Source organism: Lepisma saccharinum, chromosome 18, assembly GCF_977018435.1.
Source record: "Lepisma saccharinum chromosome 18, izLepSacc3.1, whole genome shotgun sequence".
Classification (NCBI taxonomy): Eukaryota; Metazoa; Arthropoda; class Insecta; order Zygentoma; family Lepismatidae; genus Lepisma; species Lepisma saccharinum.
Window position 1 is genome coordinate 39,875,335 of NC_139246.1, and position 144,179 is coordinate 40,019,513.

Consider the following 144,179-nt stretch of genomic DNA (forward strand, 5'->3'; position numbering starts at 1 on the left):
CATATGCTAACAACTGAGTCACACCATTTAATTTTAGTCCTTCCTTAGTTTCTTTTACCTTCCTTACAGCATATTCTAAGGCAAAATTAAAGAGCAATGGAGATAATGCATCTCCTTGTTTTAACCCATCATGAATTGTAAATTTGTCAGACATATTAATACCCACACGAATTTTACTTTCTGTTTCACTGGTGCATATTTTTATCATACTAACAAGCTTCTTAGGTATTCCAAACTCTACTAATATATTATATAATTTATCTCTTTTGACCGAATCATATGCTTTTTTGAAATCAATGAATAGCTGATGGACATTTTGATTATATTCCCACTTTTTTTCAAGTGTCTGTCTGATGTGAAAAATTTGATCTGTAGTTGATCTGTTGCGTTTAAATCCACATTGATAATCACCTATAATTTCATTAGCATATGGGGTTAGTCTTGTTAAAAGAATGTTAGATAATATTTTATATGTTGTTGAGAGTAGAGAAATTCCACGGTAATTATTGCAGTTCATTTTATCACCTTTTTTAAACACAGGAACAATTATGGATTCTTTCCACTGTTGAGGGATTTCTTCTTTATTCCATATTAAACAAATTAATTTATGAATTTGACAAATTAATGAATTTCCACCATATTTAATTAACTCAGCTGGTATTAAATCAATGCCAGGTGCTTTGTTATTCTTTAGCCTTTTAATAGCATCTTTAACTTCAGTCAAGTTAGGTTCTGGGACTAAAGGTTCTGCTGTGTGTACTTCATTCACTTCTGATTTATCTCCTACATGGACATTTAAAAGGTCATTAAAGTAGTTCTTCCATCTATTTAGAATATCGCTTGGGTCAGCTAGAAAATCACCGTCTTTATCTTTTATCAAGTTTACTTTAGGTTGCCACCCCTTTCTAAACTTATTTACACCTTTATATAAATCTCTGATATTTTTATTTCTGCTGTTTGTTTCAATTTCGTTAATTTTGCTTTTCAAGTAATCTCTTTTTTTACTTCTAAACGTGCGGTTAACTTCTCGCTTTATTCTATTATAATAGTTTAGATTTGTATCATCAGAGTTATTTAACCACCTAAGTCTAGCCTGATTTCTTATTTCTATTAGATTATGACATTCATTATCAAACCATGGCTTACTTTTTCTCGGTTTATGGTATCCTATACTTTCTTTAGCTGCTGATTCTATTGCATTACGTATGTGCTCCCAATTCTTATTTACGTCTGTTTCATTTATATTTTCATCATCATTTAAATCCTGCAAAACATCAAATCTATTTGACAGTTTAATTTGGTAATCTTTCTTAATTCTTTCATCAGTAAACTTTCCTGTATCAAATTTTATAACTTTTAGATTTTGTTGCTTATGATTTATCACTGAGAGTCTTTCTCTTAATTTAGCAATTACTAAATAATGGTCACTGGCACAGTCAGCACCTCTATGTGTACGAACGTCAACTATACTAGTATGCCTTCTCTTATCAATGAGAATATGATCTATCTGATTATGAGTTTTACCATCTGGAGAAGACCAGGTATATTTATGGATATTTTTATGTTTTAAAGTGGTACTTTTCACAATTAAATTCTTTGAGGTTGCAAAAGTAATCAATCTTATACCATTATCATTACTTAATTCATGAAGACTTTCTTTACCAATCGTGGGTTTAAATGTCTCTTCTTTCCCAATCTGTGCATTACAGTCACCTAACAGAATTTTCATATCATACTGAGAAAATGTATCAAAGACCTGTTGTAACTCTGTATAAAAATCATCTTTAGTATTATCATCTTTATCTTCCGTTGGTGCATGTATGTTTATTAAAATAATTTTACACCACCTACCCTGTAAAACTGCATATGATATCCTATCATTAATAAATTCTATTGTTTTAAGAGCCGAGATAATTCTATTATTTATGAAAAAGCCTGTTCCAAAATTATGATTTTCAGTACCACCATAGAAAAAAGTATAATTTTTAGTTTTACAATTCCCTTCTCCTGGCCACCTAACTTCCTGGACAGCTACTACATCTAATTTATACTTGACTATCTCATTAACTGTACACTGAAATGCCCCAGGCCGGTAAAGGCTCAGAACATTCCAGGTGCCTAATTTAATATTTTTCTTATTCCTAACGTAGATCTTATCCTTAGTCCAGGGACCTCCCAAAGTAGTCCCCACCCGGAGATCCGAACGGGGGACTATTTTACCTCCGGAATATTTTACCTTGGGAACATCCATGGCCTTATATTGCTGATTCTTGACATGGCTTTTTACAGTGCAGAGTTGTCAGCTCTACGCCTAACCCCCAATATGAATGGAGGAACTACTACACAAGACAAACACAAACACATTAGACAGCACAACTACTACACAAGACACACACAAACACTTCACAACTATAACACAATATAAACACAAACACACCACAACTACTACACAAGACAAACACAAACAAATTAGAGTGTAACTCGCTTTACCACACGTAATTTTACATTATGTTGTAATTTTCTGTTTTTAGTACATGATTAATTGATTTTAAGTTTATGGGTATGTTAACGCATGGGCCAGTTGTGCCCATCATGCAATATCGGGATAAACCACTTAACTAAAACAAAATGGAAGACAGAACCCTAACAAAAAACATATGTATCTGTTACAAACTTAATTGATGGATAAAACTAATTGTCGTAGACTGCTATCAACTGATACCATCGTAGTGTACCTCGCATTACTGAGCTACCCTGGCCTTCGTAGAAGGCAGGATATACAAAGAATGCTTTTACGACAGCAGAATACATTTCCAGTATCATGAGTTATAAAACGGAAGTAGGGGAAAAAAAGAGGTGGAGAGAGTGAAGGAGGGAGATTGTACGCGAGTAGTTAGAGAGTGTCAATGTTTGGCTTTGGGAGCGAGAGGATAAGAGAGAAGTTCAAGAGATAGAGGAGCGGACTGGGTGTGTGAGTGAACATAGGAGGATTAGCGATCAACTCTTCAAGAACGAGACAGGTAATTCCTTTCTCTAATTATGTCCCTGCCGGTTCAGTCTTAAAGATCATAAAACCCCAATTTGTGTGTCGCCATTCATTTAAGAGTTGTATAGATTAACACTTATCTAGGTACCTCTCCTGATGAAGATTAAGGTAAAATCTAAGCAAGTAGCTTTGAGCTAATGCCACCCAGATGCGATCCCAGCACCTCTAGAGGTGGTGTTATACGCTATCACTGAGGATACCCTAATTAAAAGCTGAGGCTGTAAAGAAGTATTTAGCACAGATAAGGACAAATACAGGTCAACACGACCCCATAGAGTATTATACTGGCCATGGGTCCAGGCAGCAGAGCCTTGTTGGCCAGCAAGATGCAGTTTCCGAAGTGTATTACGGGAAAGTGAGGTTGATTTTTGGGTGTCATCTAAGAACATCACTCCCTATACTGCATTTTTAGTACATTATAATATAACATGGCTAAAATTAAGTTTGGAATCCTTCGATAAATAAATAAACAATGTACGAGGGCAAATCAAAAACTCTTTGCACCTATCCCTTTTCCAGCCTGTCATAAGCGTCACTACAAAAGCGAGATACACGAGTGATGCAGTAGGCCTTTCCTGGAACAACCCCATTGCAACCTCCGACCCCCCCCCCCCCCCCCACGGCACGGCGCTGCCATCAGTTGACAAAGATGGCCAGAGCGCTCAGGAAGTCCACGCCATACGAGCAGCGAAGTGCCACTCGTCCTTTACGGTGCAAAGGACAAACAGCCACAGATATCCACAGGGAAATGGAGCCAGTGTATGGGGACAAGTGTCCATCAGTGCGAAGTGTGCAGTGGCGGTGCAAGGAGCCTAAAAACGGACGGGAAAATGTGGAGGACAATGAGCTATCGGGCCGACCTCCGAGCAGCACAGAAAGAGAGAAATGACTGGACAACATTACCGATAGCTCATTGTTCTCCACATTTTCCGGTCCACCTTCAAACTCCCCGCACCACCACTGCACACCCCGCACCGACAAACACCCGTCCCCATACCCTGGCTCCATTTCCCTTGTTTGTCCCTTGCACCATAAAAAACGAACAACACCCCGCCGCCCACATGGCGCGGGGTTCCTGAGCACTCCGGCCATCCCTGACAACCGACAACAGCACCGCGCCGTGGAAGAAATCTGGAAGCCACAACATGGCCATTCCAAGAAAAGCCCACTGCATCACTCGCACACCTCACCCCTGCAATAACACTTATAACAAGCTACAAAAAAATCAGGCGCAAAGACTTTTCGATTCACAACGGCATTCAATGGTAGTTACCACAATCCCCCCCATTGGAATACAAATAGAACTGGGGGTGCGATGACAGAAAAGTGCATTGAATTTAGGATTCAAGAATGGGGTATAATGATAGAGAGAAGTGATGAATACTTCAAATAATGAGGGGTAGCGCACACTACCTCTGTCTACAGGGTGGGTGGTTAGCTGATATTGAACATTCTTGTCAACACAGTGAGTGTGTAAAGAAAGATAGTGTCATACATATATGCATTCATACATACTTATATGAAGGCGTGGGTGGGTGCTTTGTAGTTTCTGCTACTCCTTCCTTTAAAAGAACGTTTGCCACTGATAGAGAGTATACAGGGTGAGCCTAAAATAAATGTACAGTTTCAAAGTTTTACAGAAGCAAGAGCTGAAATACTTTCATGATTGAAAGAGTATGTCCTGAAGTTTACATGGCTAAGTTACAAATGTTCTGTGTGTGAACATTTTGTAACATGGCAAATATCAATGCGATAGTTCAGTTCTCCCCAAACACGACTTTTCAACTTGAACAGACAACCAGTGGGCCACTCCTGACTGTCTTTATATTTAGGGGTCGTATTTAGACACACATGACTCGTCACCTCTTATGATCAATCTCAATCCGATTAATTATTCCCTGGCACACTTCAACTCTTCCCCTGTTCAAGTGTACCCTCCACTGTCTACAACACGTCACTATGACACAATTAATTTATGGACTGTAGGCCTAACACTACTCACGCTTTGCCATCCTCACTTGTACTGGCAAACAGCCAAGGTCAGATGTATTACCTGCTTAAACATGACTCATGATAGAGTTGCGAATCTCATTAATTTTCTAACAGGCCTTGGTACAGAATAAATTACCATTCTCGCTCTGACTGGATAAAGGAACGGCGGAACTTCCTCTCCTCAACCCAGATCTTTTCCTTGGATCTGCAGACTTCCTCTCTCCATATCGTGCTCCGACGGGGAGAACTTCATCTTCCTTCACAGGTTCTTCATCTTGATTTGGCTCCACGAATTCAGGAATTGGTGCTATTGTTATCACAGGCACTGAAGAAAAAATGAGATGCAATGATATATTACACAAGGAACTTAATTTATCTTGTATGTATGTATTGCTTACATTGTAAGATGCAATTATAGAATTATTTCTCCTTTAGTTCACTGTTGTTACGAGCATAAACACAATTTCTTGTTATAACGTTTCGGGAGAACACACGCTCCCTTCATCAAACATTCATTTTGAAAGTAAAAAATATATCCCAGTTCTTTTTTGTTAAATTTATCTCATTGTTATAACTGTAACAACAAACTAAAAATAAATGTCTGATGAAGGGAGTGTGCATTCTCCCGAAACACTAGGACAAAAATTCTGTTGTGCTTGTAACAACCTTTAACCACAAGAGAAATTATTATACAACTAATTATTAGAGGGCGTCATGTTAACTGACATTTTATAATGTTTCTTGGCTGTGCTCATAGTCTAGGGATGTACGTATCCAGGCAATCCATGTAGGAACACATCTTGCCCTCCTTATGACCTACCAGGATCAGACAAGTGTTTAAACCTAACTCCCTTTTTTCTTCTGTACAGGTTCCTGATTATGATGCAGTAGATCCATAAGCTAGCTCCCCTCTTGCCCTACATCGAGGTAAGAGTGCACTATTTTTTGCAGTGCTAACTCAGTCTCACAGTTTAATAAACACGAGTCATGACATACAGGTACTGCGATAATACGGCCACTATAATGCTTCGTACTCTTGTCCAAGAACTGATCTGCTTCAGCCCCCCCCCCCCTTTTTGCTAATCTGCAGGTCCCTCCCCTATGGGCAGAATAAAGAAACTGACCTGCATCGAACTGTCGATCTCTAGAGCCAGGAGTAGGTCTTTATTTATGTGTGAAAGCTGCCCAGTCCCACCCTTATGAAACAAAGACCCTTTGTTACACTGAAAGACAACCACCGAGAAAAAGCCAACATTAGGAAGCATGGTCGTAATACTTGACCTTTTTAAACATCCTCCATTTCCCCAATAAGAGAGAAAACCACAGTCATAAATCTTGAGGTGTAGTACACACTGGCAAAGGGCGGCTAGTTCAAAGTTGACAAGCATCTTGCCCCCCCCCAAAAAAAAAGCATAACAGGAAGAGGGTGACAAAGGTGGACATTCTTTCCTTGACCATTTTTTCAAGGGTCATGAAAGGTTCAGGCAGTCTTTTTTAACCTTCCTGTCTTCATTTCTCCCTCCTATATATGCTGCTGGGCGATGCAGTGACCCTAGAACGTTCTGTGGTTTCTGTAGCAACAGGGATGGGATAAGGATGCCTATTCATTGCAAAAATAATAAAACAGGAAGAGGCTAACAGTATGACAATTACTTACAACAATAGATACTATATGTACCCATTTACATTACACACATGGATTGGGCTATAACTCACGGACAACAGCTGTGTTGTTAACCAAATAGCACTGATTAAATAAATTACGATAATGTTACCTGGTAGGTAAGAAAAAAGGAAACCGGATGCACCTACATTTGTCATTAGAGTCATCTCTTCTCTCAGCAAACTGAATACCCTTGGAAAATCTGTCCAGAACAGAAGCTATGTGTTTTTTCAATCGGGTTGTATCCTTCATGGGTTCCAAAGTTAGTGATGCAGATCTCTGTGGATCCTTTCCAGACTTTGCAAGCAATGTCCGCAGCAAGTACATAAGAGAGGCATCAGTGACTTCTTCCCATCCCTAAAAAAATTAGAAAAAGATCGTCCATTATAAGCATGGTTTCACTCAGTTTGCCAAACCAAATTCCTGAAATTTTCCAGGCATTCTAAAAACACATTTCCAAATGATTTTGTAAACTTTTTACATTAGCTTAACTTTCATGCTTCGGAAAAAGAAAGGCATGGTAACTAATTATTATACTGAAATGAAAAACTCCCTCATCCATGAAACTGGTTCCTCTGATGTTCTGTTGTTTTTAGTTTTACATAACAATGCTAGGTGCGCTGTTGTTGTTGTCCACAGCATCCTCTGCTGATCCTTGGTGCCAATCTTTGTGTTAATTAGTTTGTGTTCACTTTTAAGTCCTTTATGCACAGAAAAGCTAATCGTGACTGGACCTACAGTTTAAAGTTGGATCCAAACCACTATGTGCATCCAATGGGTATCAAATCCACGAGCCCTTGCTTACAAGGCAACGGCATTTAGATAATTTAGATAATTCCACTTGAGATAGACAACATATATTTAATCACGCTTTTACCAATTTCATAGTCGAATATATTGAATAAATTCGGAGAATGGTTATGGTTGAGGGTTCAAATTCCACGTGAATGTTGGGGCCATATCTTCTACGAAGACCGTGAATGATTAATTCTATTCGCTTGTTCTTTCGATCATTTGATCTGCGGTTTACCCATTAATACAATAAGTGATCTTAGATAAAGAAACGGTAAAGCATAGGAAAGCCAGAAAGGAAAATTTTTTAACGAGTGTGATTCGAACCCACGCCCTCATTCGAGAACCGTATGCTCAAAACAGAAGCTCTCACTTGAGTCTACCGCCTTTAGCCGCCTTTTATTTTTTAAATTATTTTCCCCATGTTTATAAATTTGTATTATTTTTCAGTTTCCTAACTGTACCTTTTCAATATCAACAACACAAACATCCAGGTCTTAGGCCTAGCACTCACTAGCGTTAGGTGGGCGATTTGAGGGATATCTCGCTCTGTTACTACTAAATGCCTATGTTCCTATTACCATTTATTTTACTTTCAAACTGAAGTAGTTGTGGAGGAACCGTTTCTTTTAAACAACAGTAAATTATGACTAATTGGAACTAGAATATGGGGATAAAGTCAGAACTGGAAAAAAGGCGGAAACTATCAGGGAAAGAAATTTCCGTTTTTCAAATTTTGTATGACGAAAAATAAACGAAAATATCAACCTTCTGCTCTCTATAGGTTAGGTATGTATGAATTTTTTTCATCGAAGTTTTTTAAGTGGTCACGTGACACTTCTGGCTGGCTCGAGATCGAAATATACATGAAAGCACACCCTGGACTGCATTTTGCGGACTAACGAGACTCTGGCGTCTTCCCTATGAACAGTATAATTCTGGGTGTTGTCCTGTTTCTTTTTGTCCTTATTTGTGCTGAGTGCCCCTTTAAAGCATCATCTTTTAACCGAAGTCAGAGTATTTTAATATTGTAGTTAGTTATACGACATTACAGTTGTGTTATTTTAGTTATGATAAGGGGCTGGACCCTGTGTAACGTGAAGGGTGCAAAATAGCTGACGCACCCAAAATTTGGTAACTGTCTGATATCGCCCGAACGAATTTCTTCAAATTTACAGGAGAAACTATTTACTGAAATCACTTTCTGTATCATTGTCGAGGTTCTTCGAGGTATTTTCTTTCGCGGAAACTAAAAACTTTACCATAGAATGCTGCAGAACAATAAGTAATCAGTTGTTACGTAAGGAACTTGCATCTTCTGTAACATTAGACCGTTGTTTCCATTATGTACGTGCAGATGGCGCGAGCGTCGAAAGCCACGCGGCCTCGGCAGTGTTTCCAAACGTGCCTTTTTTTTACGAGATTTTTTTTAAAACTATGCTTACCTAACCTAACCAAACCTAATCTAACCTTGCCGGAAATGGTCCGTGGGGCTATCGTGAATGGTTTTTGGGGCTATCCGTCAATGGTTTTGGGGGCTATCGTGGATGGATTTTGGGGCTATCGTGAATGGTTTTTGGGACTATCGTGAATGGTTTTTGGGGCTATCCGTCAATGGTTTATGATGACATAATAAACACGAAAGTAGGTATTTTTCGGTTAAGAAGGTTGAAATACTGCATACCCACTCCAAATCGACAAAACACAAGCACGACTGCACGCCATATTGTGTGTTACCCAAGCATAACAAGGATGACAAATAATGACTTGTAATATGAAAAGTTGATACTATTTTATGGAATAAGGCATAACTTCACCTTAAAGAATCTTCCGTAATGCAGAATATGTAAGTATCAATGCTAAAATTAAGGAAATAAACGAGCGAGAGGTGTTCGGGCCTTATCAGACAAGTACCAAATATTTAAACTCAAATTCAAATTCAAAGCATGAAAGTATTATAAGTATTCATTTTTACCAAACATTCAATTCAATTCAATTCAATAGTCTTTATTCTTGGGAAGATTCAGCAAATGCTGATCTATCACCTAACTCGACAAAGAAAGATGTAGCAGACTACATTATTGTAAATGAAAATTATAAGATACTAAAATAAAATAACATAAAAGAACGTATATGTATAAAAGACTACTACTACTACATAAAGAAATGACAAAAAGGAAACAAATGAAATATATACAGTGCGTGTGTACAAATAAATGACAAAAATAATAATAATAATATACATATATTATTACCTAGTTTCAGTCCAGTTTAAGGTTTAATATGTTTTCTAATAATTCCAAGGAAATTTCAGTTTTTAATCTTGTCGTCTTATTTTGCTTCTGGTCATCAATCAGTGAATAATATCGTATATTGCCTAACGAAAGTAGCCTATCCTTATTTTTTTCTTATTTTATTTTGTATTAGTTGTTATACTTGCGAGAGAGTATAAACTGTTTTCATTTCTGTAAATATTAGCTGACATCTACTGTAACAAAGTTCTTATATTGAATTTCAATGAAAAATATACACCTTCTTTTCTTTCAGATGCGTACACTTCGTGTGGTGTATACTCCGTACACGGGCCGCAACCTGTGATGTTAAAAGGACTGATGACGTCAAAAGATTAGTCGTGCGTTTTGGGGAAATACATGTATTTGAATGAGCGAGTTGTTCGAAAACGAGTTTCTGTAAATGTATTTATTTCACAGTAAGAATAATAATTATTATCGCAAATTAAACATAGTTATATCCTGATTAGTTTCAAGTAAATTTATGAGTTTTAATGTAATACAACAATTAATTTACATGTTAGTAAAAAAAAAAGTTTGTTCAGCCAGTCCGAAGTTCGACATTTAAGAACTTGTGTATAGTAATATTAATTACACGGATGCCGAACTTGTAACTACTAATTATATTTCTTTATTTAACACGAAAAAAATTGATAGTTATTATTATGTCCGTATCGTGTAGTTCAAAGTTCAAAAGTCACGTCTTAAACATCTTAATATTCACTTACTTTTTCAAGCTATGTTTCGATCTTGATATACATCACGTGAAATGTGTTCAATTTTAATAACCTATTTCACAAATACATTGTTGATAATGTTGTACCTTTGTACTCAGTAATGGATGTCGATTATTTCTGTCAAAGGGAGGAATAGATCTTTATGATTATTCGATGTAGTTAACGAACTATATAAAAACATGTACTTGTGTCGTGGGCATTTAAAGTAATTGGAAATGTAGAACGAAAATCTGTAGACAAGTTGCTAAAGTGAAAATTTACTATAAATAACGATTCGTGCTCTTGCACAGTCAGTCATTGTGATTTCATGTAACCTATTTCCTTTTTTTTCAATTTATGCTTTGTGTAAAAGTAGGAGAGCAGGATTTTATTCAACCTTTTTCTAAATATAACAAGTACAAGGGGAAAATATAATTATCAAGTTATATCTCAGTGAAAGTTGCATGGTACGATGTTAATACAAGTCCAGGTACAGTTACAAGTAAATTGTCATTGTTAGGGATGAATTAAACACACGCTGATATTCCTAAAACTTTCGCCGTATCATGAAAAAAACTCTTCTCTTGATTTTTACCACATCTAGCTTGTCTACCGGAAAGGGATATAATTATACGGATTTTAGAATACGAATTTCTTCTAACAATATTCTCCTGATTGAACATGAGGTTTATCGTGATCTCCTTCTTTTTGCTTTGGACTTCTTAATTAAAGTAAGTTGTTTGCATTAATATTCTCATTCTCCGTGTGATCTTAAATCCCATTTTATAGGCTTGAATTACTGTTAGATCATTTAAGGTTAGTGTTCTCAGCATTCAGGTATTTCGAATAGGTTAGGTTAGTAGGTTTGGTACATTAGTATGTGTACACTTTCTCCCTTTGCTTGATGTAAAACTTTTAATGCGAAAAATGTTTTTAAAAATTGTAACCTACAACCAAACCAGTCAAACTTTTGCCAAATATTTACCGGATTTCTAGAATATTAAACATTTATTCAAATTACACACGGGAATTGAGTTTCGCAAACTTGGAAAGTTTATTTAATACGAAATTCCAATCTTACAAGCTCTTTCCTCAACCTTCTGTACGTAAACTTTTACAAAATTATCTTGCATGCATAACTTCAATGGTAAGTATTTATTACACAGCAATTCAATAGCAATTACATACTAACGATGATAATTCTTTACGAATTTAGAGTAAGTTTCAAATGTAGGATAACATTTTATCGTATCGCCTTTTTTGCCTTAGTAATTTGAAAAATAAAGGTACATTATGCAGAACGGTAAACGGTGGATTTTGCTTTTATGAATATTATTTACGTATTTTTTATGTTCTTGAAATGTTCTTGAGGTGAAAGCAACGTTCTGAACGAATATGAAAGGACGATTCAGTCGGAAAAATAAATATTAAAATCTTATAATGCACTTTGTTAAATATTGCATTGTATACTTGACTAATCCTGTGACGTCACGGAAGTTGATGTGAGGCTCGCTCGGAGGCCCCGGTTCATCCCACTTTTTTGCGAAGATCCACGTAATTCTTTCTCGTTTTTGTCCGAATATTATTTCAAGTGTCTCTTTCAACTTTCTTGCAAAACATTCTGCATCAAACTGTCGTGTGTGACGCTGCGTATGTAAATGAACTGTATAGTTTATAGGGCCTTTGGAATTGCCAATATGTTTGTAGTAACAGATGGTGTTTTGTCTTTTAGTCATGGAGTTAGTTATAAATTGTATAGTGGCAGTTTGTTCTTAAATAAATAATGTTGGATTATGCGGTGCATATCTTTGAAAATCAACTCGACACCTTTAGTGCAATCTGCGTGTGTTTGAAAACATAACAGAAGTATTAAATGGCGACGAGGAAAATATTAAAATGTTAACGGCGTCGTACAGAATTAGGTGAGTTTTGTCTATTATTAATTGGATTTAATCATTGCTGTTTTATATCATGGCATAGGTTCCATGATTTGACAAATATGATCCAGAGGAAGGAACGATGAACTCCTATTTGGAAAGGTATGACAATTACTGGCGTGTGTTCAACATTTCTGAGGAAAGCAAAGTTACTCGATTCATATCTGTAATTGGCCCAAAACCTTATGACGTTATACGCGAGTTATTCTTTCCAATACTACCAGAGAATAAATCGTTCAAGGAAATCTCTGATAGGTTCATTTCTTATTACAATTCAAGTAGAAATTTTATAGTTCAACGTCTAAAGTTAAGAAAATGTACGCAGTTGGATTTGGAGAAAGTTAATTTTGCAAGAAGGCTCCGAAAGACAGGTGAAGCATGTGGATATGGTGAGTTTTTACCTATTGCATTGTTCGACACGTTCGTGAGCTGTTTGAGGTCTGATATTATTAGGAAGAAAATAATAGCAGAAAACGTCATGGAGTTACAGGAAGCTTTTGAGTTAGCTAGACAAATGGAAAAGCTGGAGAGTGACATGAAGGATTATTACCGTGAAGTTAACTTACAAGGCACAATGAATATTAAGTGCAAGGGCAATGACAAAAGATTTCGTGGAGCGAATAAAGTTTCACGTAAAATTAAAAATGATTCTAGATTTAACAATCAGTGAATATAACAATTAGGAAACATATGAATCTAAGTCCAAAGTGCAAGGTCATTATGAAGAGAGTTACTGTTCGTTCTGTGGGAAGCAAGGCCATAATTATTTATTATGTTTTAAACGGATTAACATTGAACATAGAAAGTCCACAAAATATGAACACAATAACGAAATTGTTGCCTATACAACTCCTGATTTAGAATCCGCACACAGCTCTGAATCCATTCCAAGAGACACAACTAACAATCAAGATTTATTTATTGCCACTATTTTTATGCATTCTAATGGGGCACAAGACAATGTTAGTAGTAAAGTTGATAAATAAGAAATCTCGGATGATACATCCAGTCTTCAATCATCACAACATGTGATCAACGATTCTAAAAATGGTTTAAAAGTGTGTACAGGGCAATTAGATTTCAATATTAATCAGCGCACATATTTAGTAGAAATTAATGTACGAAACAAAGTTTGACACGGGATATTATGCATCTGTAGCTAGTAAAAACTTTTATCAAACGTTTCTGCAAAATGTACAAATGTCTGAACATTAAAAGGAGCTGGTAATAATGTAATACCTTTATTGGGAAAAGTTAATGTAGCTGTGTCGTGGAAAGATCAGTTCCATTGGCTAGATTTGCATAGAATTAATTGTCATTTAGAATATGTGGTTATAGGAAGAAGTTGGATTCAAATTATGATGCTCAAGTTACATTATGAATTGGCTGAAACTTGTTCCCCACAAGCTGATATTATTGCATACAATGTCACAGGAAGCAATGCAATGATTGATTGATTGATTGATTGATTTAAAAATTGTTTGGGTGCGTCGGCACCTAAGGCCATTTTGCACCCTTCTATGTATACGGCGAAATAGCCCCTTATCTAAAATTCTGACTTAATTCTTAAAAAGGGGTGTAAATAGCCCCTTGGGAAAAAATTAAAAATTAAAAGTGCAAGGTTGTAAAAGGACCTGCGCGAGACAAACACAACACATTAAAAAGTCAGAAGAAACAAACTAAAAACCTCCTTACAGACGGTGGAAGAGTCCAGCTCTTCGTAAAAAACTAAAGACATTTGATAAAATGCTGCTGTCATCACCCAAGAGGGATGACAAACAGCAGGAAAGGTTAAAAGTCTGCCGGAGGTAAGCAAGATCGACACATTCAACGAGAATGTGACGAATGCTTAAAACGACATTACAAACACGACACATCGGAGGGTCCAGCCCTTGCAGCAAATGACCATGCGTTAGACGACTGTGTCCTAGACGCATGCGGGTAACAATAACTTCTTCTCGCCGAGAGGGGCGGGACGAAGAACGCCAAGCAACTATGGTGGGCTTAAGAGCGTAAAGCTTGTTGCCCGTTTCCGCATCCCACTCGGCCTGCCAAGTGTCAAGAAGGGAACAACGGAACACATTCTGCAGGTTGCTAGCTGGCAAAAGGTGGACGAGAACGTCGCCATCTGCATCAGCAGACTTGGCGGCAGCATCAGCTGCTTCGTTCCCCTGGATGCCTACGTGGCTAGGGACCCAACAGAAGTGTACATCCGCACTGGCAGATAAGAACACAAGCCGTCTGAATATGCGTTGCGCTACTGGATGCCGGGAATACGGAGAATACAGAGTCTGCAACACGCTGGTCGAATCACAGCACACAAGGACCTTCTTCAGACCGTTGACATCTGCAAAGTCCAGTGCCTTTAGAATGGCGTACAACTCTGCCGTATAGATGGTACAGGCAGGATGTAGCGAGTAACTGGAACTTTGAGAGTCTAGGACGAAGACGCAACCAACTGATTCGACTGTCTTGGACCCATCCGTGTAAAACACATTAAAATTGGGGTGCTTCGCACGAAGTTCTAAAAACCTTTGCTGGTATACAACCATTGGTGTCTCTGACTTTGGAAGGGCAGTCAGAGAAAAATCGATAGAAAGTGCAGGAAACTCCCAGGTAGGGAGAGGCGGAATGAGTGGAGAGACGCCAGGAAGATCACTGGCAACACAAAGTGCTGACAGGATCTCGTCTGCACGAACACCAAATGGTCTAGTGGCACTAGGGCGGAGCCGATACCTTGCCAGCCTATTCTCGTCTGAGATGCTGTGAAATGAGGGATGTGAAGGCATCGAGCGAAGATGGAGGAAGTAGTTCACTACCAGCCGCTGTCTTCGCAGAGACAGCGACGGCTCAGATGCCTCTACGTACAAACTGGCGATAGGGCTGGTCCGAAAAGCACCAGAGCACACACGTATACCAGCATGGTGGACGGTGTCTAGGATGCGAAGTCTAGATGGGCTGGCAGAAGAATACACAACACATCCATAATCAAGCTCCGACCTGATGAGTGCACGATACAAGCGAAGCAGTACCGTCCTATCAGCACCCCAGGAAGTATGGGATAAAACACGTAAAAGGTTGAGAACTCGAAGACAGGAGAACTTTGACTGGCGAAGGTGAGGTAGCCATGTTAATTTCTTATCGAAAATGAGGTCCAGGAAGCGGACCTCATTCACGAAGCACAGGGGAGATTTCCCCATGTACAGGTCAGGATCGAAATGACATGTACGCTGACGACAAAAGTGAACACACACGGATTTCTCGGATGAGAAGGTGAAACCTGTTTGGGAGGACCACTCAACCAAACGGTTTATCGTCAGTTGGAGTTAACGAGAAGCTGACGCGAGATTCCGTGAGCGACAAAAGATCGTGAGGTCGTCTACATAGAGTAGGCCATGTACAGGGGAAAGAATGTTTGCCATAACACTGTTCACTGCTATGGCAAACAGAGTCACACTTAAAACACTGCCCTGTGGGACACCGTTCTCTTGTTCGTGAAGATCCGAAGATGAGTTCCCAACACGTACGCGGAAAAAACGATCTGATAAAAAGTTTTGAATAAAGTACGCCATATGGCCACGGACGCCCCAAGAATGTAGCTGCTTTATGATGTCAAAGCGCCACGTTGTGTCATATGCCTTTTGGAGGTCAAAGAAAACTGCAACTAAATGTTCCTTGTTGAAGAATGCATCCTGAATATGTGTTTCCAGCTGAACCAGATGGTCCAGTGTGGAACGGTTGGAGCGAAAACCACATTGAAAATTACTTATCAAGCAGTTTTCCTCCAAAAACCAGGCGAGACGCTTGTTGATCATGCGTTCCATCAACTTGCACACACAGCTAGTTAAGGCAATAGGCCTATAACTCGAGGCTGCGGTGCGTTGTTTACCTGGTTTCAGGATGGGAACGATAATTGCTTCTTTCCAGGACGAAGGGAAAGAGTCCTCCAACCAAAGCCTGTTGAATACCGCCAAAAGGAAATTTTTGGCTCCAATGGGCAGATGACGAAGCATCTCATAGTGGATCTTGTCCACTCCAGGAGCTGTATTCTTAGAATCTCGAAGCGCCTGATCGAACTCCCGTTCAGTGAATGGAGAGTTGTATGGCTCGGTGTTATGACTTTGAAAAACTAGAGGGCGTCGTTCCTGACGGTCCTTCTCACGGCGGAAATGTGGCATCAGAAAACTCCGTGCCCAAGATATTAGCAATGTCTCCGGAATCGGTGTACAACGTCCCATCGTGCTCCAGAGCGCTCAGAGGAGTAGATGCACTCCCCTGGATGCACTCGTACTTTGGTCCAAACGGCTTTCGACGAAGCCTGCTTCGTCAGAGAAGACACGTATTGGACCCAGCACGCCTTCTTACTGGCTCGGATGAGCCTAATGCGGAACTACTCGAGGTTTGCGGCAGTGTGGTTCCTATTAAATCGATCTAGGGCATGATTGCGGTCCTTGATGGCTGCACTGATATCCGCAGTCCACCAGGGGACTGGGCGTCGCCTCGCAGTTCCACTGGGATGTGGGATGGAGGTGCGTGCAGCATCATGCACTCTTGACACAAATACATCTAAGGCGTCGATTGGTGGTAAAGTCGACGCAAGATCGACTTCAAGGTCCACTGCACACTCGAAGGCACCCCAGTCGGCCCGACTGAGATGCCAGTGAGGGTGTTGTTCACGTGAGTGCTGAAGATGTTCCAGGGTAAGAAAGAGTGGGAAGTGATCACTCCCACAGAGATCAGGGTGAACGCTCCAAGATGTGGTAGGAGCAAGGCTGGGACTGCAGAAGGACAAGTCCAACGCAGAGTATGTGCCTGAGGAATGACTGAAATATGTGGGAGTCCCATCATTCAGCAACGTTACAGCTGGTGCCTCACGGAATTGATCTACAATTTGACCCCGGGGCTCTGTACGAACGGAACCCCACAAACAATGGTAGGAATTAAAATCGCCCAAAAGAACTACAGGAGACGGAAGTTGTTCGAATATGAACTCTGATGTTCGTAATTTCATGCATATATTAAATAAATGTGATAATTGTATAAAGCTATGATATACAAGGGATCGTCAATGTTCTCAAGCAATAATTTTATTCTATTCTAGATGGCGATTTAAAAGTGGCTATAAAGGATTTTAGAGCTGGTACCCCATTAAAACCGGACGCAACTCCAATTTTTAAGAGATTTTTCAATATGCAATATGAAATTAAAGATAAATTAAAATCAGAATTGGATAAATTGATAGAAAATGGCATTTATGGAAGAGTCGACACTAGTGAATGACCAGTCCGATGGTTGTTGTTATTTAAAAGAAAAATGGAGATTTACGTATTTGTTGTGATGTGAAAAGTACATTAAACAAATATGTAGAAAATGCTTCTTATCCCCTACCACTGTTAGAGGATATTTTCCAGAATGTTAGAGAAAATACCGTATTTGTTAGTTTGGATTTGCAAAAAGCTTACTGGCAAATAGCTTTGAGTGAAAAAGCGAAAAGGTTGCTTGTATTGAACACGCCATGAGGATTATTACAACACACAAGATTACCGTTTGGAATAAAAATATCGTCGCAAATATTTCAGAGAGTAATTGAACAAATCTCGCATGGTCTACATTATGTGATTGCATATCGAGACGATATTCTAATTTGTGGTTCTGAATTGAAAGAAGCGGTTGGTAGATGTATTGAGGTCATGGACAGGTTACCTCAATATAACGTGAAGGTTAATTTAGAAAAGTGCAAGGTCTTTCAATCATCCATTCACTATTTTGGATATGAACTTTCTGCGGAAGGAATTAAACGTGCCAGTGCAAGATTGAAGCATTGCTTAAATGTCCACGTCCGCGTAACGTGAAGGAATTAAAGTCGTTTTTGGGAGGCATTAATTTTTTCCGCAGATGTATTCCAAATAGTGTACAAGAAAAATGTTGCAGTAGCAGATCTATTGTCAAGATTGCCGTTTCAAGGGGAAACAGTTGATACGGACATGATTCAGTTTGTAAATGTGATCAAGCTTACGGATCGTCTGAAAGATGTCTTCCGAACTTTGCAAGAACAAGATGCGATGCTGAAACAGGTAAAAAAGTACGTCATGCAAGGTTGGCCGGAATCTAAGTTTAAAGATTCAAATATGGATGCAAATGAGTTCGAAGCGCTGAGAAGAGGAAGAAATGAACCACAATGTGAAGAAGATATATTGCTGGGCAGTTCTAGAGTTATTGTACGTACAAATGGAGGTGCTGTCAGTTTTACCCTGTAAAACAAAACGAAAGAAAAAATAGTTGTGAAGGTTAAATATACACTAAGCACATGTCAAATACACGCTCCATTGACATGCACTTGCAGAAAGCAGCGTGGCCAACCCAAAGAAAATTAACGCAAAGTGGAAATTCTTATTGACCGACCCTCGTTGTAGAATGATCTCCCCAAGCTTCCATCTTTTAGAATTTTGGATTTGAGTTAGCTTAACATAAGGGAACATTCCTATCAAGAATCTTATCTGTAGTATTTAATTCCGGCTTGGAGCAAAAAGTTTTGCTAATTTCACTAATTATTGACTAATCCTCGTATAAAATGATTTCCCCAAGCTTCCACCATTTGGCTTTTTGGATTTGAGTTTTCCTAACATTGGGAAAGGTTCCTGTAAAAAATCTTCTCTATAGTATTTAATTCCGCGTTGGAGCAAAATTTTCGCCAAATTCACCCTACTACTCTGCAGACGCATGGAATCAACGAGAATCAGAGAGAGGGAGAACATGCAACCTTTATCAACGAGATAAGCGACACAGCTATTGTCTATATTAGCCATGGCTGACGACTGAAGTAAAAAAGGATTCTCCCTCCACATATCGCGCCAGTGTTCTCAGGTTTTCTCAAATGTTAACAGCCTCCGTTTCACTTCATGGTCTGCGTACCAAGCATAACCTCATTACAAACTACGATAAAAAAGAATCTAGGTTTGCCACAATCATTGTTGTAGTATTGGAAGAAATTTTACTACATAATAAACATCATGGTCAGTCGTGTGGCTGAGACACCGTCAACATACGGAATCGATTGGCAGTTGTTTGTGAGTCAACATGAGGATTTGTCTTGCAGTTTTGTGCGTGTTATTCTGTGTTCACACAACTCAGGTAAGTTAAAGTAGAAACGATTATCGACGCATGGCCTCTTTTCTTTGTTAATATTTGGTGATTTAACGCCACTGCAAACCATTATTGTTGCTACAATTTGTTGCAGGAAGACCATGTTTTTGATGGAAAATTATATAGCAACAATCACAATTACGTATTAAAAATAAATCCGTGCTAGTTGTAATTTATTTGGTGAAATAGTTCTACCTTGTACAGCCAGGTCCGTACTCAGGGGAAGTGCCTATCCCCCTTGAACTATGAAATATTATAATGTGAACCTATAAAATCCTACGAAAAGCACATTGACTATTTTTCAGATTTTGCAAGTATTTCAATAAATGATGTTCTTGGAGATAGATAACAGATAATATATCTTTACTGTATAAAGTTTTTCTGTATGGTATTACATTCATTGACTCAAGGGATTTTTAGTGAATATAGTTCTCATTATTAATAAACCTCTACAAAGACACCCTGAGTGGCTTTCACAATATCATGTCTATTGACGAATTCACTCCACGTGTTGCGGATCATATTCACGTTGATTGTTGACACAGCCTCCTCGATCCTGGCTTTCAATTCCAACAAATACGTAACTATCTTGATAGACGATGTCCTTCACTTAACCCCACATAAAGAAATCGAGGGGCGCTAGGAGATTTCGTTTCCCACAACACAGACATTACATTTTCCTGCACAGTGATGTTTAGGGAAAGGAACTTTAGGTAAATAAATGTTTTTTTCTGCGATAAGATAGAGACCCTCATTTTTGCCAAAATTCTTATCATAGCCTTATATGTCAACACAGCAAATTTTATTTTACATAAAAACACATATTTTCCAGTTTTCCGTATGTAAATACATATTTTGCGAATTTTCATTTTAAATACATAAAATCGCTCGTTGACTTCATCTACCTCGAAATCCTCCAAGGAAAAATGTTTATTCTCCGCACCTCTTTCATATCGAGAGTGCTAGGTTTGTTTTGTCTTTGAAAACGCTCGCTGGCAGACTTCTGGCACCTCGCCTACGATCCTATCGGGAGAAAATAGCTGTAAGTAGCTGGGGCTGGCTACACGTAACGATAGCAAGGCTTTTTAATGAAGCAATGCAGCTATTGTGGCCAGAAGACATAAAATTTGACAATGTTCTTCTCTTGACAGATGCTGCAGTTTACATGCAGTGGTCTTGCCGTTAGCTACCCCAAAATGGTGCACGTTACATGTGTGGCGCATGCGTTGCATAGAATATGTGAAAAGATAAGAGCTCTTTATCCCAATGTCGATAAACTGGTTTCAAATGGGAAGAAAGTTTTTATCAAGTCGCCTAGAAGAATAGACATTTTTAAACAAAAATGTCCTGAGGTTCCCCTTCCCCCTACTCCTGTAGTTACGCGATGCAGATGTTATGCCCAGAACTTTGAAAAAAATTGTATCTGTTGTAAATGATCTCGACAAAGAAGAATTCTGCAAGAACTGTTGATGGAGCCCTCCTTAAAAGTCGAATTGGCATACATCTCAACAAACCTGTCCATTCTCTCTAATTCCATATGAAAGCTTGAATCGTCCGCGAACACTTTGGCAGCTTCCATTGGTGAAGTCCGTATAGTAGAAACGAAACTGAAAGAACTCACTGGATCTAAATGTCTAAATATACAGAATTTTTGAGGAAAAACCAAGGTTTTCAAACATTGTGCCAAATTGCATGTGTTTTGGAAGGAGGTGAAGTAGAGGAAGAGGAAGCTTTGGAAAACTTCAGCGTTAGTGACATTTCGTGCTTCAAATATGCAAGAATTGTTTCTTGTGACGTGGAGCCATCTTTCTCACAATATAAGATGCTTTTTAGAGATAATCGTCACAGATTTACAATGGAGAATTTGGAAAGAACTATGGTGATCCACTGCAACTCTTCCAAAAAATAGCTCGCTAAGAGGTAATCATTTAGAAACTAATTTCAGGTGTTTAAAATGCATGTTATAGTTTGTTTTTGTTACCAAATGTTTTTATTTTTGTCACATATTTTCCTGTTTTTATCACATATTTTCAACCTTTATGACACATAAAAAATAAATATTTCTGAGTTTTTTAGCACATAAAGTTCCGTTCCCTAGTGATGTTACTGTTTTGTCGCAATGCATGATGGTACCAAGTGTTGCCAAATATACATGGAAGAATTTTTTTGAGATGTTCTTCATGTTACTACTAACGACCTCCACTTCACTTGCGTAGAAACATTTTATGGACAACATTTATGAGGTGAATAATATTTGGACACGCTATATTATCCTAATATGTTCTAGTTATAGCTGACAATGATAATAATAATTATAATAGTCCCAAAAATTTACATTTTCTGCTCCAAATCGGAAGTGGATTTCAAATTGTTCAGATAAGAAATATTGTTTCAGAATTTCGTATTTTTACAATCAACTAAAAAAAATTAGATTACTTTGTTTTAATACCTGGACCACACCTATAGTGAACATACTGAGAAACGTAGCTTTTATATAATTTCTATATAATTTTCAGGAGAACAAATAACAAATAATGACACAGTTAGTTTTCACTGCAGGGTGGAATTAATACGGACCTATTTATGAAGATAATGAAGCCATTGACAAACACGTGTGCTAAACATCTAAACATCAAGGCAGGTAAGTAGGGTGCAAATTTTCCACGTGTTAATAGACAGTAGCGACAACTTTTGAAAAACATTGGGTGGGTTGAACTTGGTAATCTGTTATAGAATTTTATGCAATAATGTATGTCATAAGTAGGCTGGATTTACCCTAAGGTCGTTTCTACTTCCTTGACCATAGAATGTAGAATTTTACAGACCATTTCTGAATTTTATAGTACCTGTTGTTACCTATGTCAAACAAGCGAAATTTATTTGCATTTAGAGTGACTAATATGGGAAAATTATGAATAATCTGTCGATAATTATCAATAGTAGTGCCTATTTTGTATTTTGCTATTTTGTATGCCAATTTTGAGAGATTTTAGTACCCATCTTTCCTAATAGTAACCACGTGAAAACAGATTATGTAAATAATGTAGTACACTGAAAAGTATATTCGGGTTGTAACAAATTATTATGAAATATACTGATAACAGTCAGTCCGTAATTCAGTAGTGATAATCGGCGTTGTTAAAAGTCCAGGAATTAAAAATAAACTCAATTTCGGTCCAAATGGGTTCTGGACCGTAAACAACATTATCTGTAAAGTATTTCAATTCGCTCCAGGAACCTTTTTTTCGTATGAATTTAAATTCGGTACAAAAACATTTTTTCTGGATCAATTTAAATTCGGTTCAATAACCTTTTTTTCGGATGAATTTAAATACGGTCCGGGAAGCTTTTTTCCGGATCAGTTTAAATACGGTCAAGGAACACTTTTCTCCGGATCAATTTAAATACGGTTCACAAACTTCTTTCAAAGAAACAATACGCAAGTTCGACCGAATTCAATTTGTGTGAGAGAAAGCGTTCCGCTCCTGTTGAGGAATCCAATAGAACCCATTAGAATGTCTCGGTTCCTGGACCGTTAACCAACCCTGTTGAGAATTCTTTAAATGTAGCCTACAATGATGCGACATTTTGTTTACTTAGACGCAGAGACTCTTTTAAAAATAAAAACAGGCACATTATTGGGTGAGCTCTATACCCTGCCACGTCTAACTATAGATCTGGGCCGCGCATATTGGTAGAGGAGGTAGAGGGAAATCGGGTGGTCAAAGCACAGCGTTGCCAACCTTACGGCCCTGACCGTCAAGGAAAAGGTCTAGATATGGCCCCCTCCCTTTTTATTTTGTCATTTTCGGAGGAAAAAAAATAATAATTAAAGCACCTGCCTTTAAAATGCATATCTATGAAATATATACCTAAAGTATAGGAGGTCTCCCTTTGCGTAGAAGACAGGCTACTTATGGCAATTTCAAAAAATGGTAACATGATGTATTTCAAAATTGTAGTCTAAATATGGGCTACTAGTGGCAATATCACAAAATGCAGATAAATTTTAAAAACAAACAGTCATTTATCGCTAAAACATTATACAATTCATATTTATGAATAATCTGTTGTTTTGAAAATCACGTCGAATGGAAAAAATCGAAATTAAGAAAAACATCCAAATATTTGTTGAAAATGTGATCTCAGCATTAGACCTCATGTCATAGCCCATATTTAGACCATCACGCTATTTTTCTTCTTCAATTTATTTTCGCTCTCTGTGGTACATATTTCACAAACAAATCATGGTATTATATAAGCCCACATTTGTTTTATGTACCGCTAATATCATAACCTATACAAAGCAGATGAGAATTCAGAAAACATTGAGTTAAAACATACCTGCAAAAAGTTTTCGGAGAACGCAATTCTATAACAGCGTCCAAGGCCGTAACTAACCACCACTTTCTCTTGCGAATGAGCGCCGCAACCTTTGTCCTTGACAGATAACCAGTTCCCATACACTCTACCAGGCTGCAGCACCTGGGAGAACTGATAACTCCTAAACCCATATTTAAACCATCGCCCATATTTAGACCTTCTCCTCTACATGTACGGACGTACAGTCCAGACCTTAGTCCGTACGCTAAATGGACGGCTTGTCAAAATTTGCTCTTGCAGTTTTATCCTTATATTTCCCTAAGAAATTCTTAAACCAATCGTACGGACCTGGAGACAAAAATACGGTCCGTTTGCCATGTGCGTTCGGTATTATCCTTTTCAAAAGTTTGCAAAGCTGCATAGGAAATCGAGTAACTCCCGTCGCCCATTACACAATCCCGTTTCTCTCACTGTTCATTGGTGGAGCCGTCTTGCGTCACTATTTCCGCCACTACTTGCGCAGAGACTTGTTCTCGTTTGCCTGGTCTACAATTAGCTGGTACGGGGTTTTAGTCCCAAAGGTCCACATAAGTTGATAGGAGTGACGTTTTTCAATTACCGTATTTCGCCTCATAATCGTCACATAATTTTTTCGGGACATTTTAGGAACCGTTTTTTGCGGAAAAAGTTAACACATTAGTCGTTGATTGTGCATTATAGTCGAAATATTACACTTGAAAAAATTGAATGCACTGTTACGAAGTAAGGTCTTACAGAATTTACCCTTCTGTTTCGTTTCAGTATGTGACGATTACGAGATGAAAGGTTATAAACCAATTTTTGGGCAGAAAGAACAGGCTGCGACTATTATGGGTTAAATATGGTATTCACATTGTCAAGTTTAGCACTGCCAAGTTCAAATCAAAAATATGTGTATTCGATTGCCCATCACCATACTTATCTGCTTTGGTTTGTGCGATGTAAGGCTTCAGAACTGAGACAAAACAGCGAACGTGACAAACTTTTCTCCTAACACTACTAGTAAAAATCCATCTCATTTAAGAGCAAAGGATGTAAAATCAAATTAAATGCTGATGGACAATTTATTCACATATCTTTGAACTTGATTGTATTGAGGCGAGCATAAGTGGCGTCTACATGGAAGGTAAATTGGTCTCTTGACAAACGTGGGACATTTTAATAATATTAATTCTCCATTTGTTTTCTCATTTCTGTTTTTCTGCCTCTCTAGGCATTCCTTACTTCCTACGCGCGTCAGATCCAATGATACATTAGAATTGCGGAAACTGTTCCCCACCCGAATGTGAAGTTGTGCTTAACTGTTGTTGAAGAACCCGATTGTTGGTGCAAAATTTAGCACGTTATTTACTTACGCAACATGCAAGCAGAGATAGTCAGGCAAAAATTGGCGCTCAATTTTCCGAAACAAAAGACGATCGATTTCATTCTCCCCGCTGCTCTACCGAGTCTATACTCTTTGGTCAATACTATCCTTCTTTCAGGAAACTGGGAAATATGGAATAAATGATAGTGCCCCAGAATTTCAATTTTTAAAATTAAAATGCAATGCTGTAACTTTACCTTATCTTGTGAGCGAACAATCTAAAATTGTATTTTGAATAAAAATTCAAGTATTATACATAATTAAGTTAGAAAGTAAACGGTGTTTTACATATTATTCGCTTATTTCAACTTGTTGATTCACTTGTGTTTTCTATTGTGTTCCACCCGTGACACCAAGAAACAATTAATTTCTCCTTTAACTGTTACATTTTCCTCTCAACTCCAGTAAAATATTAAATTATATTCAAGACCTTTTCTCTTGGTCAAAAATAATTTATTTTTTAAGTTTAACAATTCACACAAATTAATATAAATTTGTCATTAAGTGTAGAGACAGTGTTTTGTCTGTCCTACCCGTGAGACACAAAACTGTTCACTTGTAGCTACAAATCTGGGAAAGTATTTTCAGGGTAGTTATATTTAATCTACAATGTTAAGTATCATATTTCTTTGAAGAGAAACTGTAAGAAAAATGCTTAACTATCATTAGAGGAGTTACTATAATATAAAAAATGTAGCCTACGTGTCCCACCCATGACAACGGAACATACAAGTCCAACAATAATTCTCTGCTTAAAATATGCTTGCTTGTCAAAAAAATACTTGTCATTTCTGTTGAAAAATTGATTAGTTGATTTGATGTATTAAGTCCACTTTATTCTCAGTAAGGTTAATCGGGACTGGACCTACAGTTTAAAGTGGGATCCGAACCATACTCCGCCGGGGATCGAAACAGGGAGACTTTGATTATAAGGCAACGACGTTACCACTAAGCCATCGGGGAAGACCTTATGTTGAAAGAAGCTAAAATTTAAGATACTAGTCTCAAGATGTCAATAACTCACTAACCCATTGACTAGCGTTTATACATTGCTCACAACTCACCATTGTTTGTCGAAACTCTCTGGAGAAATGCTTCAAAAATCAAAACTTACCATCTGTGGCCAGACAATATTCTATGCCGCGGTAACTTTTAGCAATTATACAGCTTCTTGTATTAAAATTCTCAGTATTAAGAGCCACGTCTACTTTTAGGCTGAACACACTTTTAGGCTGTAATTCGTAAATGGCGTAATTTCACAGTTTCACAAAATATACACGACACAAAAAATTTATTCCTGCCACATGAGAATTCTGGCAATTCAAAATGCATTCTTTCTTTTCTATCTACAGATTTTGCGATACGAGCAATTTTCAGCAGTGACCGTGGGATAAAGGATGTTAGGGTAAGTAGTATGTTTAGGTTTGTGATAGGTGGAACCATTGTTTGAATTGAAAGGGGGGGGGGCGGGTCTACACTCGAGGCAATGATTATCTCATCCATACAGGAAGCTTTCTTGTAGAATTTCAAAATTTCGAAATGTAAAGTTGTTTGTGGACGATATGGACAACATTAGTGTGACGTCACGGAAGATTGAGTTCAAACAAAGAGGTGCCGTGGTTTTACCTTATTCAAAACCATTGAAGTTTGCTTTGGAAGGGGTAGCTTGTGACAGCAGATATGAAACAAAATTGTGATGCGTATCCTATATCAATGTGAAGATGAGATTTCGGAAAATACGTCTATATATAACACAAACCTAACAGATGAGAATGTAAAGAATAAATGTAGTAGGAAATCGAGTAAAGGGAATGCGTCCGATCCAGAATGGCAGCCAATGGGCGGCGCCGCTGCAGTCACGTGAGGCTGCTTGTTTTCCATCACCCATTGCGGCAGCGTGACTGCACTTGAGATCGGCTGAGCTTGAAGCCGGCTCCGGTTGTGCTCTACATATTAGTTTTTAATACATGGTTTTCTTATTCCGGTTATTCTTTATCTTATTCTTTTTAAGGTATGTATAATATTATTGAAATTATAACGAAACCATTCGAATGGACTTTTATTAAGTAATTAATTATAAATGTGGAAATTTACCCACCTGCTCCCTTGTAAATTTGTACAAACAGTTGCTGCCTCCTAACATGATCACTAATGCTGTATTGTAAGCTTTAGGTGTTAGAAAGTAGGAAAAATTCCAGTGACGTGCGGTGACCATTTAGGTAGCCGAAACGCTGAATATATAATGTTCAAGTAAATAATAGTAAATAAAGAGGAAGGCTTGCCTTGAAAAAATCACAGCTGGTAATAGTTTAAATTAAAAGAATGGATATCGAAAGATCTAATATCAATTTTACTATAAGCAAAATAATATTATATATATATATATAAACCAAACCCGTAAACTGAAGAAAACCGAAAACAATACGAGTTGAAACACTCCAATACACTCTCTGTCTCTGTATAGACTCTGAACTAACTCCCTGTTCGATGTTAGTTTCGTTTGTAGCAGAAATTGACGCACACGGCCCGTGACCTTGAGGTGCGCGCGCAACTGTCTGTCAGTGCTGAACTGATGCGAGAGGGAGATCGCTTGGGCTCAACCTCAGTGCAGGGGCTGGTATTTGTTGTATGTGTAGCGAAGAAATGGAACGGTTTTATCTAGATATTATTTAATAATCGTGTGATTATAATGGCATAATACATACATACTGTTACGTTAATGCATTCCGAAGCAATGCTTCGGCAGTTTACATTGTATGCACGCCACTGAAAGATTCTGATTAACAAGAAATCATTTGTTTGAATATCGATATTTCTTTTTCCTTTTCCAGTGTTTCTTCGATTGTGTCATGAAACATTTAGGATGGGTAAGTATTAGTCTTTGAAAGTAACTGTTAATTTTTAAATATAATTCTAACTGTAAGTAGCTAGTTTGTAACAGAGTTATTATCTTGCAATTAGAGGAACGTTATCAACGTTTTACAGTTACTTTACGACACTGAAATTGCTAACTTAAAAATTTGTAACCTGAGGGAAAAGATAAATTTGGCAACTTTGATTACAACTATTTGTGCGCGTAAGGGTGATACGATACGACTGACGAGTCTTTGTTGCATCATTTGAACTTTATTTGTTGCAATAATAATAAATAATAGTACATGATTGTATGATCATGTAAGTAGACGTATGTACTTCAGACAAAATTAAACACATGTACGTTTTCAAATATTTCTTTCTTGCAATTATTAATCATTGTATGTAATTTGCGTGCAAGAAAACATCCAGCCGAAAGTAACTGTAACAGTTATTTTTCAAAATGAGTAACTGTAGCTCAGTTACTTTTGGAACCAAGTAATTATGCCTGTATTTTAGTTACTTTTAAAAAGTAACTTCTTACATTACTGGTAATTTTAGTGTACGGAAAGTACTATCTTGCCCTCCTCCCTGGTCATGCTGTCTACTGTCTAATTAAAAATGATAGATACTTGAGTTTGGGCTCCAATTAAAAAATAACCAGTAAACCTACAGTAGAACGAGTTACATCAAAATTTAGCTTATTCAATTCTGCGTTAATCTAAGCTAACCAATTTGTTATCTAGTATGCCTTCTATTCTTTATCGTGGTGAGAACAAAAAGGGGCTCGTTTTTCTTAGTTTTGCAAACGATCGCCATCTTTGAAATTATGTAAATCAAGAACGAGTTTTCCGATCGTTACGAAATTTTAGAAGGATGCAAGCAGAATGGTTCTAAACAATTTCTTTTAATTTTCAGGTTTTCAAAATTTCCCAAAAAACAGTTTTTAGCAATTTTACGAAACAACGTTTTCTTCGTATTGGGTAGTCCTACAAATACAATATTGGTATTGTTTTGAAGCTCCTTGAATCTGTTGTTAAAATGCATTATCAATGTCAATTCACATTACGAAAGCGATTTTATACAGATGTTTATTCAGCGGAATAAAGCTGTTCGTGAAACATGGCAACACAGCACACAGCGATGTCTGTTGTACCGCGGAAGCTGGTGGGCGCTGCGAGTCAATGCTTGCCGTGTTGCCACGTTCAACGTACAGATTTACTCCGCTGAATAAACATTTGTATAAAATATGTGACGATTATGAGTGAAATGCGATATTTATGGAATAGAAATATTGATTAGAACGACTGTTTTCTTTACGTACTTGTAACCCTTAAACCCACATATGATATCAAATTATATACTAAGATTATAACGCAGATTATCGTGAGTTGCATTTCTGAAGTGGATAGGTGACAGTTGCGTGCCCAAGAGGTGTGGAGGTCGTAACTCCACTTTTGACCCAGTACTAGTAAAAAAGGAACCTCAAATGGAGGAAAAAATGAGAAAATATAAGACTAACTGCAAGATATAGAAGACATAACCCGAACATTATAAGCATGCAACCTACCTTACAAAAATCCTGTGCACGCCACTGATTATTGGCTAACAATAAACTCATTAAAGACATCCATGGTAACGTTGATAAGAATTTATAATCACTCAATATAGTAGACATTTGATTAGGGCTGACCACTTTGAACTATTAAAGAGTTGATGAATAAGTGATATCGTTTATTCTTCATTCATCGCCAGAGAAGCTTCATAAAAAAGTTGTTGAAAATTTTGATTAATATTATTCCACTTCAATTGTAATCATCAATTAACCAAAACTTTGTTTTCAACCAAATAAAAAATTGCGTCAGTATATAAAACTAAATTATATGTAATCACAAAATACAGTTTATTCACATATGTGTACAATATCAATGGAACTACGAATTGTTTATACTTTCCAGACCCAGCGAACGATCAAAACATCGGAAACATTTCGCCTGGTATCGGTAAATAAAACCCAATAGATACTTTCCAATACTGATACCACTGGTATCGGCTCATCCCTACGCTTTATCGTTATTACTACGTAGCTGATTACTTGGCGTTGCCTGGGTATTTATTTATCCCAATCTTCTATTAAACAGGAAAATAATGAATTAGATGTGGTAAAAAAAGATGCGGAACATAAAATGTAGCCTGAAATGTATTGATAACAATGTTCTTTACCCAAGATTTATATAATTTTTCTTAGCTGAGTTATCGTATTTATTGCAACTGTCTGCATAGGGCAAAAATGTTGCAAGTCATGAAACAAAAATGGCCGCCATTTTCAAACGAAGTCTAGTCTTAGAGAAATAATGCCTGTTTTGAACTACCCTTGTAAAGGGGTTACAACGACAAACAAATGAAAATGTTTAAAAATGGTCGAGCGACCAGTGCTGGACCATTTGGTACGGATTGACCCTGAAATCTTAGGTAATTTCCAAAAATCGTAAAAGTTTCGTTAGAAGGAATAAAAAAAACAAAAATTTTATTTTTTGTAGAGAAAGAGCATGTCTTTTCAATGATTTTCAACATCAAAAGTTTTTGGTTCCATCATACCCACATGATGAAAATTCAGATTTTCGTAACCTACTTTTCCCACCACAAAAATAACCTACAAATCCATTATTAGTATTTTTATAGGCATTTGTAAAAATTTTTGAGTGCTAATGTATTTTTTTCTGAAATCCTCATTATTTTATTGAACTTTGTGTAAAATTTCAAAGAGATCTGATGATTGGTTAAGGAGAAAAGAAATAAAATGTAAGCAAGGTACCTTGTGTCGAGGGTCTCAAGAGTGACAGACAACACTGATTTAATGACATTTCAAAGTGCTGTAAAATGAAAACCGTTTGAGATAGAGTGAAGAAATTTTAGGGGGTTTCTTTCAACCATAAAGAAAGGTGTATACCAAATTTCATCGAAATCGGAGTTGGTGGGTGTCAAAATCTTAGTTGATTTCATGTGGAATGACCCTATAGTGTAAAATTAACTAATTTTATTTACAGGTATTTAAAAGTATAAGTACAGTATACAAATTATAAAGTAAAATCTTTTACAAATTCACTATAATGTTAATTTAACTTAAAACTTGATTATAAAGAACATTTTTAATTTCACGTCCAAGAGCAAGAATAAATAAATTGAAAGACATAGGGAGGGTCACTATTCATCTTAGCGACCCCGAAAGCTATGGATTCCACACTACGTAATATCGGTCGTTTTCGATTATTTTTGCATACCACCCCATCCCACTCGCTCCGTTAGGGGTGCCAGGGGTGTCTTACCCCCACAGTATTTCGTTGGAGATTGCAAGTGATACGTGTTCCAAGATTGGTTGAAATCGCTCCAGGCGTTCGAGAGTTATGCCGGAACAAACACATCCATTTTTATATATTAGAAGATTAATAACTGTAGATGTTTTGAAATGAAATAGGAATTGATAGAAGAGAGTACAATATACAATACATGTATTTCATTATCTCTATTTAAGCTACTCAAATATTTGTTTAATACTTTAAGCAGAGCCTGTTATATCATGTATTCAATATGGAAAGGTTAGAGTTGAGGGAAAAAAGGTTCCTTCACATGTTCCGACTTTGGGAAGTCTTACATTAACTTCGTTCGTTGAGTTCTGGTTTTAAGTTAACTTTATGTACAGAGAGGCTAATCGGGACTGGACCTACAGTTTAAAGTGGGATCCGAACATCGTGCCATGTGCCCCAACCGGGGTATCGAACCTAAGACCACTTGTAGGCGATGACGTTTCAAACCTGTGCCACTGGTTTCATGAATAATAGTTTTTAAATGCAATATGAAGATTTATCCTTAAAATTGTTTTTTATATTATTTTCCTTTCCCTTCTGGATAATCTCAACGATGAAGAAAGTTGATTAGATGAAATTTATGAAAGAAGAAAAAATAACGGGTGGGGGATGGAACCCCCGAAGTAAGCCTGCCTCCACCCGCATACATTCGAGGGTTTGCGCTTTGTGTCTTGGTACGTTTAAATAAACCAGGACATCGGTTTCCTGAATTTAAACGGTTTTTCTTTCTTATTCTCTCTTATTTACTCAATTGTTTATAATATACATAATAGGTATACCACAAAAAAATAGAAAAAATAAAATACAAAATATACATTGATGTGATGAACATATTCTTTAGTGTTTAATCCACCCATTCGGGACACCAGAATGGTATTAAGTGCTGCATGATTAGTTAATGTAATAAATAATGTACAATTAGTGAATAGTGAGTATGTAATTTAATAATGTTAATAATTTCCTTATAATTTTTGTTTGTATTTAATTAAGGTTATCATATTTTGTATTTGTTACTTGGTGAAAATCAATTCATATCGGCATCGAAACTTTAATACAGTAAAACCTCGTTAATCCGGACTAATGGGGAGAATAAGTTGACCTGTTTAACGAAAGTCCGGATTAACTGAAATAACCTAAAATAACAGTAGAAAGGGCATTTAAACCCCGTTTATAGCAACAAAACACGTTTATTATGGTGTATTTAAAGGGCATTGACCTAAATACACTATACAGTATAGTAAAATGTAAAGCAATACTGTACATACAATGCAGTACATACGACGGATGCGATTGTTGACTTTTAGCCACATTTAAAACCTTGCAATCTGTTTTTTTTTTTGCCTGTCCGGGTTAACGAGGTTTTACTGTATATCTTATTTTTTATTATTGTGAAGTGGTGTACGGCACGAATTTACAACGTAAAATATCGAACAGAATACATAAAATACAGAATTCCTATATTCGTTACGTTCTCTCGATCAGGAGAAATGAGCACATCTTCGGGCTTGCTCAGTGCATACGAAATTTTTAACATGTCTAGGCGACGTGTTCTGCATCAATGTTTTTTAATATATAAGGTATTAAAATTACTAACACCTAGCTATCTCCACGAGAAACTGACACTTAGAAATTCAATACATTCATACAATGCGAGAGGTTGGCGAAAAATTGTCATTCTGCTGTCAGTTTCGAAGGCTCCTTCTCCCTCTGGTCTGCAAAGGTTTGGAATGCTCTTCCCGATTAAGTTTTATCTGCTACATCAACCAAAAGCTTCAAAGAACGAGTTATATTATTTTTTTTAAAAAAACAACTCAACATTAGTTCGTACAAATAACCAATAACAAGAACCAACCTGTAGAACCGGTCCCGCGTTCGAATCCCGCCCGGGCTTGGTTATTTGTGAATGTCCATTCATCAATTTCATCATCTCATCACTTATCGCCATCTTCGCAAATTAGTCAAGAGGCACAAATCGCCTCATTTATGTCAAATTCATTCGTTATATATTTGCTTTTAGTATTATAAATATAATTATTTAATGTAAGTTTTCATTACCGGAGTTAGGTGGTAGAGCAGCCTAAGGGTGAACATTGCTCTGTAGTAAATAAAAATACTTTTTCTAATCTACGTATTCTATCACAAAGGAGCACCCAGGCCAAGACTCGAACCCGGATCTGTCCGTGGCGAGATCGTGAGTCGACCACTCGACGTAGTCGGTCACCGACGAGGCTCTACATCGAAACTGATGTTCAGATTTACCAAGAGGAATGACTGAAGAAGCTGGGTGTGCCAAAAATCATATGTTTTCATCTTGTTTTTTGTTACATTTTTGTCTCAATAATTTCGAAACTAGTAAGCGTCACCTCAAACTCTATGTTCAAGTACTGGCCGGTGTTCCATAGTGAGCATTCCTCCATCAATTTATTACAATCATCATTCATCTTCATTGTTACGAGTAGTAAAAGCAAAAGAATGATGAGAACGAGAACGACATAGGATTCCACATACACCAGAGGAAACTATTAAAGCAATGTTTGGCGACCTACTTTATTACCTCTTGCGACAGAGCTCAGCACAAAAACTGTAGAAGTATGAAAGAAGAGAAAAAGTCTACTTTCTTCAATTAGAATTTCTTTTGATTGGAAAGTTTCTCCTAATCTGCACCTGTTGAAAAATAAACGAAAACTTTCAAACTCTCCCCCATTTTTAAATATAGCGGCCGTATTGCGGATTCACTTCTATGGAATTTTAGAATGTTCATTAGGAAACTAGTGGAAAATTTCCATCAAATTCCTTGCTTGCAGCACGTATGTAGAAATAGGTTTCAGGAGGGGTTGAACCAAGTATGTCAGGAATAAAAATAATAATAATGTTTAAATTAAATAATTAAAAGTAAATAAAATTAATCCTAATTACCATATATATAAATTAATATTATCGTCAACCGGGGTAATTTCGTCATGAGTAGCTATTACACGTGTGAGGCATGTAAAGATGATCACTGATTGTATTGTCTATGTTTTGTACCAAAACACCTTGCACTTTGTTTCCTTATGATACATGTGCTGAACTTGTTTTGTTTTCAAACACGTTGTAAGATTTCAATGTTTAAAAAACAATAAAAAATTAAATAAAATAAGAATAAAAGATACACAAACGTCACTACTTTGACAAGAGGATATATTTTGCAATTCATACTATTTTGCGTGACGATCTTTCCTCTTCATGGGGGTAATTTTGACCTGCTAGGAACGTAAGCAGAGATAATGAAGTTACCCCATTTTCTGGAATTTTCGGAATAATTTATGTAAAAAAGTGCCCTAGCAATGGAATTAATGTCAAATAGATGAAGAATTGAATATTTATTGAATAAGTAAAATGATGTTAGATACAGTTGGAGAAAAATAATGTTTCTGATTAATATTGTATGCATATTACTATGAGTAATAGTGTGCATAAATCTTATTTGTAATGTCAAAGCCGTAGGATCCCAATATAACCCTTGCCTTGAAATAAGTTCAGAGGAAATAAATGACAATGGATTATACAACAAGTGCGAAACAAGTATATTTTCATTATTTAATTTTAGTACTTGGTAAGTCTTTCTGGGGCGTCCGGACCTCCTGAACCTCCACCCCATAAATTTGTCTTTCCTTGCTTGTTTTCTTTTATTAAAATATTACCTAACTTTTCTCTTCACAGATGTCGTCCAAAGGAGAACTGAACGATTCACACTTGGTGAGTGACGCCAAGATGTTCCTTCACGAGGTTGGGATGGATTCCGCTGTGAATCTGATAAACAGTTGCAGAAAAAGTATACAACGTAAGTAGAGGTGGGGCCAGTGAACTAACTAACTAACTCTCTAGCCTTCTTAAACCCGAAGGTTTATGTCTGCAGCAACTAAAGCTTCTCTATCCTGGGCAAAGATCAATCCAATCTTCTCCATCCTTACCAAGTTCCATTATATCCATCTCAACGTTATCCCTCGATCTTCGTCATGGCCTTCGTACAGGTCTCTTACCGTCAGATTTCCCAACAAGAATCCTGTAAACTCTTCTTTTCTCTCCCATTCGTGCCACACGGCCTGCCCATCTAGGTCTTCTTGATTTAATTATTCTAATAATATCTGGACATTAACACAAGTTATGTAAATTATGTAACCTTCTCCACTGACCTGTCGCCTCATCCCTTTTAAGTGAAAAGCAGTGAAAATACAACCTCTGACAATAAAGTTCGGCGAATGATCCTGAATATCGAAAGTAGACGAATTCTTCATGAAACCTACCTTACTGTCCTTCGAAGTAATCCCCTCCCATGGCTATGCATCGTTGAGAACGGCTGCACATGTCCTGGAAATTTTCAGAAAAGTCTTCTTTCGGGATGGTGTTCAAGACCCTCGTCACGTTCCGTTGGATGTCCGGAATATCCTCAAATCTCTGACCTTTCAAAGCGATTTTGAGGCGTGGGAAGAGAAAGAAATCTGGAGGATTCAGATCCAAATTTCTTGCAATGCATTGCTACAGAGGATGAGAGCTGGTGTGTGAGGTACAACCCTGAATCGAAACGCCAAAGCATGGAATGGCGTTCTCCTGCATCACCCCGTCGGAAGAAGGTCAAGGCGTAAAAATCACTCATCAAGACGATGCTTATCACTTTCTTTGACAGTGATGGCATGATCCACAAGGAATTCCTGCCGGAGGGAACAACAATTTTTCCGCCTTGGCCTTCTAGCAAGGTCTTCTTCAGACTCTGTACCAAGTACAAATGTAACAAGGTACACAACAGGACGATATAAATGTACACAAAAATACTCCCCTCCAGACTATTAGAAAGTAGTTCTGGAATAATCTAGCAGGTGGCTTTCCCTTGTGAACTGTACTTTCACCTGAAAAAGAGTATGGTGGAACTCTTTATCTCACGCTCTATTTCCTTCATTCTTCTTCCTTCTTTTCTCCTCTTTCTCTCTTGTCCTTTCCACTCTTTCTAACACCTTCTTCCATTCTTTGTTTAACTTCAGTCCCCCATTCCAGTTCATTGTGTCTTCTTCACCTTTCTTTTCTATTTCCTTGAACTCCTTCCATTTTCTCACTAGTACTCTCTTCTCCCTTCCTATCTGCTTAGCCTCATCGCACTCTATGCCATGTCCTATTTCTCTCATGTGTTTAAATATCGCATTTCTCTCTCTCTTAAGTCGTACATCATCCCAATGTTGTTTCAACATGTCTTTCAGCCTCTTTTTCGTTTCTCCTATGCACACACTCAGACATTCTTTACATTTCACTTCGTAGCTAATCCCTTACTCATCCTCTTCTTCTCTGTTTTCCTTTTTCTTCTTTGCATTCGTTGCTATTCTTAAGATGCTTCTACCTCCCTTCCTGTAAGTTTTAATGCCCGCTTTCCTAAGCACTTTGCATATCTTTTCTGAGGTCTTCCCCATACTCCTTATTCCAAACCTCCTCTCTTTTTCTTTCTCTTCAACTTTTTTATCTCTTCCAATTCTCCCCTGCCACTTTTCTTCCTTCTTCTGTTTATGTCCAGTCTATCCTCCTTCTCATAGCCATTCTTTTCCAGCTGTTTCCATAGGCTATTTATTTTGCCTTCTTTTTCACATTCTTTTGTGCATATTTTATTGATTCTGTCCTCCATATTCTTTATAAAATTTATTTTGGTCACCTTACATCACTTCTTTTGTGGCAGAATATCCCTACTCCACACTTCTTCTGATGCCAAGCGGTTTAAATTTCTTGTCCTCTCTTCCATTTCATCAATATATCTAGGTAGCTAATCTTGTCTAGCTTGGTAGCTCGCAGACGTTATGAAAATGTCTGTTTCTTGTGCAGTGCGCCGGAGGGATTGTTGATCGTATTTCTAGTTTCTCCACCTTAAGCACACACCGTTTCACCCTTCGCTTCTTACCAAGAACAGACCCCGATTACCTAAATTTGTCCACAAGTATCCGAACACTGCCTAAACAGGAACATCTGGGAATTCTGCTGCAAAACGTATTTTAACTTGCCTACAAGAATTCGTAATGACGTAAGAGTGATGTCTAAAAATGCGTTGTTTCAAATTGTACGAATAGCGTGGCATTATTAGGACTGCAGAAAAGCACCATTAATACGTAAACTAAAACAAAAGAATCTAAAACTCTTGTTAACGCTTTGAGACCAGCTATTTGGATAATGAAGCACTGACGCGTCCAGTGGCAAGTCAGCGTACAGCTGTGGGTCTAAATGCCGGCGAATGCGATCTTACTTCCGGCCGAGCTAGCCGCCGTTCCGTGGGCGACTCGACCGAAAAAGGCAGACAAAGAAAGCTATTTTGTCATGCATTATAACATTTATTACTCTTTCGAAGATATTTCAGCGATTTTAATTTAAAGAAACCGCATTTGGATTTATTCTTGATAAAATGTTTTACTATTTTATCACCACACTGCACAGAAAGCCCATATGCTGAACAACAGATTTATTTCACAAAATGAAATAAGAAGCAAACATAGTACACGAATACTACATCTTTGCAAGTACTAACAGGCAGCCCACTTCGAAACACGGATTGCACACAAACATCGTGCACCGCTCACAGTCGGTACAGCAAGTGTCTGACGTGAATCACTCGACTCCGCCGGTCAGCTGATGCCACTTGGCAGTGCTGCCCTCACACAATGGCGGAATTTACAGGTACTACACACCTTATGGTCATATCTCCCCCTCCCTGGAGAGAATAATTTTTGACATAGGAAAAAATTATTTACAATACACAAAGTATACAAGAAAATATAATAAGTTTAGTCCAAAGTTCAAAATAAATATTTGAATAAACAAAAATCAACTTAAATTTTTATCCGGTTCCACACTTCAGGATATTTGTTCATAAATTCATCCAAATAAAATTTCCTTTTTTCTGCACTACAATTCCATTTTTTCAAGTTTTCTACATGATGGTTTTCTGTTACTTTTCCTTTACTTAATTCAATTAAACTAAATACACCTTTTCTGACTTCCTTAAAAACATAATAGGGACCTTCATATACATTACAATATTTTCTAATTCTCTTGTCAACAAGACTACTGAGATAATGTGTTTTGAGAAATACCAAATCATGAATTTTGATCTCATCTTTTTTCTGTTGTGTTACATTATGTCTCAAGTTTCAAATTTTTCTCTTATTTATATCCTGCATAGTGGCTGAAAAAAGTTTATCATCCCAATTCTTTTCTTCTGTCTGGGGAATATTAAAACAATTTATTACACTGGCATCTAACTTACGATTGAACATTGAACTGATACACATCCTAAATTGGAATGGATACTATGGTTGATTAAATGAACAATAATATCTATATATTTTGGCCAGTCTTCTTGACTTTCTGAACAACACATACGCATCATTCTATTCAATTCTGCATGTACCCTTTCTACTAAATTAGAACTTGCATGATAATTTGGAGTATACATTATTTTACTATCTGGAATACCCATATGTCTGATGTATCATTCTTTCAAACATCTTAAAATACTATCTGTATTACAATTACGAATAGGATAAACAAAAATATATCTTGTTTTTAAATCTTGAATTGTCAACAAATATTTCTTGCCACACTTGCTCCTGACAAGTGGCCCTTGCACGTCAAAAAATAATATAACATCATTCGAAGAAGAATCATGAAATGAAAATACATTTTTAGATGGATGTCTGTCAGCTTTGGTTCTTTGACATACCTCACAATTCTTAACATATTTCTGCACATCTTTTCTCATTGCAGACCAATAAAATATTTTATTCATTCTTCTGAGCATTTTGTCTGCTCCAAAATGACCAATGTTGTCATGATATGTCCTTAAAAGTATTGGAACTAAAGATATAGGCATACACAACTTATAATGATTAATGAAATGAAAATCACGATACAACAAAATTCCATCTTGTAACTTAAAATACTTTTTCCAGTTTCTTGATCTAGGTTCTAAAATACCTATAGTTATGTTTCCAGATAAATAATCAATGATTGGTTTAAAAATCAAATCTTTCTTTTGTTCATCTATAACAACTTCTTTTGGTATATTAATAACATCATTCCTTAATAAATCTACTACATTTACATGCAAGTATTGAGTACTTTGATCTGGAAAATTTCTAGATAGAAAATCAGCTAACAAATTATCTTTTCCTCTGCAGTACTCCACTTTAAAGTCATAATTTTGGAGTTGTAAAGACCATCGCAAAAGACGTGAATTCCAATTTTTTGCATGTCGAAGCCAGATTAGGCAACGATGATCACATACAATAGTAAATCTGTTACCTAGGAGATATTCCTTGCATTTATCAATACAAAAAAGAATACTAAAGCATTCTACGGTAATTCACTAATTGTATAGCGTGACTCATAATCCTTAAGAGTTCTACTCATGTATGATATTACATGTTTTTCACCATTAATAATTTGGTATAAGTAACCACCAAGACCAACAGAAGATGAATCGGTTTGAATGTAAAATCTGTTTTCAAAGTCTGAATGATAAAGCTTGACATCCTGAACAATTGCTTCTTTTAACAAATCGAAACTAGATTGTTCTTTGTCTCCCCAGTGCCATTTTTTCCCTTTTTTCAGCAACTCATACAAGGGTGAACATAAATTCGAAAAATTTGGAATAAACTTCCTTAACCAAGTAAAACATCCAATGATTTTTTGAAGACTTTTAACATCTTTAGGAGGTTGTAATTCAGCTATTGCCTTAACTCTATCAGGATTCATACTGATACCATCTTTATCTATGATATGTCCTAAATACAATAGCTTTTCTTTGCAGAAAAATGTCTTTTTCAACTTTATAGTCATTCCAGCTTGCCTAAGCTTTTCAAATACTTCTCTCAGATCTTGCAAATGTTTTTCAAAACTTTCACTACGTATACACAAATCATCTACATATATGATAACAGAGTCACTTAAAGTGTTACCTAGAACTTTAGACATAGCCATTTGTAAAAGCTTGGACCCCGTTACATGTACCAAAAACCAATCTCTTGAATTGAAATTGTTTTCCTTCAAAAGCAAACGCCGTGTAAGGCCTAGGCTTTTCTGTAAGAAGTATCTGATGAAATCCAGCGGACATGTCTATGACTGAAACATAAGGTTTATTCTTAAATCCCCTTAAAGCAAGTTCAATATTTATTGGACGTAATTGGCTGTTTTTTTATGTAAGTTTATAAGCCTAAAGTCTGTACACACTCTTATACCTCCAGAAGATTTAGGTACTACAACTAATTGATTTAAATATGGAGATTCACAAATTTCAATGATATCCCATTCTAACAATTTTTCAATATAATCACTCACATCCTTTCTATATTGGTAAGGAATAGGATAAAGCTTACTTACTAATGGTTCTTGAGTATCTAGTTCAATGTTATGTTCATATACATTACACACACCTGGTTTTTCATCAAATAAATCTTGAAACTCTACAACCAAATTCAACAATTGCTTCTTCTATTGACAAGATTTCTACCTGATCTACCTTGTTTCTCAAATCTGTAGTATTGGCAACCATTTCTGATACATTTTTATTTAATCCAACATTCAAACATTCTCGAAATATACCATCTACTTCTTCAGATACACATGGTAAAAGCTTAATCAACTTATTACCTTGAGCCGTCTTGAATAACAATTCATTACATGAAAAATCAATATTGGCTCCTATATTGTATAAGAAGTCTAAACCTAATAAAATTCCAACATTTAGGTTTTTTACCACTACAAATTCTATTAAAATATCTTCTCCATCAAAACTTAGATTGACAATGATCTTGCCTAATACCTTTTGTTGTTTCTTGCCAGAATAATCTACAAGTATTATGTCTGTTACTGGTTGTAAAATTGGTCGTGTAACTTCTTGAGTAATCTCTTTCCATTTATCTGCAGAGAGTAACGAGAGTTCACTACCCGAGTCTACGAGGCATTTATAATCTAAACCATAAATTTCACAATTAATAAAGCATGTACCTTTTATTTTTTGTCTAACATTAATAGGCAAATTCATGTTTTTTGTACTGAATTTCTCTTCTTCTATCATCAAGTCATTATAAAAGTCAATATCTACTTGGCAAATATGTACATAAGTGTTAAGCTTAGGTCTACACTCTGAATTTATGTTAGTGGTTTTCAATAAAGTTTCATCACTACTGTCAAAATCTTGTATCTTATGTTGGTATGACACAACAGCATTATCTTCTCCTATTGTACCATGTGTCGCCATACTAATAGGCTCACAATTCAGTTTAAACTTTCATGAGGCAAAAATGTAGAAGCTTCAGCTCTCAAAGAAGAATTTTCTCTTACACCACTACTATTATTCCTATTTGGAAAATTTACTGCATGTACTACACCAGTATTTTATTCAAATTCAGTATTAGTACTACTTGTTCGCATCAGAGGCTTCATCTGATTAAACCTATTATATGGATTATATCTATTTCTATCATTAAATCTACTATAATTTTCATTTCTGTAACCTCCTTGGTAATCATTGAAATTATTCAGAGATCTATTGCTTACAGTATTATTTCTAGATTGATAATCTGTATTGTTGTTATACCTTCTATAGGAATTAAATCTACCACGATTGTTGTTACCAACATTTCTTGCACTATTATTTACATTTCTGGATGTATTCGGTTCAACATTACCATCAAACTTTCTTACATTTACTTGCCTAACAAACCTACTGGATGGCTTTGAATCTACATCATAGGAATTATAAAGAGCTTCATGTCTTGAAACTAATTCAGCTGCAATTCCCAATGAGATATTAGGCTGATTAAGTATAGCTTCTTTCACTTTCATTGGCATTTGATGAGCAATGAGAATAAGTTTTTGCTGATCACTCATTTCAGGTTGAACTACATTTAACACATTTACCTGTGACCAGAAATAACCTAACAAACTTTGTTTACTCTCCTTGGAAAATTTCTTACATAGTACATTTGTTAAACAAGTACTCTTCCATGATGGACTTTCAAACACATTCAGAAACAATGCTTTAAAAGTTTCATAATCATCTATCAACTCTTTGTTTTGATCAAACCAATGTTTTGCAACACCCTTAAGAACCATAGGTATGTACTTCATGTAATGTTTAATTGGAATGTCTGACATTACAAAACTATCTTCAATTTCTTTTAAAAACTGAGACGCTAAGTAATCTGCCCTTGTAGCATTGAAATTTGGCAACCTTCCATTACACTGGTCTACATATGAAATATTTTTTTCTGCTGACTTAGATATTTTAACTGATTCTATATAATTTGAGGTCGCTGATTCCAAATATGTAGTCAGAAAAAGTGTATCACGTCACAATTTTTCACAAATCACATTTGAAAATTTTCACAATATTATAATACTGGGCTAAACGCCAACAATTTTCCATATACATATCTGCACATAATGAAATAATAGGACTAAAAATAGGTGGCGTAGCTGATAACAGATATTAAGTTGCATTGTTTCACAAGTCACATTTCCAAATTTTCAGAAAATTATATCCGGCTACATTCCAACAGCACTTGCAAAGAGATTGCGTCGTAGTCAGATGTCCATGCAGAGTATCACGTCACGTTGTTTACAAACATACGTTTCTATTTTCCCAATAGGGAGTTCTTAATGGACAAAAAGTTTTAGGCAATTCCGGCAAATTGATCAATTTGTTTCACGAGCACATTCGGTCAACACCTGATGCCTGTACTTATGCTAAACTTAACATACACATCAGAATAGCACAACATGCATACCTACTTAGGCAAAAATTTTCGTTTCTTTGATTTTCTGGAGTAGGTGGCCTCAGGAACGTCACGCTGCAAGCACCAGCAATAGTCGGCCATCATGTTTTCATTCCATCTCCCCTGATATCGGTGCTCCATGGTTTTTATGTCTTGGTGGAAGCGTTCGCCCTGTTCTTCAAGATATCACGGAAATACATCTAAGTGGCTGTGCAGGAAGTGAAGCTTGGCACTCATATTTACTCCTAACTTTTGAAACGTCACCAACAAATTTTCAACTAAAACCTCGTAGTTCTGCGCTCTGAAGTTTCCAAGAAAGTTTGTAATGACATCAGAAAAGGCACACATGCATTTTTCTCTGTGCGGTTCATTGTTTGTAAGAATTCTTCATCTTTCATTAGCATCCTTATCTGAGGACCATCAAAAATACCTGCTTTGACTTTCCCATGCGTCAATGCAGGAAATTTTGAGCAAATGTATTTAAAGCAAGCCCCATTCTTATCCAGAGCTTTTACATACTGCTTCATTAATCCCAACTTAATGTGCAGTGGAGGAAGTAACACTTTCTTAGGATCAACAAGCGGCTTGTTCTGGATGTTTTTCGCCCCGACTTCAAAGCTTTTCCTAGCAGGCCACAGTCTTCGTACCCAATGTTCGTTCCTTGCTCGACTGTCCCATAAACACGAAAAGCATGGATATTTCGTGAAACCTGCTCGTTGACCAAGTAACATTGAAATGCCCTTGAGATCTCCGCACACAAGCCAACTGTCATTTGCATACTTTATCTTTCGAAGCAGTTCTTTCATTGTTTCGTAGATTTCCTTCAAATGTACGGAGTGGCCAACAGAATGGATGCTAACTTATTGCCATTATGCAGCAACACACACTTCAAACTCCTCTTCGAGCTATCAATAAAAAGCCTCCATTTTTCTGCATTATACGTACATCCCATAGCTTCAATTAGTCCCTTCACATTTGTACAATAGACAAGTTCTTCGTCCCTTTGAAAATATCTTAATAGATGCCTCTCTCTGTCCCAATACATGTTCCAGACGCTAACATATTTCTTTCCTTTAGTCTACACAGGTCCTGCATACTTTATGAGGTGCCCAGGATTTATCTTGGTCACCCAATTTAATTCTGAAATATGCACTATATGCTTTCCTTACAATGTCAGTAATATTTGTCCTTTGTTTTGGGGATAACAATGCTCGAATAACTGATTGAAATAATATTCATTATAATATTCCATTTGCTGCCATCTTGTGACCTCTTTACGGACTACGTTGTTTCATTGCTCTAAATATACATCCCTAATCTTAGATAATTTTCTATTTTCCTCCGAAACCTGACGTGATAGAAAAAAACGGATTTCGGTTTTGGATTTACCACCCCCGAATTACTAAAGAACAACCATCAGCCTCCAGTCAGCAAAATGGACGTAGACCAGTGTTATCAGAGTATCTTAATACACCATGCTTTTTCTTGAACCTTCTATTAATTTCGGATCCAGTTTCACTAGCTACATAACCTTTTCTATCTTTATTAAAACTAGATTTTCTTTTGTTAACACCATTTCCACTTGTTCTTAAAGAATGACAGTCTATATCGTTTTTCCTTATACTCTATTGAACTTTCAGTATCAGACTTTGTACTAGTAGTTTTCTTTCTAAATGTAACATTAGAACATTTTTCTACTGGATATATCTCATCTATTTGACTAGATCTTGAAAAACGTACATGACTAGCAATACTACTAGGATTTTTATTAAAATCACTAAGTTTACTGGTGCTTGACTTTTGTTAGTTTGTTGCTGAGCAATGACCTGCAATGCTCTTAAGTCTTTCGAAATATCTCTTAACTGATAATCAAAGTCAACAAATTTATTTTCTACTATTTCTACTTTAGACGCAATGTCAGTTACTTGTTGAACACAACCCTTATATGTAATTTCACATCCTGCAATTTTATTTTATACTAAATGAACGCTTTGACTCAGGTCCTGTATTGTTTGACCTGTCTTCGTTGAAAGTTCTGAGAATTCTTCATGTAACTGAACAATACTAGCATTCTGTTCACCTACTTTATTAACAACAGTGTCGTACCTAGATTGGTCAGTACCGATAATGGACTTTATTTCTCGAAGTTCAAGATCATTCTGTTTCACGTGTTCATTCAACCTTTCTTGTAACTTGTTACTTTGATCGGAGCAGTTTTTCGCAACCTCCTCAATTTTAGTTTCTAACTGATTACGAAATGACTCAAAATTATTCTTTACATCAGTTAAAGACTCACGAGTTTGAACACACAAATCCGTAACTCTTTTCTCAACCTTCGCTTCAAGGCGAACAAATTCGTCATTAAAGTTAGATTCAAATTGATCTAGTTTTCTAGACACGTTTTCGTCAACATGCGAAATACTAGTTTCTACATTGGCAATTTTCTCCTTCACGTTAGCAACACAGTCTTCTACTAACCTTAATTTCCTTGTAACATTTTCCTCCACACTTCCCACTTTCGCACTCACCCTTTTTTCAACCTCAGAAAACTTCGAACCCAACGACGACAGCTGAGAATCCATCGACGACAACTGAGAATCCATCTTTTCATCCCTCGCCGCGACGTTCTCTTGCAGGGAGGTAACATTTTCTTGCATGGAAGCAACATTTTCTTGCAAGCCAGTAATCTGGGATCCAAAGGTAGATAGCTGCTGCTGCAATACGTCTCCTAGTCGAGATTCCAACTGCTTCAATGACTGTTCAATGTCTGGTTTTGCTGGCATTTTGCTGCAACTAGAGACCTACTTATCCTTTCCACTAAACGCACGCAGCTGGTAGTCAAATACCATGTTCAACATTCGCGACCATCGCAGTACATGGCACGGAACAGATGCTTACCTTCGTAATCAAATGAACTTCTCCCTTCGCAGCACAATTCGTAACGTAACGGTCAAAAACTTCGTGTTTCGTTGTGCGGTCTGATATTCGGTCCGTTGTTCGTGCGCCACTTATCACCACACTGCACAGAAAGCCCATATGCTGAACAACAGATTTATTTCACAAAATGAAATAAGAAGCAAACATAGTGCACGAATACTACATCTTTGCAAGTACTAACAGGCAGCCCACTTCGAAACACGGATTGCACACAAACATCGTGCACCGCTCACAGTCTGTACAGCAAGTGTCTGACGTGAATCACTCGACTCCGCCGGTTAGCTGGACCGTGTCCGGATTGGCAAGCGCTCCGTTCCGTTCTCTCCCGTTGCTCTCGCGTGCCGTCGAAGTCACATCCAAGTCGTCCGAATCTACATGTCCCCTTGCAGTACGGTTGTCACTTTTCCCGCCAGGTGTCAGCCCGAACTTCACCCACCGCGCTCTGGGGCGCAGGCGCATCGCACGGAAGCAGAAGGCAGACGCGAAACAAACATGACAATGATTTCCACCTATTTACTACTCATATTAAAAATGTAACACGCTATTTCATCATTTACAATTTTTCTACATTCAGTATTCTCGATAAAATGTTAAAGTATAACTGAGTTTTACATCCTCTAATCAGTAAATGATGTCTGTACAAAGTGAAAGTTAGAATATGGCTGCCAAGCGTAGTGTCACAGCGAGTTCAAGCGTGCATCTGTCGCGCCTCTCTGCTCTCCCCTCCGACTCCACGTCTGCCGCGAATTCGGACAACGGAGGTTAGCTGAGTCCCCGGATGGAACGGTGCTCTAGGTGACATCTGCTGCCGATTCGGACGCGGCCCTGATGCCACTTGGCAGTGCTGCCCTCACACAATGGCGGAATTTACAGGTACTACACACCTTATGGTCATAATTTACACAAGGTGTATGAGAACATATCAAGCAATGAGATTGATAGCTGTATCCTCGGAAAATATGAGAAATCACTATCGCCAGATGGCGATGGATTATGGGAGGAAAAAGAGAGAAAGGCAGACAAAGAGAGAGAGAGAGAGAGAAAGATTGTGTGCGAGTATGAGGAAATTCAGAAAGGGAAATAAAGAAAGAGAGAGAGAGAGAGAGAGAGAGAGAGAGAGAGCGCGTTTAGTGTATATCAGGAAAGGGGAGAGTCAGAAAGGAAGAAAGAGAGAGAGAGAGAGAGAGAGAGATGAAAATTGAGAGGAAGCGGGAAAAGAAATCATGAAAAAGAGTGACAGAGAGACACTTACACTTCGTGAGACTTGGTTTATAATATACAACTACATGGTGGGTCTTTCGATGTGAGTGTCCCTTCAGTAATTTCATCTAATTGTAACGGGCTTGAGAGTGATGACACATTTCTGTTAAACTGTGGTTGACGACCAACCTGTGTGTGGAACTCTTGACTAGGGATGGCCAGATCCGGATCCTAAAATTTTTCGGATCCGGTACTTTCGGATGCGGATCCGTTTTGCCATCCCACATGCGCTTCTTTGGAAAGTAAGAATGTGTTTATAACATATTGTTACCTGCTAATATACATATACATATATATATATATAAAATATACATACATACATACACACACACACACATATATATAGTGGTGTGCGCGATTTGTAATTAATTAATACACATACAAGGGAGGTCTAAGTCTCCCCCTCCGATTTCCATGAAACTTGGCAGGTGTATAGAGGGGCCCAAAGGAAGAAATACGTGTTCTTGTGTTTCAGCTAAAAAACAGTTTTAGGGGGCAACCCCCCCCTCAAATGTCAAGATGAGGAGAAATGGAAGTGGGGATCTGATCCCGTAACTATGTAAATATGGCATAGGAAGAAACAGGGGGCATAGGGCCTCTCTATACACCTGCCAAATTTCATGGAAATGGGTGGGGGACACAGGGGTCAGATGATCCCCACGTCAATTTGTCCTCATCTTGACATTTGAGGCGGGTTTTCCCGCCTAAAACAGTTTTCTAGCAAAAAAAAAAATCTTCCTTTGGGCCCCTTTATACACCTGCGAAGTTTCATGAAAATCTGAGGGGGACACAGGGGTCAAATGCCCACATAAATTTGTCCTCATTTTGACATTTGAGGCGGTTTGCCCCTAAAACAGTTTTTTAGCCGAAACAAAAAAAAACACGTATTTCTTCCTTTGGGTCCCTTTATACACCTGCCAAGTTTCATGCAAATCGGAGGGGGACACAGGGGTCAGATCCCCACTTCAATTTGTTTTCATCTTGACATTTGAGGGGAGGTTGCCCCCTAAAACCGTTTTTAATCTGAAACAAAAAACACGTATTTCTTCCTTTGGCCCCCCAATATACACCTGCCAAGTTTCATGGAAATCGGAGGGGGACACGGAGGTCAAATGCCTACTATAATTTGTCATCATCTTGACATTTGAGGGGGGGTTGCCCCCTAAAACAGTTTTTTAGTCGAAACAAAAAACATGTATTTCTTCCTTTGGGCCCGTTTATACACACACCTGCCAAGTATCATGGAAATCGTGGACACAGGGGTCAGATCCTCACTTCAATTTGTCCTCATCTTGACATTTGAGGGGGTTTTGCCCCCTAAAACAGTTTTTTAGCTGAAACAAAAAAATACGTATTTCTTCCATTGGGCCCCACTATACACCTGCCAAGTTTCATGGAAATCGGAGGGGGACGCTTAGATAACCTCCCTTGTTAGTCTTACACTTTGTAATTATATAACACTGCATATATTATAATGTTTTATTTTAATTTGTAAAACTGTAACCGGAGAACAATTGTATAATTTTTGTATAACATTTCTATCTTGTTATATGTGTTAAAGGTTTCATCCTGGAATTGAATGTCTCACATTTATGTGTGTTTCCATTTCAAATACATTCGAATGAATACATATTCGTTTCAATGGCATTTACAAAATCACCTCTGACATTTTATGTTAAACAAGTAAGATTATTTTTGTGCACGTGTGTGTTAGCCGATGGGTAGCATAGTATTTTAGGAACAACACTTGAAAAAAATTCGTTAGGACTAACTAATGAAAAATGTCTTTGTAATCGAAGATCATAATACCTTTTAAGGTGTGGTAATATTATAATGGGATTGAGATTCGAAACTCTCCGATCCGGATCCGGATTTTCGGATCCTGAACTTTCGGATCTGGATCCAGATCCGAATCTTTAGGACCCGGATCCGGAATTTTCGGATACGGATCCAGATCCGGATCTATCGGATCCGGATCCAGATTCGGAACTATCGGATCCGGATCCAGATCCGGAACTTTCTGATCCGGATCCAGATCCGGAACTTTTGGATCCGGATCCGGATTCGTTTGGCCATCCCTACTCTTGACATGTTAGACATTGAGTTGAACGTGACAATTCTGTAAGTTCGTTAATAATGCAATTTTACTTGCAATTTTATTATGTTTTAAGAATGGTCGTTGTTGTGGACATGGAGAAATGTTACGAAATGTAAGTTTATTGTAATTATTTCTGCAGTGGAGTTGATTTTGTTTGTTCTGCGTACGTGCAGTGAGTTGATTTTCTTAAAAGGTGGAATATTAAATATGATCTATGTTTCAAGCTTGTTATTTGAAAACTGAGTAGTTGTGATTAGCTATTAAGTGTATATTTATGATTACTACTTCGGTATGGTCCCAACACCTATCACTCGTTTATTTCGTCATTTTTAACATTTGTACATACCTATTCTGCAATGCGAAAGATTCTTGAAGGTGGTATTTTGCTTTATTCACGAAAATAATTTCAATTTTTTACATGAGGAGTAATTATTGTTCTTCCTTTTTTCGCTTGGGTCGTAACACACAATATGGCGAGACAGCTTGACTAGCGTGGTAGATCATCAGTGGGTATGTAGTGTGCCCAGCCTTTTCAACCGAAAAATCCCCACGACCCATGCACGCGTTGCACGCGTAGCCCGACAAACCATTTACGGATTGCCCCAATTCATAAATAGCCCCACGAACCATGCACGGATAGCCCCGCAAACCATGCACGGCAAGGTTAGGTTAGGTTCGGTTAGGTAAGGCAAACAGAGTTAAAATTGTCATCTTCTTGTAAACAACGGAGTGGTTGGAAACACTGACAAGGTGTTACGTCATCAAACGTACGCAACATTTGGTTCACGTAGTGGAAGGAAATGAAAGCAACTGGAATTGTGCGTCGGAGAGATATTTCTGTTGAAAAATACATGAATTCCCGGTGAAATAGATTCCACGATGATAGAAAACACCTCCACGAACTTCTAAATGCTACAGAAACTCGTTTCCGTAAGTATTTTCTTGTGTAAAAATGAAGAAATCCGTTGGGACCGTATCGAAGCGTTACCAACTGAACTGATAAAGGTTTTCTAACACATAATGGCAATGTAAAGTGAGTCGGTGTTTCTCCTAGCTGTCAAACCTCTGAGATGTCCGATTGTGAAGAGAAACTAACTTATTACTCCCTCTGTCCCATAATTATTGTCCGGTACAATTTTGTTTGTTGTCCCATAATAATTGTCCGATAGGCAAACTGTGACATTGGTGTATACAGAAGAAGAAAATTAAACACGGGAATGAACCATACAACGTTATTACTCAAGGATCAGTACAAATTGGCCGATCAAGTATCCAAAAGAACATGAATAAAAAGTCACCATTTTGGCATACCGGACTATAATTATCCGACAGAGGGAGTCAACTTTACAGAGACCGGTGGGTGCGTGTTATAATCATCATTCATCGTCGCTGAAATTTACCAATAGTAGAAAAAAGACGTAAATTTAAGAGAAATAGAAGCATTTATTATGTGTTCTCATCCTGAATTGTTTCTTTGTTTTTGCTTTGCAGTTGATAAGAATGAAGAATGTGGTATAGCAATTCAATATATCGGCTGTCTCGCACAAAACTCCGACCAGGTATGTACTTAGTAGTTAGTAGCGGTTTGCTTTCATAACAACTCTAAGTCCTCTCGACTCACGAGCTCGTCGTCCAGGTTCGAATCCCGGCGTCGAGAGAAAAGCTCCTTTGTAAATGTTCCTTCATAAACCATGTAATCATCATTCACCTCATTGTCACGATTTGCAAACAAATGACTGAAAAGATAAGTAAAATAAGTTAAATACATAACAACTCGTTAAAAGAATTGACTGTTCACGTTGGATTTGAGTACCAAATGCAGTTTTCCTTCAGCTTAAATAAAAGGGTTTTTAGAGCTTCTAAAATAATGTAAAACTTAATTGATTTGCCTAATAAGAGTATATTAATGCTTATTTTTCTCTCTTTTCATTTCAGCTTAAACTTCACCTCAATATGCTTACGACATAAAATTTCTGCAATTGTCTCTTCAGCTGTGACGAATTTCAACACAATACAGGACTGACCATGTTTTTTCAATGGTCATTCTTTATTTATTTCTTGCTAAAGACACAGAATTATACAATAAAAATTCATAGTTTTTGCTTCATTCTTATTAACGAGCGTAAGGAATTGATTTTTTTGCTTCATTTGGTTTGAATGAAGAGTTGCAGCAATACGATGACTGAAAAGGCCTTTTGGTTAAATCTCGTGTGAAGTGATTCTCACACGTGCAAGGCGGATGCATACAGGTCGGCTCAATTAAAGGCAGTGAACAACTATGTTTGACATTATTTTGAAAGCACTTGCGCAAAATGCAGCACATGGAAACTTATTTTTTTACTGAACTAATTGTTTACCCTGCAATGGAAGCCGAATAACATTAAAACGAAATTTTGCTTTCACTTTTCCAGTTGTTCTCTTCGGTCTCACGTCTTCACTACTGACATGCTCAAAGCATCCGTTTGTAAGCACTAGTAGCTCCAGTATTAGCCTTGTAAATGAAAGTGTAATCTGAGACATGCGCATAAACATTAACTCTACCTTACCGAAGGGTTGAAAGGGCCCTCTTCCCCACCACCTCTTGTTTAGAGAATTTACGACTGTGAATACTTTTATAAAAAATTGAAAATAAATGTCATTGTTACCTATGCTGTTCCCAATGTTTATGTATATATTGTTCACAAAATCATAAACGTAACGTACATAGGAGGTACAGTGCACGTTGTGTCCCTATCAGCCCCCTCCCCCTTGGGGTGTGTGTTCCGATATGACACTCATGCCAGTAATAGTACACAATTGATTGGTAATGATGGTATTTTTCGTAATTATTATAATTACTACTATAATTACACTTATATAAACAGAAAAAGCATTGATTCAACATTAATTAAGTTTTTATAGGTGTAATAAATTATATGTGTGTGACGCTCATGCAGTAATTGGTTCTGTTTTGTTTATTAATGATGGTAATTTTTATAATTACAATAATTTTGTATAAGTGCACCTCTATAGACCAAAAAGGAATTAGTTATTCAAGAACAATCTAGAATTTTAGTGATGAAAAATGTGTGGTAAGTTTCTTGCACGCCACGTGCAACCTAGCCTAAAAACTCTAATTGAGGTGATACATGTAATGGTTTTCAATGTATCCTTCCGGACAGATATTGGTTTGATATTTTGGGGAAGCTCATGGAGAAGTATCACGTCTGATAGCTCTAATGGCTACTTGCAAGTACTGTGAAATGTGAACAAAATGAACACAGGGCCCCCCACTCTTGCAACCATACTATAATGGTTGGTACAATTGTGAGAAAGCTGGTTGTGTGCAGTACCAAAAGATTCGATCATTGACTATCTCAGGCCGATACATCTGTAGAAATCCCAATTACGGATTCATGAAGATTGTAAATTAGTTTCTGAAGAGTGAGACCCTTAATGCATCCAGATATCCGCTCTGAATTCTTACAACACTTTTGAAGTGGAACGCCGTGACTGCTTTGCTATCTGTGAAATGCCTTAACGACAAGAGCGATTACCACACTGAGATAACACAATCTGAGATAAAGGCTGCATGGTAGCTTTCTAGTACGTGGCATGGTTAAGTGATTCTGTATACCCATTTTCCTTCCAGGCGAAAATATTGTGAAATTATCCACGAAACTATAGAGGTAAGCAAGTGCTATGTCTTTCAAAAGTATCACTTCTTCCATTTAAATGTTAACGACAATCGTGCCTCTGCTGTTCTCACCTTTAAGTTACAAATGTCATACCTACCTTATATTTGGAATTTTACCTCGATTTTTTTGCAACTCCTGGTTAATCACAACGATAAGGATGCATGGTATATATGTGATATTGATGATAGGACCATTACACAGGATCTCTCGAAATTTTCGGCGGTGAGATCGTATTAACCACTCAAGGTACCCCGAGGTCGCCTCTATCTTATGACTTTTATTTGTATATTATATACAGATTTATAGCGGGTTTGTAAAAAAAGATGGAGCACATTTCAACATGTTATTTCACACAAACAATACGCGATAGAAACAAAATCCGCACATCATTGGATAGATTAAGGTTCAATGTTTTGTTGTGGTTCGAGCATAACAATGTTGTTTTGTGTGCTACAATTTGCGATGTGTGAATCCATTGTGCAAGTGAGACGCAAAGTTCGAACCTTCTGTCACGGTCGTCAGGGTGCAATGCCTTCATTAACTACAACTTGTACGGCTCTATATCCACAACACAGCTAAGCCTAGAACTGTTTCATATCCTGAAGAGTAGAAGGCATGCTGTATTTTGAGGAACGCCCAGATTTTCTAGGGCTCTTGGATACGCTCGACATTTTCATCGGAGGTCCCCTGGGCGACCAGTGCTTTCCCGTTGGATATGCAACCATCTTCGACGAATTTCCTATGCCACTTAATTCACTTATGACTAGGCGGCTGTTTGTTGAATCTACAGCGGAATTCACGTTGCACTTGCACAATGGATTCACACTTCGCAAACTGCAGCGCACAAAACGACTTTTCCTGTGGCTTGATCATTTACCTGCAAAGAGAAAAGAAAAAGAGTCAACGCTAACAACAGAAATGACATAAATTACTTCCCTTCACGTCAGGATTTTTCCCTAGGTCAGAATTTTTCTCCACGTCATCACGTTCAGTCAACCCATCACATTATATCATAGCATTGAGTTTTGGACATTTGTTGAATGAAATTTTTATGAGGGATTTCGAAAATAAAAATTACGTAATCAAAGTCCATATAATTTTCATGCCAATATGTCTTGTAGAAGGTGGATTTAATGCTTACTATTCTGTGTGCATTTACAGTTGAAAATTGAAGGATTTGTATTGAAGATAACCAATATTTTACCATGATTTAAACAGAGACATCTATTTGGGAGATGATGGAACTAAACATTTTATTGTGGAATTAAGGCAGTTAATATATTGGTTTTCTGTAAAAGAAAACAAACAAACTATACGCGATGGTTAAAAATGGATTTCATTTTTGGAATCAACACGCTGAAATTATTCAGGGACGACAGTCATCTGTGAGATATCCAAACCCAAGCCGGTGTTATCGTTACGATTCGCTGAAAATGTCACAATACAAAGCAAATGAAAATCTTTGCCAAAATCATTTTTCGTTTATTTTCTCCCCCGTGCATTTGAAAACGTTCTGTAGGCGAGGATTGTGAGCAAGGTGCATTGATTGAAATCAGGTTGATTTAAATCACTTGAATTAAATAATATATAGAATAATGTACATGAGGATTTTGTTGATATCAGAGTCACTTTTGGTGAAAGTATATTAATCTTGTAACCATTTAATGATTTTCCTTAGAAAGAAAAAGAAAGGAAATGGGGTGGAGCTCATACGATTACGAAATACAATATGTAAACTGCAAACTCACTTAAAAGTCTATTAATTTAAAATTCAATAATTCTTATGGGCAAAAGTACCAAATATTTTGTGTAGAATAATATACAAAATACTACCATGTTAAACTGTACATAGTGCCACTATCATTAAACTGTAAATAAGCATGGCAGCTTATATGCAAACTATCATTAATAAATTTCCAAAATTCAACTACAAAGATTATAAAAATATTTTACGTTACAATTATAGAGTAGGGGAAGACAGGGTAAAGTGTCCAGTGCGGACAAAGTGGCCATGTGAGTTTTCTTCGCTGTATAGTGCTTCCGCCACGCGGGAGCTGGGGGAAACAGTCGCCACGGATGCTGTGTGTGTTGTCTGTGACTTCAAAGCGGGAGGCTGCACTTTTGTAGATGTGAACTCATTTTATTGTTTTTTTTTTCGCAAGTCTGATTTTAGCTAAGTGGTACAAATTGTTGATTATAGCTAAATAATAGTAAGTGTTATAATTATATGCTCTTGTGCTGTTTGATCAGCGCGAAATAACCTTTTAAATGATTCTACATCCAGAATGTTTAATTTTCAGTGGAAGAAAAGTTACTGAAATTGTTACAGTTTCATTAACACACTCAACAAAGATATCCATAGTAGGTATATACATTCAGTATCAGAAACAGAACAATGTTTATTTATATATTTTTTTATTTGCTTTAATCGAGCTGTGCAAATATTTTACAGGGCCGTTTACCATAAAAAAGCTTTTCTATATAAACAGATACAAGTAATTTTAGGTGTTTTTTTAAACAAAAAAAATTAAAAATAGATTTAAATCAAAAATCATTATTTAAATAAAAATCGTGAATTTTATCCACCCTGATTGGGGGTCAAGTAATTTCTTTAGAAGTATTGGTATATTAGATAAATCATATTTGTAGCGACATAGCATCTCTCAAAGAATAAGAATAGCAATCGGTAAGGAGGATACCACACCTTTGCCGTTGCACCATACGAGATACGCCACGTGCTTCAGCAAGTTTCTGCGACAAGGTGCTATTTCTTTCTTGTTGTTCTCAGGTTCTGCTTGAACGTAGAGTGAAATATCAGTTGAACAACTTTTATTTACTGCTGAACATATACAATAAGGGTGAATATAGCCACGGTCTTTTGGTAAATGTTGCAAGAAACGTACAAAGAAATGGCTTCCTGCGATTTCGTGGCCATGTTATCTTTCAACGAACACGACAGAGGGGGCATCTCTTCTTACACAAAAGGACAAATGCAAGGTTGGAGGGGCAATTGGCCACTTCACCCTCCCTGTTATATCTGGAAAATGTAATTCGAAAAATAATTAACACTAATTAACTGTGATGCACAACTAAATAACGAGAGAACGTTTTTACCATACACATAAGAATCATTGGCTGCCGTAACTAGGCGATATGAAATTCAAAGGTGTGGATGTCACAAATGATTGTTCACAAGTATTTAATATGCGCACCACACCGTCTGTAACACTGCACACGTCAAATCGGTAGTCCAGCTCCTGCCAAACGCTCTTACAGCATGTTTATGGGAGAACGAGAACCTTCACATAGCCCCAGAGAAAAAAAATCACAAGGGTCAGGTCTGGTGAACGTGGTGGCCATTTCAAAAGCACATTACCTTGATCATTAACACGCCCGATTCATCGCCCTGACAGTGTCTCATTGACATAAGCCTGCACAGTGAACTCTCAGTGAGATGGCGCCCCGTTCTGTTGCAAAATGAAAAGTTCATGTTTGTTTGCAATGAGTGTATTCATGAGCCAGGTCTGAAGAAATTGCAGATAATCATAGCCGGACACATTTTCCGCAAGGAAAAAAAAACGGCCCATGAAGATGATTCTTGGAGATGGCACAGAAGACAGCCACTTTTGGTGAGTCTCTCAGTTGCTCGAGTGTTGCATGGGGATTTTCATCGCTCTAAATGTGTATCAAAGCTGTATTCATATCACAATACACATTGACTTTGAGGTGTTACTACACCCACTGTTAAATTTTCAGATCATTTTCCCCAGAATTGGTAACATTATTAGATTACGATGTGATATCAAATTTATTGAAACACCCGATATTTTGCTTTTCATTCAAAAAAGTATTACTTTTGGTAATGCACATTTTTTTAACAATAAAACGCTACATCTAAACTATTTTGTTTTGCTTTTAGCAATATTTATCATGTGGAGTATCTCCCATTAATTCTCAGGAAGGATGTCCAAGCGCATGATTTTAAGAAATGGCTCAAATTTCAGTTTATATTTCATTGAAAGAAATTGTGACATGAACCATTGAAACAAGACTAAATTAGGGTTGGGTCAATAATATAACCATATCAGCAGAGTAAAATATAGGTTCTTCAGTCAACTGTCCTCGAATTACTATAATATGTATATTTATATTATTTCGACACCGAAGAGGAGAACGAGGCATATTTTAGAAATCTAAGCATGATTTATCAATTTCGCTGCCATTTTTAGTTAATAAAACATTAACATGGAAGCAAGGCTTAACAGTGTTACCATCCTTAGTTCATTTATTCTTGTCCCTCAATAAATTTCAGCCTCATGTCGTGATTTATCCAAATAGGTAGAAAGAACTTGTGGGTTAGTCCTTAAGTCCACTTTATGGCACAGTAAGGCTAATCGGGACTGGGCATACAGTTTAAAATGGGATCGATTGATTGAATTTGTATTTTGGGTGCGTCAACTGGGCGTGCACCCGTCACATTATACGGGGTTCAGTCCCTTACTATAAGTAAAATATAACTAATTTATCATAACTGTAATGTTGAACTAAAATATTCTTACCTGGTTAAAAGCTGAGGCTGTAAAGGGCACTTAGCACAGAGGACAACACACACACAGTCCTACACGGATTATACTGGCCATAGGTTCAGACGCCAGAGCCTTGTAATCTGCAAAATGAAGTCCAGTGTACTACGTGAAAGTGAGGTAGACAATTGGGTGTTCTACGTAAAAGGGTCACTCCTTGCAATGGGATCCGAACCACTGTGTGCCTCCACCGGGTATCGAACCCCGGACTCCTTGATTACAAGGCGACGACGCTACCACTGCGCCATCGGCAAGTCCTAGATAGAACTTATATTTGAACTGATTAGCTCTTATGTTAATATGTTTTTTATCTCTTTCAGTGATATTGGAAGAATACCCTATAAATGGCTAGACGTTATCTCCTTACAAGCTGATAGAAGATTGGAACAAATTTGACAATTGGGAATACGTCACAGTGGCATTTACCTCAAGAAGTGTTACTTACAGAGGAGATGGACGCAGTGTGGTGATATTTGGTGTGAATGTAGTGATAGTGATGGGATGTGAAATTTCCCGTGTGTTGTTTTCCGACGAGAAAACTATCAAAGCAGAAGATAGCATCTATGCTGCTGCTAAACTGGGTGACATAGAAGTCCTGAAGATGCACATAGGGAATGGTGCATGCGTGAACGATTTAGACGAGGAAGAAGGGTTGTCGCCCATCCACCACGCGGCAGCGGCAGGCAGCAAGGGGTGCATCGAGGTGCTGCTCTCGAACGGGGCAGCAGTGAACGATATATCGAGCACAGGATCCACTCCTCTGCACCACGCTGTAGTGAAAGGCAAAATGGAGGCTGCGAGCGAGTTGATCGCTAAAGGTGCGAACGTCAACGCTTGCGACAAGGACTCGGACACTCCTCTCCACTGGGTGTGCAGAGTGGGATATGCGGATTGCGTCACGGTGCTCATTAAGAACGGAGCGAACGTTCATTGTGAGGGGAAAAGAGGATTGACGCCGCTGCACGTGGCTGCACTGCACGGCTATGCTAACTGCATCAACAAGCTCGCAATTGTCGCGAACATGGACGTTGCGGATGGTCACGGACTGTCGGCGCTGCATTATGCTGCAGAGAGGGGTAATTTGGGGTGCGTCACGGGGCTTGTAAAGTGCGGCGCGAGCGTCAATTGCCACAGCTCTGCAGGCGTCACTCCGCTCCAGTGCGCTGTCTTCAACGGGCAAACGACTTGCGTTCGTGCCTTGCTGGACGCGAAGGCCGATCCTGGAGCGTGCGGTAGCGACGGGTTCAGCCCTCTTCACACCGCATCGAGGAAAGGGTTCAAGGACTGCCTCGCCCTGCTCGTCGACAAGGGTGCAACCGTGAACGCCAAGTCGAGCACCGACGCGACACCGTTGCACGTTGCGGTCGCCAACGGGAAGGTCGATTGCGCCAGAGCGCTTCTGAACGCAGGCACCCAGGTGGACGCCAGGAGCGAGGACGGCGTGACGCCCCTCCACTGGGCAGCCCTCAGAGGGCACCATGACTGCGTGGGTCTGCTTCTTCAAAGAGGAGCTCTGCTCGAGAGTCAAACCACCCAGAACTTCACGGCTCTGCTCTGCGCAGCCACGTACGGCCAGACGGAGTGCGTGCAAGTTCTCGTCAAGGCAGGAGCGAACGTGAACGCGTTGGATAGAGAGATGTACACGGCGCTCCACAGAGCGTCGCAAGAAGGACACGTAGACTGCGTCCGTCTTTTACTGACCAACGGAGCTGTCGTGAACTCCAGAACATCCAGCGGAGACTCCCCTCTTCACCTCGCGGCCGGTCAGCATAATCCAGACTGTCTTCTCACCCTCCTGGAATCGGGAGCAGAGGTGAACGCCCAGTCTGCGGACAAGGACACTCCTCTGCATCGAGCTGCGTCCCTCGGACACTGGAACAACGTCGAGCTGCTGCTGGACAAAGGAGCGGAGGTCAACGCCAAGACGGAGAAGGGACACACTCCTCTGTTCCTCGCGGCGACGTTTGATCAGAAGAGATCGTACCAAATGCTGTTCCAGAGAGGAGGTACTCCGTGAGGAAAGTTACTTTCACTACCCATATCTGTGTTTCTCAGGATCAGTCAAAGAAGTTCTGGATGAACTTTCCTGAAATTTTGTAAAATTCTGCTCTACATTTAGCCTCAATTTGGAACTTTCAAGGTATTTTCCGCCATGTAGTTATACATTTTTAATCAAGGATTGTAACACGGAAGGATTTAGAATCTTTTAATTATACAAGAGTAGTCTGTTGCCGTGGAGAAATATATCGTGTAACACTGGAAATACCAAAAGAGAAAAATGATAATTCTCATAAACAAATTAGCCTTTAGTTCTAGATAAAGAGTCAATCTCCTCAAGATTAGTTTTAATAAAAAGGAAAATTTCACAAACAACCTTTTGTTGTTTTTATTGTTTTTTTTTAAATTTTACTTCGATTTTCTGCCACTCTTTCCTAATAGCGAGGATGAGGATGAGTCGCGATGTGATGAAATCGGTGATGGAAATAACTCCCACCTTTTGTTGTTACTGACATTTACGAAGTATACTCTGTCCCAACTATCTCTGTAGCAAGGCCGTGCATAGCGTCAGAGAAGAGAAGGAAATCGAGTGGGCAGAGCAAAGCAGCACACGAAGCTCGAAGGTTGGTAATTGCAGTCGCTTTCCCAAACCTCCACGCAATCCTGTCCCTCTCACGTATTCATTGGTGGCATTCATTCATTGCGCAGAGACTCGTTTTCGTTCACCTCCTCCAGAGACACCTGCACAGGGTATAGACGCTGCACATTTGCCACAAGTTTAATTTCAATCAATATCTGTAAGTCAGAGCTCAGTGGTAGCGTCAGAGCTTTGTAATCAAGGGGTCCCTGGTTCGATACCCGGTGGAGGCACATGGTGGTTCGGATCCAACTTTAAACTGTAGGGCCAGTCGCAATTAGCCTTACTGCGCATAATGTTCACTTAGAACACCAACTCAATCATGTAAGTCAGTGCACAATTATCATTGAAGTTCTTGTTTAGATATGTTTTCTCTTCTGGAAATGAACGAATCATTGTCATGGCTCTAACCCTGGCCATTGCGTTAGTATATAATAGTTAGCCCTATCAAAAATTCAACCCGACACCATGATTACAATATCTACCTTGAGAAAATGTGGACACACTTGTAATATTGTGGGAGAGGGGTGGGGGTTGGGCCCTCGTTTACCAACCGCCTCTTCCGGGTGGATCCATTTTGTAGTTGAAAGTTTCGGAATTTCTGAATTGGCGCCAAACATTACTTAATACTTTCAAAAACTACAAAATATTTTATTTCTGTGGCATTATTGTGTGTTCAAATGTTATCCTTCTGCATTAACACATAGCTGGAATCTGTCAGGAATACTTTGACACACACGAAGACACAGCTCAGTATTGCTGTCTACAAACTGGAAGGACTTGATGTAATACAGGGTGGTTCAAAAAAGGTAACCGAAATATAAGGTAACGAGAATTATTTGGTTACCTTTTTTTAGTCACCCTGTACTTAAGCTTTTCAAGTATTTACGATTTCTCCCACACCCCATTGGAAAGAAGTCGACTTTGGTGAGATCCGGTGAACGTGGTGGCATCGAAAATTATTTCTTCTTTACAAAGAGAGAGTAACATAACACATGGGTTGGACTTGTCTCACAAGCATCAAACAACATTCCCACTCTGCGCCTTTTGACGTCAGCCGAAATGTTTTCAATGTTAGGCTAAATACGTTCTTTATTAGGTTAGGTTTGTTAGATTTAGTTCTCTTAGCATGAATAATATATCTTTGGCCGAGCTTCAAAAGGTTGCAGTGTATTTATGCTAAGAGACCAGAACCTAACAACGAAGGCATTCCGCCCTTACGTCAGAAGGTGAAGGGCGGGTATGTTGTTTGAGGCTTGTGCGATAAGTGAGACCCTACTAACGCACACGAACTGAACTGAACTGCTACGCGAAATTCTATTGTTTTCTTACCAATCAGTATGTCAGAGGAAAAAAACAGCAACACTTCCGTTATCAGTGATACCAACCAACGCCGCTAGTAGAATACTTAATGGCGCCAAATTATAAGCGTTCCTTTCATGACACTACTTTTTTTACATTTATTTTTTAAGGAGTGTCAAGTGACTTTTGCCACAGGTTGTATATTGTACGCAAATAATTTGTGTAGCAAGACTTTAGCATAGTTTGTTTGCTCAGGTAAGTTACTTGGGATTGGACCAACAGTTAAGAGATCCGAAGCACTGTGCAACAACTCTACCGGGCACGAAGCTGGAACCTCTTGATTACATCATCGGCATAATGTAAGAATCGGCCACCTTGGACATCCCTCTCCGGAAATACACTCCTAGCTATGTTAATGGTATTCTACGTTCTTTGCTCCCTAGGGGACTTTTCAACAGTTATGAGACCAGAGGAGGGGCAGGAGGGGACATCCGCCAAGCAGCAATACAGAAAAACCATATATATAAATGCATTCTCTCTTGCCTCCTTAAGATTAGCGCCCACTGAGATGTGGAAACAGAACAGAACAGACATTTTTCCGGCGTCTCAGTGGCCGATAACCTTTAAGATAATCTGCAGTCTTCTGGCACGGAAATACCCTCTTCGGTACAAATGGGCGTTACACCATTTGATTTCAATAGAAGCAGACAACAGAAGTTCTATTACCGCGTTTCTCTGCGTCTCAGTGGATGTTAAGATCCACTTATTTTTATCTGAAAGCGCCACTTCTTTTAAAGCGTAGATTTGAAAGCTGAAGTGCGTCGGTCACATCTGATCCTCCACTGGAGTCAGGGAATTTCCTTGTTAGAGGAAGATCACTGTGGAACCTCAACAAACGCTTCGCAGAAAAAGACGCCGCTAGTTGATTCCTGCAATCATCCTATCAGAGGCCACTGTTTTGTCGAATTGGTCTGCCAGCAGATGAGTGGCTGTCGTCACAAACTACGAGGAAGAGCGAACGGTCCACGACCGGAAACTGGGACCAGGAAATGATGATAGACAGCTGCTAATCGGGCGATGGCTTCAGATTTCGTACATCCAAGGGCCTTCAATTTACAGCTGAGGTCCATGGAAGGCAGGAAGATGTGGAAGCTGTTCTGCGCCTTCGCTATTGTCCTTGTTATTGTTGCGGTAAGTTTTGAAGATTTCCTTTGCCTATTTTTCTAGCTTTTATTTTGTTGGTAAAACTGGAAGAGGAGAAATTTTAGCGATTTCTTGTCAAGCATGACGTTATTATACATACAAATACAGTGTGTACAGTCCCGCAGGATTCTAAAAACCAATACCTTTTAAAGTAATAGGTACATTACAACGAAATATTGTTTGTTACACAGAGAAAACTTTAAAATTAATATTTGATGTGGTTTGGTTAATCGTCAGATCTCCAACTCGGCACCATTCCCCTCCAAACACTCTTGCAATCTTCGTTTGAATCCAAGAATTGCATTCTCACGGATCTAGACCGGAAAGTTGTGAATCACATCAAGTATCTTGAACTTCAGGTCGTCAAGATCTGTCGGTTTCTGTGCATATAAATAGGTCTTGACATGTCCCCACAGCCATAAGGTCTGGTGACCTAACGGGCTAAGCAGTGGGGAAAGTATTTTCCTGCATCGATGACATCTTGGAATCACGTGATCGGGTGATCACCTGCACACACACGTCATTCAGCAGTGTGGTAAGAACAAATATTTCGTTGTAATAAACCTATTACTATAAAGTTACAGCTCTTTAGAATCCCGCAGAACGTTTTAAAACACTCTGTATAATGTAGAGTCGTGGTGGTCGAGTCGGTAGATCTTCTGGCTCCCACACGGGAGACCCTCGTTCTGTCCCCAGGATGCATCATTTCAGGTAACCTGCGCGATACGTCTCCAGGGTTCACCTAGCTTCAAATAAACGGGCATCTAGAGCGGGAGAAATGAGCGAGGATGGGATTGTGTGGGGCGTTACCTTCACATCTCTCCATATGGCTCCTTGACATGTTGCAATTGCTTAAGTTTGCTGCACCTTTTTACTTTTTATTCATTACGTATGCTAAAATCTACTTTCATTTATGCATTTTTTCTTACATACTACAACTTTTATAACACGTTTAACTTCTCCAGTGTATAACATATTATCTTTCTTAATAACAGTTGAAATATGAAATAAATTATGAAATTCTGTTCAGTTAATTGTAGATTTAACGTTTTTGTACATAAAGACACGGACATGAAATGCATTAATATTGAAATTTGAATTGCATACGAAGCAGAAAAGGTTATTACAACAGAAAAGCAGTTTATTTTATATTTATTCACCTCCCAATCGCATGATATATTTATTTGCAATTACAAAAGGGGGCTACCTGTACAAGAACCCTAACCCTATCCCCATACAAAAAGTATCACGAATGAGCATACTGTGAAGTAAGAATAATACGTATATGTAAGTATAAGGAACGTCGGAATCGGTTAAAGTGAAAGTCCACTTGCCCTCCAAACACCACAAAGGGGATAAAGATAGTGCTCTTGCTCCCCCCCCCCTCCCCGGCCAGTCGTGTCCTATAAAAACGACACTAAATCTTTTTTCTAAGGTAATCTGGAAAACTGTTCTTGCATTAGTTTAATGAAAGTGAATTCAATATTACCAAGAAGTTCGTGACACGAAGATCCGTAAGCAAAAAATAATTGCAGACAAGTATACCTTTAATATGCACCGTGAAATTTTCCCTCTAAGTACTATCTGCTGTTTCTTCAAGTTTTCCTTCGAAGTCTACCAGGTTTTGTACAGATGCACTCGCGTATGTAATGTCTCCGAACTAGAGCGGTCAAAAGGAGCTTGACCCCTCTTGTAAAAAAAGTTCAAGGTTGAGAAATTTCGTGGGGAAACAGACGGCCTTTCCAAAATCGTGACGAGACAAGACTCGACCCTTCAACGAACAACGAGAGAGAACTCTGTAATAATCGAGATGAGACGGGAACGAAATGGGTGTTTACTAGAGCTGAGCCGATACCACCATTTGCCGATACCGATGCCGATACCGATATCATGACCGATACCCACCGATACCGATGCCGATAACGATATTTGTGTAATTCCAGTATAAAATAAAAATACTAGTTACCGAGTCATACTAACTCGTCACATCACTAGACACGTATTTAGAAATATACGGGTGTCCATAAATGTTTAACCTGATAACAAAACAATATAACTCTTAATTCGATACAGTAAATGGAACATGCGTTATACCACATATGCTTCTACTCATTAAGTTTTGAACCATACATAAACATTTAATACAGTTAATACACTTCAAGATTTAAACCACTTCAACTTGTGCACCCCTGGCAACACGCAAAATATCAAGACGGAATTCAATCTCTTGCCACACATTTTGCAACGTGTCTGGTGTGATTGTGTCAATGGCATCCCTGATGCGTTGTTGCAAGGTCACAATATCAGGAACTGCTGTTTTGTACACAATATCTTTCACATACCCCCAAAGAATGAAATCTAAGGGGTTAATGTCAGGTGATCTCGGGGGCCATGGAATTGGGCCATCTCTGCCAATCCACCGGTTGGGGGACGGTTTAATTTAGATAATCGCGGACTTCAAGAGCCCAATGTGGGGGAGCTCCATCTTGCTCAAAGATGACAGTGTCTTGCAGATCCTGTAGCTGGGGAACGGCATAATTCACCAACATGTCTAGGTAAACATATCCTGTTACATTGCTTTCAAGGAAGAAATATGGGCCAATCACACGATCACACATTATCCCACACCACACGTTAACCTTTGGACTGTCCCGAATGTGTTCTCGTACGACATGAGGATTTTCGGATCCCCAGATTTGGACATTATGGCGGTTAACTGATCCAGAGATGAAATGTAGCCTCATCGGAAAAACACACACGCTTCAAGAAATCATTGTCCTCATGCAAACTGTTCAGCATGTCGTTAGCAAATTGTTCACGTTTTGGGCGATCATCTGGTTTTAAAGCCTAAACAATTTGGACCTTGTACGCATACAATTTAAGACGTTTGCGAACCACTTTATGCACTGTACTCCTTGGCACTTGAAGCTCCCCCGAAGCTTTTCTAATCGATTTCTGTGGCGACCTCGTGAATGCGGTTTGAACTGCCTGCACAGTCTCCTCCGAAACAGATGGTCTGCCACTGCTTGTGCGTTTGTGAACTGACCCCGTTGCTAAAAACGTTTCCATCCATCTTCTGATTAACTTGACATCAGATGCTTTCTTTCCATAATGGGACCTAAACTTTCGTTGCACAGTAATCGGTGATTTGGTTTCTGCAAGCCACGCAACACATTGAGCTTTCTCCTGAGGGAAAGCCATTTCTACGAATAGCTCACACAGCGCTCCTTGTGGCGAAAGTGTTGAATGAGACACACCTGTACAGAAACTTCATGGGTTCCCAAGTAAACCTGTAATAAAAAACCAATGTTAGAATCATAAATATAATACATATATAATCCTGAAATCAGGGTAAACATTTATGGACACGGTATAATTTGGGGAGCCAGTCCCAGCCAAGTATCTCAGAAATATAATAATAAAATTGTTTCTAGTTAATACGTTAATATAATTATTTGTAATAATATGAAAATTAATTGATTAGTACTTAATTTCTCCGATGCGTATGTAGTGTTGTTGTATGGAACCACAGACTATGAAACGGAGGAAAGAAAACGTTAATACTTATTTTGTTCTTTCTACCTTGACTAAAAAATACTGTTATTACATAAATAGTAAAAAGACGCTATAAAATCAGAGATAAAACAGCAAATATTCATCACCTATCTTACGTGTAGTTAAGACCGCTAAAATTTGTGTAAAAACAACACCCTCGAAAGACTTCCTAAGTATTAAAATACAATATCGAAAATAGAGAAATAATAAAACAACTCAAATTAAATAATGTATAATGTAATACACTTGTTTAATCGAGGATTATTTATTTCCGTTGAACTTATTGAAAGGCAAGGATTGTATTGGGATCATACCACTTAAAATAAGAGTACCAAAGAAGATTTCTGCAAGAAGTATTACTATATATATAACGTAACATTCATAAAATATTACCAGGAACTTTACTTTTCGTCAATTGCATCTTAAATCCATTTTTATATTCAACTAGCTGATTGACCGACGTTGACAAGAAAATAATGAATTCTAACTATAGTGTAAAATTAACTTTCAGTTGAACGGCATTGGAAGTGTCACTATTCATCTTAGCGACCACAAAAAGTATGGATTCCACACTAATATCGGTCGTTTTACATGTCACTCCCTTCCCACCTCCACCCCCAAGGGTGCCAGAGGTGTCTTGGAGTTGAACGGCATTGGGAGTGTCACTATTCATCCTAGCGAACCCGAAAACTAGCGATTCCACACTAATATTGGTCGTTTTCGATTATTTTAACATGTCGCCCCCTTCCCAACCACACCCATAGGGGTGCCAGAGGTGTCTTGGAGTTGAACGGCATTGGGAGCGTCACTATTAATCTTAGCGACCACGAAAACTATGGATTCCACACTAATATTGGTCGTTATACATGTCAGCCGCTTCCCACCCCCACCCCTGTGGGTGCCAGGGGTGTCTTACACCCACAGTACTTATTTCCAGATTGCAAGTGATATGTGTACCAAGTTTGGTTGAAATTGCTCCAGGCGTTCGAGAGTTATGCCGGAACAAACACACACACACACACACACACATCCATTTTTATAAATTAGATTAGATTAGATAGATAAATATTCAATTCTTTATCTATTTGATATTAATATCCTTGCCAGGGCAGTTGTGTCTCTTGCAAATTTTGCCGAACATAACTATACGTAAGCTACATAATGAATGCTGTTATATCACCATCTATATGCCGTCATTTTACATATTCATGTAATAAAAAATATTAATTTGAATATTTAAATTTTTTATGAATTGTAATTCTTTTTAATTCATTTAATATACTAATACTAATACTAATAATAATAATCATTATTATTATTATTATTATTATTATTATTTTGAGACACTTAGTTCGGACCCCTTCCCTCGAAATATATTTCTAGATACGTGCCTGGCGTTGAGGTAAAGAACCTATATTGCCTGAAGTCAAAGGAGTAAAAAGCGACATACAAGAGCCAAGAAGCAACGCCTGCCGGTTGGGAATGAACCCTCAGTAATAAATATAACCCTCAGAACTTAAGTGACACGACGAGCGGTACGCTTCTTTTATTTTTCTCCTTCTTTGTTTAATTCTTGCCTGAAATACAACAAATGTCAAACAACGATGCATTTTTTAATGCGGCCTGTTGTATTGAAAATCAACAAAATAAAGTCATCATAAATCATCACAGAGCACTAGGTTTCTTACTACAATGCTACGGCCATTTGTACGCCATTGTTGTAATCGCCTGTTGCCATCTAGGGCCAGGCTACGAGTATAGTGTAACATTCTGGAGCCAAAGCAATATCTTTCTTCATGTTAGCAAATGACAAGTGAAACCCATATAGGGGTATCGCGGCCTGAAGCAATTGCTGAGGTGAGACACACAAGTGGGTATCACGGCTTCAGGAATAACGATACTTGAGACCCACTTTCGGGTCTCATGGCAGTCAAGGTGTTTTAATTAATTTTATTGGGGGTGGGGGCAAAAAAACATCCCTGGCATGGATTAAAAATATTTTCTTCTGTCGGGATTAAACTTTTTGTGGGGGAAATCCCCGGGATCACCCTCCGTTATTTCGCACACTGCACTGTGTGTGTGTGTGTATTCTAAATATAGGTTTTAAAACGTTCCCCCCACTCCAAAATAAAATCCGACATCCCCGTATGTGAAAAATTAATGCAATAAATTAATAAATTACATTATTCTTCATAAACCCGTGTGCACATGAAGTCTGCTTTGTATAACAATTGGACATTTCCGAAAACGCACGAAATGATGACAGACCAAAGGGAAGAATTAATTGTGTAACACCTCGGTATATGCGATTTTAAACGTTGATTAAATTATAATGATTCATTTCAGCAAATGTACATAAAAGTAAGCTCATTATATTAATTTAATCAAATCAATGTAATAATTAATTTATTCATTTTGAATTATCGTGAAGAAATGCTGAAAATATGCTATGTTTGAGTCTCTGTACATTAATATTGATGTACAACATTTTAAGAGATTTTTTTTTCAGGGGAAACCAACCTCGAATAGCCTGTCTGAAGATTTTGTTATCATCAAAGCCTGCAATGAAACGTCTCCCGTTAGCCTTGGTAAGTAAAGGGTTTATATAGGGGAAGGTTGCCGAAATTGGACCGTTGCCTAAGTCGGACCTCCTTTGTTTTAGCCTATATATTTGAAACAGGTGAGTTGGGACTACTGGTTGGCAACAGTGCCATGTACAAATGACTCAACGGTCAGTCAACTAGAGGAGTTCGACGAAGTAGGAGTGCTGTTGTTGTGTTTCCATTGTTCGTGTTGCAATTATTGTGCTTCGGATCTTAAGCTGTTGTGTAAGAAGGGGTAAGTAATCAAATGTCCTGTAGTATATTATAAAAGTGCAATTCATGAATCACTAACACATATCGTAAAAGTAGGGTTTAGTTGCGTATGTTCGTGTACCGTCATATTTTTATTTACGGGGAATAGTTGCCTCAGTTGGACCAGCACACGTTTCCCAAATTGGACCGGTCCATTTTAGGAGGTGTTAGTTCAGGAAAGATTTTCTTTTTCTAAATTTCGACAGGAAGTAATTGGAGGACTGCGTGTGTGTGTGTGCATTGAAAATATAGGTTGCTGTCTTTCTTTAGGTTCCCAAGATGTCGAAAAGAGGGGAAATGGAACGAAGATGATTTGCAGATGGCTGGGGCTGCTTACAGAAACGGTGACTATGGAGAGTGCCCGCGTATATTGAGTGCCAAAGACTACAATAAAGAGACACGTTGACAGTAAAAATACGTTTTCGAATTCGCCGTCCCTAGTGGTTAGCACATCGCGCTACGACGGGTAGATCGTCTCAGCATAAGTTTCATATTTCCTATTTTTCAGTAAATACGTTGTAATGTTGTTTTACGAAAAAACACTTTTAATTCATTCTAATGTTAATAATAATTGTTACTTACAGTTTTACTTCTAAGGTCCAACTTACGCAACTGTAAGTCCAAATTAGGCAAACTGTTTCTCAATTTGGACCATTTATATAATTTCATTTTTCTTATTTATAAATTTAGTACTTATATATTTTAAAACTTGTTACTATGCGATGAAAGTGTATGTAATGATCTATACTAAAAAAAATATTTCGAATTAGTCATTAATAGAGAAATGAATTAGGAAAGAACAAAACTGGTCCAATTTCGGCAACCTTCCCTTATATATTGATTGATTCATTTAATTTATTTTACTTTGCTTTTCAGCCACTTTTGCTTATCGTGAAGATGAGGATGAAAGATGATGTCTTGAAATTGATGAAGGGACACTCGCAACGGGCACACATGAAATGGCTGGGAATCGAACCCGGGACCCATGTAGTCTTAGCATGCTGTGCTTTGTGTGTGTATATATATATATATATTTATCTACCTAGGTACATACATACATACATAAGATATATATATATATATATATATATATATATATATATATATATTGTATATATACACATACATACAAAAAAACACATACATATATATGATTGATTGATTTAGTTCTTTTTACTTCGCGTTTTGTGCCTCTTGGCAAATTTGTGAAGATGGGGATGATGATGAAATTGATGAATGAACATTCGCAAACAACCAAACCCGAGCGGGATTCGAACACGCTACGCTTGGCGTCGCAGAGCAATGTGCTAACCACTCTGCTACAGGGTCCGGCATATATATATATGTGTGTGTGTGTGGGGGGGGGGATGTGTGTGTGTGTGTGTGTGTGTGTGTGTGTGTGTGTGTGTGTGTGTGTGTGTGTGTGTGTGTGTGTGTGTAGAGTGTGGTATTTGTAAAACTTCCAGTGTATGTAAAATGCCCGTAACTAATTTTAAAGCATCAAAATATTACATATATTACGTATTAAGTAAGGCTGGGCCGATACCACTTTAAACAGATACCGATGCCGATACTCTTACCGATTCCAACCGATACCGATACCAATGCTTGAAAATTGCAATAATTAAAATTTGTTCAAAATATTGATCAATATTGGTGTGTAAATAATCTTCTCCAATTATATGCATCAATTATAAAATTTCATGAGAATATTCAAGAATTACATAAGAATATTAAAAATAGATGTTATGTAATAAGAAAATAGTTTTCTTTCATAATTTGTGCAAAATAAAAAGAAAATTTGCATTTTGCATAGTTTCAAGGATAATTGGACTGCAAAAATGTTGCGCTTCTTTCTTTCGGATCCCGTGAAAGACCAAAATACCGGGAAAATATCGGCTGGTATGGGTAGACTAATTACAACCGATACTATCCAATAACAATATCACTGGTATCGGCTGATACCGATACATCGGCATAGGTATTGGTTCAGTCGTAGTGTTAACTTTCCCATCCCCCAGCCTCAAGTTTAGAAGCCCTACAATATTTTCCATGACGATATATTCTCAATCTTCATAATGTATGAGCTACATCTTTTTCAGAACCTAAACAAAATTTAGAACCCAAAATTCTTACTCCCCGTTTAGTAATGTTTTAATAATGAGAAAGTTAAACTTTTTTTTCGAAATTGAAGTCAAATGTATTATCTTTCAGAGGTTCTCAACGTAGCACTAGTTCACAGAAAGTTGACAGAGGACACGAACTATGGATTTAAGGTAACAATTATTATCATCTTTAACAAATATTGTAAATAATTGTGTCGAAGGGTCAGAAGTAATAATAAAATAAGATTTCATCACATGCATAAGTGATTTTAAGCAATAGTTTTATACCGGAGGAATGTCACCTACATAAAATTTGTGGAAGAGTGTAAACCATTGATAAGTATGAATAGGAAAGATTTGGTGGATTCATATTTTCGTTTCCAAATATCTTTCTCTATAAACATTGATTTACTTATGTTGGAATTATCCTGCTGAAAACTGCTAACGAGCCTTAGTATAGAAGTACGTACAATGATACAACACAAAATGTATTAAAATGAACATTAAAATATATATAATAAATACATTAAGATACAAGGTGATCTTTAGGATCAATTAAAATCATTGTAATTCTTGTAAGTTTTATTATATTTACTTTGTGTATATAATATTACGTTATTTATCATAGAATATTTAGGATGCAGTCTCATGAAGTGAATTACAATTTCTTTGAACTATGGGAATTATAGGCATTAGCAATGCAGAATTTTGGTGATGGTGTAGAATTAGTGTGAGAAATACTTTATATTGGGTTTAGTGAATCAAGTCAACTTAGAATATAAAACATTCTTAGTAATCAAACTGAGAGATTTATTAATATTTTATTCAGTAATTTTTCGTCGTAAATAATATGTTTTCAACATATAGAACGTATTTTTTTGTAAGTATTTTGACGTTTAATAAGTTTTATTTTTTCTGTTCTAGTGTTTTCTCCATTGCCTTTACACAAAATACGGCTGGGTAAGTAAGGAAGTTCTGTCATTTAAATTGCCTAATGGTATGTATCTCGTCATAGTCATCATAATAGGTTTAATTTCAAGTTTTTCTCATTATTGCAAGGTGAGATGAAATCGGTAGGCCCTTGTTTTCCATCATAAAATATTGAATCGCAAGCTTATTTGAATGTTAATATTTTTCTTCTTCTTATCTTCATCTTATTTGAAGTTCCATGATCAAAATGCAAAGACGCAAATTGCACATAAAACTTTTAATCGTAACCTGGTCATGGAAAGCGTACAACAACGACTGGGGGTTCGATGTGCTGCCCACACGTCTTCCTGTAACTGTTTGGATGATGGCGAATATCTACTGAGGCAGGTGGGAGAGCAGCCACCAATTGGAAGTTAGCCTACGGGTTATTAGTAATATTATTACATTATAGATTACGAACGAATGTTTAAAAATTTTCGTCATGCTTTTGATAAACAGTTTTCTCTCTGTGTTCCTTCTTGAATTTCATGCATTCATCATTCAGTTTTATCTTCGCGATATGCTTAAAAGTGACAGAAAAGTTGTGCAAAATAAAAAATGCAAAAAAAGACACTAAAAATATTGATATGTTTACTATTTTTTTAGTAGACATATTACCTCCCGCGTGTTTGGCCAGACTTTCTAAGTAATGAGCATCAGATAAATATTCTAATGAGGATACGAGAGCCTGGGGGGGGGGGGAGTTTCTATCATATCTACAAAAGATAAGCTATTAATTTTGACTTCAAATATACTTTACAAAAGATAAATCGAAAACACACGATCTATTTTATTTATATAAATAGAAAACTAAAGAAAAACTTATAATATGAAATTCAACTATTTTTAAATATTTTGACATCTTTAACTAGCTAATAAAGAAATTAGTTTTATTTCTGCCACATATAATAGTAACAAAATAATTCCTTTTTATTTATTCAATAATAACGTATATTTAAATATTTAGTAATTTACTTTTATGTTTAACATTTCAAATATGTATATCACACACACACACACACATATACAGGGTGTCATTTTAATGGCGCCCACGGACCACAGATTCGTATAGAGGACATTAAAACAAACAACTTTTCCCAGTAACATTTTTCTCGTTGGTGCATCGATTCGACGCTACAGCCGTTGAAAAATTACCGTTTTGCCGCCTGAATGCTGGCAACCCAACACAACATTTTATCGTACCTGTGACGTCATATCCTGCGGCGAAAGAGCGCACGGCAGGGTTGCAAGGAACACACAAATTTTGTGAAAAATAACAAACTACCAACCACATTATTAGCTGTAAAACAAAGCGAGAAACGCGTCCAGAAGACCGAACATCATAGCCTACCAGCCAGAAGATCAGCAGTCATCACAGGGGAAGGGCGAAGTGAACCAACGATATGAGAAATGGTAAAAAACGTATTCAAAATAAAATGTCAATGTCGGATTTTGTCTCAGCCTACATCTAAAATATCAATAACAATAAATTTTATTGGACTTACAGCTTATACGTGGCTGTTTACGCTCAACTACATGTCAAATATTTGTAAATCTCGTTGCAAGGTTGTTATCTACAGGTTTGTGTCCAGATGCCATGCGGTACTTTTGTGCTGATAGCGGAAGTATCCGAGGTTCACGTTGTTACATTACGGCTAAAACACGTACAACCACAGTAACAACGTAATGATGAATCAGTAACGAATATACTGCCCTGTTCACATTTGCAAACTACGTATTACATGTGTGTCCGGTGCATAGATAAACACATAGTTGTCTCAGAGCTTGTATTACTACTAGTTATATCCCTGTATTTTCAATCATTTTTTCCACTTGCGTCATAATGCCCTAATATACGTTATATTATCTGTTGCTTACCTTTGGAATTTTGAGTTTTCATTTCTATTTTGTCATCTGTTCAGTGTGTCACAGACAACTAGTATCAGAAGAACGAAGTGGATAGACTAAATTGTAGATGCCAACTTGGTAACTAGATTTGCAAATATTTGACATGTAAGCTGAGACAAAATTCGATATGACCACTTCCACTTGAATTCTATTTTCTTTCTACTATTTTTCGTATCGTTTGTTTACTTCCTGTTAGGTTACAGAACGTGTTTTCTCGTTTTGTGTTACGGTACATAATGTGGCTGATTGTAGCTATGTCATTTTTCACAGAGTATGTGTGTTCCTGGCAACCCTGGAGCGCATAGCTTCACGACGGGATATGACGTCACCAATGCAATCAAATGTTGTGTGTGGTTGCCAGCATTCAGGCGGCAAAACGGACTTTTTTGAACGACTGTAGCGCCGAAACGATGCACCAACGAGAAAAATGTTACTGAGAAAAGTTGTTTGTTTTGATGTCCTCTATACGTTTCCGTTGTCCGTGGGCGCCATTAAAATGACACCCTGTATATATATATATATATATGTATGTATGTATCCACATACTATATATTGTGCGTGTGTGTAAATTAAGTTCATCTGCCCCAACCAGACTTCAATGATTTCGCAACGTGATCCTGATGTTGTTTTAGTGATCTGCTATTAGTAAATTGTTATGTGTTCTATCCGACAGGGCATAAACCTGTTGAGCTCAAAATTAAGCGTATCTTTCTTTATTTGACAATGTAAGTTCCAAATTGTATGTTCGAGCCCGGACTGTGCGAATATTGTTATTATCATATGTAATTTCAGAGATCCTCGAATATCTAATGCATGAGTGCTACGTGTGAATATTTAGAATCAATTATTTCTCATACACAAATTTGTAAATATATTAAATTTCTTATAATAGAGAACTGCTAACTAACAAACTCTCTAAACTTCTTAAACCCGAAGGTCTATGGCTGCATCAACACACGCCTTCCATCGTCCCAATCTTGGGCAAGATCTATCCAAGCTTTTCCATCCTTGCCGATTTCCCTTAGGTCCATCTCAACGTTATTCCTCCATCTTTGTGTTTGTGGTCTCTTACCATCAATTTTTGCCAACAAGAATCCTGTAAACTCCTCTTTCCTCTCCCATTCGTGCCACATGGCCTGCCCACCTAAGTCTTCTTGATTTAATCATTCTAATAATATCTGGACTAACTAACTAACTAACTCTCTAGCCTTCTTAAACCCGAAGGTTCATGGCTGCGGCAACACAGGCCTTCCATCTTTCCCTATCTTGAGCAAGATCTATATACTCTTTTCCATCACTACCGATTTCCCTTAGGTCCATCTCAACGTTGTCCTCCATCTTCTTCTTGGCCTTCCTACAGGTCTCTTACCATCAGGTTTCCCAACAAGAATCCTGTAAACTCCTCTTTCCTCTCCCATTCGTGACACATGGCCTGCCCACCTAAGTCTTCTTGATTTAATTATTCTAATAACATCTGGACATGAATACAAATTATGTAGTTCTAAATTGTGTAACCTTCTCCACTCATCTGTCTCCTCATCCCTTTTAGGTCCAAATATTTTCCTAAGGATCTTATTTTCAAATACCCTCAATTTATGTTCCTCTTTCAATGTAAGGGACCAAGTTTCACATCCATATAATACTACAGGCAAAATTACTGTTTTGTATATTTTAACTTTTAGTTTCTTAGATATTAAACGAGAAGACAAAAGTTTATGAAGAGAGAAGTAACATGCATTTCCTGAATTAAGCCTACTTTTTATTTCCTCTTTAATATAATTTTCATTTGTTAATATTACTCCTAAGTATTTGAATTTGGAAACTGTTTCAAACGAGTTGTTATCAATAATTAGATTTTGATTATTACCTAACGCTTGGTTTCGGCCTGTAAGCATATATTTAGTTTTCTCTTTGTTAACTTCCAAACCTATCTCTTTAGCAGCTTTGAAAAATATTTTAGCATTATTCTTAATTGTATTCACATCATCCCCCAGTAAGTCTACATCATCTGCATATGCTAACAACTGAGTCACACCATTTAATTTTAGTCCTTCTTTAGTTTCGTTTACCTTCCTAACAGCATATTCTAAGGCAAAATTAAAGAGCAATGGAGATAATGCATCTCCTTGTTTTAACCCATCATGAATTGTAAATTTGTCAGACATATTAATACCCACACGAATTTTACTTTCTGTTTCACTGGTGCATATTTTTATCATACTAACAAGCTTCTTAGGTATTCCAAACTCTACTAATATATTATATAATTTATCTCTTTTGACCGAATCATATGCTTTTTTGAAATCAATGAATAGCTGATGGACATTTTGATTATATTCCCACTTTTTTTCAAGTGTCTGTCTGTTGTGAAAAATTTTATCTGTAGTTGATCTGTTACGTTTAAATCCACATTGATAATCACCTATAATTTCATTAGCATATGGGGTTAGTCTTGTTAAAATAATGTTAGATAATATTTTATATGTTGTTGAGAGTAGAGAAATTCCACGGTAATTATTGCAGTTCATTTTATCACCTTTTTTAAACACAGGAACAATTATGGATTCTTTCCACTGTTGAGGGATTTCTTCTTTATTCCATATTAAACAAATTAATTTATGAATTTGACATATTAATGAATTTCCACCATATTTAATTAACTCAGCTGGTATTAAATCAATGCCAGGTGCTTTGTTATTCTTTAGCCTTTTAATAGCATCTTTAACTTCAGTCAAGCTAGGTTCTGGAACTAAAGGTTCTGCTGTGTGTACTTCATTCACTTCTGATTTATCTCCTACATGGACATTTAAAAGGTCATTAAAGTAGTTCTTCCATCTATTTAGAATATCGCTTGGGTCAGCTAGAAAATCACCGTCTTTATCTTTTATCAAGTTTACTTTAGGTTGCCACCCCTTTCTAAACTCATTTACACCTTTATATAAATCTCTGATATTTTTATTTTTGCTGTTTGTTTCCATTTCGTTAATTTTGCTTTTCAAGTAATCTCTTTTTTTACTTCTAAACGTGTGGTTAACTTCTCGCTTTATTCTATTATAATTGTTTAGTTTGTATCATCAGAGTTATTTAACCACCTAAGTCTAGCCTGATTTCTTATTTCTATTAGATTATGACATTCATTATCAAAACATGGTTTACTTTTTCTCGGTTTATGGTATCCTATACTTTCTTTAGCTGCTGATTCTATTGCATTACGTATGTGCTCCCAATTCTTATTTACGTCTGTTTCATTTATATTTTCATCATCATTTAAATCCTGCAAAATATCAAATCTATTTGACAGTTTAATTTGGTGATCTTTCTTAATTCTTTCATCAGTAAACTTTCCTGTATCAAATTTTAGAACTTTTAGATTTTGTTGCTTATGATTTAACACTAAGAGTCTTTCTCTTAATTTAGCAATTACTAAATAATGGTCACTCGCACAGTCAGCACCTCTATGTGTACGAACGTCAATTGTACTAGTATCTCTTCTCTTATCAATGAGAATATGATCTATCTGATTATGAGTTTTACCATCTGGAGAAGACCAGGTATATTTATGGATATCTTTATGTTTAAAAGTGGTACTTTTCACAATTAAATTCTTTGAGGTTGCAAAAGTAATCAATCTTATACCATTATCATTACTTAATTCATGAAGACTTTCTTTACCAATCGTGGGTTTAAATGTCTCTTCTTTGCCAATCTGTGCATTACAGTCACCTAACAGAATTTTCATATCATATTGAGAAAATTTATCAAAGACCTGCTCTAACTCTGTATAAAAATCATCTTTAGTATTATCACCTTTATCTTCCGTTGGTGCATGTATGTTTATTAAAATAATTTTACACCACCTACCCTGTAAAACTGCATATGATATCCTATCATTAATAAATTCTACTGTTTTAAGAGCCGAGATAATTCTATTATTTATAAAAAAAAGCCTGTTCCAAAATTATGATTTTCAGTACCACCATAGAAAAAAGTATAATTTTTATGGTGGTTGCGGTAAACGCGGTTTAAAATTACTTACGTGAAATTTAAAAGATTTCGTAATTCCGCGTTGCGGAATTACGAAATCTTTTAAATTTCACGTAAGTATAATTTTTAGTTTTACAATTCCCTTCTCCTGGTACCTAACTTCCTGGACAGCTACTACATCTAATTTATACTTAACTATCTCATTAACTGTACACTGAAATGCCCCAGGCCGGTAAAGGCTCAGAACATTCCAACGTTGAATATCCTTATTCCTAATGTAGATCTTATCCTTAGTCCAGGGACCTCCCAAAGTAGTCCCCACCCGGAGATCCGAACGGGGGACTATTTTACCTCCGGAATATTTTACCTTGGGAAATAGTGTTTTGTGAGGGGACATCACTATTATGGGAGGAAATATGCCTACCTTGCCCACCCCTGGTAAAAATACCTTGCTTGCCACTCGCTGGCAAAAATATTGCGGACGTCCATGGATATATGTATTCAAAATTTATGCTAGACATTGGTTGATTCTAATATTTTCTTTTCTTTCCCACCAGATGGATGACGTGGGTGGATTTGAGTTGTCGACAATGAAACATGTCCTGGAAGCAAAGGTTCATCAGAAAGACGTACTTCGACGACTTCTCTTCAGGTGCACCACGCTAGGTAGATATATTGTTTGATACTACTACTACGTACAATGATTTTACATGTGTACAAGATGAAGGCAGCTTTCACACCGAAGTGACAAGCGACAAGGAACAAGCGACACAACCACGCACTGTACACACTGGAATAGGCACTTTTTTCTCCAATGAAAACAACAGTTACTTTGATCTGAAAACTCTCTCAGACAGCTTTCATGGCGAAGTGACAAGCGACAAGTGACACTCGACAGAAAGGTTTCACGCCAAAGTGACAAGCAAGAACAACATGGACCCTTATAATCTTTATAAAAGCATTCATTGCTCGTGCGCGAAACTTGTGCTAAAGTGATAAAATATACTGAGAGAGACTACAATGTTGAAATTTCATCTTCATATACGTAACAGTTTCGTTCAAAAAAAATATGAAGTTACGACAATAGGCAATAGGGCTGGTCAACGAATGCTATTATAGGTGGCAGCACGATAGTTGTGTCCTCACGCTTGTGATGGGCAATTGTGCTCCCATTTAAGTACATATGTGATGGAGATTTATGGAGAAACTCTACGCGATTCACGTGAAAAACTTCTTACTGCATAACTAGTGATTATTATAGTAAACAATATCACATTGATTTGGAGACAGAGAGAAAAAGAAAGAACGGGCCATCTCAAACGAAACAAAATTCCTCGAAGTATTAGGTAGATACATTAATTATTTTGATGGTAGTTTCCACACTTTTTTATTATTTTGATGACACATTAATGCCCAGGCAACCTTGGCACCCCCGTGCTCCATGTTCAGGGTCTGCAGATTTAATGGAACCAGTGCTGGATCTATAAATCGCAAAACCCTGCAGCGCTAAGGGGCCCAGAGACAAGCATGCCTTTAGGAGCCCTTGCCAGGATGTAGTACAGGGTTCATGTATGTGCATGTAAAAACAAGTGTAGTTACTCAGGGATACAGAGACCAATACAAGATATACAGAAGAATGAAATCTATATCGACTACGCATCACAAGATTTAAATCTTGTTACACCACTAGATGGTCATCAATGCATCAGTCCCTACTTGCTCTCAGGCTTAGGTATGCAGATATAATGGAAAATCTCAGAAAGATCCGTGGTTGTAGTTCTACCTTCTAACATCACAAATCGCTTTGCAAAGATAATGCAGCACTTTGAGTTCGTGTTCCTTGGTATGGTAAAGATACATATCTAGAAAAGGTCCATTGCCATTGACCATAAGCAAAGAAAGGTTGGAGGACCATAGGGACCAATATGACAATTTGACTAGCTGAAAACAACCCTTTAGTGTTGCTGAGAAATGGGATATTTTCCCATTTTTGAACGAAAAAATACTTAAAGTCCGTCCGAGAAGTGTGTAGAGCAACGCCGCATATAACGGTAGAGAAAATGAGAAAGCGAATGAGCTGAACAAACCTGTGCGCGTTGCTGCAAGCGGCTGGTAGCTGTGGTCTCGTTCCGCCTTTACGCACTCACTTCCCCCTCTCACATATTCTTTAGTCGATCCCTCTCGAGTCAGTACTTGCGCAGAGGACTCGTATACTCCTGGGATAGAGTATACAAAAGCTTACAGAATACTGTAGGTCCTTTGGTAGTGAGCATTTTTTTAAAAATAATTAAGAATTTAGTACCGTATTGGATGTGATTTACACTGAAATTCACAAAAATTCATGTTACCTCATCATGTAATTCAAATATTTTCACTTATTATACCAAAAGGTCCTAGTACAGCTAACACATTGTCGTGTCTTCAAACAACTCGCAAAAGTGACTTATCAGAAGTTTCATCACTGTATGAGTTTGCAAAACCTTTGCATAAGAGAACGGTACACGGTAATTCTGCGTAGCTTTCCAGATATCCACTGCTATAATTCTGTTTCTTATTCAACCCGTCACTGTAGTTTAGCAGAAAGGTACTTTCAATGCTAAAGATAGAAAACTACATACATACTGTACATGCCCTAGGTAGATAAATAGAGGGGCATTTTCGTAATATTTTGCGGGGAGCCCAAAATTTGTAGGTCCAGCAATTAATGGAACCTTATGGACGAGGTGAATCACAGCATAAAATTTTCTATGAAGGGGATGAGGGGGGTCACGTGATTCGCAGATCAAGAAGGTTAAAACAGCACTGGGTCCTGAGTAGGCAGATTCATGCTTGAACAACTTGAACCTACTGTGTACTCCCTCGAGAATTATGTTGAATTTCTTGTTAATGTCTAGATTTCGAGGTTTTACTTAATATAAAATTAGTTCCAGCGTTAGGAAAACAGAAATAACGGAGATCAGTGGCGCAGGAACGGGGGGTACATGGGTACATTGAAGGGGGTATTGTACCCCCCAAACCTGTAAATCGAGTTGTACCATCTGTACCCCCCCCCCATTTGGTAATTTGACAGCAGACGCAAGGTAGTACTACTGATAACCTTTTTTCAATTCGCCCAATAAAAAAGTGTATATTCTTTATAACTTATAAGCATTATCTTCCTTACCCCAGACATTCAAACCATTGTAAACCTATTCTGCTACATTGTGCTTGCTACGATTTAGTTCATTGATCTATGTTCTTGGAAACCCCTTTAAGGAGATGCAAATTGTCTAAAATGTGTGTAGAATGCTGGAATCAGATTTGATCTCAGAAAATCACGCTGCAGACGAATGCTCTTTTGCGTAAGGGGGGTACATTTTTCTAAAGAAGTGGTCGCGTCGATGCGAAAGTAAGATACAAATTTTCATGAGAAGAGTATATGGCTGACCCAATTTTCTTTTGAAAATTTAAAATTGAATTTTCCAAAACGAAATACTTACACGAACGAGACGAGACACTACAGACCAACTTGAGGGGTGTAATATACTCCTGTACCTCACCGATATTTTTCATAACTTTGTAAGAGGATGTTCGGAAAACTATACTTAAACCTGTATATTAAGAGCTTTTTTTTAAAATAGAGGCCCGATTAGCCTATCTGAGCATGAAGTGAATCTAGAATAGGTTTTAATAACTTCAGAATGGAAACCGAAACAAAAATAAGCACAAACAAGAACGAGAAGGACCTAACCACACAGGAGACGAAATGAGGCGGTGACAATTCTCGACTGATTGCATCCTGATATCGTCATTCCTAGGTGAAATGAAATTTTTCCTAGAAATTTAAATGACGCAATTTGCGATTTTATCACAGGAAGAGGGGAGGGGGATTATTTTTACCTATGTATTAGGTATTCTTATAATTGGATATTAATTGCTTAAAATCTAATGTTGATATCGAATGCAACACAAACACAACGCCATTTTATGTTAAACACTAAAGTCAAACTGTAAGAAAATTATATTTGTCAGATGAATGCACGACATAAATTAGACTCACTGCAGGTTCCATTGGTAGATTTTGGATTGGATTCACAAGGTCTTCGAGTGAGATGGGAAAGTTTGATTGATTTATTTGGTTTATTTTACTTCGAATTTCTGCCACTTTTGGCTAATCGCCAAGATGAGGATGAGTGATATGAGGAAATTGATGGGCACTCACAAATAACATCCATGACCAGGCCGGGATTCGAACCTGGGACAAATGGCGTCATAGCGGCTATGCTAACCCCTCCGCCACGGAGACCGGCGAGGTGAGAATGTGTTTTGGATTTTCTTTGTAGATGCGAAAATCTTTAACTGTGACTCACTTTTGCTTACATTAACATTTACCTTTTCACATAAACGGGAAATTTACATGTCACCCTAAAACACACGCATGTATCTGCATTTAATACCTCTACATACGAAAATAAACCTTTACCGACTCTTCATATTGTCCACCAAAGATTGAAAAGAAAGAAAAACTTATGAGCATATGGCTTTCCTTGCTTCCCCTGAGATCTGAAGGATTTCGGTTTTGTACATGTAATAGTAATTTTATTGAAGAGTGTCATTCGGTACAGCTAATTATGTAGCAAATAAATGCTTTGTCAAATGTTTCACAAATATTTCAAAGTTAGACTTCTTACGAGTTGACCGAGAACCGTCTCAATTCAGTTTATTTTTTATTTTTTAATACAACGCCCTATATATGTCAGAAAAAATACCAAATGCATGGCTTGTAAAAGACATTGGATGTAGTACACATCTACCATAAATTTTTCAAAGATAATTTTATGCGTAACTATGGGACCTTAAAATTAGAATGAACCGAACTGAAGTGAAACTCTATAAGTATGATATATTCAATGTAGTTTCTGTATCCAGTGGTTGGGGTGCCTCAAGATCCTCCTCACCCCCTTTAATCTCAAACTGCATTAAAATGAATAGATATATCTTTGTTCGCAATTTTTACATTTCGAACTCCTGATTTTCCGTTCCGTTAAAAAAAAGCTGAGAACAAGGTCCAGAGCTTTATATCTTTCAGAATTGTTATCTGATTTTAAAATCTGTTTCTTTTTTTTTAAAAAAAAAAAAAATATTCATGCAAATTTTGCATTAAATAACAGGACATTCGTGTATGCTGTTCTAAAATAGAATATTTCCCATGCCTTTACATTATACCTAAGTACCGAGGACGTATTTAGGAGGGGGGTCCGGACCATTCCCCAAAATACTTACCAAGAAGTAAAAGTAAATAATCAAAATATAATTGATTAGAATTTGTTATATAATCGATGGCTATTTCCGCTGAACTTTTTTGAAGGCAAGGAATTTCGCTGATACGTCTTTGAAGTGTTCCAAATATTTATGCACACTACTAATGATAATATCTTTAAAATATTAATCAGGAACTTTACTTTTCGTTAATTGGATCTAACTCCTCTTTTGTTATTCAATAAATATTCCATCCTTTTGTTTTAACCTTAAATTCCTTGCCAAGGCAGTTGTTTTATGCAAATCTTGGCTATCCTAACAACACGATGGTTAGATAATGAATACCTACCTGCTGTTATATTTCTATTATTTTTTACCTATTCGTATAATAATAACAATACAATATAAATTAATTTATATATTTCATTAATATTTTATTTTAATTAAATATAATTATTCTAATTATTATTATTACTATTAATATTATTAGTATTGGTATTATTATTGCGACACTTGGTTGGACACCCCAGAAATGTATTTCTATTTCCAGATACGTGCCTGCTAGGCATCTGTGAAGTAGTATATGTGTGTGTGTGTGTGTGTGTGTGTGTACATACTATGTATGGGAGGCTTAATTTTATATTCCCCCAAATGAAAAACGTTCCTACGCCACTGACGTAGATATTTGATCCCAAAGTATTGCCCGCGTAAGTAAAAACCTGCAATTTCGCAGTACGTTCGCCGCTTTTTGTTAATAAAAACTGTTTGTATGTACGTTAAAATATCAAAAGAACACGTCGAAAATAACGATCAATACCAAACCTAGCAATCCTAATATATGCATGTAAAATTATAGCAGCTGTTGTAGAAAGTCGTTTCGGGAGCTACTGTATATTCAATTTACTTGCGCAAAGCCTTCGAGTGGCTCTGCTTCACAGTAAAGTAGCACGCTAAGGTAACAGACGTAGTTTACTTCACAAACACATTTTCGCGAACTAAAATCAACTGAAAACGCTCATAAACAACAAAATATTCATAAAACATACAAGATATTTCTTTTTCTCTAAGGGGCACAGAGTGTCAAGTGTACCGAACCTACTTGAAAACATCTATTGATAAGTAACTTTGTTTCTTAGCGGGCTAGGGTTATGCAAAGCAAGGGTAGTGGCTAAATTTCAATGCAAACCATTTCCTTAAACAAGTTGGAAGGCCAGCAGATCTTACTGGAGCGCCCTTGCCATCTAGCCAATTGACAAAGATATGAATCACTGCTGTAGTTCGAATTATTCTGAAATGAACATGCACTATAAGCACAAATGCATGAGGCATTTTGGGCAGCTTGTCAGGATGGCCGAGCCGTAGAATGCGTGCAGCGTCTCAACAGGCGTGTAAAATAGTTGCAAGACAACCGGAAGTTCGTTGGTTGCTGTGTGGAAAAATATTCACGTATGAAGGATACGATCGCCGCGGTACGTTATAGTGCATCAAATACTGCTGACCGGAGTGAAACTCCGCCATACACGTGGCAGACACCTCACCATGTTCAATATGTCACGTTCCTAAAACCTTGGTGCATATGCTCAGTGAATGCCAACTAACTGCTACCTCCTGGAAATAAGTCTCAAAACTCGTGAGTGTAATCTGTCGCACAAGCGAGAGGAATATAACAGTTGATCATCTTCTGTTTCCCAACTTTAATTATTACCCAAGAATGAAACAGAACAGTGTACAGTGGTTACTGGAGCATTATGCTTGGTTTGCCTCCACGGCAACTTGACTTTCACGCACAATTTGTGAATTACTTACATCACATATTTCAAACTATGCCATTAACCAAAAATAACATTTTATATGCCAAATTCTTAAATGTACTGTATCCTAGTATGTAATAACCTTGATATGCAATCATGAAATAAGCTTGTTCCAATCAGCTGTAAATAGTTCAATCAAAGTAATAAAAAAAACACTGTCTGAAGGCGCCAGACTCAAGCGAGAGCTTCTGCTACGAGTTGTAGGCGAGGAATTCTGTTCCTCGAATGAGGGCGTGGGTTCGAATCCCACTCCTGATCATGGGCGTCCAGAAGGGGGCAAGGAGGGCCCGTGCCCCCCCTGGAAAATGAAAGTCAACCAAAAATTATGTATTTCACACATATAATTTCATTGTAGCCACAATAATATGTGTTAATTTTTGCATTAACACCATAAATTCAAATTTAAGCTATTTTGTTAGGGAACTACACTTTGGGGGGGGGGGGGGATGTGACTTCTTTGCCCCTCTGAAAAAAAATACCTTCCTTGCCCCTCCATGGCAAAATCCTGCGGACGTCCATGCTCCTGATATTAACTTTTCCTCGCTGCTAACGTTTGGCAAGCTTTATGTATGGTGCTAACAGCATACACTATGTTGTGAAAACTTTTTTTTAATTACCATAATTTACTACTCATATTATATCACATATATCGTTCTGAGAACAGAAATGTATAAAATTTCCCTATTTACAAAACAATATTGTTGCTTTGATTAATTGATTAATTGTTTTAAGTTCACTTTATGCACAGAAAGGCTAATTGGGACTGAACCTAGAGTTTAAAGCGGGATTCGAACCACTTGTGCCTCCACAGGGTATCGAACCTGGAACCTCTTGCTTACAAGGCGACGACGTTACCACTACACCATCAGCGAGGACAAATTACTGTTTCATACATCTGAAGTGGGCCTGCTTCATCATAACACAAAATAAATATACCTAGTATAAAGATTTTAAGCATTGGATTTATTATATGAAACTACAATTGTAGTATAAAGATTTTAAGCATTGGATTTATTACATGAAATAAATGTGTGTTGTGTACTTGTACGTTACTAACCAAATGTACAAATTCCTTAAAATTATTAAAGTTATGTAGTGAACTACTTCTGCCATGTAATCTACGTAATCTTTCCTTGGTTTCTGCTACAACAGGAACTAATGTCTGTGAAACCATTCATGCTAAGTAGATGCCTTTGGGCCTACCAGGAACGCACATCCTTCGAAATATCCTATTTGGTTTGACAACTAACTTTTCCTTATTTTGAAAAACAAAAAGCAGAAAATATAAGGTTTAGGCCAGTCGACAAGAGATGCTTTTGGGGTCCAATAAGGAGAAAAATCAGGGAAAGCTGGAACAAGTTTTATTATCTTCCTAAAAGGGTTCTTAAAAATATATTAATTTTGCACCCCTCTACCACACTGGATTTGTCCGCCATCTAAGAAAAATGCTGAACAAAATATGTTTTTTTTTTTGCAAATATCTCGCTTGGAAAGCACCCCTAAATTTCTTTCCGCACTCCCTCAACACCCCAAGATGTTTAATCCTGGCGCCGCCACTGCTCCTTATAAATGTATTTCTGTTTTCTGATAATTGTAAAATCTGATCAGAATATGATTCATAAATCCTACAAAAAATTCTCACAGAATAACTATCAATCGGCATCGGTATCGGCTCAGCCCTAGCCCTATACTTTGTTCTCGCCATTGAGGGTCAAATATTACCTTATGTGAAACACCTTCATAAAACAGATATTATGCTTTTTTAATATCCACACACACTTGTTGCGAACTAGCAGACATGAAAATTTTGCATAAAATCATCAACAGTGAAATGAAAACTGAATTTCTAATCAATCAAACAACTATCCACACGACCAACCTGCAATATAAAGTTCTTTGACAATACCACTACAAGGCTTTTTCTAATCCAACATTCCATGCTATAACCTTCCACACTTTTACATTAATCTACCACCAAATCTGATATTTTCTTGTCAGATAACAGATTCCCACAACCCTTCACAAAGTATACGTAACTTTTAATTTTTTTAAAAAAATATTTATTTCTTATGGCAACATGCATTACTTTTGTCAATTGGTTCTCCTGCTGTTACAGTTTTCCGAATAGTTCAATACTGTATCTTAAACTTTAAGTAAATAAATAAATGTATATGTGAATGTATGAGTATGTGTTTGTGTGTGTGTGACGGAGAGAGAGAAATGTTGGTTAGTAATTACGTCCATGATATAAGTATATAATATGAATATTATACTTCCTGTAATTGTAGACTTATCACTGTTCAAAGTCAATAAATAAATAAATAACAATTGTTGTTCCTTCTAACTTCAGTCACCACAGAGAGATGCGAGAGGGCTTTCAAGTACACAGAATGCTTCTGGGATGAAATGAAAAGGGTGAGTTTAACCCTTGCTATTTACCTTTTACCTTTGCTCCAATTTCCTTAAAATTCGTGTCAGTACAGAGATGTAATTCAACGCAGGAGCTTAACCACGATATTATTTTCGGGTGAGACCAACCTTCAATAAAAAAAATTCCATACATTTCATGAGCATTAATGGATTTTTATTGCATTACATTTTTTAAATTTCATTTATTATCTAATTTACATTGATCCAGGATCAAGTTTCCTGTACTTAATTATTATTTCATTAGTGTGAAGATTTGGATGATATTAAAGGATTGGAGTTATTATTACATATTATTTACGTCAAGAGGAATGGTAAGATATAATATGTCATGGGAAAGGGAAAAATATTCCATGAAACAAAAATAGTTGATACATAATTTCAATTTATCATCATTGTTCAGAAAGTGAGAGTTTGATACAAGCACAGTTGACATTTAACATTCACAGAAAATTGGTATATAATTTATACAATATATTTATGTACATATAATTTACGGAAATGATTGCAATAAAAAATATAAACTGGAAAGTAAATTACATATTATGATTACACAGCTTGATGAAGATCATTGATAAAATTTGGTGGGGATCCAGCAAAGCTGGGAAGCCACTTACAACTGAAATCACCACCCACCACATAGTGTAATATGGTCCGCGACAAATTGACAAGCTGGTCATGCATAGAAGAAAAATGTACACCCCTGTACTAAGGTATGATATACGGATAGAAAAAAAGTACAATGGCAGAGACAGAGAAATATAGAAAGGCAGATAGAGAAAGGGAACAGAGAGAGAATGAATAGAACAAACCATCTGAAAATATTGTTTACACAAAACTAGCTAACATGACTTACAGAAATATAAATAAACGATTTATAATACTATAGATGAGTGGTTTCAAATTGAGGCGCGCCTTCCCGGTGAAACGCCGAAGTTTCGCTTGAGAAGTGCAAGAACTTTTAAAAAAAATCTTCTAAGAGTTAATATAAAAAACACCAATTTCTTCTTCTGTATTACTGCAACTTACGTTGATGATCCGTGGGTAATGTCATCTCCCATGTGTTTGAACTGAGACAGAAACTGCATTCGTACTGTACCTCGTAGAAGAAAACCATGCCAATGCTGAAAACTTCTTTGGTAGTGTCTTTGTATAGAAATTGGCAAACATTTTTGTTTTTTTCTACAAAATGAATGTTCTGAATGAATCTCTACAAGATAAAAGAGAATCCTGTATCTACTAGACAAGGGGCAACCTTCAAAAGAAAGTTGCTGCTTTGGAAGAGAAAGATTAAAGATGAAAACTTTGGTGACTTTGTGCACTCAGCAAGTTGATAGAAGAAGCAATGAAGATATTCAAAGGTTGCCGTATGCCTGTTTTTCACATGTATACTCCAGATTTTCTTACTTTTGTATTTATCCATTTTGTCTCATGAATATCTTATCGCTGAAGAAATTGACACCAGGTTATAAGATTGAAATGCTACACAGCACCTGTATTAATCACACACATTATATTTTCATTGCTTGTGTGTGTACCAATAGTAAATAATCACATGAATAGATTTAGTGATGGTTGCGGTCACATGTACTGTATCTATAAATTATTATTGAGGGGAGGCACGTGGAAATTTGGCAGCGGAGGTAAGCCACGACATCTAAATATTTGAAAATCCCTACTATATAGTTTCTACAGCAAATGTATTTACTTTTCCCATTTTTCTACAGATGGATGAGGCCAGTCGCTTGTACGACGCAGCTGAACCCAACACAAATGACAACAACACGCTCACTGACCCCGAGGAATGATTGAGGAGACAGCGTTTGAGGACTGTCTCCGGTGGAATGGTTAACATGGACAACTTACCTTACAATCTAGCCAAAAAATGTTCCCGCAGTATTTAAAATGAGCCAATATCTTGTGAAACTTGAATATGGTTTGTAAAGTATGTACTCCCCACTCAACCTATTCTCTATCCCGGGAATATCTGGAGCAAAGGCGTGCATAAAGGCTGAGAAGGGGAGAAAGCGAGTATGAGGAGCGAAGCAGAACACGTTGCTGCAAAGGCTGGTAAGTGCAGTCGCTCCCCCCTTAACGCAATCCATAGATTCTCGGGACAGAGTATACAGTTCTGTGTTTTTTCTCGTTAAAGAAAACAACTTTGTGTAAATATGAAAAATGCATACTTTGAAAAATGGATGCATTTTCTTCCTGTTTCGAAATTCAGCAACACTTGAATGCCTGTGTTCAAACATTGCACATGATTAACAAAAACAACTACAAAAGTAACTCACGACAGTGACGCCGATTAGGGGAGCGTAGGGGGCAGTTGCTCCCACTTTTTGCCACTTTTGCCCCAGCACTATGCTAAACCTTATCTATCAAGGAAAAGTAAACTGCCCTTGCCCCCCCTAATTTGGAACCAAATCGCCCCCACTGCATCACAATATATTCATAAGAGCATTCTTGATGAAACGCAGGCAGTAAATATAAGTAGGAGAAGCTAATTTTCTTTCTTGTCATCTACTTTTATGTAGCGCTATCAATGAGTGTGTGAACTATTCCTCTAATGAAAATTTTCTACAAATATTATGATTCACTATCTACTATTGTAGTGATTAACCCTAGCTTAGCCGTGACGTACGAGAAACGTACTTACCTGAATGGGGGGGGGGGTGATGCTCACAGGCCCACCCTTTATTTTATCACTATAATTCAAGTAATAATTTTGTTATTGAAACACTGCTTCCTTGCTCATTATATATGTGAAGTTACTGATTAATTATAATAATTATAAAAAATATCATCATTAATTAGAAATAATAACCAATTATTGTATGAGTGCCACACACATTATTTTACCATTCAGTAAAACTAAAAAAAAGAAAACAGTAAGTTTTCATTAATGCTTTTTTGTAGTTGTTCATTAATTATCAAAAGTACCATCATTAACAACCAATTGTACACTCTCACTGGCACGAGTACCTCAAAGATGGCCCCTGATAGGCCCACCTAGTGCATTTTTACATCTATTTACATTCCAGTTATATTTTTATGAACAAATGTAATATTGTGAACACCCTAGAGAACAACGAAAAATTTTAAATTTGAAAAATCGAAAAAATTGAGGTGGTGGGCCTGACAGGTCCCCTCCCCCTCGTCTCGGATAAGCTAGACAATAAATGTTCTGTATATTTTACAAAAAAATACTGACTCGTGCTACGAAAAATTACTTATAAAGTGGCAATATAACCCAGTCAGGACCTGTGCACCCCTAATTTCGTGCGCCCACCCGCCCACCCACACACCAGGAGTGCTATTTACGTCCCTGGTTTGACAATAAACTTACAAATCACAAAACATACCCTTTTTTATTGAAAAGTCTGGAAAGAACAATTGTAGCATGACTAATACTTGACATTTTTCATTTTTGTCCTACTGTGCATTACTTAATATTAATTAGGGCTGTACTGATATAACCTTGAACCGATGCCGATACTCTTACCCAGTGGCGGCGATTGGGTTCCAATACTGGGGGGTAAGGTGCCAAAACTAGGGGGAAAAGGACAGTGTATTTTCCCTTGGTATATAAGGTTTAGCATAGTATGAGAGCAAAAGTTACAAGAAGTGGAGAGCAAGGGCAACTGCCCCCTCGCCCCTCCCTAATCGCCGCCATTGCTGTTACCGATTCCCACCGATACCGATTCTTGATAATTGCAATAATTAAAATTTGTTTTAAATATTGAACACTAGTGCTAGGATTTTTATGACATAGCATATTTTTTCTTTGGTAAGGGTGGTATGTTCCCTAAATATATAGAAATTCATATTCTGAAGAAACTAATTGAATTATGGTGCTTTTAAGAGCATATTTTGGCATATTTGGCCATTTCTAAGCATATTTTGATGGATTTTCGGCCATATTCAGCACTTTTTTTTCGCTTTTTCAAGAAATATAGTCATTTTCCTAGTGGATTCGCTCTTACTCGCATGTTCACTCGAGTTGTTTTTTTTTTTACTGCAGAAAAATATTTTTCATTTTTAATTGAAAATTAGAGAAAATATTCATTGTGCATTTCAACTCATCAGGGCCCATAAAGTGAACTTAAAATAGAATGTATATGAAAATACTTCAGCATAAGTTAGATATTGATATTTCGAAACAGTCTATTTATAAGGGCATAGTTTTCAAATTACAGTGCATATTTTGTAAAATTTTAGGTCAAAAGAGCATATTTTATTTTGCATATTTTGGTGATTTTTAGGTGATGAAAATCCTAGCCCTGTGTAAATATACTTCTCCAAATATGTGAATCAATTTACCAAGACATTTGCTTTAGAATATTTAAGAATTATATCAGAATATTAAAATATATGTTATGTAATCACAAAATACAGTTTTTTGTGCAAAGTTAGTGCAAAGTAAAAATAAAATTTGAATTTTGCATAATTTCCAGGATAATTAAACTCCGCGAAAGTGTCCAGCGGCATTTTTCCGGAAGACCAATATCAATATGCCGTAAGAATACCACTGGTATCGGCCGATACATCAGCATCGGCTCAGCCATAATATTAATACAGTTATGCCATAAAAGACTGTACACGAAATATAAACTCACTTTCAGAATTTCTATATCTGGTAATAGCCATAGCAACACAAGCTTTCATCCATCCCTCTCGGGCAAGAACAATTCCTGCAGGACTGTTACCATCAGGTTACCCAACATTGATCTTAACCTTCTTGATTTATTTTAATGATTTTTAGGAAGTATTGGAATATTAAAACCAAGTGCATGATATTGTTAATCCAATGACAAATTGATGCCTCTGTGAATACTGATTGCTTGTAATTCAGGAATTGTGGGCAACAAGAAAAAATATAAATTCATACAATTTCTAAAGGGAAGGAAATTGTACGTTATACTTTATTTCTTATATCCCTTTGTCTCAATATTTTTTAAGGGAGTTAAATTCTCTAATAAAAAATGTAAAATTGCTGAAAATAATAGACACTGTTTATTTGAAGTACACCAAATGTAATATAGATATAACATTTCTGACATTTTATGCGCTGTGTTTTTTGTTTAGGATGTATTAGTAAGAATAAAAGGTCATGTGGAACATTCATGCATATTATTTATTTATACTAAATAATAACATCTACGATTTAATATTTACCAATAGTACATCGTTACAAGTTCTTAATCTGCGTCGTCATAAATTTTGTTCCTGAAAAGAAATTAATATGTGAATTATTATTGTAGTTTAAATTATTTTTAATAAATTTAAAAAACACTAAATTAATTGACAATATTTGTTACTAGTTTCCTCCTTGGTGGAAAATATGACATGATTTTAAATATTTTCTTATATCTATAAAAATGATAAATCGTCTACCATTGAGATAATAGAAATTATGATTGAAACGGAACTGGCGATTACGTTTAGAACCCGCGAAAGTTATTTCTAATCGAATTAGTTGCCTCGTTTGGAGATAGATGGCAGTGTTCTTCGCTTGTTGGTATGCAGCCAGTGGTCAGTCAGCTGTGGACAATGTTGCCAAGCGTACGATTATATTTCAACGTGCAGGGATTTTTGTCCGAGTATACGCCCAAAATGTACAATTTGGCCTTTTTTATGGGCGCAAAAATTTTCTGAGCCTCATTGTACGAGAAACTGTACTGAAACTGTGGAACATATTGTCTAAAATTCGGTAAAAAGTAAAGAGAAAATTAGAATCGTGTTTTATTTTGAAACTTGAGAAGTGTAATAAAAATAATCTCTTAGGTCAATAATATTTTAAACTGTTGCGCGACTACTACTTTCAACTGTATGTTAGTTGTAATTACTTTCTTTAGTTACCCGATTCAAATATTGGTTTCGCTACTAAAAACTATATTTAACTATAACCGTCCGTCAAATCCAGTTGAAACTTGATAAAATTAGTTTTAGATACAGGCATTCGGTAAAACTTCCAACTACTTTTCACTAAATTCTGTTTAGAAGCAAAGAAGAAATAGATGCGGAGTACTATGGTAAAATAATCATGAGGTATTTAATGATCTATCATGAATGAAAAAGTGATCAATTTTAAGTTCTGAGAAGTTATACCGTGATATCTCCAAGGTGTGGATTGCATAAGTGCTCTTCTTTTGGTCATCCTTCGGCTTTGGCAGTTGTAGGTGGCGCAGCAGTCGGCCCCATCTTCCCCATTTTGTTCGTCGCCATTTTGTCCTTCCCCATCTTATCCTGTGTTGAACAAAATGAGGCAGAACTTTCAGAATAATTAAGTAACATAATGAGGAACTCTAAACTGGATCACAGGGTTGCCATATCACTATGAACAAAAAGTAGGACACATGTCTCAAAATGTATCTATACAACACAATCACCAACAGCAATTCTGGAATGTTTGCAAATAAAATGAAATTGACACATTTCGAGTTTAATACTAATGCATTTCGGAAATAATCCTAAGAACCCTGGCGTACTCGGAGGGGGCTGATGAGGCTGCAGCCCCCTCCGAAATTTTGAGAATATCAACATTTTAAAAATAAAAGTGGATAGTTCCAAATATACAAAATATCTTATTGCGTATGCCGCCCCCCACAAAGCAGGTATGTACTAGGCTATCCACCTTTACAATTCCAACTCCCCCGAAAAAAATCCTGCGCACGCCAGTGCCTGAGAACAAATACCAATGACACTATATGTGATTCCAAGCATACTTTTCTGAGGACAGATTTTTCTCAATTTTTACTTTTATATCACAACGTAATTTTGAAACTTTCAACATCTAATATCTTTGAAATTATAGTATAATATCAAATCCTTTTGCGGAATATATGACAAACTTATCATTGCGTATCTGTTTATTATCGGTTTATTCAAAGAACTTATTTTCTTGATGAAAACTACGTGATGCTCAAAATGTGAGACTTTACGATTCGGGGAATTTCTTCCTGACGTCGGACATATGTCATAAATGTAGGACACGTCTGAGAAATAGGGCATCTGCTAATCGTAGTAGCGTGTCATGTTGCCAACCTCCCAGCACATCAAAGGCGTACACGCATATGAAGTACATTGTTTGTATTTTTGTCTCCTGTACGGTATAATTTCATTTTAGGGATTTGATTCGTGTATGTGCCTTATAGTAGAGAAAACGAATGGGAAAAAAATGGCTTAAACCGGAAATAATTGCAAAACAAAAGTTTTTGGTGCCAAATTGTGCGGAATGGTATAGCGAATAATACACTAAAAATCCACCATCTAAATGTTTCTGGAAAATACAACATCTTGGAAAATGGCAGCAAAAATTCACCACAAAAACTAAAAAAAACCTATAATATCTCGAAAACTGTTCATTGTACACAAAAAGTGAAGATAACCAAATTAAAGAGCAGAAAATTTACCATACTATGGTTTTTGTTTGATAGAGCTACCTTAAATCTTAATTGAATTAGAAAGATTCAAACATTTTCTTTAATTTTTAGAATTAGTGTAGCCAGAGGCACAAGGGGTCATTTCATAGTTTATGCACACGAAGAAGCAAATTATATTGCAAATGAACATATTTCTGAGATGCGTTCAATAATCTGCTCAATTCAGAAGTAGATACTAATGTAATTTCAAGCTCTGAGGTGCTGAAAAATCTTTATCTACATTTGGTTCAACTCTGAAAGATAACAGGATGCTGCTGCTCTGTGGCTGCAATACATTAGGATTCTTGATATTCTTCGAAATTTCATTAAAGCCGAGTGTATTGGGAAGTGGAGTGTACATCTTCCATCAGTTACGCATATGTTCTCCTCTTGCTGCAGCAGGGACAACACCTGTGCTACATGTGCACGTCTGTATGTAGAGGAAATGATGAAATTTAACATGCTAACACCAGGTATCTACGAAAAATTCTGCAATGGACTCAAAGGCAAAGTGACCGAATTAGAACCGTATTTTACCGTATCATATTAGTTCAATGTATTGACAGTGTCGGCAATTTGGGGTGGGGATGGGGGCATGGGGTGAAGTTCCCCCTCCCTTCCCCATACATACTTTTTATCCCCGCACTATGGTCTCTTAATGCTAAGTCTTGTCTACCAGTGGATTTGACCCGAAATTCCATTTTAAATACGATTCCCTCTACATACAGTAAGCAGAAAGTAAACGGTCCTTACCCCTCCCAAACTCCACCCCCTCAGTTTAGTCACCTATTCGCCGCTACTGTGTGCATACATTTTTAAACAAGAGAAACAACATGTAACAAACGCAAGTGAACGAAACACTGCAGAAAACAATATATTATGTTTTTATCAATATCATAAGAAATGGAACACGTAAATTTAGGGAAACACATGACTCTGCATTAAACTACATACCTCCTCAACCCCTGACTTTAAAGGCACGAAACGAAAACCAGTCTCTAGAGGAAATAATAAGCTATGAATTAAGTTCAGTGACTTTTGGATGTAAATTACATAGTTTCTTACATATTTCCTGGTTTTTTTGTGTGTCGGAAACCAACTTTTACACTAATTCTAAAAATTAAAGAAAATATTTGAATCTTTTTAACTCAATTAAGATTTAAGGTAGCTCTATCAAAAAAAAAACAAAAAAAAACATAGTATAGCAAATTGTCTGCTCCTTAATTTGGTTATCTTCACTTTTTGTGTACGATGCACCGTTTCCGAGATATTATATTTTTTTTAGTTTTTAAGGTTACTTTTTGCTGCCATTTTCCAAGATGGCGTATTTTCCCGAAACGTTTGGATGGTGGATTTTTAATATATTATTCACTATACCATTCCACACAATTTGCCACAAAAAGTTTGTGTTTCATTTATTTCCGGGAGAAATCGTTTATTTCCTCTACTATTATATTTTATACCAACTAACCCTTGTCGTTTCACCACAACAACCTCTTTCTATACGTTTCAAAGGGCCTCCCCGATGGCGTTGTGGCAACGTCGTCGCCTTGTAAGCAAGGGATCCTGGGCTCGATACCCGGTGGTGGCACATCACCTTAAGCTGTAGGTCCAGTCCCGATTATACTATATATACATAAAGTGGATTTGAAGCAACAAATCAATGAATCAATATGCTTCAAGTGTTCAAATCCGCAATGATTTTTTTTCTTTTAGGCTTGCGTTTAGATCTAGCGGTCATTTTCAATTAGTAGATACTGTGATTTTAGCATTTTTCGACGCTTATGAATTTCACTCTAACTTTTGGCCTATAATTCTAAATGTAAAGATTAAAAAATATTTTATTTTAGAATTAAATGATCTTTTACCATCTTTACTCCCAGATTGGTAGCTTCCATTTTATAATACAATGAATCCGATAGATATGTCCCATAATTTGTCATCTTTGTAACACCAAATAACCACGAAGGAGGCAAAACACTTTGGCCACATTTCTTATGCTTACGTTTCAATGACAGGTAACTCCGAAAATTGTTAAACATATGAGGTATCTGGGCCCTATTTTGTCTATAAGGTCAAAAGAATTGAAAATTCTGAAAGTATCAGAAGTTTGAAGTTTTTTAACCCCAAATGGGGGATGACAAGTTCTGACACCCGGTAAACGTAAGTTCGACGAAAATCTTAAATTGTCCAAGGCGACTTAGGTAGTTGCGGAATTGGAACTATTGCTAATTTCTATGCAAATAAACCAATGGTTAATTGATTGGTTTTGCTTATTTTGCTTCGATTGTTTGACACTTTCAACTAATGATGAGGGTGAGAGATGATATGATGAAATAGATGAAGGAACACGCACCAAGAAAATCCATGCCTAGTCTGGGATTCGAACAAGAGCCCCTGGATGTGTCAACAATGGAAACAAAGCGCAGACTACTGGGAGGAAAGGACAGAATTAGGTTGCTCACTTCCATAAGAATATGTATTAATAAATACAACTCAACCAATATGAGAAGAACCCAGGCAAAGTCGAGATCTAAAGTTGACAGTCTTTTGTTCTCTCCTCTCGCTTCCCCTTTGCTTGTACACTTCGCAACATCTTATTTGACCGCCCTGAAAAATTTCAAAGTCCGGAATTCGTAAATTTGGCAGCATAGCGCTTCAGAGCAAACTAAGAGTAGCCAACTTTGCAACATTCCTTCATCCTGAATGAAAACGATCTTGTGTTTTTTTTATTCTTTCACATTCCATAAAGTAGAGATACCCTAAAGCAGTAATAAAATATATGAGTAGACAAAAAAATGTTAAGTAGAAATACGTATGTTGAAAATATTTAAAGATTCTTCGTTCTGAATTTGAAAATAGGAAAATGTATGTGCATTGTGAAACACTGAACAGGTTCTCATCCACCTGGAAAGAATTGCGGTCACGTTTGAATGCAAGAAGGCAAATTTATGATGATTTTATGCGAAATGTTTAGTAAAGATACCTTGCACAACACCAAACGATTCTGCAAAGTGTGTCTTTTGCTTGGTTCTTGGCGGAAAATGGTTCGAAACTCTGGCACAATGTTGCTTCAACTGAGATGAACGTGCTTTACTGAGCTTTCTGTTAGCAATCTCCTGGAGTAGTTGGTTAGATGACTACATTTCCGTTTTTTTACTGTTTTCGTCAAGATCGAAACATCGTAGGTTCAAATCCCACCCTTTCCTTATTATTTTTTCCTTTTTATTTGCCGAGTACGAAGTGTTCTAATAACGTAATCTAATATTATATGATATTACTGTAAATATTTATGCGATGCATGGTCAGTGGCGGCGATTGGATTTCAAAACTGATGCGGCAAGGTGGGAAGAGGGGAGGGCAAGGACAGTTTCTTTCCCTTGGTAGATAATGTTAAGCATAGTGCGGGGTCATCTGCCCCTCCACAATCCATAATCGTCGCCACTGTGCATGCCTCAATTAATGCTTCTACTAATGTTTTTAATCTTTCAGTGATTGGCAGGATTTTAGGAAATACTTTTCCTTTCATTCAGCTGTTATAAGTTAACACATATTCAGAACTTACATGTCAACTTTCTGCATTAGGAAATGCTGGACATAAATCGCATAAATATCAACGGAAATATCCAAGAAACGTAGATAAGCATTCTCGTGCAAAGCCGTTTACTTCCCGAAAAAGATTTTGCAAGGAAGTAGGTTTGAACCCATGACCTTCCATTCCATAAGCAAACGATCCCCCTACACCACACGGTTCACGTTATTTTATGCACTCGGTTCGGATCCTACTTTAAACTGTAGGTCCAGTACCGATTAGCCTTACTATGCATAAAGTTGACTTAAAACACCAAATCAATCAATTCATCTCCTTTCAGAGTGGGCTTTTTTCTATGATACTGTAGTCTGCCAGCATCCGAAAATACAGTTCTGATTCGCGTACACCAGAGTGTAATTGCATTTAATATTGTGACTAATTTTACTTTAAAACTACAGATTAAAGCGATAAGAGTATCCTGAAAAAGAACCTCAAAGTAGATCGTCACACAAAGTATTTTAATCTATTGCCAAACATTTCAGTTAAGAATAATATTATGCTTTTCCATTGACCGTATTTTCGATTCATGGTGAATTTGCTAAAAGGACCACGTCAAGAAATGGTTGGCCGCGGTGGCTCAGTCGGTAACGCGTCTGACTACCATGCTAAAGGTCCCGGGTTCGATCCCCGGCCGGTTCAAATCCGGGAACTTTTCTAACGGTGAAAGCGGCCCCGGCGCCCACCCAGCGTCGAATAACATGGGTACCTGGGGGAAACCCTGGGGGGTAAAGGCGGTCAGGGGCGTGATGCTGATCACATCACCCCCACTCACGACCGGATCAAGAAAGTGTGGGGCGTTACCCCCACACCCCCTATACGCCTTCATGGCGTGGTGCTATGCACAGGGGAGCACTTTACCTTTACCAAGAAATCTAAATGTGTAGGTTTTACTAGTAAATGCATTTAAAATGCACGAAACAACAGGGGAGGAGAAAAATAAACCTCAAAAATAAGTAAAAATGCAACAAAAACTTTTAAAAATACTGACAAATAAACTAAAAGCCCAAAAAGGCCGAAAAATGAAAAAAAAGTGTAAAATAGAAAGTGTTTTCCGGCTCTAACTGAAGGGAAGCGGACATGATATCAGGTTTAGCATTGTTTTTAAGGGTCAGAAAAAAAGTTGATTTTTCATCAACTTCCGGATCCTAATTAGTAATTATGACCATTGAAAAAGTTGGAGGTAGCTTACATAACATTTTCTTGCTGAGGGATCGTATCGTTCCATACCTCCACTTTATAATACAGAAAAAAATCAAGTTCATATTTCGAAAATGACTTGGAGTTTTCCACCACGAAAATATGTTTTTCATAGTTTGAAGTTCGTTAGTATTATCTTTCAAGGTTTCCATTGTTTTAATTTCACACATATTTTATATTTCATACGTTGCATATCCCTTTCCTCTCTCATTTCATACAGTCTTTGGAAAAAAGTAGAAGTTTCTTGTCAAACGGGGTCTGGTTCAAATGACTCCTTCTTGCTCTCCTGTTTCTACTTTAAACAAACAACATACTTCGTAACTAAACGATTGCTTGTTCAAAACACGGAATTTTTACACAATTTACAAAATATGACAAAACGCCGATAGACATGTTCATCATTTTTCCCTTACAGCGTTTCTCGATTTTATCTGAATTCGTTTCCTCATGAAAATTGCCATGAGGAAATTATAGATATGACATTATGTGTGAATTGGTTTCTTCAAACTGGTAGAAAATTTTAACATGAGCTATTTGGAGAAGAGGTAGCGTGCTTGATTTTCACGAGGGAGGTCGAGGGAGGTCGTGATTCTCCACCTAGGCAGGATTTTTTCAGGAGTTTATCGTTGGACGTAAAGTTTATCCAACGTGCTAAGAAGTTAACATTGGTCTCCGTATTTCACGAGAGGAAAGGAAATAGTTGGAGGAAGTTATTTCGATGTTAGGAGGAAGTCACATGCCACGTGGAATGCGCAGAATCAAGTTACAAAGCGCTAAATCTGTAATGGTGTTTTCGAATATTGCAAAGTTAGTGCGGAAAGTTTGTTATATCTGATACTCGAACTTTCTGTTCAAAGAAGACAAACATTTTAGATACAAAGCAGTTAGGAATTAACGATCATTATGAGGTTTTGATTTTTTTTTTGTTTGTCACTCACTATATAAATACTTATTAGTAGTTTCTTATCGAATCGGCCTTCGTCGCAATAACAATTTACTTATGTTAATTAGCGATTTACTATTCGTTTTAGACGCATGGTAAGATGGTGGTGATGGGATTGGCAACAGTCCTTACGAAGGAATGGACATAAAATTACCAATCTTAGCAATTTGAACTCATTAAACGCTCCCCTTCGTTACAGTAATGCACTACATCACTATTCAACATAACTGTATATCTTTTTTTAGTATATCGAAATCAAATAATCAATATTTTAGGTGTCAGTGAAGAACAAACAATACATAACTTAAATAGCATTACATTTTGCATCCTGAATACATATATGTGATTTGTGAATTAATCATGATGTGTGTGTTAACACAACATATGAACAATAACTAAAAAGAAAAGTTTTAACTTAAAATCCTGGAAATCTCCAACTTCTAAGGAAAAATATGCGCAGAAGGGACGTTCCTCAAGTGTGCATCGAATTCATTTTTTAAATATTCTGTTCAGCAAACAAAAAAAAACTCAAAAAGAGAAAGAGGAGAGGGTGGGATTTGAACCCGCGACCTTTCACGCTTGACGAAAAATAAGGATAGCAGCGCCTAACCAACTACTTTACTTTAACTGAATGACATTGAACCCTTACAAACATGTTGACGTTTATGAAGACTCCCACCTTCCTGTGTTTCAAGCACATTTTCTCGACAAGTCGTGTAAAATATATGTTTTTCAGAACTGTTCGATATTATGCAAGGTATTGTAAATAAAATGTCGCATAAACTACTCACAAATTTGCTTCATTCTGGACAAACTTGATGGCAATTTCCTCCAGGTGGAGAAAAACTCTATTCAGTGTTTCAAACCCCCCAAATTTCAAGTCGAGCACGCAGAATCGTAAATATCCCTCAAGGTTCTTTTTTCCAATTTCTTATTTCTGTTTGATTGTGTATTTATTATAATAGCGGTTTATAGTTTCTAAGTTCATGGAAAGTGTTAAATTGAAAACCTCTCACCGCAGCGTTTTTCGTCTAGTGGAAGGACCAACTCAAAGTTGGCTACTCTCACTTGGAGCCGAAGTGCAATGTTGCTAAGTTTACGATTTCGGGACTTAGAATTCTTTCAGGGCGGTCAAATAAGATGTTGCGAAGTGTACCTGGATGCAACCGTGTTGCCATACGTATACTGTATTTCTTCCGATCTAAGGCGCACTTTTTTTTCGGGTTTTGGATGACGAAAATTTACGTCCGCCTTAAATTGAATTGAAAAGTTATTTTAAGTCCACTTTATGCACAGAAAGGCTAATCGGAACTGAACCTACAGGTTAAAGTGGGATCCGAACCACTGTGCCATGTGCCTCCCCGGGTATCGAACCCTTGATTACAAGGCACCATCGGGGAGGCCCACGTCCTTCTTGAATTCGAGTACATATGCATAAATATACCAAGGTATTAGTGTAATGTGGTGTTATTATCAAAAGATAAATATGAATTTGGGGGGCATTCCACCCAAATTTTCAAGTTACGAAATTAAAAATTAGAGATACTTTTGTTATTTTTAATGATTGCTCAAATGAAAGTTATTTAGCAAATTATTTCTGGAGTTTTTACGGATGGAAAGCTTGTCCATCCTGCCTCCCGAATTTTCAAGTTTAATTCTGCCCTCGGAAGGTAAGTCTAAGTTCGATACTACTCCCTCTCCAAAGTTATGTCCCAAGCTCGATTTTGATCTCCCTAAAGTTAGGCGCCAAGTTTTGCCCATGCGTTTGAGAACGTAATATCCTTCACTCACCTGCTCTATCATGCAAGTAACAAAATTATACGCCCTGTTGCAACGCTCCTTCTCGTCTGAAAAGAGATAATGCAATTAATTTATTCGTAACACTGTTAAGCCTTGTTTCCATGTTAAAAAAAGTTAAAATGCTGACCAAGACAAACTTATATAGTATAAATATATACATAAAAATATAACGTCTCCACCCTCTAACAGGGACTAATTCAGACGAATATTCACAATAATCTTCGTAATGTGAATGTAAATCTTCGTCTGAGGAAGACCCTGTTAGAGAGTGGAAACGTTATGTTTTTATGTATATTTATACTATAAAAGTTTGCCTTGGTAACCATTATAATGTTGTTTTTTTAAAATAATTCCATACATTAAAAGCATGTCGTAGTTATCTCCACAATCAATACTTCTGCAGTAATTTCATTACACTTTATCCGGTGGAGGCACGTTGCACAGCTCCGTAGCGAGATATTTTGGCGCCCTAACCTAAGGAGTTTGTATCCCACGCGCACTACCAACCAGCAACATTTTATGTGCATCCTACGATATTTTATTATTATTCTTATGCCATGGATTGTGATATTTCCATCATACAAATTTTGAAATGATGAAACAAAAAAAAAAGTTATATTTTAAGATGTGTAGCTTCTATATCTGATTTTTTTTTAAAAGTAGGGTGAAGTAACACCTTGGATTGGTAGAGTTTGGGTTTTAAGTTCACTTTAGCACAATAAGGCTTATCGGGACTGGACCTACAGTTTAAAGTGGGATCCGAACCACTGTGCAATGTGCCTCCACCGAGTATCGAACCGGAGACCCTTTGATTACAAGGCATCGAAGCTACTACTGCGGCATCTGGGAGGCCCGTATTCTACACTACACCCTCTAAAATCAACAGGAAATTTCATCAAATTGTAATAAATTCATGTTTAAATATGGAAATGCGAAGGTAAGAAATTGGAAAATATACGACACTCAAAACTTGCTTAAACGCATATATGAAAATTAAAATGATATTTATACAGTGTGATTTAAAAGCCCGGCAGCACAGAACAACTCAGTTATTAATGCAAATAGTAAGAATGGAAAAAGTAGAAAGTTGTTGCAATAATGTGCTTTTCACTTTGTGTGCTTGAATGTTCAAACGTTGAGGTTGTACGCAAAATGATACGAGCTTCAACGAGAACGGAAAATGCCTTGTTGCCACTTTTCACCATTTAATGCTTTTGCTTTGCCTCTAGTTATCGTGATCTAACTAACTAACTCTCTAGCCTTCTTAAACCCGAAGGTTCATGGCTGCAGCAACACAGGCCTTCCATCTTTCCCTATCCTGAGCAAGATCTATATACTCTTTTCCATCCCTACCGATTTCCCTTAGGTCCATCTCAACGTTATCCCTCCATCTTCGTCTTGGTCTCTTACCATCAGGTTTCCCAACAACAATCCTGTATACTCTTCTTTCCTCTCCCATCCGTGCCACATGGCCTGCCCACCTAAGTCTTCTTGATTTAATTATTCTAATAATATCTGGACATGAATACAAATTATGTAGTTCTAAATTATGTAACCTTCTCCACTCACCTGTCTCCTCATCCCTTATAGGTCCAAATATTTTCCTAAGGATCTTATTTTCAAATACTCTCAATTTGTGTTCCTCTTTCAATGTAAGTGACTAAGTTTTACACCCATATATTAATAGTACACGCAAAATTACTGTCTTGTATATTTTAACTTTTAGTTTCTTAGATTTTAAAAGAGAAGAAAAAAGTTTATGAAGAGAAAAGTAACATGCATTTCCTGAATTAAGCTTGCTTTTTGTTTCCTCTTTAATATAATTTTCATTTGTTAGTATTACTCCTGAGTATTTGAATTTGGAAACTGGTTAAAACAAGTTGTTATCAATAATTAGATTTCTAATACTTGGTTTTGGCCTGTAAGCATATATTTAGTTTTCTCTTTGATAACTTCCAAACCTATCTCTTTAGCAGTTTTGAAAAATAGTTTAGCATTATTCTTAATTGTATTTATATCATCCCGTAATAAGTCTACATCATCTGCATATGCTAACAACTGAGTCACACCGTTTAATTTTAGTCCTTCGTTAGTTTCGTTTACCTTCCTATCGTGATCAGTTCTTAGTTTGCCTAGTAGGGCTACAGTAGGGTTATGTGAAAATGTAAATGTAACAAAAGTAACAAAAGTAACTATTAAATTATTTGTTACTTGAACTGCATTTCAGTTACTCGTTTCAAAAAAGCAACTAAACGCACGGCCATGAAAATAGGCGGCTGGGCAGAATTGCGATGGTGTCACATATGGGAAAAGCAAGGAGAGGGCGGGACAAAAGCCGCTCGTTCCCGCGCACTGTGTGGTAACGTCAACCGGTCTGCGTTGCCTAGTTCGAGCGTCAGACCGACCTCTCTTCTGGGCACTTTTGCGTCATCCCTGACAATTTGAGCAAATACTCAGTTTGTATCAAGTGGATTACAACGATCAACTTACAACGAGATCTTTCATTTTGTTAAACTTGGAACACACCGGGTTGTGCTCCAACGTGGCAACAGCGCGAACTTCTGCCATCCGCCTAATTTCATGGCCGTGTGATTAGTTAACATTACCGTAACTCGAATAGAGCAGCCCGTTCCTTCCAAAGGCTGTTTTGGTGAATGCACTGAACTGTTTTATCGAACGCGTGTCAAGTACTAACCCTGTTTGCTGCAGACGTCTGTGGACTTCAACATGTCTTCGACGTTGGAGGCGTTCTGCATGCTCACCATCATCTTCACCAGTGACGTGTTGAACTCTCCTTTCTCGTTCATCTGAAACAACCAATATAACAGTAGGGATGTCATCATTCGACAACAACCATTGGACAACTAGAGGAATGCATCAGTAACATATCCGTAATAGGGTCTAGGATATTTTGGTGCCAGACACGGTGCTGCCTGGACATTATACACCCTTTCTCCTCTGGCCTCTGGCATCGACTTTCACTTTCCAGTGGCTATAAATACTGAATGCGAGTTAATTCCTCATGACTTAGAAAATGGCATGGTTGTTGAATAGCTCTGATGGTTGGATGGAATTATTCATAATAGATTTTCGTACTTAAACACTTTTTATTTACTTTACTCTATTATATATTTTTGAAAATCATCAAGTTTTTCTTCCCCATCCTATATTTTGGACTAACAACTGCCTAGAACTTAACAAGAAATCTTCAAGATGATTTGCGGATGCAACATTTAAGGTTGCAGCTGCTTTATTTTCTCAGCTGCATACAATCAATGTGCAGAAGAGAGCTCGGTACTTCAAGTGTTACACGTCTTGATGGCAAACATATGATAGGATAAACATATTATAGGCAAATAAGTTGATGGAATTTCTTCCTTCTAGCTCGTGAAAATGAGGATTCTCGTGAAAGTGAGAATTCTGGTGAAAATGAGGATTCTCGTGAAAGTCAGGATTCTGGTGAAAATGAGGATTCTCGTGAAAGTGAGGATTCTGGTGAAAATGAGGATTCTCGTGAAAGTGAGGATGTGCATATCGATACTTACTGTCTAACATTACTCTATTTGTATGCCACTTTTCAACCTATTTGACATCTCCTCCGACTTTTTTTACACCTGTTTTTTAACTCGTGAAAATGAGAATTCGGGCTTTTCAAAATGACCCTAATCTTTCGTGCCCTATTACAACATTTTTTTAAAAAAAGATAAACCACGACAAAATCTCAGTCCTTGTAGGGTGTGTAAAGATAAAGGCACCAAATGTTAAGCACAAAAATGCCCAGCCACCAGAGTGTGCGGCACCAAAATTACTTATCACCAAAGAGTCCTGGCACCAAATTGTCCGACACCAAATTGTCAGACTCCGACTCCGTCAGCATAGGCTGGCAAGAGTGGATGATTTTTGGAGATTATTCTAACTCGTTGGATGGAGATCCTAGTTTGAAATCCTGGCTAAGAAATGGACGTTTCTAGGTAATAAATTCAGCAATCATCTTCACTGCCGCGATTAACTCCAGAGAAGAAAGTAAGTAAAGTAACCAAAAAAGCAAAATACAAGAAAGCTAATTTATTTCGAAGGTATTTCAAGGATTCAAGCCCGTAGACAGGATTTTAATTTGGGGGGGGGCCTCACGGGCGTCACCAGAAATATTTGTAGAGCGTGTCAGGCCATTGACAAAACTTGATTAGTAGAAATAATAATGACAATAATAATTAATTAATTTATAATTGTTATTTTACAATAATAAATATTATAAGTTATTAAAATAAACCAATTTTAATCCAAATTTATTGTTATTATTATTATTTTACAAATGAAGAAACTTTGAGTGAATATCCAACACAAGTGTTGTTCATTATTTTACATTTTGTAAAGTTAGTGTACTGAAAGTCATAGTTATTGTAATTTTTTATTAACTTTTAGATACTCCGTTCAAAAAAATGCTTTAAAAATTAGGACAAAATTTTACTCATAAAGTTTATATTATTTGACCTCTCACAAAGAAAATTATACATTTTGGAAGGTGTGGATCCATATATTCTTTGGATTAAATGGTAGAACATATAAATATAGGCCTAACCTCTATTATATGTATACTAAATTATTTCCATGTAATGCAGTTTTCACTTTGGTTATAACTTTAGTTATGTTACTAACAATAAAAATAACAAAATTTTGCCTTTTCAAAAGTTGAACGATGTCAGTATCCATGGGGGTCGACACACCCGTTCGCCCCCTATCCCGACGTCTATGCTTAGTAGCAATTGTAATTTTAAGATGAAAAAATGGGGGTAGTTGAAAATGAAATTTTCAGTATATTACAACTCTTTATGGAAGATGTTTAATCCTGCTAAGGAAGTGAAATACCAATAGCCTACACACTATTTAATTTGGATATTTGTAGGATTTCGGGGGGGGGGCTTCAGCCTTCTCCCTGGTTGCGCGCTTGTGTGATTGAATAACATCTTAGCATTCGACAGTGGGTTTGGCGGAGGAAAATTGAAGTTCCGTCCACCATAATTTGATTTGGCTGCGTCACCTCATCCCCTTTTACTTCCTGAGCTACTTTTTTATAACGTCCTGTTTGACGTGAATGACATAATATTGTTATCCGGGAATAATTTATTTTCGATTTCATACGACCGTCGGTGGATTATTGAGATGAGTAATGACACTGGATATTGAAGACGAAAACTAAGAATATATTGTCATAACTTTAACGTTAACAGTAAGAGCAGCGCCCAACACCTTTGACAACTAAAATTATCTTAGAAGGCACTTTATCCAGTCTTCGTAAATCTAGCTTCTTGGAAGTCAGTTTTAACTCCATTTAACCTGAAATTTACCTCTTTTAAGCGCATCAGTTTTGGCAACACTGTCAGAATGGCCCTGGGAGGTAAAGATAAATGCATTGCGCTTATGGGAGTATTATTTGATATGTTCTCTTGATAATATCAAACTTCTGATGGCATAGAAATAGATATTGATGGAAAGAGGGCTCTTTGAAAATGTGTTTGACAAGCGGAAAATTCGAAACATCCATTTGATTAGCCGTAACTTGATGCTAAAGTTGATTCCCCATGCATGGGAATCCGAAAATTCTTATTCACCATATTTTTCAAACATCGTGTCTAGCTTAATAGTCAACATAAAAAAAGATTCCACTTGAAACATGGAGAGATATTCATACTCTTGGATACACCCCAGGGTCTCTTTTTAGTCGTAGTGCCCATTCGGGCGATATTGGAATAAATGCACAATTGGTGGGAACTGTAACTCCTCCTCTTAAATGTTGTGGCTACTATTTATCTTTAAAAAAGGTAACCCTCTACCCCATTACAAAATCTCCTTGCATGCTACTACCTGTATTTAAGGAGTCTCGAGTTCGATCCCTGTGGGGACACATTTCAATGCTCCGGACCCCATTTTGAGCAAATTTATGTATAATCTATTTCTTGACGTTATTCTTTTAGCACAACTAGGATGGAGTATTTTAAATGTTGTTGCCTTGGTAACCACGAAGTCCCGGATTCGATGTCCGGAGGTGGCGCACTTCCATAACCAGTAAATCCGGTTCCGATTAGCCTATTTTGTTGTATGATTGTCAGTATGTGAAAGGAACCATGAGAGGATTCTATTTAATGCTGCTCCAACATCTTTTGTTCGTCGGGACGTGACGATGGAAACGATGTTTTCATGACCCACCTGATTATCTAAGTTCTAAGAGCGTGAAAAAGTACTTACAACGCCTGTGCTGTTCAGAATGCAGTGAAGAAAACACTGGAAAGGAAATAACATTTTTAAGGTTATCATATTCTGATTACATACGTCATTATTTTATTTTTTATATTTTAAAGACTATTAATGTTTGATGCAAGACAGTACGTTCTTATTACAGTATATTTATTCATCCTCAGCTGGTGAGCACTCGCCCTTGGCAGATAACTTGATGGTAATGGGCGAGAGATTACTTTTCACACATGAAATGGCACAACACCAAGAATTTAGGTTTATATCTCCTAGTTTAGATTAACATGGTTAGAGAAGGATATTACCTGTCTATTCGATGATGAAGAGTTCCTCGGAGAAGACTCTTAGAATTGCGCTATGCAGGCTCGCTCAAGCTCCCCGATATTTCTCGTTCCTCGATCCAAAGCAAAAGACCCCAAGTCGCCCGTTACACTCTCACTTATCCTTTCTTCCACCACCTGGTTATTGCTCCCTAATCCCAGTTGATCAGCAACTTAATTCCAATCAACCAGGAAGATTGATTTAATACCGACCTAGCATTCTTTGAATGTTTGAGAGAGTAACGGCCGACGAAGGAGGTTATTGCTTTTGGCTTGATACATTTCTCTAATCAGGGGAACCTGTTACGATATGTATGCTAATCTGAACTGTCTAGCGTCATATATATACATACACACAGATATATACACATTGAAGTGTGATTCGGTGAATAACTTGGGGATCGTTAGTCACAAGGGATGTAGCAAATTATGTAAAGCGAGAGGTTTTCATTTCATAACTTAATTGGCCTCTGCATACTTACCATGACCCGATCGTGTTGCTGCTCAACGTAATGTACTGGGTTCGAGGTGCAATTTACTGAAGCGTCTCGCGCCTTAAGTTATACGCCGCCTCGAACTGCTTCTCCAATGCGCACACTATACTTGATGAATTCTGATTCTAGACTGAGTCCGTGTTTTATTGTTCTGGACGTTTTATACCTTTCAATATATATAAAATTTCTCTTTCTTTACTTATTCATTATTTATTCTTAATGAAGAAAATAGCCTAAATTCCTTGAAAGCAAAATAAGAAGAAGCCTTTGGAACATCCTACTTCTGGAAGAGCAGATAGTTGCAACTCCTGTTCCTTTGGGAGGCTTAAGGTCTAAGGACCTATATTACTCAATAAATTTACTAGATAATATCATACATTCCAAGTTAGTATTTTATTATATTTATCATTATAAATTTCCGTAAGATTTTGAAGCTGAATATCACCACCAAACAAATCCTTAACATATACAAGTCAATTTAGAAATTTTGGAAACACTGGTCAAACATATATATGATTTGGTTTGTTATATTTTATATTTATTCTGTATATACTTTTCTTTTATTATATTCAAGTACAATAATCTTAGAAAACACAAACATATATATAAAGACAAAACTTATTCATGGCTCTCTTAACACCTTTGCCTTGTTTCTCCATGGCCAGATTATGGGGCTTCAATTCATCTAATTCTGCCCTATTCTTCTTGGCATCTATTACTGTTTTTGCTATGGCAGCTGATCCCCCAGCCAAGCTCCCAACAGCCCCAAGTGCTGCTAAGATGGCCGGGATAGTAAATATGAAACCCCCTGTATGCAATTTTTTTCTTGATTGTTGTAATTTTTTTAATTGGGGGGTACTAAGCAACAATTTCATACCATGGCCCTTGGCAATACAAGAGCTTTTTTTCTTGCGCTGCTTTTTGGTTAAAAGACTATCAATAGTTTTAAGAGATTTAAGACCTGCATAAGGTATTTGATACATAACACCCTTGGCCTTCATTGTAGGTTTATTATATTCATATTCACAGCCTCCACCCCAGTTTTTGTTTGGTGTTCATAGCTATGGTGGTCCATAATGCTGCTATTCTTTCACTTAAAGAAGCATCTTTGCTTACATATCTACCAAATGCAGCCTCTTCGAATTTCTTGTCTGCAACATGTCTCTTGTCAAGATCAGTATGTGTGTTGTATGCTATGTCATGGTCTCTGCAAGCAGCATCTAGGGGATTAACACCAGGATCACCTCTGTTTAATCTATGGTCTAGTTTTGTACCGGGACCACAATACTGATAGCCTGGAATGTGTAGTTCAAATGGCAGCTTGTTTATAATGTCATTAGACATAGTCTTGTTGTTGGCTGGTATCTAGGATAATAAACAGTCCTGATCATTTTTTGCTCATCAGATGAAGTTACTTCAGAGGGTTTCATGTTGATTGTGGAATGGACCGAGTTGTTATATTTATGTAGAAGTTCTGGAAGAATATTAAGCCATTTATAATTACCTTGAAGTGTAAATTGTTTATACATAAGATTTTTTAGGGTTTTGTTGAATCTCTCTACAATTGAGGCTTTGAGATCACTGTAACTCGAGTAATGTTTTATTGACTGGTTTTTAATAAATAGTTGGAACACAGAATTATAAAATTCTTTTCCATTGTCTGTTTGCAAATAGCGCGGTGATCTTCCACTCTGATTGATGATTGTCCTGAAGGCTTCTGTAACACATTTTCCAGTCTTGGATTTGATTGGCACAGCCCAGCCAAATTTTGAAAATGTGTCTATTACAGTGAGTAGATACTTGTAGCCCTTGTTGATTTTGTCTACGTTTTTCAGCTGTCCACTTGCCATCTCAATCAAGTCGCTCTGCCATAAATCATCTATGCCTTTTGTGACTACTGGCAGTCTCTTATAATTATGTCTGGCTTGTCTGTGTAATTCATCAACAATAATTTGTCTAGACATAATATGAAAACAAGAATATTGCAACTATGGGGTGTTCAGCAGCTGATACTACAGGATTTTCTAAATATAATTTGTCTCCTATTTGTATATGAAATTCCAGAGAGCCATCATCTTCAGCATAAGATGTTTCTAATGTATTGGGATCTGTAAAATCCTCTAACTCTACACTGGTGATTTTTTGTTTGTTGTCAGCATTTGTTATTGATAAGGTAGGGTAGTGGTGTGCCTGTGGTTGAAGCCAATATTTGATCTTGATTGGTCTCAGTGCCCCCAACAAAAAACTGGTAATAAAATTGTGCAGGGGACAGCATATATATTTTGCCACCTGGTGTAAATGGTGAATCATATTCTTTGTTGGGGATGCTGTACAATTCAAGAATTACTGTATGTTTTGGATTCTCAATTATGCCGGTTATTTCTTTTTTTGCTGTAAGCAATCTGCTTGTTACAGATTCAAGGTGCTCATTGATGGTCCTAAGAACATCATCATGGCCTGGCTTGATTTTTATGTCCACAACAAGTTTCTTGTATTGTTGCACAATCTCTTGAAGCTGGGTGGCAAAAACAGACAGAGCATTTGCTCGATTGGATTCCATGGTCCCTAGCTGTTGCTTGATATTAGCTACAATTTGTTGCAAATTTTCAATAACTGCCAATTTTGAATTTTGAGCAGTAAGATCATGGGCCTGCCTTCTGATATCCTCAAACAGGGCATGCAGTTCATTAATATGTTGATTAGTTGGTAGAGTGGCCACTGTCTGAGTAAGTTGTTTGATCTTTGTCTGGATATTCTTTATATCTTCTGATTTCAATATGCGATTCACAGCTCTCTTAATATTTTTAAGTTCCTGTGATGTAGGCAGATTTGTTACAGTATTTTGCAAAGATTCAAGTGCCAATTTCACATTATTTAATTCAGAAGCATCAGCCACATTTTGCATAGCATTTTGGAGCAGGGCTATATCTGCCTGCGTGGGTGTTGATTGTTGTAAAATTTCAAGTTTTGTTTGGATATCATCGATCAAGTGATGAAAATGAGATAGCTCAGATTCAGTGTTGAGGTTTTCAAGCTTTGTGATCTGTTGCTGTACACTGACAAGTGTGTCTACAATACCAGGCAGGCGGGATTCTAGAGATTATTGTACATTTGTCAAATCACTTTGCACTGCTGCTATTGTACCCTCAAGATGGGTTGTGGTACTTTGAATTTTTCCAAAATCTTCATGTTTCAAGTTGCAGCTTAATGTTGGCAACACTCCGAGTTATTGCACTCAAAGCATCAGAAGATGGCAAGTTGTTCATAAAATTTTCAAGTGTCTCAATTTTTTCTTTAACCTCGGCTATGGCATTGTTCAAGGGTCCAGATTAGGTATCTGGAGTGATTGAATCTGTTCCTTTAGAGTGGAAATCACTAGATCAAAATCTTCTTGTGATTTTATGCTTTTGACAATTGTTTGGAGCTGTGTCTGGACATTATTTATCTGCTCTTCCAATTGCTGTTTCAATTGCTCAGAGTTGGTGGCCTGGGTCTTAAATTTGGCTTGAAGAGCTGCTACAGCTTATTCTAAACTTTGAAAAGTATCCAATGTAGCCAAATCAGTATATTTCTGAAGCAGCCATTTGAGTTCAGAATCAATTTTAAGAAGAGGGTCCATGCATTGTGATTCTAAATTTGTAATTTCTAGTTGAAGACTGGCATTGAGTGTGGTTTGTAAAGCTTGTAAATCACTTCTTAATTTTTTCACTCTGACATCAAGCATCAGAATCTCATCACTGTGATCTTCATGCCTTGTATGGCCAAATATATCATTAGGCATTTTGTTTTAGTGGTTATTTATTATAAAATATCTAATTCTTAATTCTATAAAAAAAGGTATAAGCTTGTCATAGGATTCCGGGACCTCAATATATAAGTAGTCACCAGCAGAAACAGTATATACATTGCCAGAAACCATGTTTGAGTGCTTAATTCTATAAATATTTCTCCCTATTGAAACCTTGACATTACCCTCGGGGGTTGTAATAAATTGTAATTGACCACCTACAGGTAATTGGTAATGATTTAAATTATTGTTAAATATGTACAATGTTTTACCTGTTTCATCATCAACATCTGTAAGTATGCTGTTCAGATGAATAATTAACAAAGCACTTAGTTTAGATATTATATCAGAAGAGGGTGATGGTGTTGGCAGGTCCATAATAGCCTGTTTTTTGAACCCAAATAAGTTCATAGGCATGTTTATTTATTTCAAATCATGCTCTGTAATTGGGCATTGTTTGCCACTTTTCAAATCACAATGACCCCATGGTAAAGTATGTATGCCACATGACAAAATGCATCTCTTATCATCATGTGGGTCCAGAGCCACTTTTCTTACAACATTTGTAGTCAACAAGTGATCCACACTCTGAATTCTGCATTCTGATGTTCTGATTGTGCTACATGATTTGAGGCAATTTTTGTAATCTCCAAATTCAAGCTCTTTGTCAACAGTTACTCTGCCAATGCCCTTGGCCTTTTTTTGCAACAACACCCCTACATGTTTCAAAGCTGTACATCTTGGCCCTTAACCCAGCAAATGCCACAATAACATCACCAAGTGTCTCATCTTTTAACTTGCCAGGCACCTTTTTGTTGTGGGGTTGAATCTTTGTATGTTCACTGGTATCAAAATATTCAAGCAATGCAGGCTTGCACATATCTTTATAAACACCTTCTGTTTGAATATCAAGGATAAAACTATCTGTGTCCATGTACATCAGTTTTACACAATCACCATAAAAAGGCTTCAACACATCATAATACAATTTTAACATGTGTAATTTGGCCAATTCCAATATCACAGCCCCTACATAAATAGGCTTATCAAACTTAATCTTTGTTTTTTTCATGTTGAAAAGTGCCATATTCTCATCATAAATTCTTCTGTAATTGAAGTTGGGCTTTGCAATCAGTTTTTTGCTCCGGCTGGGGTCAGTAATTATTTTAACATCAATATGTTTTCTGACATTTTCAATTGTTTTGCCATACACAGAATTGACCATCAATTTAAACAAGGTCTTATCAAATTGGCTCATTGGAGATGTTCGAAGCACTGTGTTTGTATCAATATATGGATTCAACCATCTTGAGTGCCTGAACCGCAAAACTTTGCCAACTTTGGTCACTTGAACACCATGATGCATCAGGAACTGGAGGTTTTTGTAATATATGACATAATCCTGTTTTGGCTCTAGAGTTATCATCAATTTCTTCTGTTTAGAGCCAGGTGAACACTTAACCTCAGGAATTGGGGGCAGATCAGAAAATGTGTTGTGTAAATCATCAGGAATTGTCAGATCAACTTCTAAGACCAGCCCATAGTCATTGTCATCAAAATCCTGAAGATCTTCAATGTTGAAATCTTCAACCCACTCAAGCCCTGCATATGGCACTTTATCCATCATAGCATAACCATACAGGCTGTTTGCATCCACATAAAGTATATAATTTGATGGCAGTGCTGGGTCATAATCGGGAATATACTTGTTATTTGCTCTGGCATATCTCTGAGAACATTGCACCATGCCTCCTCTTATACATTGTTCCATAAACAGATACATGTCCTGATCCTGAATGAGATCCAACTGCATTTTAGTGTTTAAAAACATTGCAGACCATGCTAGGCCTGGAGCACTGTAAAAATACATTGGATCCAGCTTATAATTTTCCATGGAAGATTTTCTAAATGCCTGAAGTATATCAGCTAAGAGAGTGACATCAAGTTTTAAATATGCCTTGTGATAATCACCAAATGTCTGGCATTTTAAATTGTTCCACATCAACTGGGCATAGTGATAATCATCATCAGTGATTCCAGATGCTCTGATTTTGCTGTAAAACTCTTGTTGTGGTGGCAGAGAACACTCATCAAATTTAGAAAAAACTGTAACATAATCATATGGATATACACCCTTCCGCCTAATTAATTTCAGGTCCTGATTTCGAAACAAAGCACATGTGATTTTGAATTGATCATCAGATATACTGGCCAGTGTAGCCAGGCTAGCCGATAAAATTCTGTATGAATCAAGAAATCTTAAGTGAAAGGGAACACCATTAACTTTAATTTTCTTGCTAATAGCAATATATTTCTCATTATTTTCTGTAAAAATATTTAAATTCTGCTTGTTAAACCCCTCGTACCTGATCAGATGATGGAAATCATAATTGGATGCACTATGGCAAAATATAGGGATAAATTTTGGTCTCTGGATCTTAATATTACAGCTATTACACAGGGTCATTAAGAATTTACCATCTGTATGAGAATGGTGTTTCACCTTGATATTTGTATCTGAAAATTCAGAATCACATACCGGGAATTTTTCTGCATTGTTGAAATCTTCAATATGTTTCTCTGTTAAAGGCATCATAGGTTTTGATTTTAATAAGAGATTAGATGCTATGTCATGGCACTCATTTTCTATTCTATGTGCAAATTTTTTGATGGCATCTGGTCCCATGTATAAATATTCTTTACTAACAACACCATCCTGTACAATCACATAATAAAAACTAGAAGGTTCATGTAGCTGGTATGATGTACTTGAAGATTCATCAGGATCTGGGCTGCAGAATGCAAGGGGTTTGAGGTTCGATTCAAAATCACAGACTATATATGCTGGGTGTTCCAACAAGACTTCCAATTTTTTGAATTTGGCATTTTCACTTGGATTAGGCATCACCATATGAACAGGTTTATGATTGCCACAGTATTTCAGATGCTCAATTAACTTGTTTTTAGCAATTTCTGTATTCACTTCCCGAACCCCATTCACCATTTTCCTACCATCAAATACAGTTAAACATCTTCTACACAACTTGAATATTGTCTTAGATTTGTCTAGTTGTGTTCTAATTAAAGCTTCAAGATTATGTATCAGAGTGTAATGGTGTGTGTCATCCCCTTCAATTAAGAGCAGATCAATCGGAACAGCAGAATCATCATCAAGTGTACTGATTCTTAGAGGATCTATCAAACAATAGCTACGGCCAGTAGAACAAATAAATACATTAATAGATAATTGTTTACCATTGATATCCCTGGCCTTTTTTTCAAATTTATCAATATTCTGAACTGACATTGAATATTTTAAGCCCTCCATTGCTTCATCAAAATTGTGTTCATATTGTTTATAATAAGTTATTCTCTCAGGATGATCTAAAACTGGAAACAAAGCAGCTAAAATACACCACAGAAAGCATTTCTCATCATTATTTTTTATGTTAACCACGGCTTTTTTGTTTTTATTATTGGCAGGTAATGGCAGATATGTAGATCCTTGTAATGGGCTGAATTCAGAAATATTAACATAGAGCTTGTGTGGAGATCCGCATAGGCTCCATCCTGACTCTTTTGCTGCAAATTCAGAGTGTTTAATATTCAATTGATCTATCAAACTGCTTATTATTTTGTCTGAATTTGTATTTGAATATACAGCTACAGTTTCTGTTATGTGGGGCTGTGTAAATTTTGTGCCATTTGGTTTCTTATATTGTGTAAACAATTTGAGGGACAGCTTATAAGAGCCATTTTGTGCATTTAGAATTGCCTGCACATCAGGATTTATACTGTTCAAAAAATTCTTAATGTCACATTTTTGCTCTGATACAAACCGGTAATCCCTAAGTTGGCCATTAAAACTGCTATGGATGGTTTCATAGCGTGGCTGCTTTGCTGCTCTAGCATTAACAGGTGCTTCATGCTTTCTTTTCAGACCATATGTAGATGGTTGTGGGGGCAATGTTGATGACTGTGCAGAACAAGTACCCATATGTTTATATGTGAAATATTCCATGCTATATTTTCTATGGCATTTTGGGCATATTTTTGTGGGAGTTCTGTATTTGTCTGGATTACAATTCTTTTGATGCTTAGCCCAATTGGGGCTGGATATATTCTTATTGCATTGATTACAATGTTTTTGATTTGGCATTTTTGTTGTTGGTTTATTATATAAAATTTCTTGGGGTTCAAATCAAAATTCTATGCTTAATAAAAAATATCAGTTGGGTTCAGCAGTGTGCTTTGTATATTTAGTGTGTGTGTGTGTGTGTGTGTGTGTATGTGTGTTAATATTTTTGGCTTTGGTATTTATATAAAATTTCTTGGGGTTCAAATCAAAACTCTATACTTAATAAACCTATAACAGGTTGTATAAAGCTGATAGCCTACATGCACAAAAATAGAATAAGTACAGAAGCACTGCTCTAACACAAATACATATCTACACAGGCATGTCCTAGAAAAACAATGACCTAATACCATGTGTCACGTATAACAAATTGGGGCAGTTATAAACCTGACTCTAAATATGAGTGGATTACAACAAACAAGCAAGAAGTGTCAAATATCAGACCTGTAAGAGGAGCAATGCAACAACACATCTGTACTCCTCAGCCACTCTCACAATACTAACTTATATGTAATGCAATAGCTCTTGCATCATAATTTGTTGCATAATATTGGGTAATAATTTGTTGCACAACATGATGCAAAAGCTCTTGCATCATAATTTGTTGCATAATATTGGATAATAATTTGTTGCACAACATAATGCAAAAGCTCTTGCATCATAATTTGTTGCATAATATTGGATAATAATTTGTTACACAACATGATGCAAGAGAAATAAACATGTGTGTGTGTGTGTGTGTGTGTGTGTGTGTGTGTGTGTGTGTGTGTGTGTGTGTGTGAGGGGTGTGTGTGGGTGTGTATGTGGGTGGGTGTGGTTGAGGGTGGCTTAGTTTTAGGTGTAGCCAAAAAAAATATCAAGAGGGGCATATTTTTGACAGGATTATGGACAACAATCTCACAGATGTGGCTTTTGTAAGTGTAGGCAAATCAATCTGAGGGGGCTCATCATTTCACAGGAAATTCTCGAGGGCATTTTTACAAAAATCTTGGATTAGACAGGGTACCACACTTGAGCAAAAAGCTCATATAGGCATGTTGAGCTAGTTTTAAGTGTAGGCAAATCTGCCTGAGGGGGGTTCATCATTTCTCGTCCTGGTTATAGCATCAATTATACTACTTACAATGTACCCCTGTACCCCCCCCCCCCCGTTCCTGCGCCACTGCCCACAAACAGCCAACAAACACCGGAAGAACCTAGGAGAAGTACGAGAATACAAAGACAAAGGATCACCCCGGCCCTCGAGCAGGAGGAAGAGAAAGATGAAGAACAATGAGGCACCACAAACTGTATCTAGAAGAAGGAGGGAAGCCGCAGAAAGAAGAAGAATTCGTCCTGTTCGGATGCCGGGGTAAAAGCACAAAGATTATTTGTTGAGAGTGGCGGAAGCCAGGTTAAATAGATAGTAATTAAATAAAGAAAATAATATATATGGTATGCTGGTATTCCAGCACCCGGTGACATTGGCATTCCAATGTCTAATCTAAACCCCAAACTAATTAACATCAAACTAAACAAGCACTATATTATTATTCATTTAAATTATTTTTATTCAAATTCTAACACTAAAAAAAAAACAAAAAAAAACTTAACTCACTGTATGTCAAATAATGAAGATCAGAGTGTACCCATTTTGATCGACAACTTAGCTTTTCTATATTGTTTTATTTTATTGTTGTCAGACTTTATTTACTCTTTTGTACAGTTAATATTAACTTTAAAATATTTCAAACGCAACTCAAGGTACATAAGTCATGGACTGAAATAGGAGGAGTAGGACGAACCGACAGGGATAAGAACACCTAGCCTCTGGGGTGAGGAATCTCCCAAACAATAAATTCAAATAATTAAAGGTCCTCAACCTATTGCGATCTGTCCCTGGCGGTTCGTCTTGCGGCATGGATCAAACATACTATAGATTCCGGGAGTCCGGAATCCGGATCACAGTGCATACATAAAACAAGAAAAAGAATGTGAAAATAAATAAAATTAAACATAACTAAATAAAAATGACCCAATTATATCAAAATATAACTATGTGCTGATATCTGTGAAGATCACTAACAATACTGTAATGTGTAATTTGTAACTTGTAATGTACATATAATAATTAAATCACTGTAATGGGAATCATGAATATGTATGTGTAATATGTGTTTTATTTTCTGTTTTTTCTTCTTCTTATATTTGTTTTATATATATATATATATATATATATATATATGTACTGTGTATTAATGGATAATTTAAATAAAGGTAGTGTGCAACAATAATGGGTGAACCGTAATACGAGCAACTGCCGTCCCAGTTTATATCAGAGGCACTGGGACATGCGCATACCCTCGAATGTATGCGGGTGGAGGTTAGGATACATTCGGGGGTTCCCCCATTATTGTCCCCCCCCCTCTGTTTTGGAACCAAATCGCCGCCACTGGGTAAAGGTAAAGTTAAAGTTCCCTGTGCATATAGCACCGTGCCATGACGTCCACTTGGAACACACCAATGTGTTTATATATGAGTTGTTGAGAGACTTTTGAATCACCCTCTAGGCTCTTAGATGTGACTTTGTCAACATGAGATCAAGAACTTCACACACACACATGCATTATAATATACATACAGACACACAAACATATTATATATAGAGCGTAGAGGGTATGTTTGTGTTTATGTTTGTGTGTGGTAGGTTGGTAGAGGGGAGCCTTTGGTCCGTTGTTGATCCATGCAGATCTGCAGCTGCCACCTCCAACCACGATTTTACGTACAACACGTTGTAATAATCTTGCGATCTTATAAAAGCAGGAAATGTACTTGGACATTGCAATGGCCTTGCCCTAAGGGAAGTTTTATAATGTAAAATATTACGTAAGATAGCTTCTACTTCTTTAATTTTCGATCGCAAGGCGTCTACCGTACTATAAAAATCTGGGGGCTGCAATGAGCTTAGATCTGTTGTTGGGGTTTCATCCCCCCTAACCTCCTTGTAGCGCCGTCCCTGGCTGTATGTATTTCGTCCAATGAGTACAAGCTAGCAAAACTGTGAATTTCAACAAGTTTGTAGATAATTCTGCAGCTTTTCATAAAAACAGACGTATTTTATTAGTTTCTTGCTGTGGTTCATTTTCCCATTTCAGCAAAAAAGTATTCACACTCTTTGCAAACGGTAAGTAAATGGGGGGGGGGAAGGGAGAAGTTGCCCCTTAATAGTCTCACTTAGAAATTTAGTGCAGAGGAATCTAATAACCGTTCTTAAACAACATTATGCTTTTATAGAAATAAAAGTAAATACTATTTTCAAACCTACGAAAGTTCCAAGCAACTACGTAAGGAAACCGTAGTGAATTACTTCCTATGTAATTGGACTCTCCCACTAGCAAATTTCTTATTAACACCTCCACATATTTTATTCTTTAGTTGTATTATCTGTATGTGTCTGCAGAATAAATTGCCCATATATTGCACATGAATAAATTATGTGTAGTTCTTTTGAATTTGCGGTACTAAACCACGTTTATACGTACATTAGTCTTTGAACGACAGAGATGGAAAATAAAGCGCCAGCAGAGAACAATGGTGCCACTGAAGTTGAAATTCATCTAATAAAGTGATTTTAGGTGGGTCGGGACACACACGACCCTGTTTTGTTCCCACCAATGTAATAAAAACAGTGAGATGGAATGAGGGCTTTATTTCGTCAGCTGAACTCTTATCAAGGCCCTTGCTCCCCATAATCGGAGGATCTGAGCACGCCTAAAATTCCTTATACAGAAATAGTGTTATTTGTCGTATATCCAGAAAGTTGATTGATTTGCTTTATTTTACTTCGCCTTTTGTGCCACTTTTGGCCAATTTGCGAAGATGGGGATGAGTGATGATATGATGAAATTGATGAATGGACACTCACAAACATCCGTGGCCAAGCCGGAAATCGAACCCGGGACCCCTGGCGTCGTAGCGCGATGTGCTAACTACTCCCCCACGGTGGCCGGCCCCAGAAAGTTGAAAGTGAATGAAATTTTTATGGCGTGTTTTGTATGGTCATTATCAATAGTAAGTCTGTCATATTATTCCACTAAATAATGTCTTTGGAAAAGAAAAAACAACATATAATTAATGTATTTTATTTTACATAAGACCTATGCCTAAAAGTATTTTTGTATATGATGACACAGAACTATCTTATGTTGTGATTTCTTTGGGTCTGTAAGTAAATATATTTTATCCCCCTACTTACAAATCATGAAAGGAGTCAAATTCGAAATTAAATTGAACGGACGTTCAAAATGTTTAAAAATAGCACTATTTCCATAACAGATCATCAAGTATTTTTTACCATTGACCCTCAGAAATATCTCAAACTGACAATGAACGTTCATTGAACTTATTTATGATCGACAGCTAAAAAGTCATTCATTTGCGTGGCTGGTTGATAATCCACCACCAGATAGAATTTACACAATATTTACCTAAAAACTTTGGGTAAAGTCACCTTCCCCATAAAAAAATCCCTTTCGTGTTCTCACAAAAGAAAGTTATAATTTGGCACAATTTTTCTTTTGCAGGCCAACCTTTTGTAAAGGTGTACTTCAGTCTGTGCAACCAGCCCTTCCCATTTGTGAACAATATACTGGGGAAATCCCCCGTCCTTCAGTGTTGTCATTGCACTACAACCCCATCGTGATTTAGTATTAGGATATCGCGTAGTGAAGAACTGTTTACAAGCATCGCCCAAACCATAGATTCTCCCCCAAAACCTTTCCCTGCCTTCTTCTTTCTTTTCCTAGCTCTCAGCATGCGGTTTTCTTGGAAGACTGGCCGATTGTGAAAGAAAAAAGGGCCGTGGAAAATGGTGGAGAGAGGGGGAGGGGCGGGCGGGGTTGAGCGCGAGCGGTACAGAGGGGGAAACGGCTAGCGCGACCAGCTGAGAAAAGTCGAAGTTAAAATTTACATACATTGCTCTGTGTGGCCGCGGTGGCTCAGTCGGTAACGCGTCTGACTACCATGCTCAAGGTCCCGGGTTCGATCCCCGGCCGGTTCAAATCCGGGAACTTTTCTAACGGTGAAAGCGGCCCCGGCGCCCACCCAGCGTCGAATAACATGGGTACCTGGGGGAAACCCTGGGGGGTAAAGGCGGTCAGGGGCGTGATGCTGATCACATCACCCCCACTCACGACCGGATCAAGAAAGTGTGGGGCGTTACCCCCACACCCTCTATACGCCTTCATGGCGTTGTGCTATGCACAGGGGAACACTTTTTTTACTTTTTACTTTATACATTGCTCTGTACGTCGACAAACTACAGACATTCTAAAGAAAATTATGTAAGATCAGTTTCATTTCTTTGCTGTAGAAGAACAGTTGAAGCTTTCTTGCGCTTTAAAATGTCGATTTAAGTTATTACATACATTTGGCGAGCAAGTGAATTTTACGAAATTGAGATAAGGAAAACTACGTAATAAATAATATATTTAAAAAAAGGCTGCGCGACATAACTAACTTCATATTTGATCTTTAACTCAGTAAAATTTAAATGCCACGCACTTGACTGTTCGAGCACAGAACGTCGACGCAAGAACCTATTTTTTATGTATCGTCACCAGCGGTGATACGGGCTCTTAAGTGTCACCAACAAAAATCAACGAGCCACAATCTCCGCTGGTTTGCTTGCTCGGCACCGTGCAACCCATGGACACAAGGAATGTTTTCTTCACCGAATCGTTACTGGCGATGAAAAATGGTGCCTTTACATGAATATGAAGCGGCGTAAGGAATGGCTGAGCCCCGGGAAACAAGCGACCCCACGCGCGAAACAGGAACTTCATCCGCGTAAAACGATGTTGTGCGTATGGTGGGACTGGGAAGGGATTCTCCATTTCGAATTGCTTGAAAGGAACCAAGCGATCAACGCGGAACTCTATGTGCAACAAATGGAACGACTCAACACGGCTATTCAAGAGAAAAGACCGAATCGGCAGCATGGTGTTCTATTGCTGCACGACAACGCCCGCCCTCATATCGCCAATATGACCAAGGACGCCATTCAAGCTCATGGTTGGGAAGTGCTGCCACACCCACCATACTCTCCAGATTTGGCACCAACGGATTTTCACCTCTTTCGATCTCTTTCAAATGCTATGCGGGGAGTTTCGTTCAATACTGATGCAGAATTGAGAGCTTGGTTGGATGACTTTTTCGAGTCTAAACCACGTGATTTCTACCGACGAGGTATTGAAAACCTTGTTGAACGTTGGCAAAACGTTGTAAACAACACAGGAGAATACATTATTGATTAACTACTTGTATCTGTTTATTGAAAACTAACCTTTTAACACCTTCCTTAAAAAACGGCGGGAACTTAGTTGCCAACCCAATAGTTACAAGGACCGTTCACTGTCGGCCATGTTTATGTTAACAGTGGTGTCAGTTCCTTCTGTCTAAAGGAACTGTCCACTGCACATATATTACTCCCCTTCCGAATAACTTACCTAGTACTAAAATTAAATAATGAAAATATACTTGTTTAGCATTTTTTGTATCATCAATGGCTATTAAATTTCTCTGAACTTATTGGAAGCAAGGATTATTTTGGGATCATACGGCTTTGAATAACATTGCATAGAAGATTTATGCACACTATTACTTATAATAATAATATGCATAAAATATTAATCAGAAAGATTACTTCTCTCCAACCGCATCTAACAACATTTTTGTTATTCAATAAATATTGAATTCTTAATCTGTGACTTTAATTTCATTGCCAGGGTACTTGTTTTTATAAATTATTCCGATCTTAACTACAGGTAAGCTACATAATGAATATGCGCTGTTATATCTCTATTCTTATACTGTCGATTTACATATTCATATAATAATAATAATAAATAAATATTAATGTATCTAGTGTAATTAACTTTAATTTGATTTAATATAATTATTTTAATTTAACCTTTTAAATCATGAATGTTTGTGCTAGTATCTCCAGCCCGGCTTACAACAACTGGCGGCAATCATGGCTGCTGTGCACATCCTGACGTAACATGAAATCCCCCTATGTGCCAACAACAGCACATTCGTCGTACATGGCACTTCTTGCATAAGTTACATTTTTGCCGCACTACGCAACAGCAGGCCTGACTGAATTGCCTTCGCCTGCAAACCTCTATAGACAAGAAACACGCACAGCCATTTTAGCTCTGTACGTGCCAGCAGCTTGGTAAGTACATATAAAACCTGTTCAAAGAGCTAACGTAGCGGAAGAAATCGAGAGTAATAAAAAACATCAGAAAAGTCATTTCTTAACCAAGTTATGCAAATTAGACATTAAACCTCAAAACAAAGATTTATAAGCTTGAAGCAACATGAAATTAATTAAAAACATTAACACATTAACTGCCACGTGAGTTGTATTTACGCCCGGGGCCTCGTGAAGCGTATTTAACTCACACCCTTATGGTGCACAGGCTCATACTCTACCATGCTAAAGCATGTACGTATGTTACTTGTAGAATGGCTTCGTGGACAAAATTTTGCAGGTGGTTCGTGAAAATCTTATTTAGTGATGTTGTTGTTGTTACAATCAATACAAACAATTTACAAAGCGTGGATGAGTAGGTGTACATTAACTTATTTTATATTTATTTTTGCTTTTAAATTTCACTTAAATCTGACAAGTAAACAAGAAACATTTTCACTCAAAAACTGTTTTCAAGTTTTTCCGTGTGTGTTTGGCTTTGAATTATTGCTCGCCAAGTCGTCGAATGATATTGATACAATAGTATAGGGCAGAGTCATGTTACAATGACACAAAAACTCAATGCTCAGAAAAAGACAATAAATATGCTGTGAGCCTATCGCATGCCGATTGAACTTGAACGCCAGACCTGGTTATTAAATGTTGTTCGTCATCAGTCTGTGTATTGCTTATCTCATGTATGTCTCAATATCATAACCGTTCTTCGTGACGAGACTTCTTTCATTTATACCAATATGTACGTAAGTTGTTGTACTTGTTCTGTTACTGTGTTCCTGAATTATACACTTTTGTTTGTGTTACAAATTATGTCTTATTCTTAACTCCATTTCTTGGATAATCGAAGAACTGAAAGAACCCGAAACTCAACAATGGCGACGAGGATCTTGGAAACTTCACTTGATACTTAATTCCCGTAATTCTACATACCGACTCGAAACCTTTATCTCACCTGCTAGATCCTAGAAGTAACCTGCCTGCTTTAGCCATCAGCAGAATCAACAGATGGAAGTTAGTATTGGAAGAATATGACTTCAAAACTGTTTACAGGCCTCATGTTGAGTTGGATGATGCATTGTCTAGAATTTGTGTTGCAGACGATCCAGTTCATGATTATTATGATGATTTCGCATGTCAGTTGACGGCTGAGCCAGTTGTCCTTAATCTTATTGAATCTTCGTTGTTGACGCGCATTTCGCTGGAATCACAACGTGATCCTGAGCTTTCTAAAGTCTTCGAATATGTTCAAGGGAGATGGCCACAATTCATCGGGAGAACAAAAGGTCATCCTCTCAGAAAAATACTCGACAGGCGATATGATGTCCACATACAGAAGGGATGTATTTTCGTGGGCGAAAGACTGGTCGTACCTGAATCTTGTATCCAAAGTGTCCTAACTCTGTTGCACAAATTCCACCAGGGAACATGCAAAATGAAGGAAATAGCTCGTTCATCGTTCTTCTGGAACACGATGATCGAAGATATTGAGAGGGTTACGTCTTTGTGTGACACATGTTTGCGATACAATAACAGGCCCAACGTACCGGGTACCGCATTCGAAACGTGGCCTATTGCATCGCAGCCTTTTGAGCGTGTTCACCTTGATTTCTTCCATTTCTCAGACATGAATTTCCTGTTGCTGGTTGACGCTTATTCTCATTGGATATCGGTATGGAGAGTGAAGAATATGCAATTTGACACCATGATTGGTCATTTAGATGAATTTTCTTCATGCTTTGGATATCCAAAAACCTATGTAACTGACAATGGCCAACCATTTGCATCTTCAGAATTCGACTCTTATTGCTCAAAGAGGAATATCAAGCTTCTTCACTCAGCTCCGTACACTCCTCAATCAAATGGTCTAGCTGAAAGGAGTGTTGGGGTGGTGAAGAACTTACTCGAAAAGAACTTTTCAAATCGTTCATGCATCACGTTGAGAGAGATGGACAAGTTCGTTCTTGAGCTTTTAGGCAGATTAAGGAATACTCCAGTGCACGGGTATAGTCCAGCAGAACGTTTGCTTAAGTTTCGGCCAAGAACAGACATTTCCGATTTTGAAACATCAAATGGTTCCAAGAATCAGCCTATTAGTCCCGTTCCGTTTATGCCGGGGGGAAAAGGTACTTGTGGAACGTCACAAGAAACAATTCAGCCATGGATCCAAGTACAAAATCGGAGAAATTGTTAAATTGATGGGCCGAAAGATGGCGAAGGTGATTGTGGATAATGACCTGATTGTTGTTCATCTCACGAGGATCAAGAGGTATCCCGACAAGGTTGGAAAATACATCTTTGTCCGAAATCAAAGTCGATCGCGCGGAAACAACCCAGTGCTTGTTAGAGAGGAGGACTATCTCCCAGTACCTGCTACTGAAGATCTAGTGGAACATCCAAATGCGACCTGCGACAATCAACCGGTTAGGAGATCACAGAGACCAAGACGACCGCCTGACCGCTATGGGCAAACTCCATGAAACGGGAGTCTCTTCAACCAAAGGGGGGGAGAGTGTCGTATGCCGATTGAACTTGAACGCCAGACCTGGTTATTAAATGTTGTTCGTCATCAGTCTGTGTATTGCTTCTCTCATGTATGTCTCAATATCATAACCGTTCTTCGTGACGAGACTTCTTTCATTTATACCAATATGTACGTAAGTTGTTGTACTTGTTCTGTTACTGTGTTCCTGAATTATACACTTTTGTTTGTGTTACAAATTATGTCTTATTCTTAATAATCGAAGAACTGAAAGAACCCGAAACTCAACAGAGCCAAATATGACTCACGTGGCGTGCAGCGTAATAATTGATTCTAGCGCCGCGTAAGTTGCACATGACTCACGCACATAAATTGATTTAAAATAATTAAAAAATTACAAATTTTCATCTAATCAAGAAGCACATTGCTTTTAACTTTTTTATTATATTCTCCTAAGAAAACATCGTGGCACCAGGGATTTTTTCTATTGTGTCAGTCAACGTGTTAAAGTCAATGTTTTAATACAAAGGGACAAAAAGGAAAATAGGCAAATATTCGCACCCAGGTGCAACCTAGATTCTGCTTACGTTTCCTAAATTTACGCAAATTTTCTGTTATTGATACTGTTACATATCGGTTATAAACAGTGGCGGTGATTGGGTTCCAAAACTGGGAGGGGACAAGAACAGTTTACTTTCCCTTGGTACATGAGGTTTAGCATAGCGTGGAGACAAAAGTGGCAAGATAAAGGGGGTAACTCCCCCCACGCCCCCTTAATCGCCGCCACAGGTTATAAACAATTAACCTCCCCTGCAAGAAAGGGTTAGAAAGAAAAGAGAATTATTTGTAAAAAAAGAACATAATTTATTTGGACATGTAACAAAATAGGAAGAAGAAGCTATTAAACATTTTTAGTTTGAGGGGGACTGAACAGAGTTCTTCACTCCGAAGAGGTTGATGAAGATGTCGATGAAGACCTGTACGAATCTTCTGAAGAGACCGAAGACTGGGTCGAAGATCATGGAGGAGCTGGTCCGTCGCCTGTCTTCTGTGTCCCCATCGCCGTTCCTTGGCACCTGGAAAGAGGCGAGGACATGAATCAAGGAAAGACAATGTGTTTCCAAGTGTGTTTTTTAAAGTGTTACACTCAGGATTGTGCAACTGCGTGCAAAAAAAGTTTTCTACTGACACGTAAATTACGTAGAAACTAGATTGAAACATAAAAATTAAAATAAAACATAGTTTTTGCGATATATACCATATCGGCGATATATCGTGAAGATATTTTAGCCATAGCTATATATCGTGGATACGATATATTGCTGATATCACGAGTATCGTATAGTCTGTGACGATATTTTCTTGACGATATAGCCTATCGTGATATCAAATTTCCGATATCGTTCATCCCTAGTTGGCAGTGGTAGAAAACTTGGAAAGGTTGTAAAAAAAATTTTCTTCCGAATTTGTATGAGCTCTTATATTGGAATATTACAAACTGCCATATTCCCACTCACATCATAATTACCCTATGCAAGCGTATAATACGAATGAAAGAGGAATTTCAAGCTGTTACTAAAACTTTTAAATCCAATCCAACTAAATTGCAGCCAATCGTTAAATCGTTATGTTATGTTATAAATAGACCTCGGATTCTTAGGTTCATAAAATTGGCTCTAAAATCCCAAAATAGGTTCTAGAAATACTAAAATGGATTTTTAAAGTTTTAAATTAGGCTCGAAAAATACTGAAGTAGATTCCAAAAAACTTAAAAACGGTTCAAAATTCCTGAAAAAATGCTGAGTAGGTTAAAAACAAAATTTCAAAAGAACTCTAATAATAATAATAACCAAATATTAATTTTATAACCAAATTTTTATTTGTGTAGATCATTTTCAAAATTGTGCTATTTTAAAATCTATATGCTTGGAGTTTGAATTTTTTACACCCAAATGAAAAACTTTCCTACGCCACTACGCCTGTGCCCACATCCTCTAAATGTGTTTTCATGTCACGGTGCTATATCCACGGGGAACATTCCCTTTTCCCTTACTTTACGTCTGGTTGTAAGCGTTTAAAGTCTATATCTAGATAGAGAATGTTTCCACTTGCAACCTCGTAGGGTAACTCGCTTTACATGCTGACACAGTCCATTATTGTCAGTGATGGCTCGTTTGGGATTGATGACGCAGGACACGTCTAAATTCGTTTACGTTGTAAACTTGTGATGTTATATCTTACGAAAGTAAAACAAATCTTTGAACTGTAAGCAGGAGAGACTCATCGCCTGGAGACATGTCTGTCAACAACTATTCAAAAGCAGTGTTGATCCTAGCGAAGTCCATCCATACTTTCCAAGCCCCTCTTTTTTTTACCGATGGGCCTACCACTGAATGCAGAAAACGTATCGCATCCTGTCACTGAATAAGATTCGCACATTGGCAGTTTTAACCCTAGATTACCCAAGGAGGGGCTGTCAGGCCCACCACCAATATTTTTTCGATTTTTAAAGCGTGAAAATTGTTATAAAGAATTGAAAATAAATTACATTGCTCCCTAGAGTGTTGACAATATTTCTGTATTACTTTTGTTCATAAAAACATAAATGTACTGTAAATAGGAGATATAATGCACTAGATGGACCTATCAAGCGCCATTTTTGAATGTGCGTCTTTCGAGACACTCATGCCAGTGAGTTCACAATTAATTGGTAATGGTGGTAGTTTTTGTAAGTATACAACTGCAACTCTATGAACAAGAAAGCATTAATGAAAATTTATTATGTTTTTGTGCGTTTTGGTGAATTGTGAAATGTGTGTGACACTAATGCAATAATTGGTTATTATTTCTTATTAATAATAATTTTTGTAATTATTATAATTAATAAATAATTGCACATATATAATAAACATAGGAAGCAGTGATTCAATAACAAAATGTTTTTCTTTAAATTTTCATATTAAAAAAAAGTGGGGGGCCCACCCCCACTCAGGTAAGTAAGTTTCTCGTACGGCACAGGTAAGCTATGGTTAAACTACAACTTGAGTGAAAATAAGATCCATGAAAGATAAACTGAAGTGTAGTAACAGGGTTCAGAAATATGTTTTCTTTCGTGACCCCCATTTTGATGACGTCAGTACAGACGAACGAGAGCTTAAAAAGTTGGGGTCGTTTTACATTCAGGAATGAATGTAGAATCCGAAACCCAATGTTAATATTATCCACCAAAAGTAAAATATTTTTCAGTTATACGACCCACTACTTCCCACATCACTATAATGTCAAAGCTTAACTCTTTCTCCCTTCAGCACAATGACAACTTTTCAGCACACATGGAGGAACATTTTTTTAAAACACCTTGAGATCAGGGGTGCCGAAACCGGGGGTTGGGGGCGGAGAGGCCTGAGCCCCTTCATTTCTCCTCCCCCCGCTTATAAGGGCCATACTGAAAGGCACAAGACAATGGATAATGTCAAATTATTACTGCATGCTAGTAACAGATTATATATAACTTCAAAATTATAATTATTAAGTTTTTTAATTGTTGTGAAGCTTATACACTTAAGATTTAATATTTATCTCTTGAAAGGGGAATTTTCATTGCAAAGAGAATGTGATAAATCCTCAATTAAAAGTTACATATAAAGTTTTATGTTGTATAATTATATCATAAAAATATAGTGAATTTTTTGTCCAGCAGCTACTGAAAATCGATGTTTGCGTTTTCATAGCTAGTTAATTGTAATTGTAATTAGATTTTGTTTGCAAATGTTAACTGAATTGTGTTTATTCATAGGTCCATAATATTGAAAAAACTATTTCCTTCCGGAAACGAAAAGAAATAGGTGTTTATGCTTTTCGTAGTCTTCCCCCTCCCCCTAAATATCGGAAGATATCGGCGCCTGTGCTTGAGACATAATTTCGACCATACGAACCCTCAAGAAAATCGGAAAATATTTCCTTCATGTATGCAACCACGAAGCACAAGTTCGCGGTTGTCTGTATCTTTTATTTTTCTGTCAGAAAACGACAAACTGTAGTACTCCGTGAACATACAATGTAATCAATGTAGTCGGAGGCTGCCCTATGGAGAGTGAAAACTTCCGGACAAAACGCATGAGGTCCTTCTTCAAGGCGAAAGCATGAAATAGGGTTTGCAACATTTCTTGGAAGGTTGTGATGCATCCGTGTTTTCAGGGAGCAGCGTCAAACTCTTCGACCTCAAGACATAAGCGTATTTGCTAACATTATAATGTTTCCTAGCATACTGTGGATTTTACCGTTATCTGAAAAATAACACTCCTTCCAATCACTGCCTTAAGTTAACTGACAAAACAATTCAGATGTGAGATACTGATATTTCAAGTATTTTTAAGAAGTTCGAATGACCAATTCCACTGGATCGCAAAGTCGTTCCGTAGTCATAACGAATTGCACGAACTGAACAAAGATCACTACCCTCATGGGCCTGACGACACCAGTTCTTTTACTGATTTTAGGAAAGCACTAGGTGAAAGCAAGGTTGTTGACGGTCCAAGATGTTTTAGAAAATTCAATTCCAACACAGTAGTGAAAATCAGCGATCGTTATGGGTTCTGAACCGTATTTCAATTCGGTCCAGGAACTTTTTCTCCGGATGAATTTAAACACGTTCCAGAAACCTTTTTTCCGGGTCAGTTTAAATAGGGTCCAAGTTCCGTATTGAAACGAAACAATATTCAATTGGACCGAATTTAAAATGTGCGAGAGAAAACGTTTCAGTCCTGTTGCTGAACACAATAGAACCCATTAGAATTTATGGATTCCGGTACTTTTAACATCCCTGGGTGAAATCTTCGGTTGCAGTACTTAGTTTCTGGTGACATTCCACGTAACATGTAGCGGAATGCTTGTTCTTCTGGTAGAAATAAATTCTATTTTACTGCACATTTTAATAATATTTTAGGAAGAGTCATTGCATGCTCATCTTGCGTGTCTTGATCTCTGCTCGAATTTCATTCAGCGTTGCCAACTGGCCAGCACATCGAAACCGCACACATATGCCACATGGACCAAATTTTTCGTCTCCGCGACTGCACTCACGTATTTTACAGATTCATAAAATTAGGAGGGGGAATCCGGTTTCGATACCCGCTGAAGCACAACCCATACAGCACAAATCTCCCAGGGATATCCATTGGTTACACACAATGTCGAGATCAGATCCATGGATATTATGGATATCCATTGAATGTCCATTAGATTCATTTCTGGATATCCATTGGACGTCTTAGGATATCCAGAACTGGACATCTAAAACTCGACAAATTCTTGATATCTAATACACCGCCTAAACGTGTGTAGAACTGGTTGTAAGCAACATTGTCCAATTCCGAATATCCAATACGTCGCCAGATGTCATCCAAAAATGAATATCCAAAACACATCCAATTCTGGATATCTAATACATGTCTAGAACTGATCCAGAACTTGTTATCCAGCAATGAACATAAATAGGATACGTTTCGAATATTAGAAAATGGTAGGGGTGTGCGGGATCCAGAAAAGTCAGAACCGGGATCGGGAAAAAATTTCCCGTCCCAATCCCGACTTCGGGAAATGAATTCCTGACTTTTCGGGATCCCGAGCAGTCGGGAAATACCGAATGGTTATTTTTAAAGTCGTTAATTCTCAACATTTTCTGCATTGTAAATGTCTGATTGATTGATTGATTTAGTTTATTTTACTTCGCGTTTTGTGCCTCTTGGCTAATTTGTGAAGATGGGGATGAATGATGAAATTGATGAATGGACATTCACAAACAACCAAGCCCGACCGGGATTCGAACCCGGGACCCTTGGCGTCGCAGCGCGATGTGCTAACCACTCGCCCACAGGGTCGGTCTGTAAATGTTTGGAACGTATCGAAAATTGTTCGTTTTTTGTACCAGAAATAGGAAAACGATAACTTACAGTGAAAATGACGTGTAGAATTCGAGATTTCCAGAAATTCGGGAAATTTTGAACATTTCCCCATCCCGAGAATCTCCCGACTTAGTCGGGAAATTGCGAATTTTTCCCGTCCTGAATGTCGGGATTTAAAGAAAATTCCCTTCCCGACCCAAAAAATTCTGTGTCGCACACCCCTAGAAAATTGTCATAGTATTCCCGTTGTGTATACTTTTTAATACTTTATCTTGCAATTGAAACAATAATTGCATTGAAGCATTAGCGTTTCTATACTGATTTACTTGTTATATCTAGTGATTTAATTTTTTTCTTCTTAGAATCAGAAAATTTCGATTTAGTCTTACTAAACGCTACAATACAATAGAGACTAAAATCGAGTAAATCCTACTTAGCTCAACCGGGAAAACCCGTTCTTTATATATATTTAGCATAGACATAATTTTCAGTTCGTGTGTTTTAAGCCTGAGGCCTGAGTGAATCAGATGCTTGTGACTGTTTTCTTAGTTGGTGAGCGTCTTGTTATTTGCTACTATCATCGATTGAAACTTCTTAAAATCTTAGAATCAGAAACGCTACAATAGACTGCATACAAGAATCGGGCCAATGCTCGCTAATAGCATCACAAATCTCCAAGGAATATACCCAGATAGAACACAAGCTTGCGGAAAGCTTACAATAGCAAGCTTGATATGGCAAGCTGGACGCAAGCTTGAAGTAATTATGTGGTACTTAGCGTGGGTGGGTACATTTTTAAAAAATATAATAATAGACACACCCATTTAATATAACAATAGACACACCCATTTAATATAACAATAGAGATACTCATTAGACATAAACAATAATGACAAAATGAAATAAAGACCGAAACACGTGGTATGAAGTGAAATGTGGATACATTATGATGTTACCTGCAGTCGCTAGATGGCACTCGCAAAATGTATAAAAGAAACTTAAGTTTTCGTAACACAAATAATGGTATATTTGATTATAAATATAATGAAAAATTGTGTTTTAATACCCTTCGAAAGATGTGTGAAGGATGAGAAGAAAATGTAATGTCGTGAATAAAAGTGAATCTCCCATGACCAACCATTCCGTTTCATGACTATAAAATCAGTAGCTATGTGTGGTGAAGAAAAACTGACACGTATCAGAGTTCGGTTAGTTTATATGAACTTTCCAGCCTGCTCATTACCCAGTGGGTAGTTACAGATCGGTTAGTTCATTGAACTATCCAACTTAACTAGTGCCTATTTAAAGGAGGAGCAAGAAAATTAACAACAAGCTGTGGTGGTTGACTGTTGCATGCATCCTTTCATATCGAAATAATATCCAGATGAGATCAAAAATTGTACTCTTCGTGTTCATATAATATCCAAAGTACATACAAAAAAGTCTAAATCAAAGCATAATGTCCAGATTACGTCCCACTTGATGTCCAAAACGTATCCTTTTTGTATATCTTTCGGATATCACGTATGCGGACAAATGGATATCTAGCAGCTATCCAGTGGATGTCAATTGAACATTCCTGGATATTCAGAACTTCCGACACAAATATCCACATGATATTCAGTGTATATCTTTTGGACATTTGTGTGCTGTGTGGAAAGTGGTTCGGATCCCACTTTAAACTGTAGGTCCAGCCCCTATTAGCCTTACTGTGCATAAAGTAGACTTAAATCAATCAATCAATCAATTAATAAAATTAGGGATTTTATGCCTATGTATGTATGCATGCACATATTTAAAGCTTGTTTTATTTCACTTTGTGCACAGGTAGGCTAATCAGGACCAAACTTTCACTTTAGAGTGAGATCTGAAGCTCTCTGTGACTTTACCGGGTATTCAACCTTTGTTTTTACTTGTTATTAAAAACAGTCAGGTTTAGTTGCCGCATCCTGTATATTAACACCTTAAATTAATATGAATAAATGTCATACCTGTGCTCCTAAAACTGTCCACAACAAGAGAACGAGAATAAAGATTGCTATCTGGAGCCTCATCCCAGGTTCAGCTGCAAAAGAATAATAAAAAACTTTAATTACCAGTGTTATGATATAATCAGGTAAACACATATGCACAATGACAAAGTATAGACTAGATTTTAAATAGAAAATTGATTTTAAAATAGTGTCCCCAGAGAAACAATGCCAACATAATTATTATGAAAGCAAATTCATTTAATTTTGTTGTTATGAGCAAATATAATTAGTAATAAAAGTTGCTTGATTAATTTTGCTTGCAAGTATTAAAAATATTGTCGAAAATGTTTTGTGGTTTGTAAAATATTCAGTTTGTTACACCAACCTAAGTTTTTATGTTGATTTAAATCCTCCCAATTGCTTTTTCAGATGTGCTGATCGAGATTTTGAAGAGATTCTCTTTTTTTTCGCTGACAATGCTACTGATTGATGAAGGAAGTTTGTACGACAATAACAATAGTCGTAACGATATTTGACTAGTCTGGCGGTCACATCGAATCAATACATTGTTCAATGTTGAATAAAAAAGCAGGAAGCTTTCAAGGACAAATTTGATTTAAGCGATCGAATACAATTGCACTCGTTTTAATCAATCATGTGCACGCTAAGCAAATTATGCATACCTTACATAAACACCGCAGCCAGGGAGTTTCCTGGAATTTTGCAAAAGGTGGAAAGATAAAGAGAGAACGTGTGTGAGAGAGGAAACTGTTAGAAAAAGGTTGATAAAAGAGAGACGAGGAGGGAAATAGGACCACAAAATGAGGGAAAGAGAAAAAAAAAACGTGAAGAAATGAAGGAACGAAAATGAGTGAAATAATAATGATATTTACCATTCTAATGATTCCAGGTTGTCAGAATTAACTGTTACAAAAACTACAAATCCTGTTAAAATTGCCTCACCCGGTTACATATGCAAGCACGCAGCCTGCGGCGTACTTCAGACACAGTCACTCGCGCTGACACTCTGTCTCAATTCTCTCTCTCTCTCAACTTTTCTTGGGAATCCAGTGGTGTACTGAAGACTTACTCTTTCATGTGGCCCCAAATGTAAAAGTTGCATGCTATTGAGGAGGGAGATCCTGTCAGAAGGATGGATTTTTGTCGATTTTCACTACATACCGACACTGAAGACCCCCATCACCTGACAAGAATTCTGTGGACGGACGAATCCAAATTCGACCGCGAAGGTATTACGAATTTTCATAATGCGCATTTTTTGGCATCTAAGGGTCATAACCCAAGAAAATCTAAAGAAAATGCTCACCAGAGAAAATTCTCAATAAATGTGTAGATGGGAATCATCCACAATCATGTGATCTGCCATTCTTTCTGCCACAAAACCTAAACGGCATTACCTACGAAAACTTCCTAAGGGAAGAATTGACGACGCTGCTGGAGGATATGCCGCTAGCCACAAGATGGGGTATGATTTACCAACATGATGGCTGCTCAGCCCACTATTTGCGGGGTGTGCGACAGTGGCTGGACGACAATTATCCCATGCAATGGATTGGTCGAGGCGGCCCGAAACCCTGGCCGGCGAGGAGTCCGGATTTGGCGCCATGCGACTGTTTCATTTGGGGTCACATGAAATAGTTAGTCTACAGTACACCAGTGGATTCCCAAGAAGAGTTGAGAGAGAGAATTGTGACAGCCGCCCAATACATAAGAGACATACGTAACCGGGGGAGGCAATTTTAACAGGATTTGTAGTTTTTGTAACAGTTAATTCTGACAACCTGGAATCATGAGAATGGTAAATAACATTATTATTTCACTCATTTTCGTTCCTTCATTTCTCACAACCGACAACTTCTTTTCACTTTACAAAGAGGTCTACAACGCGCCATCTCCGCTTTTTTCCAGATTTTTCCCCCAACCCGTGTGCCAGTTGACAACATTTGTATGTTTTTGGAGAGCTTATGAAATGAGGAAGTTTTTTCCGTAATTTTTACGCTAAGTATGTTACCAATTTTTTGAGTAATCCTCTTCGATTTAAACGATAATTTCCAAATTTCTTCATGACGTGTGCACCAATGACTGGTTCTTTCTGTGGGTGTGGGAATTTTTTTCCCAGTAGTCACTCATTCGTCAGCTGTTAGCAACGTGTCGATTAATTGTCCAGAGTGTAGTAGTTTTTTCACAATTAGTAGTTTTTTGGTCGCAAGTCGGAATATGTCACGAAAATCTACAAACTGCAATAACTCGAAACTCATTGATTTCCGACCCCCGGTGCATAGGGTCAAGTTTGTTGCAAATGTGCTCTAGTACTACCCCTTTCCAGGAATAGGTCGAATTACCAATCACCCTCTGTAAAATCTGATGCTCACTGTTTTCGAAACAAAACACGTCTGTAGCAGAAAACATGAAGAAAATATTTTGCGGATTTTATATAATGTTAGAATTTATTTTAAAACATTACCATTTCATTTATGCCGAACTACAGACGCTATTTTATGCAGAAATTGTAATTTAAAAACCCATTATCACCAACATAGTGTTTAGAATTCTAGAATGCTATGATGTCATAAATTGGTAAAGAGAGCACATAATACCTAGAAAACTAAAAATATTCCTATAACATATTGTAAAATAAAGAAAGTGTAATCATAATATTATGTTTTGAAGACTCTCCGATGGCGTAGTGGTAACGTCGTTGCCTTGTAATCAAGGGTCCCGCCTACCTCCGTGACTGTGGGTTAGAACATCGCGCTACGACATCAGGGGGTCTCTGGTTCGAATACCGGCCCAGTCTTGGGTGTCATTTTTGAGTGTACTCTCATCAAATTCATCATGTCGTCACTCATCCTTATCGTCGCGATTAGCCACAAATGGCAAAGAAATGACGCAAGATAACAAAAATCGAACAAAGGAATTCCGGATTCGATTCCCGGTGGAGAGATAGTGGTTCAAATCGCACGTTAAACTGTAGATCTAGTCCTGGTTAGTCTGTCTGTACATACAGGGTGAGTGATAAGTCTTCATACAAATGGTGAAAACGGCGACTAATGTTAATTTTTCCTTTTCAGGTAGGTGAACCAATGGAAAAGAGATGCCACTAACAAAGGAAGAACGGATTGACATCATTCTGTTGGCTGGGAGTGGTACCACCCGTCGTGTAGCACGTACATTCAATGCAACCCACAGAACACAAATAATCCATGGCCAAACTTAACAAGAAATTCAGAAGGACAGGTTCCGTCGCCGACGAAAGCAGGTCTGGAAGACCAAAGACAGCAACAGATGAAAAGAGGGTAACGCAGGTGCTGACAGCGATGACCAGGAGTCCGACAAAGAGGACCCGACGCCTCTCTGCTGAAATTTCAATCAGCCAAAGCAGTGTCATGCGCATTTTGCAAGTAAACAAGTGGCACCCATACAAGCTGCAGCTCTTGCAACACCTTACAGAGGACGATCCCGACCGTAGAGCAGAGTTCTGTGAAAGGGCACTGAACATGATCGAGAATGTTCCTGGTTTTGTTAGTTAGTTCCATTCTGTTTTCAGATGAGGCTAATTTTTATGTCACTGGTGAAGTGAACAGGCAAAATGTCAGGTACTGGACGGATAGCAATTCACATTGAATGTCGAACTGCAAAATTTAAGGTGTGGTGCGGGATTTGAAGTTTCAGGACTGTTGGTTCTTTTTTCATTGAGGCAAACCTCAACGCGACGAGCTATCTTGACATGTTGAAAAATGACATCTTCCTGTCAATCCTGGACGAAAGCGGGGACTTCCCTGCATTCTTCCAGCACGACGGGGCACCAGCGCATTACGGCATTGAAGTGCGCCAATTGTTGAACCAGCAGTTTCCTGGGCATTGGATTGGTCGACGTGGTCCGGTGGAATGGCCACCTAGGTAGCCAGATCTCACTTCCATGGATTTTTACCTTTGGGGATACCTGAAATCGATTGTGTTCCTGAAGAAAATCCGTAATGTTGACCATCTTAAAAGAGGATCACAGAAGATTGCAATCAAGTCACAGGAGACACATTGTCAAGTCTTCGCCAAAATTGGTTAGAGCGCCCAGCATTTTGTTTGGACATGGAAGGGGGACATGTGGAACATATTCTTTAACTGTAGCATAATGTAATCCGATTTGTAAAAAGAAAATAAACATTAGACACCGTTTTCACCATTTGTATGGAGACTTATGACTCACCCTGCAGAATGGACATAAAGCACAAATTCAGCATTTACATTTTACTACAACTTACATTTGCAATAGAGCGTTTTAACTTTTAATCTACGAGATGAAATAAATTTGTTAAAATATACGAAGTAATGTAACATTTCAGAATCAGACCATTTATTTCTATAGTTATCTGGCCGATGATTCTGATTCGAACCCAGGGCCTCGATTTCGGAGCATGCTATAGAAATTCCTCCGCAACGGAAAATTTGGAAATTTGTTTCCTAGGGTTCTTTGGACTGCATTCTTATCACATAATAACTTAATGTAAATACCAAATAGTATTACCATTTCTGTAAAGTTATTAGTTTCCATACGGTTTTTCAATTAACCATAATTGCTTGACATGTGAATGTACTACGCAATTTATATCTGGAGTTCTTTTCTTGTAAAGTAAAGTGCTCCCTTGTGCTTTGCACCACGCTTTGAAGGCGTATAGGAGGTGTGGAGTTAGCGCCGTACACTTTCTTTATCACGGCCGAAGATGAGGGTGATATGATTAGCACTACACCCCTGGCTGCCTTTAACCCTCAGAATTTCCTCCACGTAAGCACTTTATACGACGCTAGGTGGGCACCGGAGCCGCTTCAACAGCTGGAAAAAATCCAAGTTCTACCTTGCCGGGGATCGAACCCAGGTCTCTTGCGTGATAGTCAGACACGCTAATGACTTTTTATTTAAAGGAATGCCCATATGCTCTCAATTTTCTCTGTATTCTCATTGGGAAACACACAAACATCTATGTCTGAACCGGGATTCAAACCCAGGACCCCTGGCATTGTAGCGCGCTGTGCTAACCACTCCGCCACGGAGTTCGACATACACAGGGTGGACACAAAGTCCTTTCCCCAATAAATGAGAAATACATTTATTGGGGAAAGCGACTTTCTGCCCACCCTGTATGTAATAATGATTTTGTTTTAAAACGACTGAGCTACCCCTGCTTTCATGTTATCTTAATTAAGCAAGGATGAAAAATGAGAATAACATTCTAAATGCGTTTGCAAACATTTTACCGGTTTCTGTGGTGGAGTGTTGAGCGTAACATGCTACGAAGTCACAGATCCCAGGTTCGAACCCTGGGTAAAGCATTCTCCTTGCCCCGTTTTCCTCATCGACATTATTAACCCTAGATGTAGTAACTTAAAATAATGAAAACAGGAACAGCAAACTTAATTACACACATAAGCACCGCTTCGCTTGAGAGAGATATTTACCCGAATTGTGCCAAAACTTTCCTTACTTCCGCTTTGTGCAAATTGCAGACGAAGCAGAAAAGTAAATGAAGAGCATATAAAACGTTGTCCACTTACCACTGCCTGCATGGAAATACCAGGGAAGCCCCAGCGATTGGCCACCCAAGGGTCATCAGTCACACTCAGAGTGGAATCAATGATCACGGGAACTCTCCTCACACCATACCAAGCGCTGATAAGGATTATGTCATCATCTTCCATTTCCAAACCCGAGCCTACTTGTCCCAGATTAAGTGCGATCGACGATGTCCATGGCTTTCGAATCCATTAATCCTCCAGCTACATCGGTTTTGTCCAGCAGTTGCCTGAACAATTTCTTTAGTTCTAGAAGAAACAACGCTACAATAGCCATCTTGTAGTTCTTTGTTCTTGGATCCACCATACTCGTATCGTATTTTGGCACGAGAGCAAAGGTTAAAGGTCTGAGAGATAATTTGGGTGGAAGGACCTATTTTTTTTCTCCTTGTTTGTATTTTCAGATATGCCACGAAAAAGGCCGTGAACATCTGAAGCTACTCCACTTTCCAACCGTGTCCACGTCCACTCGCTGGCCTCATGTTGGTTGCAAATTCACAGCAGAGTTGTAACAAGGCATAAACATCTGCGGAGTAATCCTTCTGCCCTCCTGTAGAAGCTAAGAAAGTGCACTTTGCTGCGAATATCGAACATTGCTTCCAAAAAGAGTCAACAGTTTTAGACAATCGATTTCTAACTGCAGTGACGTAGCTAGGAGTGGGCGACATGGGGTGATACGAAAAATGTAATAAACACAAGTGACAAAAAATATGGAAAGGGCTAATTTTTGTGGACAACAAAATTAAAGCATTCTGTTTTAATCTGGCTTTAAATTCTATTTAACTATATAATTTTAATGAATACGTCAAATGAGAGGCGTAACACACAGGCGGGTGGACCCTAAACCTAAGGGGGTCCGAAAAATAATAAAAAATATTGTATTTCTCATATGAAACATTTACGCAAAAATGGAAGATATCTTACTTGCACATTTTATATGCATTTATTTATTTTTTCTTGAATAAAAAGCATTCTATCTTGTTTCTCCTTCTTTCTCTTGACCTTACACTCCAAAATTTAATGTTAACAATAAAGCACCTGCAAGGTGTGAGGCATTTAAATGCTTGCGTTGTTTTCAACTCAAGTTGGGCGTGGATAATATTAGCAGTTATTCCTTCACTCATACAGCTTCAGATGCAGCAATTGTCTCTGTAACAAGTACGAAGATAATTTATCCTCCGAATTTCCTGATCAAGTTCTACGTTTCAGGAATGTGCTTAAATCTGAAATCACCTCAACAACATACACAAGTGCTTTGGCAAAGTTTCTTCTCCTTGATAACTCTACACTAGCTTCCCGTGTTCTTTGCACCCTGTACCGCCTTCTGTTTGTTTGTTACTCTCCAAGAACTTTCTATCTCAAAATTCAGTCTTACGAAGAACTCCTGGAAGCTACTGTAGGGTATTATGATTCAGGCCAAATTTAGCGGACTCAGTATTCTCACTGTTGAACGTGCAAGGGCCTGGTAAGACTCTAGTTTACGTACTTTTCCTAAGGAATACGTGTCATATATCATTGGAAAACTTATTTTATAAGGAATTCAACAACGTAAATTCCAAAGCGAGGAAAAATTTCCTGGAGGAGTAAATCGAGAAAAACCGATGTTTTCCGGATATGCGTAATTGAACGTACTGAGGAATTTTTTCGATGATGAAGCACATATTTAGGGGTGAAATGAGTGCTAATGGAACCTAACCTAACAGGCCTAACCTAACCTCGGAGGCATACCTCGTCCCCGTGAATGGCTAGTGGGGCTATTGTGAACAGAAAGTGTAAAAATAAAAAAGTTACTTACCCGAAAGATGCCGGCTGCCGCACCACGAACGCGCACCGCGAACGCAAAGAAGCAATCACCATGCAGATAAGGACGTAAAGTAGAGTCTAGCCCAAGGGCATAATCTAATGATGTTGTGAACAAAAGAACATCATTAAAAACGTACTATTACTACTAACTTGGTTAAAGAAAATTCCAGGAGTGTGTTACACGAATATACTTCTGCAAAGTGTAAATTTCTCCTTCGCATATTATTAAATATAATTTCCTTCAGTAATTTATTATTATTTAAATATGACAATCTGCTGACGTATCTCTGAATATTTTGTATCAATTCACATTGAGATTTCAAATTTAAAGAACGGATGGGGCCTTGCATTCTAATCTCGCCCAGAGCCCGGCGATATATTGCTAAGCCACTGTGTAATTGCTTCGTTTTATTATTAAATTCAATTCAATTATTATTTATTGAAGGTCGAGTTTCAGCCTGCGGCAGTGTTACTTACACAATAGTAGTATCGATCTGCGCCAAGGCCTGTTTTCTCCATGGGTGGTCTTTTATTTGCACGTACTTATAACTAATTTGCACGTACTTAGAACTTATTTGCGCGTACTTAGAATTCATTAGCAAGTACTTAGAGTACTTTACATTTATGTATTTGCATGTTTATAACTTTTTATGAATATATATTTATTTATTTTATGAAAAATATGTATATAGAAGGTAATTAGAGGTACTAAACGGTATTCATATGGTTTTATATTCATTACTGCAAAGTATGTAATGTATCAATCGATAATAATTAATGTTTATAATATTGAAAATAAGTTTTCTATGGTTTATGAACCGCTATGAACGGTGGTAATGGCTGTAGGTACAGGTTCAATTACGATTGGGGACGGTCCCGGTAGTCGAACCCACGATATGTAATATTATTAATTAGTACTATGTAATAATTGCATTATATTATGAAACACGATGGTGCAACACGCTAGACAGAATACTGTCTCCGAATCTCGACTCCGCTCTGATGCCAGACAGACAAGGGGAACTCCGCGCAGGTAGCCGAGAAAGGAATTTTGGGGGAAGTGCGTTCAAGGTCAAATGACGTCACAACGTCAGAACAAAGGAAGAACCTGATTGTCCAATCAGAGAACGCGTCGGTAGTTTGTCAGAACCGGTTTTTCCAAGGTTAACCAGTACGCAATAACAGGGGAAAGCTATGCAATACTGTAGGGCAGGGGAGGGATTGAGCCAGACAACAAAGGATGTCTAGAATGCGCAGCAAGGGTCAAATCTCTGAAGCTATGCGGTTTCCGCCGCCAATTAATATTCCGCTCAGGTTTGCCTTCAAGGCACAGGACGCTCTAGCGCAGGTTTTTTTTATCTGTACTATGAAGAAGGGAGA

General features: G+C 37.5%; 4 protein-coding genes and 2 long non-coding RNA genes across 7 annotated transcripts; 3 read left to right on the forward strand and 3 right to left on the reverse strand.

Moving 5' to 3' along the window:
• Nucleotides 1–3,986: 3,986 nt before the first annotated feature.
• Nucleotides 3,987–8,383, reverse strand: LOC146002217 (uncharacterized). The gene is made up of 4 exons (XM_083139934.1): nt 8,372–8,383; nt 6,851–7,058; nt 5,175–5,363; nt 3,987–4,177 (listed from the first exon to the last, which is right to left on the reverse strand). Exons 1-4 carry the CDS (start codon nt 8,381–8,383, stop codon nt 3,987–3,989), a joined length of 600 nt encoding a protein of 199 aa, XP_082996060.1.
• Nucleotides 8,384–19,420: 11,037 nt separating this feature from the next.
• LOC146002014 (uncharacterized) lies at nt 19,421–51,700 on the forward strand. Its single transcript, XM_083139722.1, has 7 exons — nt 19,421–19,568; nt 22,140–22,221; nt 26,661–26,713; nt 28,140–28,175; nt 35,229–35,349; nt 51,099–51,166; nt 51,543–51,700. Exons 1-7 carry the CDS (start codon nt 19,515–19,517, stop codon nt 51,573–51,575), a joined length of 447 nt encoding a protein of 148 aa, XP_082995848.1. The 5' UTR covers nt 19,421–19,514; the 3' UTR covers nt 51,576–51,700.
• A 1,385-nt stretch (nt 51,701–53,085) lies between these two features.
• LOC146002535 (uncharacterized) lies at nt 53,086–60,193 on the forward strand. Its single transcript, XM_083140452.1, has 2 exons — nt 53,086–53,275; nt 58,188–60,193. Exon 2 carries the CDS (start codon nt 58,364–58,366, stop codon nt 59,882–59,884), a length of 1,521 nt encoding a protein of 506 aa, XP_082996578.1. The 5' UTR covers nt 53,086–53,275; nt 58,188–58,363; the 3' UTR covers nt 59,885–60,193.
• A 2,485-nt stretch (nt 60,194–62,678) lies between these two features.
• On the forward strand, nt 62,679–93,119 carry LOC146002536 (general odorant-binding protein 57c-like). Its single transcript, XM_083140453.1, has 7 exons — nt 62,679–62,995; nt 69,072–69,150; nt 71,632–71,693; nt 72,447–72,482; nt 78,941–79,049; nt 87,783–87,847; nt 89,587–93,119. The coding sequence occupies exons 1-7, from the start codon at nt 62,882–62,884 to the stop codon at nt 89,665–89,667; spliced, it is 546 nt and encodes a 181-aa protein (XP_082996579.1). The 5' UTR covers nt 62,679–62,881; the 3' UTR covers nt 89,668–93,119.
• On the reverse strand, nt 92,979–109,090 carry LOC146002537 (uncharacterized). Its single transcript, XR_014443722.1, has 5 exons — nt 109,059–109,090; nt 105,511–105,622; nt 102,807–102,862; nt 93,971–94,108; nt 92,979–93,088 (listed from the first exon to the last, which is right to left on the reverse strand). It is a non-coding gene; the product is annotated as an uncharacterized LOC146002537 (long non-coding RNA).
• Nucleotides 109,091–128,383: 19,293 nt separating this feature from the next.
• LOC146002015 (uncharacterized) lies at nt 128,384–141,137 on the reverse strand. 2 transcript variants are annotated; one of them, XR_014443666.1, is made up of 3 exons: nt 140,979–141,137; nt 135,429–135,502; nt 128,384–128,610 (listed from the first exon to the last, which is right to left on the reverse strand). It is a non-coding gene; the product is annotated as an uncharacterized LOC146002015 (long non-coding RNA). The 2 variants fall into 2 exon arrangements; XR_014443667.1 differs by having other exon boundaries at nt 140,883–140,981.
• Between the last annotated feature and the right edge of the window lie 3,042 nt (nt 141,138–144,179).

Bases quoted from the DNA above. Each gene is read 5' to 3' on its own strand.
- LOC146002217 (XM_083139934.1), bottom strand. The intron at 5,364-6,850 runs GTAGGTGCATCC...TTTTTTCTTCAG, and splicing joins AGATGACTCTAATGACAAAT to TGCCTGTGATAACAATAGCA. The intron at 4,178-5,174 runs GTAATTTATTCT...TGTGGCTTCCAG, and splicing joins ATCCAGTCAGAGCGAGAATG to ATTTCTTCCACGGCGCGGTG.
- LOC146002014 (XM_083139722.1), top strand. From the start codon at position 19,515: ATGAGGATTTGTCTTGCAGTTTTGTGCGTGTTATTCTGTGTTCACACA. The intron at 19,569-22,139 runs GTAAGTTAAAGT...TTTTCACTGCAG, and splicing joins TCTGTGTTCACACAACTCAG to GGTGGAATTAATACGGACCT. The intron at 51,167-51,542 runs GTATGTACTTAG...TTTTCATTTCAG, and splicing joins TCGCACAAAACTCCGACCAG to CTTAAACTTCACCTCAATAT.
- LOC146002535 (XM_083140452.1), top strand. From the start codon at position 58,364: ATGGGATGTGAAATTTCCCGTGTGTTGTTTTCCGACGAGAAAACTATC.
- LOC146002536 (XM_083140453.1), top strand. From the start codon at position 62,882: ATGGCTTCAGATTTCGTACATCCAAGGGCCTTCAATTTACAGCTGAGG. The intron at 71,694-72,446 runs GTAACAATTATT...TTTCTGTTCTAG, and splicing joins ACACGAACTATGGATTTAAG to TGTTTTCTCCATTGCCTTTA. The intron at 72,483-78,940 runs GTAAGTAAGGAA...CTTTCCCACCAG, and splicing joins TTTACACAAAATACGGCTGG to ATGGATGACGTGGGTGGATT.